The following is a 144,179-nucleotide window of genomic DNA, read 5'->3' as shown; positions in this document are numbered from 1 at the left end:
GCTCAGATTAGTGCGTGGTAATACGACTGGAACAACTGAAGTTAGTGGCAAGTATATATATTATGACATCATTTATCCACCATTTTTTACCTATTCCACAAGTGCAAATGATGGTAAATACAATAAATAAATACAAAAATATTTATTAGAACGCTATTAAGTCTCTACTGGTGCTTCAACAAATCTGATTGGTTAACTTATGCATCCAGTACCTGTTAAACTAATCTATTTTATATTCTGTGGATAAAATTATTAGATGAAAAACTTTACTGATGAATTTTAGTTTCTGATGAGTTAAACTATCCCAGTGGTCTTCAAGATCTTTTAATATTATTTCAGTGGTTTGTTTGATTTATATAATAAAAAAAACACATTTTCAACTTAAAACCCTGAGGAACAGTTTTCCTGCTCTTATAGGAATGTTTAGAAATTAAAAAAATCAGGGGAATGTGTTTGTAGGGCAGATTGTAGCACCCCATTTTACTGTATGCAATGATAAATCACAGAGCCCATTTAAGCTCTGATTACATATGGAGCTTGTTACAGGACAAACACCACTGAAACCAAGATAAATATTGCCAAGGTTAAGTCGTGTCAAATGAAGACTTTAAGAGGTCCACCTGCACGTTTCTCTAAACATTTCATTACTTCAGGCAATAAATCAAATAAAAGTAAAGCTAAGAGCAAGCTGAGAGAAACTTTAGCTAACACTGAACTAAACATTACAATGGACAATTTATAATCTCAACCTTGGTTTTATCTACAATGGAGATTGAAACCCTGTGTGACTTTGACTGGGGTCATATATATATATACATATTTATTCATCATATATACTATCCTTCTGTCATAGAAAATGAGCTAAATCACTTGTGATAGAGGGCATTCATTAAGAATCTGTGGCTTTCTAATTTAATTTATTCTTATTGGACACAGAGTCACTGTTAAAATGATATAGCTATGAAGGTTGCAATAATTCAATCTTGAAAAGTCCTGGTTATGTTTTTGGCTTCAGTGACCTACAGTTCATATCAAATTATTCCAATAAAGAAATACATGAAGCGACCCTAACATCATTTGTTGTCAGGGTTTTTCTTTTACTTCTCCGTACACAATTCTAGATAGTGAGGGATGAGCTCCTCCTTCCCAAGAAGCGTGAGAGACAAACCGGGCCAAGTCGATGTCTGAAACAGCTGATTAGATTACCCTGCTGGGACTGGAGTGCTGCTTTAGGCCATGGCTGCCACCCAGACACTCACCTCAACTGCCCTTTCTTCCGTCTCTCATCCGAGCTGTATCCTGGGTTTGTGGTTCTGTCCCAGCAGAGTTACATCCCCCCCTGTTGGATTGAGACAGGACAAGCTGCCATTCCCCACATATCTTACAGCGTTTCACAGAGCTTAGGAGCAAAAATGTGTTGGAAAAAATGTGGATCTTCAAGAGCAATCCTGCGTTCTGATGTTAAATCGTCATTATATAGGCGCAGGTTCTGTACTTCTCTGTCCATTAAATTTGTTCTATTTATCATTTAGATATAAATTTAAACACTACATGTCACTACAGGTCACAGACAGACACCAGCTGAACAACAAGTAGGTTTGTTCATTGCACATATGGAGACCATCAGGCAGAGAGGTTATGTCTTGCACTAATTTTGCAAATGGCTAACATAAGATGCTAAGAGCTTTCTGAGAGTTAGGATTAAAGATCCTTCCAGCTTCCCTGAAGCAGTGCTGCTTGGACTGAGATGACAGCACTGGAGAAATAAAAAGAAAACATGATTCACTGAATACTCCCAGTTTTCTGCAGATGTAATATTGCTCCATGCAGCAGGCGAGTTTCTCAGTGTGTTTAAATGAATCTTATTATACAAATACTATAACTGCACATAACTGGTATAAAAACCGTTTTATTTTTGAAATGCACGTAACTTGTCATTCAGATTCATTTTGTCATTAGCTGTTATCAAGGACCAATCATGTCATTTATTTAATTGTGCCAGTTTCTCAAAAACCTTGCGCAAAACTGAGCTGGCCTTTGTAATGCTGTATTTAAGGACTATGATAGATGACTGAATTTTCTTTCCACTGCTTGTGTAAAACAAGAAATGTCATTAAATTAATATTTACTTATGGGGTGATTCTATTAAAAGTGAAAATAGATGCACAAATCATATAAATAAATAAAGGCATTTTTAAAATAATATTTAAAATACATAAAATACATATTTTGTGCTGTTGAAATGGCTAATCCACCTTGGGGTGGTGACCTTGATGAGTTAAACAATGTGAGTCTTTGGATTTAAAACCTTCAAGCTTTGGCTCAGAGGGGACTAAATGATGAATTGCTTTAGGATATCTTTCTTTAATGATCAAGGACATTTTTTCCTGAACTCTAAACTATTCAGTGAATTTATTTCAATATTGGTTATTTATTTATTTATATGTATATATGTATATATATATATGTGTGTGTGTGTGTGTGTGTAATGATGCGATTGGAGTTTGTGTGTATTAATTTTAACATTCCTACTGATGTGATAATGTGAAGTGATTTTCTCACCTTTTTGACAATTGGTCAGGCACATGGAACCACTTCTTATTTCAGGGAGTATTCATTTATGTAACGTGTTTGCCGGAAGGCGACCAAAGCAAAAACGTTTACCAGTGTTTAGAAGTTTCCCCTGTTTTTTTCTGGTCAGAATAAAGATAAAAGTGGTCTACAAACGTAATTCAAATGAATTTTAAACAGTTTTATTAGAATAATTTATTCCTCCTAATGTCAATAAACGCATAGAAAGTGTTCATGTAAGATTTATCCTGTGAGCTGACTGGGGCTGCTCTTGGCAATCAGCGAGGTTCCAGATGGATGCCGGTTTCCTTTCCACCAGACTGTGAGTCTTGGTTGCGGACCATATGTGACTTAGGTAGGGCAGGTGAGGACATCTTGGCAACAACATTATACTCTTTCCAAGAAGAGGTTGTGGGATTTCAGAGAGCAGAGTAATTTCTGATCTCCATTCATTTTTTTGTTACTCAGAAACAGATCACACATGCACACACTGAGCCTTGGACACATAAAGTATTCCCAAAGCATTTTATTTCTACCTTTTCTTTTCCTTTAAACTCCTTCTGTAATAGTGTTCTCCTTATATATTTCTTCATTAACAACCTGAGCTCCTGGAAAGACAGGAATAACCCTCACTGATGTACTGTGATTAAATATAAATTTAGAGGCTCTTTCTGGGTGTAATCACACACGGGGAAAGATTCTGCTCTAATTAAATCAGTTTGCCAGTCCAGTTAGTCTAAACTGGGCTATAATTTGAGAATCATTAACTGGCATTTCTCTATATTAAATAGATTAATGTGGCTGATTAAAACAATCATTAGTGAAGCAGAATTGTCAACAGCATGGTTAGTCATGTTAACATAAAAGTTCTGCAAATTGTTAAAATTTAATTTCAACAAGCAGAGCACCTGGGGAGCACAGAATGTGAGCATATTACATGCCAAAGGGCAGAAACATCAGAGGGACCATAAACCATGCCAGAGTCTGTAGCACATAGATATTCTGAAACTGTTGCCTGTTGCGAATTGGGAATACTGCTCAGTAAATTGTTGAGGATGGACATGTTTCTCTATGAAAAGTGCACACGGTTAGTTGTAGTTTTTTAATTACTAGTCTGCAGATGTAGGTGAAAACCTGGAGACTAGATTTTGGAAATTTCCCAAGGATGATTGGAAATTTATTTAACTTAGTTGGATTCACTTCTCCCTTTAGATTAAATGATCACCACAAATCAGTATGTGGCTATGCCGACTCCCCACCTTCTTTCTGGCAATTTGACTATGACAGTGGTCAGTCTTCCTGTATTACTTTGGTGCCACCTATAGGACAAAGAGTTGCTGTGGCTCAGGAGGAGAGAAGTTGTCTGCAAATTATCTTCCGAAGTTTTTGAGACTGGCAGAACACTTATTGTATCTTATTTTGTTTCTAATTTTACTCCTTCAGATTTTATGGTGGCAATTTACATTGTCTATAGGTTGCAATGAAGAGTGATCAGATCACGTGCAACTGAATGCATGTCTCTTGCCTTTTGTCCCATGTAGTGGGCTCATTTACAATTTAGAATAAAAACACCATCATAAATATAGAGTAGGATTAAAGCGTCCTCCAGGAGAACATTTGCTCAACGATCTAGGAGCAAACTGGTGACAATGTCTTTTTCTACCATGATGAGGCAACAGGTGACAAGGCGAAAATGATAAGTGGATCAGGGATCTGAACAATGACATTTTGGGCTCAATGTCCAGAAAACTTCCCAGACATTAATCCTATAGAGAATCTACTGATAGTTTCCATAAACCATGTATTTGATGTGGGGGGGGTTGCTGGTTCGATTTCAGCTTCCCCCTCTCACATGTTGATGTGCCTCGGGGCAAGGCACTTGAGCACCAGTTGTCTACTGATCCTACTGATGTTGTAAAATGCTTTTAGTTGTCAGTGTGACTTGAAACAGTGGGGAATTTCACATGTAAGAACAACAAAGTAGAAGGCAGACACACTCATACCTAAGAGCAATTTTGAGAGTCCAATTAACAGTAATGTTTTTGTACTTTGGGAAGAAGCTGGAATACCTTGGGAAACCCTTGCTTGCACGGGACAACATGCAAAGTCCACGCAGAACGACATCAGGCTGAGATTCTAACCCATGACCTTCTTGCTGCAAGGCAACAAGTCCATGTTGTAGCAAACCTTGCTGTTGACAGTGATACTGATGCTCCAGCTGTTTCCAGTTTATGACAGGCTTTAGTCTTGGTGCTTCTGATGTTGCTGCTAAACATCCTAACAAATTTATATTCATCTACGGGGAACAATTTGGGTCATCATCCAGACTTAATAACTAATAACTTGTATTTACAGATTTTTGAACCAATGACCCTGGAATCTTGATTTGTTAAAAAATGGCTCAATAAGACTTTAACTTAAACACATCTACAGTGCTGCATCTTAGATCTGTGCTGAGTTCTAGAAACGTTGCTGTGATTATAGTTATATTATTTAATATTAATATATAAAGATTTTATTAAATAATAATTCGGTCTGTTAAGGGTTGTCCTGTGAATACCAGCCCATTAAGGTGATGGTATCAGGACAAAATTGAAAGGGGTGAGCCAAGCTCTGACATTATTGAACAGCAAAACTCTGCACACACAAAGAATGAATTCACACAATTTCTTAAAATACAAGAATTTATTAACAAAAATAAGTCAACTCAAAGTCAAACATATTTCAATCAACAAACTCTTTACTATACTAGAACAATCCAACTAAACTACCAAGCAGAATTAAAGAATAACGAAGAGCAACTATATGCAATATGAACAAGTAAATCAAAGTTAAAAACAATGAGCAAAAGAGTGATGGAACATTATCATTCAATGTTATTTATGTTTGAGAACCAAGGATTATCTTGAGGAATCTGGAAATGAAGTTAGTCTTGGAACCTACTTAGGCAATAATTGGTATATCTCCAAACAATTATTCACAATGCAAGATCAGACAAAATATTATTTTGATAAAAAAAAAAAAAAACATTTTAAAGAACGATGTGCTGAATAAAACCAACCTTCTGGATGACTATTATAAATAGTGATTAATCAGCTGCCTTTATTTAGTACAATGATATTTAAGGATATATTATTTTGAATAAAACCAACAACCTTCCTGGATGATTCTTAACTGGTGTTTAATTAGCCATCAAATTTAGTAAAATAATGTTTAGGAAATATTGTTTTCCTAGATTGGAAACTAACAACCTTTCTGGATAAATAATTCTTAATGGATACATAAGATGGCGGCGAGTCACGTGTTACCTTATTTGTAGCGGTTAAAGAAGCTAATAGCTTGTTATCATTCCTTTAAAATCAAACATGTACCTTTAAAATACCTTCCATAAAAGGATCAAAATCCATAAGCGTTGACGGCGTGTTATGGCTGATCTGTGTTTAAAAACCTGTAGGGAGCTGTAGGGAGTTTTCTAGGACGCAAGTCGCTCCTGTTGGCCTCAGAAGAGAATATCAAGCTTGTCTCAATTACCCCCTTTTTATGAAAGAATGCTGGATACTCGAACAGCAAATCATGACTAATTTTGTTGCATACGATTGGCGTTATTGTAGTCTCTTTCGATCCAAGGATTCTTCAAAGGAGAACCTTTACCCGCCAGGGGGTTTCAAGACCTTCATCGAACACGTGGTCTGGACCCTCCATTAGCCAGCTGTCCACAGCCGGAATGAGACCGAGCGGAGGGGGATACGTGTCCTTGGGTCAGAGATTCCGGCTCTGACTCCTCCTCTTCATGGGCTGTGTTAGGAATAGGTTAGTGTAATGTCGAAAGGTGCAGAGGTTCATACAGGCCTTTGTGTACAGTTCATATCGATCCATGTTTCATTTCATGGCTGTCATGCAACAACGTTCTTATTTTTGATCAGAGCAATAAGTGCTGTCAAACAAATGCTTTTGCTGGTGGCAAACAGAAACTACTATTTGCAGACATCTTCCTCATATTTTCAACTTAAGACATTCCATAACATCCAGCAGCACTATTTAGAAAATTTAGATGAACTTATATCATAGATTTGAATCTCTATATATAATCTTCACACCGTGTGTAATAGAGAAACATACAGGGGTTGAACAATGAAACTGAAACACCTGTCATTTTAGTGTGGGAGATTTCATGGCTAAATTGGACCAGCCTGGTAGCCAGTCTTCATTGATTGCACATTGCACCAGTAAGAGCAGAGTGTGAAGGTTCAATTAGCAGGGTAAGAGCACAGTTTTGCTCAAAATATTGAAATGCACACAACATTATGGGTGACATACCAGAGTTCAAAAGAGGACGAATTGTTGGTGCACGTCTTGCTGGCGCATCTGTGACCAAGACAGCAAGTCTTTGTGATGTATCAAGAGCCACGGTATCCAGGGTAATGTCAGTATACCACCAAGAAGGACGAACCACATCCAACAGGATTAACTGTGGACCCAAGAGGAAGCTGTCTGAAAGGGATGTTTGGGTGCTAACCCGGATTGTATCCAAAAAACATAAAACCACAGCTGCCCAAATCACGGCAGAATTAAATGTGCACCTCAACTCTCCTGTTTCCACCAGAACTGTCCATCAGGAGCTCCACAGGGTCAATATACACGACCGGGCTGCTATAGCCAAACCTTTGGTCACTCATGCCAATGCTAAACGTCAGTTTCAATGGTGCAAGGAGCGCAAATCTTGGGCTGTGGACAATGTGAAACATGTATTGTTCTCTGATGAGTCCACCTTTACTGTTTTCCCCACATCCAGGAGAGTTACGGTGTGGAGAAGCCCCAAAGAAACATACCACCCAGACTGTTGCATGATCAGAGTGAAGCATGGGGGTGGATCAGTGATGGTTTGGGCTGCCATATCATGGCATTCCCTTGGCCCAATACTTGTGCTAGATGGGTGCGTCACTGCCAAGGACTACCGAACCATTCTTGAGGACCATGTGCATCCAATGGTTCAAACATTGTATCCTGAAGGCGGTGCCGTGTATCAGGATGACAATGTACCAATACACACAGCAAGACTGGTGAAAAATTGGTTTGATGAACATGAAAGTGAAGTTGAACATCTCCCATGGCCTGCACAGTCACCAGATCTAAATATTATTGAGCCACTTTGGGGTGTTTTGGAGGAGCGAGTCAGGAAACGTTTTCCTCCACCAGTATCACGTAGTGACCTGGCCACTATCCTGCAAGAAGAATGGCTTAAAATCCCTCTGACCACTGTGCAGGACTTGTATGTCATTCCCAAGATGAATTGATGCTGTATTGGTCACAAAGGGAGGCCCTACATCATATTAATAAATTATTGTGGTCTAAAACCAGGTGTTTCAGTTTCATTGTCCAACCCTTGTACAGGTCCTTCTCAAATTATTAGCATATTGTGATAAAGTTCATTATTTTCCATAATGTAATGATGAAAATTTAACATTCATATATTTTAGATTCATTGCACACTAACTGAAATATTTCAGGTCTTTTATTGTCTTAATACGGATGATTGTGGCATACAGCTCATGAAAACCCAAAATTCCTATCTCACAAAATTAGCATATTTCATCCGACCAATAAAAGAAAAGTGTTTTTAATACAAAAAACGTCAACCTTCAAATAATCATGTACAGTTATGCACTCAATACTTGGTCGGGAATCCTTTTGCAGAAATGACTGCTTCAATGCGGCGTGGCATGGAGGCAATCAGCCTGTGGCACTGCTGAGGTCTTATGGAGGCCCAGGATGCTTCGATAGCGGCCTTTAGCTCATCCAGAGTGTTGGGTCTTGAGTCTCAACGTTCTCTTCACAATATCCCACAGATTCTCTATGGGGTTCAGGTCAGGAGAGTTGGCAGGCCAATTGAGCTCAGTGATACCATGGTCAGTAAACCATTTACCAGTGGTTTTGGCACTGTGAGCAGGTGCCAGGTCGTGCTGAAAAATGAAATCTTTATCTCCATAAAGCTTTTCAGCAGATGGAAGCATGAAGTGCTCCAAAATCTCCTGATAGCTAGCTGCATTGACCCTGCCCTTGATAAAACACAGTGGACCAACACCAGCAGCTGACACGGCACCCCAGACCATCACTGACTGTGGGTACTTGACACTGGACTTCTGGCATTTTGGCATTTCCTTCTCCCCAGTCTTCCTCCAGACTCTGGCACCTTGATTTCCGAATGACATGCAGAATTTGCTTTCATCCGAAAAAAGTACTTTGGACCACTGAGCAACAGTCCAGTGCTGCTTCTCTGTAGCCCAGGTCAGGCGCTTCTGCCGCTGTTTCTGGTTCAAAAGTGGCTTGACCTGGGAAATGCGGCACCTGTAGCCCATTTCCTGCACACGCCTGGCACGGTGGCTCTGGATGTTTCTACTCCAGACTCAGTCCACTGCTTCCGCAGGTCCCCCAAGGTCTGGAATCGGCCCTTCTCCACAATCTTCCTCAGGGTCCGGTCACCTCTTCTCGTTGTGCAGCGTTTTCTGCCACACTTTTTCCTTCCCACAGACTTCCCACTGAGGTGCCTTGATACAGCACTCTGGGAACAGCCTATTCGTTCAGAAATTTCTTTCTGTGTCTTACCCTCTTGCTTGAGGGTGTCAATAGTGGCCTTCTGGACAGCAGTCAGGTCGGCAGTCTTACCCATGATTGGGGTTTTGAGTGATGAACCAGGCTGGGAGTTTTAAAGGCCTCAGGAATCTTTTGCAGGTGTTTAGAGTTAACTCGTTGATTCAGATGATTAGGTTCATAGCTCGTTTAGAGACCCTTTTAATGATATGCTAATTTTGTGAGATAGGAATTTTGGGTTTTCATGAGCTGTATGCCAAAATCATCTGTATTAAGACAATAAAAGACCTGAAATATTTCAGTTAGTGTGCAATGAATCTAAAATATATGAATGTTAAATTTTCATCATGACATTATGGAAAATAATGAACTTTATCACAATATGCTAATATTTTGAGAAGGACCTGTATGTTTGTTTAAAGTCCTGATTTTCATACACAGGATGAATGTATGTAATGATTGCCTGGATCTGTTAAAACAGAACCGTTTTAGTCAAGGTTTTAAAGATAAACAATAAATGTATTTTCTAAGGTGATAAACAGTAAAGAGGTATTTTAGTTTGAAAGAAGGTGTTATAGTTCTGGCAAACACACCCGATATGACCTTTCACACTCAATAACCACGTTTGCAGGTCCGTCCTGTTAAATTTGCCAAAACAACCTCTATCTTCAAGCCGATGGTCTTCAACTTATGTTTTATGATCCTGAAATGTTATGTTCAAAGAGTTTTGTCTTGTCTGACTCACTGTTGTCACCATCTTTTTCTGGTCTATCTCTGATGTTCTGGCTCAGTTCACTGGATGACTTCCAGTTTCTTTTTTACTTTTCTCCACAACTATTTCACCTTAAATTACTGTTGAGTATCAGAACTTCAAATGAAGCCATGAAAACCATAAATTAGGTTAAAAAAAAACTTTTTAATTTTATACAATTAACTAAACTAAATAAACATAATCCAAAGAAAACATTTTTAGTTTTCATTTTTTGGACCTCTTTGGGTTTTGTTGCCCGCAGACAACATTGTGCCAAGTTGGTGTGTATGCGAATTTTCTAAACATAATATACTTCATGAAAGTGTTAAATATTCAGCATGTTAAAACACATTTAAATGTGAAAGCAGATTTAATGGAGCGTTTTAAAAGGATTCTTTTTTTGAATGTTGCCAGTAGGCAACACTGTACCACTGTGGAACAACCTGCTGAAATGAATGTTTCAGAGAATCATTCATTTTGTTTTGAGCTTTCAACCTTTACTATGTTCGGTCTCATTACTTAGAATTTCTGCACGTTTCCTTTCATTCACAGAATGAATTCAGCCTCATCCTCCAGGAAGAAGAGGGTAGAAATCCCACCACCCATTCTTTCTTCCTCTCATCCTCACTTTCTCCAAGAGATGTTGCAGCTCGTCTTCGTCACTAACACCTAACTCTTCCCAACTGCACGTTTGATTTCTAGCCTCTTCTTCTAAAGGGGTTCCAAATATGAATTTATCTTGTAAAATGGAGGAATATGTGGAAATTATAAGCAAACAGGAGAGGCAACATTTCAAATTTACATTCATTAAATTGTAAAGATAAAATAACAATGGATGTTATACCTTTGAAAATTGTCTATTCCTACATACAAAGTAGAGATTGATGAAACAATAATGGTACATTGTTTCCTCAGGGCAACAGCTATATTTTAACAAGTTTTCATCATTTAATTTGCAATTAATTGCAGTAAAATATGAAATATTTAGGTTTACTCACATATGAGTTAGAATTGTTCAGATGGAAACAGGCATGGGTATGTTTTCATACACTTTGTGAAGCAAAATGGTCTTTCCTTTAAAAATAAAAGTTTAGTAAATAAAGAGTTTGGATTCCTAAAAGTGACAAATTATGGCAGTAGTATTTGTTCCTTATGGGCTTCCTTTATATTTTTAAAACATTGCATCAACAAAGGGATACACTGGACTTGAAAACAGTCATGTTGTCTGAGGTCAACATCGTACCATTTAAAGTTAATTTGATGGATAACTAAATCTACAGGTTCTTGCTTCTTTCCACATGTGACAAAAATGATCAATAGAAAATATGAAGAATTCATCCCTTAGACTGAATTTGACACATATTAGAAATCAGACTTATTTATGAATATAAAAAAAACAGATTAACTTGGATCTTCACTGCTGCAGTGTGTTTTTGAATTTAGAAGATCACAAGCCATATTGCATGCACAACTGGAAATGTATACCCCCAAATATCTCTTTATTCTACAGACGTTTACATTTTTAAAGACAACTGTTCAGGAACATTGTATGCTCTGCAGTTAAGTACTTAGGACGGAAGAAACAGATTTCAATAAAAATAAAACAGATCTTTTATAGTACAAAGACAAAAAAATAGGACAGTGGGTGGCAGACTGATTTCTTTCACTTGCTATTGATGTTTTATTCTTTACAGGACAATTTGTACAAAATTAATCTAGATATATAACACTACATGAAACAAGGTAAATCATATGTACAATATTAAATGAATCATATACAGGTCACATACAAAAGGACACTTAAGTTAACAAGTTTTGGAAATTATGTGTTAAAATTAAAATATCTAGATCCTGTGGAGAACAAGCCACCAAATAATTTCTAAATCATCTCTTCTCATAATAAATGACTTGTTTTCAGCACTAAAAGAAACTTCCAGTATTTTGGACTCATAAAATCATACATTTCTCCCAGCAGGTAGGACCGTTTCATAAATCCAATGACTAACACAGAAGAAATCATTGTGGTGAATGGCATTCCTCCAGGGTAAAAGGTACATGTTTGACATGGTAAGTCTAAATTTACAGCTTTTTGCATTCAAGCAAATACAGTATTAATACAGTTCAACTAAGTCACAATGTCAGTTTTTTTTTTTTCCACATCTGGCATGTTTGAGGTCATTTCACACCAGTCCGTTTCAGCACTGGCTTTTGAAAGGCCAGGGAAGGGAAAAAAGACGGAAAATACAATAAAATACAACACATTAGATTAAAAGAAAAAAAAAACATAATCCAGCAGACATTTTCAGTTTAAACAATGGTACTTACTGGAAATGTTCCCAAACCTTTAAATCTTTTACCCTGAGAGGGGCTCAACTTGTTTAACGTAAAAGATAATTAAGAAATAAAAGCAACAGCAAAAAAAAAAAAAAAAAAAAACATTTTGGGGAACTGTTTTATTGCTTGTAAAAAGTTTGATTGGGTCAATTCTGGTTGGTAGCTCAAATAAATTACCTCTATTTTAATTTAAAATCCTTAAAAGCATATGACAGTCACATCTATGAGGTCTTAATTTAGTCTTACTGGTAAAAGCAAATGGGGAGCAGAGCTTTTCGACATTTTCCTGATGCCTGTTTAACTTTGCAACCCAATCATCCCTGTTTTTCACTGTGTGCACAGAAGGCTAACACCTCATCACTGGAACTTCAATTCTTTCTTCCTATTCAGTAAGCAACCATCATGATTTACATCCAAACCCATGGTGTTGGCTAGAGCAACACAGGCAGCAAATACAAATAGTTTTCATGGCATCATCTTCCAATACTGAAAGTACCATTGTTTGAACTCATCTGGTTTTCAAACATCGTCAATAGATATTAGAAAGCAAGCACAAAAAGGAGCGGCATATGGCACAGAAACAATAAGACGGAAAGTTCAAAAATGTCCACGGGACATTTTTTTTTTTTCCTTTCCTCGCCATCATTTTTTTTTAAACAACGCAAGGTAAGAACAGGCCCAAGTTTGGTCTTAAGTGTGCTGGAGAAACAAAGTCAAAAAGTGGCAACAAACAAAGGCAGGCGACTCTGTTAAGAGTCACTAAAACAAAAAATAAATCAAGCTTAAAGAACACAACAGTCTTGGCACCTAAAAGATGTTCGTTAGAACAGAAAAAAAGAACGGATGGCAAAAAAAAAAAAGTCTTGTTTTTTATCCAAATAGCAGGGTTTTGTTTTTGTTCCCATTGAACAAAAGACACAATCCTTAGACAGTGAAGCAATCAATGTTAGATTTGCGGTAAAAATTGCTTATAGAAATGGATGGAGAACCTTTGTTGTGCTGTCTGAACTCCCAGGTTCCACCTTTACAGTGATTGCACCAGGGATGGAAGAAGAAGAATGGGAGGAGATGAAAGAATACCAAAAATGCTGATAGACGACAACGTATGTCACGGGGTAAGACACAAACATATGACCACTCATCCTCATATAAAGAAAATAACCTGAGAAAGTGGAAAACAAAGATGTGGTTGAAGAGTTTCTGCACAGAGGCAGAAGGAATGAAGACAAACTAAGTATTCTGGGGAGGAAACAAAAAGTAACAGTTTGCCAGTGTTATTCTGGCACCAGGGCAAAGAAGATGTCCATGGCTCTTTAGGGGTACAAGGGATCTAGAGCCCATCATGGGTGGTCAACATTTCTTCAGCTCTGCGGTGGGACTCCAAGGCTTTTGTGGTATAGATATCCTGAGGCAACTCAGATTTGCGTCTCACCATGGACCGGTCTTTTCGCTGTTCACCCTGCAACTGTGATTGGAGAAAAGGAAAGTCAGTTATCCTCAGAGTCCTCATTGTGTTGTATGAAACATATGTCCGGAGTACGCCTTTTTAATGAACCCTGAAAGCCTGAGAATCAGTCAGAGCTTGATATGTCAGGACTGTGATAACGGCACTAAACAGCTTTACTGAGTGAAGTGAAGATTTTATTGGACCCCCTTCTGCCTCCGATACTGTCAATCAAAGAAACCTAACCTACACAAGGATTCAATCAGTGTTGCAGGTTGGGTTTTAAAACGGCTTGAATCGTACATTTCTGACAGATCTTTTGGTGTCTGTGTCGAGCAGTTGCATCGGACATGCAGTTCTGTCTTGTGGGGTTCCTCAAGGCTTTGTTCAGGGCTCTCTTCTTTTTTGCTTTGTGTCCCTCCACTAAGACAGATTGTAAGACTATAGAGGTATCTGTTATCATTTCTATGCTGATTAAATCTAAGTTCACTGATCTGTCAAAGCATCTGACCTGCACACATTTTCTAGTTTGATTGACAGCTGGATAGATCAAGCAATGGTTAAATTACAGCTTTTTCCAGGTGAACAGATAAAACGTAGACCTTGTTTATTGGCCCTGATAACATTATAAATATAATTAACCTCTCCTCTACCTTTGACAATGTTTATCACAGAATGTTAATCAAATAGGATTAATGACTATGTTTTAAAATGGTTTAAATAGTACAGTTACAGTTCCGTTCCTACAGGTTGTTCTTCCCCTTTATAAAGTGTTGTAAGAGCGTACGTTATCCTCTCTATGCTGATGACATCCAGCTGTACCACTGAGGGATCCAGGCTTCATAAACTGTCTTGCTTCATGGTTAAACGACAACATTCTACACCTAAACACAGAAAAAAACAAAAGACCTTGATAGTGACCCAGAATTCATGTGTCAGTCTTTAAATCTGTTTTGACCAAACAACTTTATATCAACTTCAAATTGTCCAAAATACAGCTGCACAGAATTTGTCAGGTTTAAACAAAAATACCAAATTACTCCAGCTTGGCTTCCCTGTCCAGGTTGGGAGTTCATTTTAGAATTCAGTTTTAAAGTTTAGTTTTAACTTTTGGTGCCCCGACTGGACAAGCTCCCCATAATATCTCAGACATTAACCTTGCTATTCCTCTCAGACTCGTTAGGTGTCGGGTAAAGGGTTGCTGATGCTCCCACAAACTCACTGAACTACCTGAGCCACTTGATCTTTACAGCAAAGACCAAGAATTTCGAATGAATTTTCCCCCGTTCTTCAACACCAGCCTTCAGTTAGTTTTATGCTTACATTGTTTCCTGTATGTTTTCCATTGTAGTTCAGTTTTCTTAGATGTGTTGTTTTTAATCCTGCCTTTATAGTAATTCTATTTCGTTTTTTAAAATTGTCAGTTTATAATTGTTTTATTTTGGAGAACTCTATAATTTTTTTCTTTAGGTGCTATATCGATACAACTACTTACAAACATATTGTTCCTATGAATACAACAAAATCCCATACGACATACAAGTATTCGAATAACATTAAGCTAAAAATGAGTCTTTATACTTTAAGTCATTCAGATACATTTCAGCTTTGTATTAAGATACATATTTAAATAAATAAGAAAATGTTTTTATTGCAGTGTTTAGTTCTTTGCTAGATGTGTCCCTGAATTTTGGTGTAAATGAAACAAATTGACAAATACATTTAACCTACAATAAATATTAAGATTGCAAGCAGCTTGATGAGGGCAGACCTATCCATCATAGACTGATTACAGTACAAGTGGAGACAGAGAGAAAGTCCGGTTTACCTGGGTTGCGCCCTCCTCAACTGTCTTTTTTAACCTCTGTACATCTTCTATCAAAGGGACATCCATCTCCATTGCTACAGGACTACTGAGGTCAAAGGAATCAAGATACAAACAGAACTACATAGCAAAGAGAAGGAAACAAACAAAACAAAGATGATAGAGAAAAGAGTTTCAGTGGCATGCAAAGAAGAAGAAATTAAAAGGATTTACAGCCTGAGTTTTGCTACAGTTGAGGTAAAATACTTTGATAAGAAGCATATTTACTGCTAATTTACAGAACTACAATGCTTCAGTTCTGGGACACATCTCTAAATATTAACCATCCTTGGGATGGGTCTGTAATCAATATCAAGGTATAAAGTTTTAAAATGGCCAACAGTTCCTACGGTTTTGTCATCTTAATGAGATGCCAGAGAAAGTCCAGGGGTTTTTTCATACTGCAGAGAACAGTAACGCAGCGTTGCCCCTTCCCTACCTGTTGCTGTGCACTGCTGGCCAGATGGCCAAAAGAAGGCCACTCTATTGCTTAGAAAAGGGAAATGTTTCTGGTTAAGAAACACAAGGAAGGTGACGGCGTAGAAACTAAAGGGGCAATGCCGTCATTAAGGCAACGCTGTTTGAAATAAATATAGTTTGGAAGCGATGACTGGCTGACAGCAGGCAGGCTGGTTGCTGCAGCAGAAAACTCAAATTTATCAGTTATTATGAAGAGCAAGACAACAAAGGGTATCATATTCCAATCGATAAGCACCTGAAAATGACCTCTTTTCTATATTTTTGCATAGATCTCAAATAAAAATTAAAAAAAACATTTTATAGATAACATTATTATAACTAGACATTCACCAATCAGCCAGAGGTTGGAATCAACCAACTATTCCTTGATTGGTAGGTCGTATAGTGTGAAAAATAAATAATTTTTTTCCCACTTTTAAGTGAAAAACTAAAAAGACACCCTTTCAATGAATACATCAACTAAGAGGATATACTTTTATGAATTTTATGTTATTTATAAAAATTGATAAATGTTAGGGACATGTTTTGGTGGATACAGGATATTCTTGGATTTTCTTTTTAACTTAAAATTGCTACTTCTATTAAAGAACATGCAGAGAGTCTGGTCTTGTGGTATAGTCCTTAAGATTCTTAAAAAATCGGTCAAATTCGTAATAGTCAGGTTGGACCTCAAACAAACCTGGAAATCAGTATGCATCAGTGCACCTGTAACTCCATTATCGCTGTATAAAAATCTAACTGTAAAAATGCATGTCTTATTTTAGCAGCAGTAAGAATAGCTGTATGCCGTCAGCTTTTTTTTTTTTTTTAAACAGTTACATCAAGTTGTGCCTTTTTTGTGTTATTAACTGTGGAAACCTTATATGCCCAACTCTAATTAAGAAAAAAAAAAAAACTATTCTTAAATTTATTTCTATGTAACGATTAGCATGTGGTAAATATTTGGAGGTAACTAACATTTTTTGGAGGCAAAATGCTGTCTCACTAGTACCATTAGGCTAAAGCTGACAAGTAGGAAGTTCAACACAAAGAGTAAATTCAGACAGACAGGAACAGCTTGCAGTGATCCTAGATCCCTGAAAAAGGTTGGTATAAACTACTTCTACATCTCAATGTTTACCCAACATGCCCAGAGGATGTTTATCCTCCTGTCTGGGTGCTAAGCTAACCGTCTATTAGCTATAGCTTCAGGATGCTAAAAAAAGCCAAAAGAACAACTACCTTGTTGCTCCTATTGTCACAACTGCCCCACAGACCACAAAATCCTGCTGCCATGATTACAGTCACTCTTATTCAGAGATACAAAGCGGACCTTTAACAGATTGTACAGTTTGTGCAAATCTGGACAAACGAAGACAAGTTCTCATTTTAGGAAACTGGCTAACACAAGTTTCTAAACGTCGAAACAGATTTTACAGAGCAGGCCAACAAAAGCAAAGTCTGAGCATCAACGCACACAAGCATCTATGTGCAACTCATTCAGATCAGTTCTTATTGTAATAATTACCACAAAAACCCTTGGCATGAATTACTCCATTTAATTTAAAGGACAGCAAAAAATGAGTTAAATCCACCTCATAAGTTAGCTGTTTCCTTTAACCGAATTGTTTTTTTCTTTCTGAATGATGGAAAGTCATTTATGAGTCTTGATTAATTTGATTTTATATGGTTGAAAAGAATAATCTGTGTAATCATAGCATTTCATTTTGCAATGATTTCTGCAACATGTTCATAAAATTCAGTTTTTCTCATCTTCACATCTTTGTCGTCAGTTTTTCCCCCTCAGCCCGGAGTAATTCATTCTAAATCCAACTTTTCCAACATGAACGTTTTAGTACATTTACAAGCAAACCGTTGAGAAATCAGCTGCTGACCGGAATTAGCAGATTTCACTCAGCTCAGAGACGGGCGGAAGCTAAAAATCGGATCTTTTTCCAGTCAGTGAACACATCGTATCTAAGTGCTACCAGTTTGAGCTGACAACAACAAAAGTCCTCAGAGTGGAAGTTGGAGCCGAGTGAAGAACACTCAGAATCAGAAAGGTTTTTTAAAAATGGAGGCAGTCTATTTTATCCAATACTAAAACATGATGGATTGCTGGGAGTCATTTGGCAATTTTATAGCAAAGGTATAGGTCCATTTTCTGTAAAGGTAATACACATATGGGCTACTGTTAGCAATGCTAACCCCGCCAGTTTATTATTCAATTCATCAACAAAGTAGAAAAAAAAAAAAAAAAAGTATTTTGTTGAAGAATCAGCTAAAAATCGGTATCGGCATGTCAGTGCTTTGCAAAAATCAGTGATCGGTAATTTACCCGAAAATCTTCAATCAGTACATCTCCAGTTTCTACATAGAGTTCAAATGATAAGGGTCAACGAGTGGTACTACTTACATATCTTATGTCTAATCATGTTTAGGCTCCCTTGTTCATTAACCAACATTTAAACAACAAACTAGAGCCTGTGAAACAGTTAGTGGTAAAGAATCGCTTTAGGATTTATGATAAAGGATCGACAACATATCAAGTTATGTCTGCACTGATTTTGATTGAGTGAGTTTAAAGCTAACGCACTAATATCTGCATCCTGATACATTAATTCTGGACACTGTTTAATTAATGAGTGCTGCCAGGAGAAATAAAAGTAAAAGGATGTGCATAAATGTTGTGTTTGGAATTCACCTGTGGATTTGACTTGGCGAGGTTCTCAATTTTGATCCAGGCCTCTTCTCGTTCTTTTGACTTCGCCTTTTCTCTGTTTGTCAAAGCACCAAACTTTCTCTTACTTTTCTGTTTCAGTTCACAGACTTCATTAACCAACTAGTAGAAGAAAGAACTTACTTATTTTTGTCTGCCCTGAACTGCTGTGTGCAATCATCAAACAGCTTCTGATTCATCTCCATAAAAAGCTTCAGAGCGTTGTAGATGAGGCCATGGATAGTCCTGTGAACACATGCAGTCAGATCTTTAAAAACAAGCAGACAAAGTTCTTCCCCAGAGCAACAAATTTACATCAAAAACCAATAACCGGCTCCAAAACTGGAAGATGATACAAACAGTGTGAGGATTTGCATATTTTAAGCTTCTTAATGCTTTTGAAAACAAAAGATCAAGATGTTTTGCTTGTGGCAGTTTTAACAATCCATCTAATGTCAGTGTGAGGCAGCAAAAAGAAATCTTCAAGTAGAGAAAGCTTTTAGAGTCACAGAAATGGATTTTAATGCGTGATGATAAAAAGCCTCTCTAACCAAGCATCTGTTGAGATTGTCAGAAGAGGAAATTCTCTGCTATGTAAAAACCCAGGCAGCCAGACAGGATGTCAGCAGTGGGCTGTCTGCAATGTAAATGAAACAGAAAACTTTCACAATCACAACAGCAGGTGGCGGTCTTGCGCAGCTTACTTGTTCCAGTGCGTCTTCGAGTTGCGGTACAGAGCGGGAAACATAATGGGCAGAATTTTTGCTGCGTTGTCGCTGATCAGACTCATGATGTACTCGTTGTTCCAGTAGTACAAGGCCCGCTCCGCCACCTGAGGAAAACACACCGTATCCCTGTCAGACATATGCCGGGAGTGGAGGAGATAAATTAGATGAACCTCAGTTTATGCAAAATGCTATCTGGATACAAATCCTGATACAAGTCTTGTTACTCCAAGGCTAAAAGTCCAAATCATATATCTGTGCAGGTTGATTTTTCTCCAACTTTATTTTTTAAGTTTTGACTGGAAGCACTGATTTGGATTTAAATGCAATCATTGGTTTTAATCAGAAACACCAAGATGCAGATATTGGAAAATTACATCTACAGTCTTCTAAGGCTTACATATCTCACTGAATCACTGCCCATGCCTGAGATGAGAAGGGTTTAAATATTATAGTAACTTCCTGACAGTTATTACCATTTTAAAATTATACTCAATTACTGCATTATTAAAAAATCTGTTTTTTACTTGTCACTAAAATGCACCATCTCAGAGGTTAAAAAATAAGAAAAAAACGCTTAAAAATAGAAATGTTTCTCCTTAATCAATTATCAAGAGATGCCAAATACCTAAATCTAGTTTCATACCCTTTCAGAAGGAGGCCTGAATAATAATAATAGTAATAATAATAGAAAAACTTTTGGCATATTTTTATCAAATGTGAACAAAAAAGGAGACACCATTGACAGCAGTAATGAGTTTATGCACATTATTCATAATCACAGATGGATGTGACTCTAACATTTGATCAGGATGTTTTGTGCTATGTGTTGCAATTACAATAAAGGTAATAAAAAGATAAATTAATTTCAGTGGTTTCTGGCGATAGATTGCAGAACTGTGATTGTATGTCAGTGTGTAAAATCAGAACCCCACAAAAACTAATAAGATCTGAAAATCAAAACATACGCATTATCAAACAAGCTACTTCAGTGCACCAGTTCCATTAAGCAGTGCTAATCACTGAACAGTACACAATAATTACATTTAATCCTATTTTTAAATATTTTGATAATAACTGACGTTCTCAACAGTGGGAGAAAAAAAAAACCGTTCAAGTTAAAAATGTTCAGATAGCGATCAACGGCACCATAATTACCTGTCCATAATCATGATATAGCATGTTCTGATCTAGCCACTACACAGGCGATTCGTCCAGTACCTGGAAGTGTGGGCTGGATACACACTTTGCCAGCTGTCGAAAAAGGGGCTCCTGCACTTTAACAAACTCTGAGGGCTCAATGACATCCAGGATTTCCTCCAGCTCATTGAGAAACATCACCTCCTTTGGGCTGTGAGTCTTTGGCCAGTACTTTAGTAGAGCCATTACTACCTGTGGGGAGGATAAGGAGTAACCAGATATGGAGGATAAAGGGACAGAACAGAAAAATCTAATTATGAGCTAAAGGAAGAGGTTATGATAACAATGTACTTATCCCATGTTGTTTTGAACATACCGGCTCAGTTAGTGTGCTGTCCTTTTCCAAAAACTGCACCACACAGTAGGCCAGCTGCAGAAACCAAACAATAAAAAGGGTCAAAAGTTATACAGAAGAAACCCCCCCCCCAGCAGCACTGCAGGGGAGACAAACTGCCTGAAGTGAGACCAGGCAGGAATATGAAGGACTGTTTTATTTATTTTCAGGATGACAACAAACCTGTGGATGGTAGACACTGAGTGATTTGACTTTGTGCAGAGGCAGTAAAACTTTCAACAGGAAAATCTTGTGCTCCTCTTTCAGTGGTAAGGCAAATCCATTAATTATGCTGAAGAAAAAAATAGAAAGCCATTGAAACGTTGCACTGTTTAACACATATAGAGAATGATTATATAACTCAAAGCCTCAGTAAAACATATATAGATGCCTGGGTTTTTACCTCAGAAATATATTGTGGCCATGATATTGCCTACACAATCATGGGCAAAAAGGCCAACATGACAACTGTCCAGCAGCTATTGACATCTTGCAAAAGGACGGTGTTCAAAGCTCATTCAGAGTTTGGGACATATTCACAAGGTGTGGACTGCCGCTGACAGAGCTTCAAGAGCCACCACACACAAACGTATCCAGGAGATGGGCTCCCACTGTCGCATCGATTGTGGTAAGCTACTCCTCAGCATGTTACCAGGGCTAAGGAGGAAAAGGACTGTTGCTAAATGGTCCAAGGTCCTCATTTTAAAGTACATTTTTAATTTTGCTATAAAATCATGGGCCCGTGGTCTGGAGGAAGGTCATGCAGAGGCAAAAACCCAAGCTGTCCGAGCCGTGTCATCTGCTGGTGTTGGTACACTGTGTCAAATGAAGTCCAAGGTCAGAGCAGCCATCAACCAGGAGGACTTTATGCTTCCTTCTGCTGACAAACTTAATAGGAGATTCTGATTTCATTTCCCAGCAGGACTTGGTACCTGCCCACAGTGTTAAAAGTACCAATCCCTGCTTTAACCACTGTTGTAACACTGTGCTGGACTGGCCAGCAAAGAGCCCTGACCTGAACCCCAAAGAGAACCTATGACGTATTGTCAAGAAGATGAGAGCCACCAGAACCAACAATGCAGACGAGCTGAAGGGCGCTACTAAAGCAACCTGGGCTTCCTGAACACCTCAGTAGAACCACAGGCCCATCTCCTCCATGCCATGCTGCATTGATGCAGTAGTTCTTGCTACAGGAGCCCTGGCCAAGTACTGAGTGCAGATACTGCACAGTACCATGGACATAATGTCCAGCAGGTCCATATTTCTGTATGAAAAATACTTTTTTTTTTTTTTTTAATTGGTCTAATGTAATATTCTAACTTTCTCGGAAACTGAAACCTGGGTTTTCCTTAGCTATAAGCCATAATCACAATCATGAAAAGAAATAAACAGAACAGAAATGGAATGAATATTTATAAGATTCAATAACTGAAATAAATCAGCGTTTCCATAACTCATTGAAATGTACCTGCAGCTCAGGGCCTTACCTTCCAAGTATTTCCAGTAGTTCAGCTATACCATTATGGTGCTCAGTTTCATAGATAAACCTGGAAAAATAAAGGGCAGCCTCGCTCAGTCCAAGTTAGTTATGCCGACCCAAATGACAAAATTCAGATGCTGGCAGGTTAACATTAGATGAGTGTGTTAATGAGTGGAACAACAGGAGACTGACACTGACCTATAGAAAATGTTATTGATCTGTTTTCTGATGTACGCTCTCAGTCCCAGGAACTTTCCGTAGATCCTGTGGAGAGTTGTTTTCAGGAAGTCTCTCTCTCTGGGATCCTCGCTGTCAAATAGTTCTAAGAGCTGCAGAGCAAGAAAAGTACACCTTGTTTTTTATTTGAACCAATGTGCATCCGGTTTCCTCTAACAGAGAAATGTTGGGGTTTACCTGCATAACAAATTTCTGGTCAATATATTTCTTCGCTATGTTGGGCTGGAAGTCAGGAGATTCTAAAAACCTAAGAAAAAATTCATAGACAAGCTGCAAAAAAAAAAAGAGACAAAAACAGAAACAAGCAATAAAAAAAACTGGAAAAACAGTAAAACAAAAAAAAAAAGAAGCCGACAAGCATGAGGTTGAATAACAAACTACAGATTGCAGCCATTCACTGACCCAGATTTAGGTTAAAAAATAACTTTAAACTTTTAAAGATGGCCGAGTTGGTAAATAAATATCGACCTGCAGGTGGGGCCAAGCAGCTTCGAGTGTCGGCTCATCCTCCTCGGGGTCAAACTCTGCTCCGGTTGGGTTGGAGGATGGAGGCAACGTCCTGAACATATTCACAGCAAACTGAAAGAAGAAAAATCAAAGTAAAGCCATGAATGTTCTGTGCAGTCCCTTCAGGGGTGTTCATTATTTAGCTGTAAGTGGGACTTTAGACTTGTTTGTTCTGAGAAAAGAAAATGGCAAAAGTTAACTTCGGTCTTACAACCACCCTCCAAGGCTTTGCCCCCCAATTATTTAAGAGTCTTGTGTTTCTGGTCTCTCTCCATGTCACCTGACTCCATGTGAGCTGCTATTTCTGCTGCACAGATCACAGGACAATGCAGGTGGCCTAGCAAGACACTAAGAGCCTTGTTTGAAAAGATAAGCTACAAGGTAGGCTGTAGTGCTGCCATTACGGACTGTGAAGATGACTGGATAATTCTGAAGAAAAGACGGTACAATAATAACCAGAAACTGGTTCAGTTGGAGGGAAAAAAGACATGGAAGCGATTAAAATGCTGCAGCCTCAGAGTTAACTGAAGGATCTGCAGTGCTGTGAAACAAACTTCTTCCATTTTGGCTCATCTCAGTTAAACTAATTTTTAGTTATTAGACAGACACAACCTGCGTTAATACAAAACACAGTTTCAATGATTATTTCATTTAAAAAAAATGCAAAAAAGCTATCAAAAACAACCCCAGCTTGCCTGATTACTCCCAAACACGTAGAACCAATAAGTCGTTTAAAAAGAACCTGTCTGACAACATGAAGCAGGCTAAAAGTCTCAAACATTTCTGGAGCTTCGGGAACCCAGCGAAACACAACTACCCTTTTTCCACCAACGCAGTTCGGAGCCTTTTCCAGTTCATGAACATGATTTTGAATCGGTGTTGTGCTTCCAGAGCGTGAATCACAGTTCCAACTTGGGCACTGTTACCCATGGGCAGGCCAAAGCTGGATACGACAGAAACAAACAGTATGGCTACGAAGAACGTACAGTGCTCCTATGTTTCCCTCCGCGCTGTGCAACTTGAAACTGGTGGGATTACGCTGGTTCCCAAAAAAACAAGTATAAAGGCACCCGAACCGAACCATTTCAAGAATGGGAGTTCTTTCACTGGACAGAGGCTAATAAGTGCCATTATCCTCACATTGAGAAAACATTTAACAGTGGTGAATCTTGCAGCTGGCTTACCAAAAGTACTTGAAGTATACATCAAGTTCTTGTGTGAAGTCACACAAGAACCAAAGCCATTTAAACCTCTGCTGGCCTTAGTTGCCTCAGTTAAAAAAGGTCAGAGTTTGGGATTATAGGAAACTATAAAAAAAAGAAAATGGCAACCGACGAGAGAGGTCCAAGGCCGAAACCACAAAGGCCCACCTCATATTTGCTAAAAAACCATCGTGATGATCCACAAGACAACAGTGGACCTTTTTAGTAGGCCTGCGTCCCGTTACATCTACTGTCACACATCAGGGTATATGATAGACATGTGACAGGGTGCTTTGGATGAGGACCAGGACGTCTGAATTTTCTTCTCAAAGGATCACAATGGATTAAATAAAAGGGTAGTTATGGAGTGGCCTAGTTAAAGTCTGGACTTAAACCCAATTGGGATCCTGTGGTATGACTTTAAACAGGCTATTTAATGCTGGAAAACCCTCCAATTTGTCTGAATCGAAACAGTTCTACAAAGCAGAGTGGGTCGAAATTCCTCCATAGTGATGTAAAATCTCTTCGCCAATCAGAAAGCTTGACGGCTGTTTTTGCTGCCAGGGCAGCAGCAAGACAGGCAGTTATTCGATTTAGGGGGCAATTACTTTTCAAACATAAGGCCAGGTTTGTTCAGAGAGCCTTTTTCACTTTGATAAATGAAATCAACCTTTGACAACTGCATTTATTCCTTGGGTTAAATGTGTCTGATATAAAAATTAATTATATGATCTGAAATATTTAAAAAGAAAAACAGAAGAAATGTTTATATTCAGCGGAAAGCACATTGAGGCTTCCGTTTTGGCAATGCTAGCCATGCTAATCGCTAATATAAGATGCTAAACCCTGTAATTGTTGTCTTTGTTTGAAAAATAACAGTAAAGCCCATTTTACTGCGACAGCTCTGCTCCTATAAAAGACATACCGAGCGCTCACAGCAGAAAGGTTACAAACTAAATGTTTAGACGCTGTTGTTCTTTCGTTATAAACGGAAACTGGATTCAGCTACAACTGGTACTGACAGATCAAAGAGATCGGAAACCAGCCAAAGGATACTGATTGGTGCATCTCTTAAAAATTAAATCACATTTCTGCAAATTTCAGTTTTGGGAAAAAAACTAAAATCTTTAAAGCTGACATGTTTAGTCTAGAAAAAGCACAAAAACTAACAAGCATCAATTCTCTCTACTCCTGCAGCCACAGTATGTTCATGTTCTGATCCCTCAGCAATAACAGCAAACTCACCACCAACCCCACCCTACTGACCATGTGCACCACCTCCGGGTAGATGGGCTCGGTGATGACGTTCCTGTTGTGGGTGATGTACTCCACCATCTCGCTCAGCGCCGATCGCTTCACCTCCTTCCATTTCAGGTCACTCAAGGGGTCAGAGAGGAAGTCGAAGAGAACGCAGCACTGCCGCAGCTTCTGGATGAAGAGCTTCTCCTGCTCTGCAGGGGCCACATCTAAATGAAGACAGAAGAACATTGAGGGCAGAGAACAAGTAGCTGAAGGCATCCCTCTGCAGCTGAGAAGGAAGAGGACCCCTAAACAGCGAGGAGTTCACAGGAGAAAGTATGGGGTGACTGAACTGTTTAAAAAAAAATGGCAAGGTGGAAAACTGAAAGAAAGATGGGAGCAACTGCAAAATGATGATGCCTGAGAAGGAAAGTAGAAGAATAAACGCATGACCTGTGAAGCTGGGAAGGTCTTAGCAGAGCAGGAGCATAACAAGAGAGGTGATTGCTAGAGAAAAAATGGTGGCTATTTTTTCTAGGACCCTGATATCACTGTCCTTTAATTCCATTTTAAAACACACCTTTGAACAGTCACTGCCTGCAGAACACTAGACACAGGACAGCAGGAGGAAACATCTACTCAGGTCATGCTAAATTCCTACCCGGCTGCTCATATGGTGCAGTAATAACACACCGTTACACCGTCATTATCTAGTTATGGGACAACACTGATGTTTCTCTTTACTCCAGCGAGGAGCCCTCTCCGATAATGGGTTGGTCCGTTTCATATATGGTGTTCTGCTAGCTGAAACATCACCAGGCTAAAACGGGCCGTGGATAAAAAACAGGACCAAGTGTTCACAGACTCGTTAAATAACAACTTTTAAAACAAATCATTAAAAAAAACAGGCTGCACATTGAAACTGCATTAATAGTGCAGAACAGACAGCATTATGACATCACTGCTCAGCTAAAAATCTGCCCGTCTGTCTATAACCTTAGAAAAAGTTAGTCAGTTATCTGATTTTGCTATTCATCTGAGCTGCGATCAGTTGGTTATTTAACTAAATAAAAAAATCTGAACTTTTAAATTTTCTGTCAGTCAAATAAATCAAAGAAAAATGCTTCAAGTCAAAGGTCAACAGCATAGCTAGCTGTACTTGAATGTTTAAATGACATTGGCCAGTATAGTTTCACAGTGACACTTGATTAACCAATGACCATCACTGATTGAGGATGTTGACAGACAGATTATTATCGACATTTCAAAATAAAATAACTAATGATATAAATGCAAGAACAACACAATGACAACTCTTTTTTTAAATGTTTTTAGCAGCACTAAAGGCCTTTATTATCTTTTTTTTGACAGTGAGCTGACAGGAAAGGGATAGAGGTAGAGAGGGAAGACTGGGACTCGAACCCGTGACACCCTGCACGGGCTTCTGAAGATGGGTCGTGCATTTAACCCCTGCACCGCCGCCACCACACCCAACAATGACAACCATTTTCTAGAATTTTCCTATTATAACTCCCTTTACGGCTCCTCTGGCTTTGTGTGGTTTCATCTTTACAGGGGACGTGGCCTTACTTCTGGACTTTGACTAGGTCATTCTAACACGCTTTGATCTAAATGCTTTCCTTACAGTCACAGCTGTTTGTACATCTGGTGAAGATCAGGGTGCTGGGCATTAACCCTCACTGCCTGCTTACATACGTGAGGAGGAGCCTTATGACAAGGCTTTGGATCATCTCTACAGCTGGGAATGTCCTTGTCAGCAAAACTGTCAATTCTCTGTTTACTTGTGTGACGTCATGGAAAACCTCCACAAGTCTGCTTCATCCTTGGGTACTATTTCCAAAAGCCTGAAGGTGCCTTGTTCATCTGTTCAAACAACTATTTGCAAGTATAAATACCATGGCAATGTCCAGCTATCTGTTCAGGAAGGGGACGGGTTCTGCGTTTCAGAGAGAGAGCGGGTTTTAGTGCAAAATGTGCATTTCAACCCCAGAACAAAAGGAAAAGACTCTGAAGATGCTGGCAGAGAGAAACAAGTCCTGTACTGACATGGGCTGAGAAGCAGACCTGACTCAGTTACACCGTTTCTGTCGGGACAAAATTCCTGCAAACCATTGTGAGAAGCTTGAGGAGGGATACCTAAAACATTTATGTAAGGAATACAGTTGAAACAGCAATTCTACCAAATACTGAGGTAACGTATGCAAACTTTTGACTTTGAAGAAAATCTAAATTATTTTTTTTGGGAATTCAGCAAATACAAACATTTTTGAAAAATCCTAAAACAAGAAAAGTTTAGTTTGATTAAATGTCAAACAGCAAGAAAAAGGTTTTGCTAGTATCTAATTTGAATTGTAAATATTGTCTGAATTGCAACAGAAACCCAGATATGTTTGTAAACTCCATTGTGAGTTTATAAGCATATTAAAACACAAACAGAATATGAAGCCAGGTGTGCTGGTGGTAGAGACACATCTAAAACATGAAGGACTTGTGGGCCCTGTGGACCAGGGTGGAGAAACACTGCTCTAGGTCATATGTTTGTTCCAGATTAGAAAATATACCTACACCATCATATTGATGTAAACATCCCCAATATTATATTAACAATTAGCAGCTTTGGAGCCAAGAAACCCATTTTCCCAACAGCAAGGAGAAAACTGGACTCAGAAAATAGAAAATCTTCCTACATTCTGTGTTACTCTCTGGAACGAGGCTCTAACCGAAAAGCTGAATTATTTCTGCACAGAACATTGAGCTTTAGGTGACAACTCTTTAAAAAAAAATACTCCCTGGCAAATTTGGCTTCAATAGCTCTTCATGTAGCTCCACATGGGTCATGAGGTCACACTGATGCAATAAAGGTTTCAGGATTGATCTTTATACACTACAATTTCTGCAAACTCAAAACTTGCCCTAGACATAAGATCTCTTCATTATGCATCTCAGGTCAACCGGCTGTCGGCACAAATGACAAATCAGCCAGTGGCAGCAAATGAATGCATCTAGACATGGTATAGATGGTTTGCTGAAGTTCAAAGCGAGCTTCAGAATGGGAATGAAAGCGGATTTAAATGACTTTGAATGTGGCATGGCTGTTGGTGCCTGACGGGCTGGTCTACCAGGATTTTCACACAAACATCTCTGGGGTTAACAGGGAATGGTCCAAAAAAAAAAAAAAATGTATAGATACTGGCAGTTTAGTGGACAAAAATACCTTGCTGATATCAGGAGAACGGACAGACTGTTTTGAGATAACAAAAAGGCAACAGCGGCTCAAATATTCACTTGTTACAACAATAGTATGAAGAATTTTCAGTCAGAAAACAAAACATGTGGAACCTAGAAGCAGAAGGCCACTCCTGTCATTTAAGAACAGGAAGCTGAAAGCTGAGGCTACAATTCATACAAAGGTTGCAGCGTTTCCCGAACCATTATCCAAGGGCGGCGTCCCGCCAACAACCCCCCGACAAAAACACACTCCTCATACTCTGTGTCACTGACGCAGAGTTACGTGTGCTTGAACACAGGTGAACACAGTCTCCCAACAGGCAGCACGCTGAAAAACATGCCACAAAAACCTGGAGAGCAGGCAAGGATATCTGCATTTTTTAAAAGCTAACTCTCCTACTCCTGGTACGTATGGTGAAAGTAGAAGTACATGAACACATATGGAATTATGTAGCAAAAACATAGAAAAATTACTTTAAATATGTTTTATATTTTGGATTCCTTAAAGTAGCCGTCCTTTGCTGTGATGACTGAAATATTAACCTTTGGCCGTCTTTCAGTGAACCTCAGGGAAGTTCTTTCAAGACTCTTTGGAAAACTATTTCAGGTGACCACCCCATGATAGCTAATGGACCTCTGAAAGCACATGGGGTCATTGCAAGGTGTACCATTCATGCTTTGCATGCCAATTATATATTTGACCTTTTGGATGGAGGTTCTCCATCCATCAACAGCCACACGTGATAAAGCATTTAGTGACTGAGATGCTAAAGCTAACAGAGAATGGTCTGAGCTTTGTGATGATGATGATAATGAGGAAAATGAAAGATTGAGGAAATGTTAGTTAATCGCCAAAGATTTCATCGGTACAATTTTCTTAATGTTTTGCAGCCTGGGCATAGGATAGTAAAAGGTTTCCTCAGATTTCCTATTGGCTGTACTGTTCCCCATTAGTACAGTGCATACAAGTGTCGCCGTAAACAAATTAGAAGATGCAACACATCAGGATTTATGAATTCAACTCCACAGGAAAAGAACATAAATACCCAACTGATAACATGCCCAAACATTTGCATCCAATCAACTGCAGATTACCAAAATATTGCGTTCAGAAGCAGTAGAAAAGGCCAAACATAGTGCTCCTTTGGGAGCTCTGCAATTGAAAGGTTGGATATACGGTGTAGTGAGTGTGAATCCAGCTTCAGAAGGAAAAAACATGCAGCCGAACACATTCGTTCCTGCCTTCATTATGTGAATATAAATGTAGTGTCGAAGCCTAAGGCAGAGAGCAAAGAAAAATGCACACACAGACTTGTTGCACAGCATTCCTACAACCTAGCAGATTCTAGGTAAGCAGAGAAGCCTCCTTTTCAGACATGATGGGGATTTGGCTCAGACAAGAACATGCACTTCTGCAGAGTCAGTCTTGGGTTAGCCAATTTATCCTGATGACAATGAGAGAATGCCATAGAAGGCTGCAGTCTTGTGAGCCGCCATGTGTGTACAAAGGTACTACATCCGTCATATTTATTTTCATTGTTAGCATCATCCGGTGAAAAGCAGCTAAGAACTGTTTTCCACAATGGATTCTTCAGAATGACATGGTTACATCAGCTAAAATGCTTTTAGTGCAGGGTCAGAGATACCACATGCAACAGCCTATAATGTGTCCTGGCTGCAGAGGGACAGGAATGTGGCGTCATGCCTCGGTCCTCTCGCGGTGTCAGGACTTAAGTTGCTCCTGTTACATAAGCCTGTCTCCTTGTGTTACAAACTTTCTGTACTCTCTGAAAATACCCAGTGGGTTGTTGTGCAACAGATAAAGAGTCTGTGTTCTGATCCCAAAATTGATGTTTGCCACAATGTGACTTCTATTAATGTAATTCATACAAGCCTCAGGTGGGAAACAGTCATGCACAGATATTTTCTGTCCCTCACACACACCATCAATATGAGAGCAGAACAGAGAGATTTATTTTGTTTAAAACAAAGATAATAATAAATAAGCGGAGTCACACTGGGACCAGTCTTTGGTTGGTTTTACTCTTTAAATGGGTGAAGAGAACAGCTGATGGCCTGGAGCTGGGACTGGTTTGGCAACCTGCTTTTTCAACAGTACGTTCAAAATCAATGCCAGGATTGACAACCTACTATTTATAGCCTTGTTGAGGGACAGTGTGTCACAGATTTAAAAGCCTGTGTGCAACCAGCTTGCTTGCATGTTTAACAGAAAATCCCCAATTAATTTTCAAATAAATTGGAAGCTAGAATTCCAACACTAAGCTGAGGACTAGGGATGCACTGATTTACCGCCACCCCTACCTCTCATGAAACACATACACGAACAGCAAAAACATAAAACATGAATACTGGTTATTAAAATCGGCCCAGATTTACTTATCAGACTGATACAGATATGTTAAGAAATGACCAATATCGGCCGATACCAATGTTGATGCCGATATATCGTGGATCCCTACTGATGACCATCATATTTAGGGAGGGACTGGTGCACATACATGCACATCATACATGCCGTGTATGCGCATCACGAGGAAACGTAGTTAAAGAACCAGGGATCCAGTTTCATCCGAGAAGGTCTAGAGGCCAAAATGTATCTGTAAAATGGCTCCTTTCAGATTTTTTATGGTTTTCATTTGTGGTGCACTGATTACAGTTTTCTTGCCGATCACCAATCTTTAAAAAGCCTGACCTGCCGATTTTGGCCGATACTGATTTTTTTATTTATTTTTTTATAACTGACATTGTCAGGTGTTAAAAGGTCACAATACACCTTCGAAGTTCCAATCTTTTTCTTTGAATACATTGAACAATACCCGTGAAACAATACAAACTTGTTTTAGCTGCATGAGGTGGTGCTCTCAAAAATAAATGAAATGTTTAGAGTATTGCAGTGCCTTTAGTCTTTCATTTTTTCACATTTAAAAAAGAAACTAAACTTGCACAATAGGTATACAAGTAGATAAGATGGCTGGATAAGATCGGTTTCACATCAATCGGTGCACCCCTAGTTTTCATTTGTCTTTGGGTTTGACCAGTGACTAAAAATTAATCAAAGAGTTTGACAAAAACCCAAGTAATAAACAAAGGACGCATTTTAAAAATAAATGTATCAAAAATATTCTAGACCGTAACCCTTTAGGTCAAGGAATAAGGAATACACCCTGGAAGCATTTTTCTCAGAGTTACAGAGAATTAAAGAAAATCTAATTTGATTCTTTTTCAGATTTGTTAATACTGTGTAGAAACCCTGGAACTAGTTATGGATCATTATTACACTGTGACAAGTGCCACTAGTTATTGTGAGAGGGAACAATAAAATATGTTTTATAAATCTATAAAAACAAAAATAAACACATAATCTGCAGCAAATATTAAAAACCTTCAGAGAACCTATTATAAATCTGTTGGGTGTTTTGTCTCAACAATTTTAACAACGTAGCTGAAAGAATGTTATACACAGATGCACTCAGACGTTTTAGCCAATCCTGATTTTTTTTCTTAATGATTGCAACATTCATTTTTGTTACTCCCAGAAAGCATGAGATGTACAGAAACTGTTGGCTCCTTTAAGTCATTACTGAAAACATTAGCATTTGCTGCAGCTTTTAATCAAAGCATCTCACTAATGAATGGTTCCCTGATCACCGAGGAGCAATTAAAGCATAAGATTAAAGATTCAAATTGCATTTTAACATTTGCTTTTTTTATGCAATGACTTTTTGGCACTTTGAGCTCGCTTTCCTCTGATTTCCTGTCAAGCACGTTGGATTGCCTTGTATTGACGCCCTTTAAATAAATTTTCCCTGTCTGTCCGAAGTCAGAACAAAGACCCCGTCCACACCTGGCACTAGAATCTGTTCTAGGTGTTCGGATCATATCCAGAAAGCCCTAAATACAGGTGTGAAGGAACTCAGAGCACCCTGAAAACAGTTTCCCTTACACCACTTTAGGAGGTGGTTTAGGACACTTCTCGGCACTGGTTCAGCAGTCTGAATGCAAGCCGACCAGTGAAGGACCATCCAGTGATTACTGACTTCCTAAGGCATTAAATAAAATATAATCTGACACTGTTTTCAGCTGATTTAAATCAATTAAACAGATATTTAAGGGAATATTCTAAAGACAGAACTATGTAAGTCAATGATTTTACTAAACGTCTTGTTATTCTTCTTGTTGAGAAGATGATACAGCAGATGTTACAATTTGGCATATGTATTGATCTGTGGGTAACATGACTCTGAAAGGGTAGGGCTGCACCAAACAGACTTTTTCTGATCAATACTGATTTTCTGTTTGACACAGACTTTACGAGGTCTGATAACCATATTGTAAAATGTTTGGTGTCAATCAGATGTTAGGAATATAAGAGAAGTGTAACGCAATATTACCACAACAACATGACCTTGAGTAAAAACACGACTATCATTGCATATAAACTAAAATTAACACAAATGCACAACACAATTTCTAACTAATTTTATGCAGTGCAATGTCCACAATAGAGAAGCAGCTGGTGGTTGGCTGTCAGCAATTAAGTGTTTTACAGGTTAGCCATTATGCATTCTTTACTTTTTCCTATTATTGTGTCTGTTGAGCTACATAAATAGGTTTTCTAGCCAAAATAAGGACAAAATGTGACATTTTAGCAATCTTCATATCTGAATAAAAATATAGACTGATTTTATCTGAGATATTACAAAAATATCAGAAGGCCTATGATGTTGACAGCCCACTAAATGAGGCGATACTGTGTTCATTAGCATGTAAAGAGGGAAACTGTGATCACTTAGGATGGATTTTAAAACCAGATGCGAATGGTCACTGTTAGGCTTTTTTACTTACATCTGAATCAGCCAGGAAGCATGTTAACACCAGGCCTGAACAGGTCCAAAATAAATAAGAACTTGATGTTTGTTGCAGATTTGATCTGCTGATAACCAGTTATATATGTGTTAAGAATGCTGTCAAAAACAATGTGTATGTAAAGATGGAAATGTGTGCATATTAGTCAATAGTTGTGCATAAGTAAAATCCAAAAGAGATATTGTATATTTTCTCTATAAGAATACAAAATAAAATGTTACAGCTTCAAGAAATTACAAACACAAAGTTCAAGTTTACAGTTGTGGTTTATTCTTTATGAATACAATATGCTATAACAGTTTGTGAATACGATTTCTTTTCTTTGAGAATACGAATTTACATCAGCAACTTGGTGTCACGTGATCTCAGGCTCAGAATATAGTGGGTGGAGTTATACATGATGTACAGTAGGTGGCAGTATGCACCTTTGAATTTGTTGCGAACCGCCAGCAGAAGAAGAGAAGAAGAAGCAGCAGCATTAGCGCCAAGATGATGGACCAAGAGCATATATTAAAGAAATTAAGACATATATAAACTTTTTAACATTACCTGGCTTTGTACCATAATTTCTTGGTCCGTTCTTTTGGCGCTAGTGCTGCTGCTTCTTCTTCTCTTCTTCTGCTGGCGGTTCGCAACAACTTCAGAGGTGCATACTGCCACCTATTGTACGTCATTGTATAACTCCACCCACTATATTCTATGTTTTAGTTTTGTATTTCATAAAAATAAGAACAATGCTTTATTTATAATACTCTTGATTCCTCCCTATCTCCCCTCTGTTCCTAATATTCCTTTTAGACTGAATTATCGCCCATTCAGGCACTACGTTTACTGGCGGTGAGGAGTGTGATGGCGCATGCGCAACGCGAATCGACTAACTCTGTGCTCCACTAACCAGCCTGAGATCACGTGACGCCAAGTTGCTGATGTAAATTCGTATTCTCAAAGAAAAGAAATCGTACTCACAAACTGTTATAGCATATTGTATTCATAAAGAATAAACCACAACTGTAAACTTGAACTTTGTGTTTGTAATTTCTTGAAGCTGTAACATTTTATTTTGTATTCTTATAAAGAAAATATACAATACCTCTTTTGGATTTTACTTATGCACAACTATTGACTAATATGCACACATTTCCATCTTTACATACATTGTTTTTGACAGCGTTCTTACCCCATAGTTAGAGCTGATCAAAGGAACATTAACTCAATGACTGAATTAATTCTACACATTTAATTTGTGTCCTGTGGCCTCCTTTATGTGTATTGCTTTTGCATTCTAAATAGTCGATCAGCAATATGATCAATAGTATGGAATTCACAGTGTTCTACAGGATCATGACCGGGTATGGCTCCATGTCATTTAATAAAAATTATTTTAAAGTTTTAAACATCCTGAACCACAAGCTGATAGAAGCATCTGGGTAGCATAGCGTGAGATATTTATTTGAGTCACGGTTGTACAGATTCTGTAGCAATGATGTACATGTGACGGATACGTGGTGTGACATGAGCTTTAGCACTCATGTGGTATTTTCCTACCTGGTTTATCTAGTGATAAAATTGTGTATGCTACAGTGTCAATGTGTTGTATGGTGATGCATTTTAAGGAAAAGAGAAAAAAAAAAATCTCTCCTATTCCTAATCAACAAGTCACACCAAAATTTGTATCAAGTAATGTCCAGGAAAAATTGATCAGTGCATTTCTAGTCAAAATATTTTTGACCTGAACCCACACACACAGTTAGTACTAGTACATAAAAATATGGCACAGGTTAGAGAACATGAAACTGGACTGGGTCGGGACACAAAACGTCTGGTGAAACTGGGAGCCACACTAGCAGAGTGATGCAGGGAGAGTCTGGTTGTTCCCTAACAGAGCCATCATTCAAGGCAGTTGCTTCTATGGTTCAATGGAGTGAAATCAATAACTGCCTACGGACTCATCTAACACTGGGCTGCACCCAAGTACAGTGGAAACAGACTGGGCCTTTCAGATGTGACAGAGCACAATGTGCACACAGTCAGATGGTTTAATCTGCACTCTCAGACTGCTGGGAAATACTCAACCCACAGGAAGGTTAATACAGCTAAATATGTCCTGACATTTATTGTGTGTATTTTTCAGAAAACACGCCACCCCGAAGCCGAGAAGGAGAGGAGGGTGCAGTGCTGCTTTTGCAGAGAAGCGGCTGTCCTCAGCCTACACACTATGACCAATTTGTGCCCAGATTAACTGGAGTGTGACATGAATGCTGGGCTGAGTAAGGCAAGGGAGAGAGGAGGGTAAACCAGACTATTTCTTCCTTTTTTCATCTAAAACAATAAATAACTGCACAAAAATAACAAGAACACACGTATAGGATTTAAAAAAACCCAGTAAAAACTAAGGAAAGAGACTCTTCCCTTGGCTATGACCTCACTTCCTTTGACATCACTTGCTTGGCGGGGGGATGGGCAGCGAGCAGCTAGCTAGTAAAGCAGATTTTTCTACAGCTAGTCTCTTACAGATTCCCACAAAGACCTGAGCTACCCTTCCTCCGTTCTGCTCGGACACAGCTGACTTCCTCTCCACAACGAAGACATGGCGATCCCATCTCAAACGGCCAACGCTGACTAGCCAAGCGGTTTCAAGTGGAGCAGGAACACAGCAACACACAGCTCCCAATTCCCCGGGACAATACAGGAAGAATCAACTCTCCACATACCTCTGAAGTGCATTAGAGCCACCGGCTGAAAAGGCCCATTGGAGTTGGGTGCATCCACAACCATCCTGTCTCCAGATTTATTGCATGTCAACATCTAAAGCCCAACCAGGAAGGCGATCCACTCAAGGAGAGAGGCCAGCCTCCATTTTAGCACAAAAGCTGATGAGAAAATGAAGCTCTGCTGCTGCTGGAGGGAACTGGCTTGTTAGTGACGTAAGCAACGGAGTCGCGAGCTGATTGGCGGAACTTATACTGCTCTGGACCAATGGAGGCACAGACCGTTGTGTGTGCAGAACAGCGATTGGACGAGGGAATGGGCAGGGGGTGGAGTTATGAGCCTTCCATTTTTTTTTTTGCTCCAGTTCATTCTTTCCAATCATGTCTCTCTAGCGGCGCTTTGCAAGGAAGGCCCTGCCACAGATCTTAAACCCGATTGGCTTAAATCTTTTCCACAGTGTTGCCATTAGCTGGGGTTTCAGCATAATCTGATTTAGGATAAGCAGCTGGATAGAATTTACTAAGAGTGCTTAGAGAGGATGGATTTTCAAAACCTTTTATTGTCATCTTTCCTGTTAATTTTTTTATGAAAAGGAGGTGGAAAAGAAGGCCAGAGGGTGCTTAAAACCATTGATTTAACGATGAACAGATTTAACAATATGAGAAGATGGCTGCTGTGGTTGTCAGCAAGCAGAAATATAGAAATTCCTAAAAAGCTTTGGTTTATGCCACAGAATGAAAGGCAATACAGTTCTGGTGAAACCTTTACAAACACTTTTCATATATTTAATGAATTTCATCAATTTGTTTTTTTATGATTTATCTGAACCATTCACTTCATGTTGGAATGATTATACAACAAGCTACTTTGATGAATTTTCAAAATCAAGAATTGGGTGAACAGGTTTGAATGTAATGTGGATTTACTTTACTACACACATTTTCAAATACAAGCTCAAATATACACATACACCAAGAAGTGTTGCTTCGACCATGAGATGTTTGCAGCCGTCAAATTATTCTGGCTCGATATATATGATCTCTTGTCTTGGCTGAGTTTTCTTATTATATTTAAACTGGTTGGTTTTCTAGCACAATCCACTGCTTTTCAATCCACAGCTTCTCAGTTGGGTTGAAGTCAGGGGTATGGCCAGGTAATTTTAAAAGCCTAATCTCTTTAATCCAAATCAGTTTTGATTAGATTTTCAGAAGAGTATCCTGTTAAAACCTGACCCAAACTGTCGCCATCAGAATAAAGAAAAATGTTCAGGAAAACACAGCAACCTCAAGAGGTCAGAGCTGACATGATCTGAAAACGGCTGGAAGACCAAGAAAGAAGCTCAGATACTGACACGTTTAAGGTCAACGGAAATCTGCAGCTGTCCATGCAGACAAGTCATAGGCCTTCTGGAGAAACGTCTTATGGTCAGACAAGAAGAAGACTCAGCTGTCTGGCCATGATAATGTGAATATTGTTTGAAGGAGTCAGTAAGAGGCATTCAAAATAAAATTAATTTACCAGTTGCTGTACCTGTACCAATTGTTAGGCATGGTGGTGGTAGCATCATGCTGAGGTTCTGTTTTGCTGCCGTTGGTCCTGGTGCATTGCACAAAATGGATGGAATAAAGAAGAAGGAGGACTACCTCCAAATTCTTCAACCTCACCTGAAATCAAAAGCTGATGGTTGAAATTTGGACACAGATGGGTGTTCCAACAGGACAATTATTCCCAAAACAATCCAAACTGGTTTGGAGGCCACACACAATACTGAGCCTCATTTTGACTTGTTTTAAGGACATTACATCAAAGTTGGATCAGCCTGTAGTGTTTTTCCACTTTAATTTTGTGTGTGACTCCAAATCCAGGCCTCCATTGGTTAATAAATTTGATTTCCATTGATGATTTTTGTGTGATTTTGTTGTCAGCACATTCAACTTTGTACAGAACAAAGTATTCAATGAGATTATTTCATTCATTCAGATCTAGGATGTGTTATTTGAGTGTTACCTTTATTTTTTTGAGCAGTGTATATACATATATTTGAGCCTTTATGTATATTTTTGCTGATTAGAAAAAATCCACAATAAATGTCAACCTCTTCTTTTAAATCTTGATTATTACATTCATTGGCATTGTTCATTATCTGATCATAATACTCTGTAAAAGGAACAGTTTAAAAATACAAAACTTATAAGACAACCATGCCAATTGTAGTGTGTAAACGTTTCACCTAAACTGTGTGTACAAGGTGACTGTTCTGTCCAGTCCAGCTAAAAAACACATAAAATATATGGTTTAATTTAGAACTGAATGAAACCACAATCAGCTCCTTTCAGTGTTGGAAATAATGTAGTGTACATTATGAGAAGACTTCATGACTCACAAACTGTTACTGGAATTTGAAGGATTTTGTTATTGTAAGTTATGTTTACATGCTGAAAAATTAGCTCATAAACAGGAAATGAAAGTGAGTAGAGAGAAACTTGAATACACAGAGCAGCTCCAAACAGTGCTGTGACCTTTATCTGATCAGGAAAACCTAAAAACCACTGATAATTTTTACATGCATGAGTCAGTCTAAAAATGTCCACGTCATGCTTATTTCATTAGTTTTCGTAATTGTGACTGACAGGGTTTTTAGTAATTACCTCATGACTGTTTCCATACGTGTAATACTTGAGGACACTGAATGATGTATCTGGTGTTCCTTTAAACATAATGAAGTAGCTGTCTGTTTTATCATGTGATGCATCAGAGGACATACTGGTACAGAACAAAACCACACAAGACAAACCAGGCCTTTAAGGACAGTGGACTCTTAAAACCAAGAGATGACTGTGCATTTACAGAAAGACAGACACAATTCACCAAAATGTAATGAAGTCAGTTAAAGTGGCTTTGTTGTTGGCTTGTTAAATACTAACCAGAATACAGTGCTGCATTTGCCCCCTTACAGATTTATGCTGTTTTTTGCTTTTTTTTGCCACACTTAAATGCTTAAAATCATCAAACAGACTTATGTATCAGACAAATACAGCTGGAGTAAATACAAAAAGCTCATGCAGGTTTACTTTGGATCATTGTACTGCTCAAAGCACAAGTACACTTGTGTTTAAAGTCACAAACCGATGGCCGAACATTTCCCTTTAGGATTTCACGCTAGAGAGCAGAATTCATGGTTCCAGTAAACAAGTCATCCAGATTCTGAAGCCGCCAAGCAGTGCCAGACCATTACACTACTACCACTGTGTTTTAGTGTTGATATGATGTTCTTTTTCTGAAATGCTCTGTTAGTTTTAAATTGGATATAATGGGATCCACAGTTTCCAAACAAAATCCACTGAATATTTTCCCAAAAGTCTTGTGGATCATCATTATGTATTTTGGTAAATGTGAGATGGGCCTTTGTGTTCTTTTGGGTCGGCAGCGGTTTTTAGTATTGGAACTCTGCTATTGATGCCATTTTGGCCATTCTCATTCCTATTGTTGAATCATGAACTTCGACCTTAACTGAAGCAGTTGAGGCCTGTAGGGATTTAGATGTTGTTCCAGTTTTATTGTGACTTTCTGGATAAGTTGTCATTGCAGTCCTGGAGTAATTTTGGTTGGCCGGCTAGTCCTGAGAATTGTCACTTCAGTTTCATGTTTTCTCTTTGTGGATAATGGCTATCACTATGGTTCACTGGGGTCTCAAAGCATTAGTAACGGCTCCCTAATTCTTTCCGACAGATGTCAAAGAGTTTGTTTCTCATCTGTTCTTGACATTCTTTTCATTGCAACATGGTGTGCATTTTATTTTCTTAGATCATTTAGCCTACCTCATACAGTCAGTCAGGTTCTATTTAAATTATTTTCGTTATTCTACAGGTCTGACAGTAATCAGGCCCGGGTGTAGATAGTACACTGAACCTAAAATGTGGTTAATCACAGTTAATTAACAATATAACAATGGGGCAAATACATGTATGGCTTTGGTGAATATAAATAAAGTCAACATTAGATAAGTGTATTTTGTATTTTCTTGTCATCACTGTCTGATGTTAAGATTTGTTTGATTATCTGGAACAGCTAAGTGTGTCCCAAAAGGAAAAACAGAAGAGCAAATACTTTTCATAGCACGTCATTTATTCATGGGACCATACTTATCATTTATTCCCCTTATTTTTTTCTATTTTATGCAAAAATAGATTAAAACAGCAGACTAAGGAAATACCACATCACATTCAGGAACAGACGACAGTAGTTATAGGGAACCAGCATCCTAACATGGACAGGAGTGTCCCACAGTTCACACTCTTGGCATTCTCTCACTGAGGAGCCAAAGCCTTTCTGAGAGGCGCCATCACATTACATAGCCATGGCAACAGAAAGCTGCCACTTACATCTTACTATAGCTGAATGGGCTGAGAAAAAGTATGCACAGTAAAGAAAATGAACCCCAGATGTCTTATTTAAAAGATGTGCTTTTCAGTATTTGCTCTTTAACAAACCATTCATATCAACCAGTGTTTGTCTTGCTTGATCATTTAAAATGTTCTGACCCACCAAAGACAGAGACAGTTAGGACAAACAATGCTTTGCCAAGGTATTTACACTCCTTTAATTATTTTCACATTTTGTCCCATTGCAACTACAAATTTTATTTTATTTTTGGGAGGTTTTATGTGACAGACTAACACAAAGTAGCACGTAAAAGTGAAGTTTAAGGAAAATGACACATAGTTTTCACGTTTCTCTATAAATAAAAAGGCGTGCACACTGTGTGTTCACTGTGTGTTCAAAGTGATGTGCAGTGCTAGTTTTCTCCACAACATTGCACTTTGCCAAAAAGTTCAATATTGGTCTCGTAAGACCAGAGCATAGCTTTTACCTGTTTAATGTGCTGTGGATCTCTGCAGCTCCCCCAGAGTTATGGGGCTTTTGGCAGCTTCTCTGATTACTGCTCTTCTTGCACAGCTTGTCAGGTTACATGGATGGCCACCTTTTGGAAGATTGTGCTATACTCTTTTTATTTTCAGCTGATGGACTGAACAGAGCTCTGGGAGATACTCACAGCTTGGGATGTTGTTTTAGAACCTAACCCCTCTTTCCCCTCTCCACAACTTCCTCCCCAACCTGTGTCCTTGTTAATGATGTTTGTTCATTATTGTTCTCTGACAAATGTCTGTGGCCTTCAGAGAACAGCTGCATTTAAAGCTTAGATTAAATAACACACAATTTGGCTCTGTTTACTAATTAGATGACTTCTGAAGGCAACTGGCAGCAATGGATTTAACTTAGGGGTAGCAGAGTAGGGAGGGGTCTTAAAGCATATTTCAGTTTTCAGATTTTAATTTGTAAAACAATGTATTGTTTTCTTTTAATAACACAATTAAGTGCTGTATACATTTAGAAACATTTTCACAACAATTTTAAAAATCAGTAAAAGGAAATGCCGACAGGTTTTACAAAAGGAGAGGGCAGCAACAGACTTTCTATTTTCAGCCAGCAGGTGGCAGCAAAGGCAAAACAATTTGAGCAAGAAGTTCTTGGAAACTAAACATAATCATTGAATGTTTTACTGACACCTGGCAGAGAACACTGTTTAATCCTCTTCATCAAATTTGCATGGTTGTTCTGCTGACAGGATTCGATTCATGAACCTCGAGGAGACCGGATTTAATAAACAGACAAATGCTAAACAGAAGGGGTTGTTTTTGTTCCAGTTCCACTGAGAGGTGTAATATTAATACAAATTTCTTGGACAACAACACTTTCAATTCGACAATCAACATTTTTAAATTTCTGTATTTTGATGATCTATACGGTTATTGCGTCACACATGTATCATATGTTTGGAGCTATGATGGACTATGAAAGCAAACACATTGCAGAAAAGGACCAAAGACAGTTCTGCTGTTTGGCCTATATATGTCTGTGCAGAAAACTGTGATGCAAGATAAATGTCTGACAGCTGCAGCAAAGCGGCCTGTTATGGTATGTGGTGAAGGGCATATTTGAAGCAACTGGTTAGCGGTTCAGCAAATTTTCTTCCATTTTATCTGTTATAATAATCCAACACCTTCGGACATGTCCTTTTGAAGCTCGGACATATTTAATCATGCATACTTGTTGCAATGTTTGTGGCTGCTCCTTTATTCAGATGAAGCCTGAACCGTGGCTTCAGCTGGTGCATTTGAAAGATCATTTATTCCTGCGATCATGTCAATATTTTCCATTGTTTATTAACAGATGAGGAATCAGGCTGAATATGGCTCAATAATCTAAATTCAAAGCGACCACAGAAAGCTTTGCAGGGATGCTCTTTTAACTTGTAAAATAAAGCACCTGGAGCAGGAAAATCCTTATGTCACACTGTTCTTTATCTCTGACCGACCACTGAGGAGGACACTCCGGCTTCTGAAAGGATTAACACTGCTGCTAAGAGCTGATCAGGTATGATTTTAGGTCTTTTCATCACACACTACATTCTCAACCTACAACAGAAAATGGCCATCTAAAAAGTAGTCAAATCTGCAGCAACAGCATGAAGCTGCCAAGTCACGGTTAGGGTTGAAACAGTGCACAAAAATGATGAAGGCGCAGTCAGCCATTTGATTTGATCAATTTATTAAAGCATTTCAAACTGTGTATAGGAGAGAACTGATTAAAGGTTTGGTTAATTTATTTATTTTTGTTAATAATGAATAAGTGGGTAAAAGTACTAAGTTGCGCAGCCAAACAAAGAGTTGCACTCTTACGTTTGAAACGAAATTTATATTTGATCGATTCTTTCTTTGGTGCTTAATAATTTTGGGGAATAAATCTTAGACCTCTGATGATAACCAAGCTTGTTTTTCCAGTGAGAGAGACGCCAACCCACGTTATTACACTGCTATCACACACAAACACAAGAGGGCACTTAGGTCTTGAAATGAATGCACCTGAGAAGTACAAAGGTCAAGGCCCAAGCAGGATGGTGATGGTTCTTTTGCTGTTGCTGCTCCCAGAATGTGGAATTAGTCACCCCTCAATTAATTTATTTAAATTGGCTTTTAATACATAGCAGCACTGTGCTGCTCCGACACTTGAACATTGCTATTATGAGCTGTTTATGTGTCTTCCATGTTCTCACATGTTTTTAGTCGTTTTTATCTGCGTTTATTGTATTCTTTTTGTTTGTGTGTGTTTATTTCAGTTTTATTTTTGCCATAATGCATTTTGGTTACCTTATGGATGTTGTAAATTGCTTTATAAATAAGTGTTGATTCAAGTTACGTGGAGATCCTAGATACTGTAGAACAAGCTGAACTCACTCTTGTGAATCATCTTCAAATAGATAGAGCCTGTTGTTTTTTCCACTGGAGATGCTATAAAATTAAATACACTATAAACACACTAAAAGCCCGTAGCTGACAAGACACCTTAATATTAGTAAGTGAGCCAACACTGCAGAAGACCTTGGACTGTAAGGAGTACCACATTGCTTCCTTAACCTTGCAAGCCCTTTGTGGTGAACACCTGCATGGGAGATGCAGCTTATCCAGGTATCTGAACAGAGCAATGATGTGTATCGGTTACAGGAAATCACTTAGGCTAGATGCTGTTTGTAATGCTGAGTGTACACAAAGAAGTCATGAAAGATTGATGCAAATCTTCAAACCTCAGCCTTGCCGTCTCTTCTTAGATTCGCCCTTATGTAACATTTAAGTCAGCTGGTATGGTTAGGTGAAAAACCACTGCTGCCTTTAACTTGCTTGCCTGTTTTGATGTGATTTTGTCAACCTGATCAACATTCTTTTGATTAATGAACTTGTCTGTGTCTGGGTTAGATAACAGGAGTTTATGCAAAGATTGTTTATATGGGGAGCCTGAGGCTACAGAAGGAGATCGCTTTTCCTGCTTGGATTAAAGTTATTATTGGATGGCCCAGATTTCTCTACCATCTTTAGGTCTCCTGTTGATTGAGTGAGTCAGCCTTTTATGAAAGAACTGACTGGTTGCATTGTGGTGTAATATCCGTTACTTCCAGGTAAGGCAGGTAATGCAGTTAATTGGACATCATCTGCATTAGAGAGCAGGTGGATGGGCAGCCTGCATAGCTATCAATAATGTAGCAAGCAAGGATCTGGAGGTTTAAAAGGTGGGAATGAAGATCCACCGAGGCTATGAATTCTTAATATGACACAACATTTTTAGCTATATTGATCAAAAATGCAGTCTTCAAACAATATCTGATATTTTTCAGCTGTTATTTTTGTATACTGGGTAAAACTGATGAAGCAAAAGTAGAAACGTGTAACTTTGAATATAAAACACCACAACACATTTTAGATAGACTGCACATTAAACTGAACATACCTGCAAGAGCTGGAAGTTTCTGCAGCTCTCTGTTAGCACTGAGGGGGAAGGAGGAGGTGCTGAACCTCTTTTCTCTCTTCACAGCTGAGTGGGACCCTGGCTGCTTCACCCTCAACAACTGAGCAGTAGGGGGCACTTTCTTACCCGAACCCTGTGGAAACAGAAACAGCAAAGGACAGGCGGCTGTCACTGGATTGAGGTCAGGTAGGTACCTGCACTACAGGATGTGAGCTAGGAGTGACTCTAATCAAGTGAAAAAAGAAAAGCGGTTGAAGACAATGTTGAAAAGACGTCAGGTTTCTTTCTTTTCCGAATCAGATCGGGTGACTCTCAGGCAGGAAACATAATCGCAGCAGGCGGTGTTGTGTGGTGCATCCGTCTACATTATCACTTGTGATGGAATGCAGTGGACAAAATAAATGATCTCAGATTGAGCAGATAAAGCTGTCAATGGAACAATCTGTGCTCATCTCATCTATATTTTACTACCCTCAGAATAACTGATATACATTTATAGACCGTGCATAAGGAAAAGGACAACGATCTATGTATTACATAGAAGTATTTCACAAATAGGGATAGATTTTAAGCATTTATTCTGTTCATTTGGATAATTATGCCTTACAGATAATGAAAACCCAGAATTCATTTTCTCCAAAAAACACAAAATGACATCGAAAAATCAAAACGTTTTTTTAATACAATTATGTTGACCAACTGAAAGAGATCGACGTCCCATCTGCAGTATCTGAACTCAAAACTTCAAGGCTACTTTTGCATGAATGACTTTACCAATGCAGTGTCGCATAGTCGAGATGTGCCTGTGGTTCTGCTGAGGTGCAAGCCCAGGTTGTTTTAATAGCGGCCTTCAGCTTATCTGGATTGTCGGTTCTGGTATCTCTCATGTCCCTTCTGACAGAACTCCATGGTTTCTCTATGGAATTGAGTTCTAACCAGTCTGCTGACCAAGGACAGTGATACCATGGTCATTAAAGCAGGTATTGCTTCTGTTGGCAGTGTGGGCAGCCGTGCAGGAAACGTAATCAGACTCTACATAAAGCTTGTCAGCAGAAGGGAGCATCAAGAGCTCTAACGTTTCCTGACAGATAGGTTCAGTGAGTTAAACTTGATAAAACACAGTAAACCAACACCAACAAATGATATGGCTCCTCAACTCATCATTGACTGTGGAATAGTCACACTGGACCTCAAGCAGTGTGGACACTGACCAGTCCATATCTTATGAACCGGCCCAAACCTCTTAAACGGGATTTACCTCACTGTGTTCTAAAACCTTTAGTTACCCCTGTTGCTATCACAGTGTTTCCTTCCACTCAACTTTCCATCAATATGCTAGGATAAGTCACTTTGCAAACATCCTCCTTGTGAAGGAAGACTGTTTGCTGGACAACCATAAGTTTAGCAGTCTTCCCCATGTGCAGCCCATTTCTGTGTTAAAATCCTTTGTATTTGTTTTATGTAATATAATATTTTTTTGGGGGGGGTCATTAGCTCGTATCCATAATTAACTAAATTAACAGAAATAAACAGATGAAATATTTCACTTTAATTAGCTTTCCAAAATGTACCAAGTTACTGAGATGTACGCAAAGCCTGATTGGACAAAATCTTGAGGTCTAATTTTAGTGCAGTTGTTAGGTACCATCAACTAGCATCCCAGAACTAATGTTTTGTAGGTAAAAAAATTAAAGGGGGGCTATGAGCCAGATTTTGAGAAAAGTCAGTCCACGGGCCTGATGGCAATGTCCAATTTTTATACGCAATCAACTGGCACAGCAGAAATAATTGCTACAATGCCTGGCATTATTCTCACCGTAGTATAAAAAAATAAAGTCACAAGATCACGTCACATGTCATATGAGCAACTTTGCCTGGGTAATGGTGAAACAAAAAGTCACTAAAGATTAAAAACAAACACTCTGGTTTGTAATAATGTCTGTTAAATAGACAATTAGAATTTAGGTAATATTATGCTGCTGTGCATGCATATATATATATATATATATATATATATATATATATGTAAACCATTAAAAGTTTTTACTTACATCTTGGTCCCCTGCAGGCCCATTTTTACTTCCAGGCTGTTTCGATTTTCCAGATTTGGAGGATTCCTTCAGAGTTGGTTTTCAAAAAAGCTGAATTAGTAACAAGAAATTACAATTTGCAAAACAAACTTCTGCACCTTCACACCAAAAGGCGCACTACCTTTTCTTTCCTGCTCTTGTGAGGCATCCTGAGATGAGAATCCCCAGAGTCAGGTGGAAGTGGTCACACTCTGACAAGCTGATGCTTGGTTAACAAGGCTGTTTCCACCGTGATGAGGCTTTCCCCACTAGTCATCCGTACATACACCATGTGAGTGGATCTGAGCTTTATAAAAGTGTCATCCCGCTGGTTTCTCTACACAAGTCACGCTTTACTGGAAGGGAAATACTTCATGAGTGGAGAGAGCCGCGGTCAGTGACCGCTGCTGACAGCCAACTTACTGCTGCGGCATCTGCACTTTGTGGTGCCTTCCACCCTGAGTCATAGAGCTGCACAGATGTAGGACGCAAACGGTGCCACAAGAGGGCAGTATTGTAGGCCTAAAAGGAAACGAAATGCTCGCCACGCCATAAGGTAACGCACCCCAGGTGGGGGCTGCTTTCAGAGATGCAGTGGTATGGGAATATTGAAGTAGTATTGGTGCAAAGAAGCGAATCCAGGCTTTATTTGAGCCTTTTTAATAAACCAAAAGTTAAGAAACGGTGCAAAACTCTTTGTGGCCAAGGGCTCCCTCTGCTGGTAAGAAGACGTGTTATATCTTTGCCATATTTTTTTTTTTTTTTCAACAAAACGTATTTGAACACAACAGATTATGCAAGCTATATTTATGGTCAGTTGGACAAAAAGCCACACATACAGAAAAAATAATTAAACACCTGGCAGATTTAGATTTAAACTCATTTGAATTCAACCAAGAAGTTTGTTTTTTATTGGTAATGAGAGATGCATCTCTTAAAATATAATTAAACAATCTAAAAGGAGTGTAGGATTACATTTAGTATAAAATGTCCTTTCGAAAATTATTCATACCCTTTTCAATAATCAATGGAACAATATTTACTTGTGTGAAAGCGTCAAACCAGTATATCCTGAGCAGTTTCTTCATGTTTCTGCTGGTACTTATATGATTTGTCTTTTGTGATAAGCTCCTGTTCTTTGAGGTTTAGAAGGCCTTCCTGTCATCACCCTAATTTTAAGCTTCTTTCCCAGGATTCTGGCTTGCATGCTTGTAAATGCTAACATCAGTTCTAATCAGAAGAAATACTTTGGTTAAAATTAAAAGATTACATTAAATTTAAATATGCCAGGGGTATGAATAATTGTGGGCTTAAGTGTATACAAACATGGAAGACTGCTAACTTTAGAACTATTCAGAAATCAGTCACTGATATTATATTTATGGAAAGTTTAGTGGAAGAATAAAGTGTGGCAAAAAAGGTGAATATCAAGAATCTGTGTGTCAAGAGCCACCACACAAAGTATTCAGGACATGGGCTACAACTGTCACATTCCTTGTGCTAAACCACTCTTGATCCTGAAACAATGCGCTGCTTACCTCAGCTAAAAAGCAAAAAAAAAACCGTCATGTTCTCTCCTTTGTTATTGTGTGAACTGCTACAGCATCTGATGCAATGTAAAAATCTTTATAAACTTTTTACTGAATCATTATCAAATAACAATATTGTTTCCCAGTATGTTTTTGGTAAAACATATTACCTAATGCATCCCAGTGGAAATGTGTGCATATATTTTATTGAAAGTAAATAAAGTGGTTTTACGGACTTGTTAAATAGATATTCTTGTTTTTAACTACGTTTCTGTAGTAAGTCATTGAGACCACATGGTGGCAGTATGGTATCGTTTGTATTCAAGAGGTAAGCCCAGACTGAACAACACTACAGCTTTGGAAAGCCGTTTCATTCAAAATTAAATGAACTTTTACGGGGTTAAAAAGTAAAAGTCATTGAAATACGTAAAGTAGCTTTACACAATAAAAGTGTCAAAAAATAAAACTGCATTATTAAATAAATAGATAAATATTTAAGTAAGTTAAATGAATCTTTAAGTAAATTAAATAAATCTTGAAATGAATTAAATAAAATAAGAATACAATTTCTTTAAACATAATTATTTTGTTTTATTTCATGGGGATATTTATTTATATCTTGGAATATTTATTAATAATTTATCAATAGCAGTATTTATTTATTTATTTAATTTTGAATGAAACGGCTCTCCATATCCAACCAAGTATCTTCTTTGTTCTTACTGAGAGAAGAAAAGATTAATCAAACCCAAAAGCAAAGGGAGTGAGAATTGTTCTTCTCGCTGAATTTCTTCATGCAGAAAACAGATAATCTCCTTTTACCGTCAGGAAGAGAGGCCAACTCATCTGTATTGAATCACATGTTTTTCACACTTACAGCACATTTCTTCATGACTGATTAAGGAAGAATGAACAAACTGACACGAGCAGTGACTGCATGATTGGGCTTTAAAACAGAGTCGGTTTGTTTTTTATTGTGGTTGCTGATGTGTTGATGTTGGTGCATATTTGTCAGGTTGTGAGAGTGTTCTGTTTTCTTAGGCACTGTCACCATCGCTTCACAATCAGATTTTCATCATCAGCTCCGTGTTATTATTGTATGATACGGCTCCCTTCATTTCCTGTCCCTGCAACAGCACAGACTGCAAAAGCCGAGGGGGAAAAATGTCCCGTTGTATTTTATGTATGCTTTTTCTTTATTTGTTTGTACTTGTATGCATATAAGGTTGGCTACTGCATTTTCTTCTCTTTTCACCAGCAGATTTTAATATGAAAAATACCGGTGAGTAGATAATATTTTTTCCAGCTCAGACATTTATCTACCCTCATACGTGCCTGAACGTTTTATATTTTGGGTCCTTTTGATAATTGTTTTTCCAGGAAGAATGATTATAATAATCATTTTTTAAAATGATCTTTGGGTGCAAAACTTTGAATGTATTGTGGATTTTGTCAGGGAATATATTTAAAACTAGACATGCAGAATTAAATGTACACATTGACTGTAAAAAAGCCCTTTAAACCAGACTAAACTGTCTGTTTTTGCTAAGTTTGGATAAAATTAGTTTTATTTGCTAGATCGCAGCATAATGAGCCTTAGAACTTCAGAATTCAGAAAATTACATACTACATACAAGATTATTAATAATCTGGGAAAGCCCACATGGTTATGATGATGTCATGGCTCTGTAAGCGTAAATGACATCATCTGAATGAAATGGCACCACAATTGTGAATGTGTTGTAGGACAATACTTCAAACAGAATTATTCCTTATGTGACATCATGGACAAATCTAAAGAAATCAGCCAAAATATCAGGAGGAGAATTGTGGACCTCCAAAGCAAAATACCTTGTGGAGAGCTGGCTGAAGCTGGTGATTAAGTCTCATTATAGACAGTGAAGCAAGACCTGGGCTCAAAGGCCACTCAGAAGGGAAGAAGGCGTAAATCTAAAAGCAGTTTAGGAAGACACACTGCAGTTGGCAAATGCACTCAGTGAGAAATATCTTGATTAATTAACTAGATCTGAATTCTGGGATAAATGTCATGTGGTCTGAAGAACTAAAAAACAAACTGTCCGTAATGACAGACAAAAACTGTATGTATTCCTCTCAAGAAGACTAAACTAATTCACACAGATCTAGATTTAGATTTAAACTAATCTCTAAATTGGACCAACATGTTTCTTCTGAATGGAAGTAATACAAATGTTTTGGAGCCAGAGTCCCGACTTCAATCTGATAATCTGTGGTTGGACCTAATGATTAGAGTGATGGTAAGGATGTTGGCGGTGAGTGTTGGAATGGGAAGTAAAGAAGATCCATGTTAAATTAAAATCTGTGCATTCAGTTCTTGTTTTTTTGGTTGTATAATTATTGCATCCTTTAAAAAGAGCAGTTCATATATGTCACTGAAATCCCACAAAATTAATGAGATTAGTGCCAATCACCAGCGTCTGTATATTTCTGACTAGATGTGGAAATCTGCTAAAGTAAAAATCAAAACACCACACATTCCCCATTCTCTTATTCTACATATTTAAAAAAAAACTTTGCTGCAGCTGCTGAACTATTTTACACAGACGTTGTGTTACATGGTGAGTGAAGTGAGTTGACAAAACAAAGCTGGGCTAATGAGCAGGACAGCGCAACGAGAGCATGTTTGTTTGTACAGGAGAGACAGACTGAGAGCTGCAGGTAAAAATGAACAGCTTGTTAGAATGGAAGAACAAAGGACACCTCAAGGTAACAAGGTCTTAGTTTACTGTTATGGTAGTAAAGCAGCTACACAATCAGTAATGGTAACAGCAATTTGTTTATGCACTGTGTCACCACTTACCACACACAAGTACACTAATATATGTATGCCTCTTTACATATTTATATATAAATGTATATATATGTATATATATATATACATACATATATATATTTATATATATATATGTATGTGTTTGTGTATTTCTTTTTCCATACTGTTGTTATAACGAGGTAATGTCAGCCCACTGTGCACCACTGGGTTCTGACAGGTTTATGTTGACATAATTAAGCACTCTCCCTCTGTGCACTGACATGGCTTCCGGCTGCCCTCATCTTATCCCAGCAAATGGCTTGTTTGACAGGTTGGGGGAAACATGGTGTAGCCTCTGCTCAGGTAGCACTGCGCTCAGGTAGTCAGATTTTCAATTGCTCAAAGGCGATCTCACAGCCAACTCCTATATTTTCTACATTCGTGCTGCTTTGGGACATTGCTGTCAGACCTCACCTCATGAGAGCTCAGCCCAAACCTGATGCTGTGCAGACTTCAAAGTTTTTTTCCATTCCCCTGAGTGTTGGAGGGCTGCTCGGAGCACACTTCCCTGAGCTCTACCCTTTGATTTTGATTTCTGTCTTTTACAAAGATGTTTTACTTTCAGACCCCTTTTATTCGCCAACAAGAAAAGGTCACAGACAAGTACGTCAAAATACATTTAACCTTCAAAAGAGGATTCTTTGTCCTCCCTATAAAAAAAACTACATTTGGAAAAGTTAACCATTGTGTTGCTACAACTATCAGTGATCTCAGAAGGAACTCTTCTCTCTAATCAAACAGCATAAAAAGTCCATGAATGGATATTACAAAAATGCCTTTTCAGTCTTATTTCCATGAAGTTACAGCTCTAAGAAAATGACCTAGTAATGTTCAGAGATGCTCCTTTAGGTAAGTGCTTTGGATATTTGCTGAACTTTAAAGGTCAACAGTCATGTCTAGTACCTTCATTATAAGTACAACCAAAAGATAAAAAAAAGTAAAATATTGGAACACTCTGTAGAAAAATTATTTAAAATATTAAGATTATTTTAACATTACTTATGAACCAGTGATCAACACAAAAGTATACCTTAAGATGTTTAGGGAACTCCTTGTTAACCAATCTGTTCATTTGTATGTGAAAAGGTATTTTTGCATCTAGCGTATTTGTGCTTAATGCTTGGAAGCCACTTCAAACCTGTTACATTTTTATGTCCAAACCCTCAATCCTGCCATCACGCATTCCCTGGTGGAAACAGAGGCTGGGGACTCTGGGTTGGACTCTTTCATCACCCAGGCTGAAGTCACCGAGGTGGTTAAAAAGCTCCGCGGTGGCAAGGCTTCGGGGGTGGATGAGATCCGCCCTGAGTACCTCAAGTCTCTGGATGTTGTTGGGCTGTCATGGTTGACACGTCTCTTCAACATTGCATGGCGGTCGGGAACAGTGTCTCTGGACTGGCAGACTGGGGTGGTGGTCCCCCTTCATAAGAAGGGGGACCGGAGGGTGTGTTCCAACTACAGGGGGATCACACTCCTCAGCCTCCCTGGTAAGGCCTACGCCAGGGTATTGGAGAGGAGAGTCCGACCGATAGTCGAACCTCGGCTTCAGGAGGAACAGTGTGGTTTTCGTCCCGGCCGTGGAACACTGGACCAGCTTTATACCCTCTACAGGGTACTCGAGGGTTCATGGGAGTTTGCCCAACCGGTTCACATGTGTTTTGTGGACCTGGAGAAGGCATTCGACTGTGTCCCTCGTGATGCCCTGTGGGGGGTGCTCCAGTAGTATGGAATCGGGGGCCTTTTACTAGGGGCCATCCGGTCTCTGTACAAGCGGAGCAGGAGTTTGGTCCGCATTGCCGGCACTAAGTCGGACCTGTTCCCAGTGCATGTTGGACTCCGGCAGGGCTGCCCTTTGTCACCGGTCCTGTTCATAACTTTTATGGACAGGATTTCTAGGCGCAGCCAAGGGCCGGAGGGGGTCTGGTTTTGGGACCAGTGGATTTTGTCTCTTCTTTTTGCAGATGACGTGGTCCTGCTGGCCCCCTCTAGTCAAGACCTACAGCATGCGCTGTGGCGGTTCGCAGCCGAGTGTGAAGCGGCTGGGATGAAGATCAGCTCCTCCAAGTCCGAGGCCATGGTTCTCGACCGGAAAAGGGTGGCTTGTCCTCTTCAGGTTGGAGGGGAGTTCCTGCCTCAAGTGGAGGAGTTTAAGTATCTCGGGGTCTTGTTCATGAGTGAGGGAAGAATGGAGCGGGAGATCGACAGACGGATCGGTGCGGCTGCCACATTAATGGGGGCGCTGTGCCGGTCCGTTGTGGTGAAGAGAGAGCTGAGCCAAAAAGCAAAGCTCTCGATTTACTGGTCGGTCTACGTTCCTACCCTCACCTATAGCCATGAACTTTGGGTCATGACCGAAAGAACGAGATCCCGGATAAAAGCGGCTGAAATGAGCTTCCTCCGTAGGGTGGCCGGGCACTCCCTTAGAGATAGGGTGAGGAGCTCGGCCATCCGGGAGGGGCTCGGAGTAGAGCCGCTGCTCCTCCACATCGAGAGGAGCCAGTTGAGGTGGCTCGGGCATCTATACTAGATGCCTCCTGGACGCCTTCCTCGAGAGGTGTTCCAGGCACGTCCCACCGGGAGGAGGCCCAGGGGACGGCCCAGGACACGCTGTAGGGACTATGTCTCTCGGCTGGCCTGGGAACGCCTTGGGCTCCCCCCCAGAGGAGCTGGAGGAGGTGTCTGGAGAGAGGGACGTCTGGGCGTCTCTGCTGAGTCTGCTGCCCCCGCGACCCGGTCCTGGATAAGCGGAAGACGACGAACGAACAAACCAATTCATTAAATGCATCTAAGCACATTATTGGACAACTAAACTGGTTTATGAGGAATTAGTTGTCTAGGTAGCTTCGCCTTCTTCCAGACATGTTCAACTCATGCTCTGTGTTCATTACTAACTTTAAGTCATAAAAAAATGAATGCTTGGACCAGTTATGTTTACATAGAAGAATTCTGTACCTTTGTCCTGAGTTTAATAAGACATACTCCAAGTGCAGAACATGTTAAAGTACAGTCTGTCTGTCTGATGATAGTCTGTTCAAACAGTTCTTCAGGAGTTAAGGAGGTGTCATACCTATGATCTTTCCTGCTGTCTTAATCAAAGTTAAAATCTCAGCTTTTGATTTTACAGTTTTGGACAAAACCAGCACGCAATGAAGAAATAACTGGAAAAAGTTTGGCCAGCAACCTGAATACAGGTGTGTGGGAACTGCAGAGAGCAACATGGAAGGAACAATAAGGCATCTGCATAATAATAAAACTGCAATTTTATGCTTAAAAGTACACAGCATATTATTCAAAAACAACAAGATAACACTTGTGAAGGACCGGGCCAGTCAAGCATGAGGAGACAGTAATAATTTTCAAAGAACATGGGCTTTATTTCCCCAAAATAACAAAATTCAAATAACTGTTACAGTGCCCTTAAAAGAGGTCCAATAAAGAAGCTAAACTCAAAACAAAAAAATCAGGGTTTAACTATCAAAACCTCAAACTAACTGCTCAAACAAACAAACTGTCCTCCCACACAACAAACAATGGGGACCTAAATACTGGCTGATCAGACCAGACTAACACACTGAGGAAGAGGGAAGGAAAACATATACAGAAATTTAACTAACAAAAATAACTAAACACAGTTAGCTTAAAAATGAACTTGAATGACTAATAACTAAACAAAATAAGCAAATCACAAAAACAAAGAGAACTTATGCAAAAATTAGAATAAAGACTCCATGGTCTTCCCCCATGGTGAAACTCCAGATGGTTTCACCCAATCAGTCAATCTGGGATTATGTGCCAGCCAGAGTATATTGCTGCTGTTCAAGGTACTCCCCCACAGCACCAGCAAAGAAATCACAAAAATTTTTAAATATTTGTCTAAATTAAATATACAAAAGTAAACCAAATGTGCGCGCTACAATTAGAACTAATGTATTTCAATATTGTCCAATGAAAATATAAACAGAAACCCATGTATTTATGCTGCAGTGAATGTGTATATGAAAACTCAAAATGAAAAAGTGTTGGTGTGTGGGGTTACCGACTGTGTGGCTGCAGGTGTGGCCATCACAACAATAACCATAAAACTGAGAGTATACCTAACCTCACAGTGTGTTCAAAAGCAGATACAGATAAATCATTACAAAAGAATCTGATGTTGGCCTTTAGACCTGACTTTCTTACTTCTCTCAGAGTATCTATAGGCAGCATCAATATGCTTCTCTGAGCAGTGCCTGTCAGAAAGCCTGTGCATTGAGTCATGATACCAAGCCACTGGTCACAGTCTGCTGGCTTGCTTCTGGAGTCTCTGCAGAGTCATGTTTGAGAGGCCGCAAGCCACTATTTGCATGAATGTCAATAGTATTGTGGAGGAACTCATAACCCTATGAAGGGCAGAAATCAGAGTGTTTAGGAGAGAGTTTAGGACTTGAGTGACCCTGCAAGAGCAAACAGTGTTTCAGAGAGACTACTCATTTTTACCAGGCTGACGTTTACTATTATTTAGCCTCATTTTGGGATCTTAAATGTCCACTGGTGGTCCATCTTTTCTAAGGCATTTGGTTTCCCTGAAGCGACGGCTGCCTGCTGTACCCTTTAGACAATTTATGTGACAGATTGTAATATCCTAGAGGACGAGGTGGAGATCCAGACCTGGAAGGAAGGGATATAATCTGAATGAGACACATTTTAAATCTTTAACGGGTATCTTTTTCTTGCTTCAGGTTTAAGTTGTCAGATTACAGTGCATGTTGAATAAAAATATAAATAGTGCCATTGTTGGCAATACTGCTGCAAAACCTGTTGTCTTTTTGTGTTGCTGAGAAACAAGCATGAATACAGGTTCATAATAAATAAATAAATAATACCCGACTATATCGTTTATTTGTCTTTTTTCCAAACGGTTTAAATTTTAACTACATGACTGTTGTTGATCTTAGTCCACAGCTGTGAACAACATCTGTGCAGAGTTGGCCTGACAGAGGTTCTCCAACACCTGGTGCTTTGTTACTGATGTGCACAGCTTCACTTTACCAAATGTTTTTTTCTATACATTTTTGATTTATTTTTGGTTTGTTTTTTTCAGAGATCTCTTCTGCTTTGCTTCATTTTAACATTTTTACTGTGAATACATTTAAAAATGAAGAAAGCAGTCTGTTTTCATTGGCTGTGACACAATGGTATGACACAGTTTGCTTTAAAGTTTTATGGAGACAAGGTGCTACAGTGACTGTTTAGATTAAACACGTGATGAATAAAGATTTTGCCTTTATCCACCCTTTTTAAACTTCGAAAGTATTCCCAATGGAAGGTATCTGCAGTGAAATATATGATTTTTGTATTGTATCATTTTAGAAATTTCTGCAAATCTGACTTATTTGCAATTTTTTTCACTTTGAGACAGATTTTACTCCACTTAACCTAAGGATGCTCGTTCCCACTCCCAGTCCCTTTCGGTCTGCTCTGTCCAGAAGAACCTCACTTTCCCTGTGTGCCTAAATGCTTGTTTGTATTTATTTTCAAATCTATGCTAAAATGCATCTTGTATATTCATTCATTCATTTTCTACTGCTTATTCTATAATGGGTCACAGGGGAAGGTGGTGCCTATCTCCAGCAGTCTATGGGCAAGAGGCAGGGTACACCTTGGACAGGTCACCAGTCCATCGCAGGGCAACACACAAACAACCATGCACACACACCTAAGGGCAATTCAGAGTGACCAATTAACCTAACAGGAGTACCAGAGTACCCAGTGAGAACCCACACATGCATGGGGAGAACATGCAAACTCCATGCAGAAAGACCCCCAGCCAGGAATCAAACCCAAGACCTTCTTGCTGCAAGGCCACAGTGCAACCAACTGCACCACCGTGCAGCCCTTGTATAATCACATAAGCCCTCTTGTATAATCACATCAAAATGTTCTCAAAGAGAAAATTGTTTCGGAGTAAAGTTTATTCATTTTTATCTTTTATTCAATTAACTGTGTGCTCCAAAATCTAAACTGCATGTAGCTCTGATACTTGTTAGGGAAGAACTGTGACTGCGTAACAGAGAGCATATTCCCTGCTACTGTCCTGGACTACCGAGTCCTCTGTGGGTCCACAGGGTCTTAACAGCCTATTGCTTCACTCGCTTTGTCTCTGTTTTTTCTGTGCGTGGGTGCAGTGTCTTTCAGCTCACTGGTGGTCCAGGGTTTGTTTTTGGGGAAGCATCTCAAAGTTCTGGGGGAGATGATGTCCACACAGAAGTTTATATAGTCGGTTACACACTATGGTTTGGCATTGATGTTATCTTCCTGTGGCTGGCCCAGAGCGTCACAGCCTGTACCCTCAAAACAACCCCGCAGAGGTTCTCTAATATTCAGTAACCTTCTCACAGTTCTTCTTTTTTTTCCCTGGTAGAGGAAAGGACACACTGTTAAAACAATGGAAGTACAGCATAGATTGAGGTATGTCTAATATGACCAGATGTTACCACATATGGATTGGGCTGTTGTGACCTTTGCTTTGAAACAATTTAACTGATGGCAAAACATGCAGAGGTTGCCAATATAACGTTGGTCAACTAATAAATAATATAGGCAAAAACTTACTGCTGACAGTTAAATATCCAGGCTGCAGAGATGACACCTTATAGTGGCAAGTCCTGGATTATACCATCTGTTGTAGGCAAGCACTGCTAACCAACCTTGTCTGCATTTGCTGCTCTTCTTCAAATCTTCATCTGCTGGTATACTCAGAGATCTTGGAGTTGGGGATATGATCTTGCAGCCAGGTCACAGTGAAGCATGTAATTCTGCATTCCCGATACTTTGGCTGGGTCTGTGCACTGACATTTTGTTTGCAAGAGATCTTGCATTATCCTTTATGATAAATAGTTGAGATGGTTTGAACTTCCCGCTGTTCTTTCTCTGCTTTGCTCATGTTCTGTATCCATGACATCTTCTCTTTAACTCATTTGGGTTTTGTGGTCATACACTGCCTGGCCAAAAAAAAAGTCGCCGCCTGGATTTAACTAAGCAAATAGGTACGAGCCTCCAATTGGATAATTACTGCATGTGTGATTATGTTTCAGCTGGCAACAAGTTATTTAACCCCAACTGGTGCAATGAGTTGCTTCTCATTTCTTAAACAACCATGTCTAAAGACACATCCTGTGGTCGTGGAAAAGATGTCAGTCTGTTTCAGAAGGGTCAAATCATTAGCATGCATCAAGCAGAGAAAACATCTAAGAATATTGCAGAAACTACCAAAATTGGGTTAAGAACTGTCCAACGCATTATTAAAAACTGGAAGGATATTGGGGACCCATCGTCTTCAAGGAAGAAATGTGGCCGGAAAAAAATCCTGAATGATTGTAATCGGTGATCACTTAAACGTTTGGTGAAATCAAATCGAAGATAACAACAGTAGAACTCCGGGCTGTTTAATAGTGAAAGTAAGAGCATTTCCACACGCACAATGCGAAGGAAACTCAAGGGATTGGGACTGAACAGCTGTGTAGCCTTAAGAAAACCAGTAATCAGTGAGGCTAACTGGAAAAAAAGGCTTCAATTTGCTAGGGAGCATAAAGATTGGACTCTGGAGCAATGGAAGAAAGTCATATGGTCCGATGAGTCCAGATTTACCCTGTTCCAGAGTGATGGTAACCCTAACCCTAACCCATCAGGATAAGAATAGATGCAGGTGAAGTGATGCACCCATCATGCCTAGTGCCTACTGTACAAGCCTGTGGGGGCAGTGCTATGATCTGGGGTTGCTGCAGGTGGTCAGGTCTGGGTTCAGCAATAATATGTGTTCAAAGAATGAGGTCAGCTGACTACCTGAATAAACTGAATGACCAGGTTGTTCCATCAATGGATTTTTTCTTCCCTGATGACACGGGCATATTCCAAGATGACAATGCCAGGATTCATCGAGCTCAAACTGTGAAAGAGTGGTTCAGGGAGCATGAGACATCATTCTCATGCATGGATTGGCCACCAGAGTCCAGACCTTAACCCCATTGAGCATCTATGGGATGTGCTGGAGAAGGCTTTGTGCAGTGGTCAGACTCTACCATCATCAATGCAAGATGTTGGTGAAAAACTAATGCAAACCTGGGTGGAAATAAATCTTGTGACATTGCAGAAGCTTATCGAAACAATGGCACAGCGAAATATTAGTGTGTGACCGTTTTTTTTTTTTTCGGTGGCAGCTTTTTTTTTTTTTGGCCAGACAGTGTAGTTCAGGTATTAACTGAGATTTTGAAATGTTAATTAGTTGCTATCATTTTTAAGAATTGGTTTTGTTGCCATAGTTACATATCATCAAATGTAACAGCTTCATTCATTTTAATTAATTATCAGTTATGTGATTATCCACCTTTTGGACAGTGTCACTGATTGTTTGTTGGACAGCAATCAAGTCAACAGTTTTCATGATGATGTAGACCACGTTTTTTTTTTTTAAGAAAAATCTTTTTTTATTGATATTATATAACATTAAACTTTTCTTACAAACAATATACGGTTCTAACTATATGTTCTAAACGCTTGTTTGCATTTATTTTCAAATCTATGCTAAAATGCATCTTGTATAATCACATCAAAATGTTCTCAAAGAGAAAATTGTTTCGGAGTAAAGTTTATTCATTTTTATCTTTTATTCAATTAACTGTGTGCTCCAAAATATAAACAGCATGTAGCTCTGATACTTGTTAGGGAAGAACTGTGACTGCGTAACAGAGAGCATATTCCCTGCTACTGTCCTGGACTACCGAGTCCTCTGTGGGTCCACAGGGTCTTAACAGCATATTGCCTCACTCGCTTTGTCTCTGTTTTTTCTGTGCGTGGGTGCAGTGTCTTTGACGGGTGGCGAGAGGGGGCATGCAGTGTGTAACCAAAACTCAGTCTTATCAGCAGATCTGATTGCTAGATGCTGAATTCCCTCTAATATTCAGCCCAGTGTAGAGAGGATCCTTTGGTTTCTTCGCGGGCGGAGGCATCCCGCAGCCGGCTGCGTTTCCCAATATGATGCAACTTACGATTCACTTAATTTCTCAGGACACCTGCCCATCTGGACCAGGACAGCGGTGGCCAGTAAGAGGAACATCCGATAGAGATTTCCTGTGAGATGTGAAGTAAACCTCAGCCCTAAGAGTGCAGCTGGAACATCTGCAGAAGCTGGTACTCTGGATGGGACTGATCCTCATCGTTTCATTTGTTTGCTGCGGGCGTGCGTAAATGTAGGACGCCGTTTGTGCGGGTTGCCACGTTTTTCTTGCGCTCCGTTTCTAATCGTCGAGTATAAAGAAGGTTTTTAATTAACAAGAACACAAACACGGTAAGTCGAATAACCGTTTTATTTTCTCATCAAATCTTTCAATTTTATTTTCACCATTACGCACGGTTATGAACAGATTGACAACAGCTCAATTAAATCTGTTTTACTGGCCAGACGTCCTGGAAAAACAGCTAAAAATAACCAGACAAGAAAGCTGAAGCGGCTTTCTAGAGATAACTCTAAAATAACGCACAGGGGAGGATAGGGTCACTGCGACTGCGACTATCACTGACACTGCTGAGGTGCCAAAAGGTTTCAAGTAGTGACTGTAAGGGGATGAGGATGTTACAGACATTTGGATAAAACCAACATGCTCTGCATTATAAAGTGGATAAAAATAGACGCTGCATTTTTGTAGAAGGAGCTCTTTATGGTTGCATGAGTCTCACTGTACCAAAATTGGTTTAAAGAGAGTGGAAAGATGGACTCAAATCTTGGACTCTGATTGCTCAGCTTTTATAGCAGACTGCAACCTTGTAAAAGTTTACACACCTACTTAACATGAGAAGCAATTCCAAAGTGAAATTTTTCTTATTTCCTAAATATAAATATGAATATCTAATCTGTCTGTGCCATTGTATTCTCTGTTTCTTAATAAACACATTTGGTAGAGATTCACTGAGGCTTTTCCTGACTGATAATAATATTCAGTTTTCTTTGAGGTCTTAGCTGCCAGTTCCAATTTTGACTAATTAAATTTTTTATGCAAGTAGTATAACATTTAGAGGTGAGATGTAGCTCAAAGGATAGGAAGGGCTTGCAGTTAGAAAGTTGTGGGTTTGATTCCATCTTCACCCTGCCACATCAATGCGCCAGTGGGATGGAACTGAACCCTAAGTTCCCTTCTGATCTGTTTATCAGGTCTCAGAGTGGGCACATTGTGAGTGCAGCTGAGTGAATAAGACTCATAACATAAAAGTACTTTAAGTGGATGATTACTTGAGAAGCACTACATAACATCTGTCTGTTAAAAAAGAAAGTGCTGCAGTATTTTTGATAGAAGTGCAAGCTTTGAGTCCAACAGAAAATGAAAGAACTACAAGATTTATTTACCACGTCTATGCATCAAAGCATATATCTCTAACCTTTATCTTATATTAAGTTAATAAAAAGCACATCAAAGAACCTGGTAATGCATTATGTATTTTTGGAGAGACAATGATGGGAGTTCTTTGTTTTGATGCATTTAAAGATCAGGACTAGACCAGATCCTAATAAGGTGGATGGATTCCTATCTGTGGCCGTTTTGTTGGGATTTCTCCGAGAGAAGTCAGTGATATAATTATGATGAACCCAGTACATTTGCAACATATGCAGCTGAATTGTTTTAACATATGCAGGAGAAGAGAGTGGACATGTAATTAACAGCCATGAATGTGAAATATAATGCTTGCTGGAGCTCTTTACTGCATATGTATTAAGTGTAACGGTTTATACATTATTAAGGTTATATCTTATGATTGAATATTTGTCAAGAATTGCAAAAATATGTATAATTTAACACAAAGCTCTGGCTGCTGGATTTTTAAGAGATATTTCATATATTTCAGTGCATTGAGAATATTCTTTTCAGCATTATCTGATGAAAAAGGAGGTGAGCAGCCTCCAGTCCATTTCTAGCTGGTGGAAAAAAATGGATCTGTCGCCTGCGCTCTCAAGCTTTTCAGAAACCCACACTGGTATCTCTTCTCAGAGTGAGTGTTGCAATTTTGCTTTAAGTAGCCTGCTAATGCCAGAGATACCAGCCAAAATGAATGATCACTTTGATGGAGAGCATCTTTTAGCAGAAGAAGTCCTTCCATTTCGTTTTATATGAGTTGTGCACATCTGGATTTTCTTCTCGCTTCTTTACAGAAGCATCTTTGCTGTCCGTCCTCACTGAGGTGTTGCACACACTCTGAGAAGCAACACACACACACTTACTATCAGGGCTGGACTGTGGAATTGAATCAATGGTTCATTAAAAACATAAAACAATTCATATCCACCTTCCTAATTATGAAAATAAACTTCAGTAATTATTTGATTATGATATTGCTGAATAGGTAATTTCCTCATACAGCGATGCAGTGTTCTTCCTTTATTATGAGGCATGACACAGCACATCATAAAGAAGACTCAGTGGATCCTTATGCAAATTGTGAAATTCAGTCTTAATAATTATTGAGAACACATAATTAGCGGGTGATTGTTTTAACTGTCCACCATGAGTACACAGAGAGAACAATCTTTAAAATATCAATGTTCCTGTGGAGAAGAAAGCAATCTGAAAAGAAGGGAGGACAATTGACATTGATTTGCAGTTTACTTGCCTCCCAGCTGGATTATTATTTCACCTACAGAATATTGAGCTAAAACTGGGAACATTGCTCCCCTGCAGGAGGGAAGTAAGGGTTACATTGAGGATTCCACTTGTATAGCAATAACAAAAACGACACTGACAGAGAAAAATAGAAAAGCAGATGTCGGAGATCTACAAACAATGGTCATGTGGGAAAAATAAGGAAAACTGAACATTAAACAACATTTCTTTTCATTTAAGGAGTAGCAGCTGAAGAGGTCGGGTTCTTGCCCAAGCCATCTCACTTTACATCATTTCCATTAGACTAGATGGAGTTGTACCACTTTTTATTTGACTGTCATATTAACAGTTAATGTGACATATGGTCAGCTGGGAAAGCTCGAGTCGAGGTGTTGGAAAGGAGGCGCCGGCTGATTGTTGACCCTCAGATTCAGAAGGAGCAGGATGGCTCCAGTGCAGGTTAGACTCGGCCAGGTCTTCCCCCTTTCCTCTGATCCTGTTTATGGACTTCATTGACAGGATCTAAGAGAATCATCGTGGACAGGAGGATGTTAAGTTTCAGAACCTCAGGGTCTCATCTTTTATTTTTGCAGATGATGTGGTTCTGTTTGCATTTTCAAGCCATGACCTTAAGCATGCACCTGAGCAGTTTTTTTATCACGTGTGAAGCGGGAGGGATAAGAGATAGCTCATCTATGTCTGAGAGCATTGTTCACAACTGGTAAAAGCTAAACAATTCCCTTCGGATCGGGGGTCAGGCTCTTCTTAAAGAGAAGAAGTTCAGATATCTTTATTTTCAAGTTCTGGTTGATATAGCGGGAGATGGATAGATGAGTTGGTACCCTATTTGAAGTAATGCAGGCAACTACTACACCCTGGTGCAAGGGGTGATTCAAAAAGCAAATCCCAGACACAGTGGCTGAATGAACTTCCTCTTTAAGATCGCTGGACTTAGTCTTAGACACTAGGTGCTGAGCTCCATGATCCAGATGGAGCTTGGAGTGGCTCTGTTGCTACTCAGTATTGAGTCAGTAGAGGTGGTTTGGGCATCTCATCAGGATGCCTCCCTTTGAAGACCCTGAACTCATTTAAGAGACTACATATCCCTTCTGGCCTTAGGGACTATATACTATATAAAGTCTGGAGCTGGAGAGGGAGTGTCCCCTATTAGCAGGATGTCTGAGTCTCCCTCCTGGATCTGTTATCCACTCAATTCGATCTTGGATAAGTGAAAGACAATGGATGGTTGGTCAGCTGTTCACAGACATCAGAGAGGTTGTGTCATGAAATAAATAAAAACCAAGAAAACTTTCCAGATCCTTATTATGCTTGCTCCTACCATAACTACCTGCAGCACTGAGGAGTCATTCCTTAGCCTTGGAGGTGAATGAATAAGGAAAACATTCTTTAAAAGTTTCTGATCATCAGTAGAGGCCACAACTCTCTTGTTTGCATTTTTCTAAATCAGTATTTTCACTTATTTCACTGTATTTATTTTACTTGTCAGCTTGTACTTTTTCAGGTTGAATTAACAGTTTATTGTTATAAGGTTTGAGTAAGAATGTTTCTTCTTAGTTGATAAACTGGAGAAATATGCTGTTCCGGTCACAAGTGCACTTATCATGGGCATGGATATCATATTCATTTCTGGCCTTTAATGGTTTGTTTAAACTGCTTAGTTTTAGGGTTGGAATGATTGTAAAATGTATACAACTTCAATGATTTTTGAAAACAAGAATCCTGTGAACAAGCTAGTATTTATATTGTTAATTTAAACTGACTGGTTTATTGGCACGGGCTGTTGTAGTCCATACATGTTCATAGGGTGGAGATCGGTGCGATGTGAATCCTAAAGTTAGCCTGCTTTGCCCATTACATTGATGGACAATGCCTTACAGCTGGGTCTACCCTAGTAAACCTACCAATTTAAATGAACTTACCAATTTTGCTAAGTACAGTGGTTAACTACCCAGCCATAATAGTGCCAGAAGCTTGTGAATAGGAGAAAAAAGCTCCTTGTAAAAAGCTAAACTTGATAGGACCTTTAATCAAATATTAATGAGGGAGCATGAATATATTTAAGGTTGTGTGCAAACATTTGACCCTATATGGATTAGGAAAAATAATCTAGAAATATCCAAAGTTTTTACCAACTTAAAAAAAACCACATTATTAAAGCTGTGTATAATCATTCAACCCTTGAAATAATATTTTAAATGCATCAATAAAAAATAAAAACAAAAAAATAATATAACATTTAAGCCCCTGTGAGTTCTTCTGACCAGAACTTTAGAAACTACCAAGTGAAACATCAATGTGTTTTATAGTCAATCTTTAACCAGTCGGCACTGATATAATTGGGTAGCATCATCTTCAAAAAGGAGCTCCATGGTGGAACAGAGTCAAAGATCTAAACATCTGGATGTTGGGTTGATGTGAAGTTATAAATTTAGAGGTAGTCCTCCTTTTTGGCTCATAGAGATTAAAGAGAGATGCAGAAGTACAACTTATAAAAATATGTTTTTTAATTCATATTCACTGTTGCCTTAGAGCCGGGGTTCTGGTTGTTTCGGTCCTGGGTTTGGGTTCTTTCTGTGTGGAACTTACATGTTTTGTTTCCACGCAGTCATCCCACTGTTTGCCACTTGAAATTGCCCCAAGGTCTGAATGTCTGCATGCATGTTTGTATATCCTTCTCATGAGCTACTGTACTTGTCATGATTTACCAATGTTAGAGTTCCTTGTCTGCTTCTCTGCGTTTCCCTGTTTCTGTTCTCTAGTTGCTTTTATTTCAGTTTATTTATGGTAGATCTGTTTCTTGGTTCATTCTTGTGTTTTGATATCTGTTACTTCTGTGGATTTTTCAGTCTTCCCACTCATCAGTGTAAATGAGCTTCCCTCCTTGCTCCATATTCTCCCTGCCTCCAGCTGCTCCACATCTCATCTGATTAGCTCCTCTTGTTCATTGGTCTTTTCTCCACCCTGCCTTTGTATTTATACTCTGGTTTTCATTGCTCGGGACTGGATTCTACTGTTTAATACCTGCTCCATGTCCGTTTCCTTGTTTTCTTTGTTTCCTGCAAATTCTCCAGTTTTTAGTATTAAAGAACTTGTAGGAGCTCCCTTGCTCCATTGCTCCTACCAAAATCACGCCTCATATGATAGCATTGGTTTTTTTACTCAAAATATTCCACTCTGTAGAAGGTGAGATCTTCAGACAATAACTCAAACCAAAACAATTTTTTTTTTAATGTTTATTTAAAACTGAGAAAGAGCAGGGAAGTATGAATCACCTGCTTGTTCAGGCAGAGATATCATTTGAAGTTTCGTTTGTTTTCCAGGTAAAGTTATCCTGACACAGTAACACACAGTATATCTTCTTCCTGATACTTCTGTCCTAATCCCACATGACTTTTGAGACCAAGACTATTTATACAGTGCTTGTACAAACACAGATAGACGGATATACTAACATTTGGAGAAGAAGTCATTTTAGACAAGGGGCAGAAAAACTAAGCCTTATATTGGAGAGGTTTAAGTGGCTTTGCTTGGTATCTATGGTTTAGCCAGCTGGAGTCATATATTGACATTTTTCAGCATCAAATGTTAAAAAGTCACAACTTTCTCATCAGCCTCAAAGACTTTATTGTATTTGTTATCTTTTCAGCAGCTGATAAAGTCAAGAGTTGTCATTTCCTCTGATTTAATGAGAAACCTCTTGCTGTACTGCAGAAGTGAATCTTAAAATTACTGTGGATTTATAGAGATAAACATGTCAAGGCTACCACAGTGAACCTGCTGTTAAACTATCTTGTAAAAAACAACTCTACATGTGAAGGTCACTGCACAGCCTTCCAGTGAGATGTGAGCCATCGTCTTTGTGTAGAGCATCTCAGATATGAATAGCTCGGTCTGTGTAGTGTAATGTGCTTGAATGCTTTACTGGAGGTGTTAGACCTGGAGGTATGTTCTGAGAACTGTGAAAACAAGAAGCAGATCTGTTGCTGAGTTGTAGCTTCATTGCACAATTTATTATTTGTCATCACTTAACGTAAACTGTGTTGTTCTGACATGTTGCAGGATATTGTAGAAAATATAATGCAGCAAACGCACAAAAACATGTGAAGCTATTTAATTTTGTCTGTGGAACTTTGTCCTGCAGTCCAGCATTTGCAGCGCTGTGCAGCATGTTATGCAGCTGATTGCTGCTTCGCAGCGGAGCAGATCATGGGGCAGTATCTGTGAGGAAGAGTTAAGCTGTTAAGCTGTAAAACGCAATCCATCCTGAGAATTCAGTAACTGTCTGTAGTAGCAGAGAAAGCAATATCCACATGGTGCTTGCTCCAGTACCAATTAACTGTCAATAGTGATCTGGAAATGGCTGAAATGTAAAGAACCAGGAGAAGCGTTGAAAAAGTCCTCTTTAGCTGACTAAGCTGCTGATGTATGTGTGAGAGAGAAACAACAGCTGGCAAAAAAATAAGAATTATTATATGGCAGATTTCCTGAAGCATGACTTGAAAGCCTTGGCTTAAAGCCATTAAAAGAAACACAAGATGAAAGTAAAGTTGAAAATGTGCTTAACTTGCAGCTATTAGGGTAATCTGGAAGCCGGAACCCCAAACACGGTTCAGCCCTTTTAAAAATGTTTTTAAAGTAAATTTTGAAATTGTGTTGGTTAAAAAAAACAATGCAAAGGCAAACAATTGGCAGGTTCAGGTCAGGCCAGTTTGGTGGCCAATTAACCACAGCAACAACATGGTCATTGAATCAGCTTTTGGTACCTCTGGCAGTGTAGCAGGTGTCAAGACCTGCTGGAAAATGAGCATCTCCATAAAGATTGTCAGCAGAAGGAACATGAAGTGCTGTAACCTTTCCTGTACACAGCTGCTCTGTATTTGGACTTGTTAAACACAAGCAGCTTGAATTATGTGCCTTTCCACTCTTGCTGCAGTTTCCAATACCTTTATTTTGAAATGAATGCAACATTTACTTTCATCTAAGCAACAGACCAGTGATTTTTCTCCATAGCCCAAGTAAGACACTTCTGACACTGTCTCTGGTACATGAGGGATTTATGACAGTATAACCAATGCAATAAATGTCTCTGTGTAGTGGTTCTTGGACCTGTGACTCCAGCTTTTTGTCCACACTAACAAAAATACTAATAATACATTTTATTTATAACGCACTTTACATTTACAACAAAATCTCAAAGGGCTACAATTAAAGAATAAAAATACAAACTAATAAACTAAAAGCAGGGAGATGAAAATGCAGATAAAATACACAAAATAAAAATAGTAAGTCAATTAGATACAAAAAGAGATAAAAACAAAACATTTAATATGAGGTCATTAAAAACATTGGGTAAAAATAAAGGTTGTTTCAAAGCCTGTTTGTGAATCTTTCAAAATTCTTGAATGTGCTTTAGTTTACAATTCCCTCGAGGCTGAAGGAAAAAGTGTAGCAGAAAAAGTGTTCATTCTGCACTTTTTCCTTCCACTTAACTTTCCATTAATATGCCTGGATACTGGACTCTGCAAACAGCCATTGTTTTAGCAATTATGTTTTGTGGCTTACCCACCCTTGTGGAGGGTGTCATTGACTCTCAGCTGGACAAGTGGCGAGTCAGTAGTCATTCAGTCAGCAGGCACTGATTAAAAATGTGCTTGTAAAACATGAGTTACAGTCACACAGTCTAAGTCACCGTCCTCACATACAAGTGTTTGCTGCATAAAAGATACTTCAGGTCCAGCAATTCTCTGTCCTAAAAAGTGAGAAACAAATGCAATCTTTATTGTTAGTTATCCCTTCCAATTTCCATGGGCTTTGGCTCTAATGGACTTATGAAGCTGGGAATTCTCTGCGTGTTGGCCGATGAAGACAGCAGCCAGGATCCTAATGGCTCCAGACTCACCTGCTCCCCCTGTGATTTATGCCTGTGGGCTTACTGCCACTATTATAACACTTCACATTTTAAGGCTGAGAAAATCAAGAGAAAATCCTTCAACATTAACTCACAATGACTTAAAGGGCTTATCAACTGCGGTGCAGGACCTACCTTTAGATTAGAGCCTTAAAATGCAGCCAAAATACAGCCATGGAAATACCTGACATTTGTCTTTTTTACTAAAAAAAACATGACTTTTAGGTAAAATGATCTTTCAGGCAGTTGGAACAAATTTAGTGCAGGAAAAGGAGGGTTTCCAATGCTGCTAATGTTGCTGGACCATACTAATGATGTTTCGGTTTATGAGGATACAAAGAAGGCAGATGATCCCAGAATACTTTCCAAATGGCGGATGCTGGTCTTTCAAGGAGGGGAAGCTCAATTTCAAGATCGCTGATTCGCTCATTTTGCTGTCAATCAAAAAGGGATTCAGCCTCTGACAGATCATCCAATCATTATGCAGAAACTGAGTGTCCGGGCCAGACAAGGCCAGCCCACTGCCCCATAGACCCCCAGAGACGCTGAGCGTCCGATGGGTGGGACAAAACCCAGTGTTTTTGCTTCGCTATTGAATTCACTGTTTAAAGCGCTGTGAAGCTGCGGGAATGAGTGAGAGGAAAGCCGCGTCGTTACCAGAAGCTGATTCTGAACAAAAGTTGAGCGCGTTGTAGCGCATATTTAGTCAATGACATGAACACACAACAGTATATATTTGATCACTTAATTTTTTGACATTTTAGGGGAAGCTGAGCTTCCCTTGCAGTCTTAGAGCAATCGCCACTGTTTCCAAAAGCATGAAAAACACATTAAAATGATAAAAATAAAAAATGTAATGAAATATTTCACTATCTTAAGGCCTGTAGTTCTCAGATAGAACAAAGACAGGCATGTCTTGACGTGAAGGGCATCTCAGATGGACAACTATGATTATGACTAAGGCTGCCACTAATGACAAAAAAATAAAAATCTATGAAAAATCTTTCAATGAAGCGATTTGCTAAACAATAATTTTTTTCCTAAATAACCAAGTTTTATTTTTTACCAAAATACTTGTTCCATTTTGCCTCCTGCAAAATAAAATATACACAAAGTTTTTTAAAGTATGAATTATATATAATTCATATATATATATTTCCTAATTCATACCATAGGATCAAAAGAACTAAAATTAAGTTTTTATGATTTATGTATTTACAACTTAAAAAGCATAAGTATTTAAAATTTCAAATACAGCTTTTAGTTAAAATGCGGTTTTAACGAAAATTCAATCTGGAAGACTCACCTCCACCACCGGCTCCGTACTATGACTCCATCATGCATCTCCGCTCCAACCAATCAGGGTCAAGTCTGCATTCCTCCTCAGCCAATCACCCTTCAAGTCTTCACTTTTAAGCACCTCCAACCATAGATCTCCCTGCTCTCCCGCCGAGCTTCGATTCTCCTTCTAAGCATCAATGAGATAGTCCTGCCGGCAACCTGGCCCCCGCTGCCACATCACCCGGTCGTCCCCGGCAGCAGCTTCTCTTCCTAGCGATCATCTGGCACCCCAGGCTTCCACGTCTTCTACTCCGGTTCTCCCTCAATCCTCCCTGTTTCGTTCATTCCGTTCATGGATTCTCTCCAGCGCTCCATATCATCTTTTACTCAGCTTCTTCGGGAGTTCGGTTCCAACTCTGCCACGTTAGCACTTCCTTGTCTCCGCTCTGCCGACGTTCAACCGGCTCCTTGGCCCCTCCCACTCTCATTCACCATCGCAACACTCATCCTGGCTCGTCTCTAAGGGTGAGATGTATCACTCCATTCTCTTTTCTCAACTGTTTACTCATTCATATGCCCTTCAGGATGCTGCGTTTCCCATTCCTCTTTTACATTCAGGTAGATCATATACTCCCACGCATTCTAACATCTCACTCAGGCTCTGCTCCAAAATCCTGCAGGGGCAGCTCATTAATCTGGTTTCTCTCATTGTTACCATCTCCTGAGGTTGACCACTGCGTCACTTCCCCTGATGGCTGTACTGCTATGTTTGAATCATCTCATCCCCGCCTTACAAACAATCTCCCTTTTGGCAAGCTTGTGCCACCAAAGCCCATAAAATAAGCTCGATCCCATCCGTCCCTCATCATTGACCTACATTTCAAACATGGCTTCCCGATTTTTCTATCAATATCACAAATCCTTCTCTGCCAAGCTGCATCCACCCGCACTCAATCAGGAATCTGCCTAAACTGGTTTATTCTCGCCACTGAAATTTTATGACGCAAGCCACCTCTGATTCCTGCGGCTCAGTTAGCCATCAGAGCGCTCTTTGTTCTTCTCTTCCTTTCTTCCAGCACTCCTGCCCAGCAAACTCAAGCTGCTGGCTTCCCGCTCCAGTCTCCTTAAGAACTGGAATGGTATCTCTTTCTTTTATGGCGACGTCGTTCTTCTGGTGGACTCTATTCAGTTTTTATGGTCTCTAGTCCCGGTCCAAAAGTTGGGCTCTTGAACGGATGATTTACAATCCTTTGTTGACAGAGCCTTGCATGTGAACACATCATTAGAGCTAAGAATATACAGAACGTAATACCTTAGTAACTCTAACAATATGCTGCTTCTAACCTTTTTGCCTTATCATTTACCATAAATGAATTATTTACCTTAAATTATTATAACCCCCTTTTATCATTGACAGTTTTTCCCTTGAGTGCTTTTACCCTGTTTTACTACGTATATTTATTAAACTTGTAATTATTGCCTTCTTTATTTTCTCTGTACCATTAAACAAAATAATGCAACACATAATATTTCAGTTGTCTGTGACTTTACTTAGTGTACAATATTGAAACTAGTTAAAATATAACAGCAACAATATCTAAATATTCATTTACGCATTCAAACATTTATACCAACCTTGTTCCCTTGTCATCCAGGAGCTAAGAATCATTTACTATTTCGATACATCTTAACTATATCCTTTCCCGTTATAATCGTGGTGCACACTTTCTCTCGGCAGACCAGGTTGGCGCTGCTCTGTTCAGCTTGCGACAATCGATTTACAGCACCTTCCCGGACTAAGTGTTTTCACAATATAACCATTGACTGTATTACTGCCGCAGCAGAATAACAAACTCTTATGAAACAATTTATGAACAGACAATATTTCACGGACGTAGCTCTTGCCTCCATCGAATCCTGGCAGGCCTGTCATGTTCCAAGTTATTCTAATTCAGTCACTGATGCCCTGTCTCATTTAAAATTTTCAGGTATTCTGCCGTCTCTGTCCATCAGCTTACTTTCACCCTTCTCCAATTATTCCTCTCTCTCCTTCCTCCGTCGCAATCAGTCTAACATTGCTGTATCTCAGGTCCAGCTCCTTCCACTTTGAAACCCCGTTCCTTCGCCTGGCAAACCTTTGTAAATTTTGCCTTGCTATAACACACCATCGTATCCGGTTCACGTTCAAACAGTCCTAGCTTTCATTACTCATTGTTTTGAACATTGTCGTTTCAAGCTCCCCTACATCCGCAGCCTATTAGCAGGCATCAATTTTTATCAAAAGATCATCTTTCCGAGCCCACGCCAAGCTTTTCACTCATCACGGCATTAAACTTCTTCTCAAAGGCATCTCAAATCATTGCATTCCACAGCCTGACTTCCAGAGATCTATTACACTTCCCCTCTTTACAAAAAAAAAAAAAAAATCTCCTTATGACCCTTATGATTGTTTTTCAACTTATTTCAAATCTCTTCTCTCCAGTGCCTCCCTCCTCGCCTTATTTGGCTTTCTTTGACTAGCGAATTTACTTCTCCTTCTAATTCATTCGTGCCATCTAGAGATTCAGCCTTTTCAGACCTTAAGTTCTATCCAGTCCATTTCAAACATTACTTCAAAGGTAAAGGTCCATGTTTAATTTCCATTGCTCGCCTCGATGGCCTGTTTTCTCCTTTCCAAGCCATATTCTCTTTTGTTCTCAAACGTCACAAATTCAATTCAATTCAGTTTTATTTATATAGCGCCAATTCACAACACATGTTGTCTCAAGGCACTTCACAACAGTCAGGTACATACATTCCAATTAATCCTAACCATTGAACAATGGAGTCAAAGTTAGTTATTTATTCAAATTGGAGAAAAATGTTTCTATCTAAGGAAACCCAGCAGATTGCATCCAGTCAGTGACTTGCAGCATTCACTCCTCCTGGATGAGCATGTAGAGACAGTGGACAGTCACTGGCGTTGACTTTGCAGCAATCCCTCATACTGAGCATGCATGTAGCAACAGTGGACAGTCACTGGCCGTCACAAATCAGCTCACCCTTCATGCCCCTTTTCCTTACTCTAGAAGGAGTTCCCATGATCACCTTCTGGTTCCCCAAATTTGTGAGGCAAACTTTAGTTCAATGCAACCTTCCCCCTAGTCAGTTCTCAGGTCACTCATTCAGAATCGGGGCAGCCACTTCAGCAGCTACCCAAGGAGTTTCCACAGCTTCCCTACAACAACTCTGGTTGTCGCTGTTCGTCTTCAGCATTCTCTTCATATGTCCGCCCAAACCTCCATTCTGTGCTCCGCTCAATGATCTATCAGCTCTTAGGTAAGAGCTTCTGCATTAATTGGTGATGGTTGGCCTTTTCAGTTTAAACTTATCCTTGCTTCCCCTTCTTGCCTGTCAGGCATGGCCAAATCTTTCTCTCTCCCCGCATCATCAGGTTTACCAAGTTCCCATCCTCTTGCTTGTCAGCTATCACTTATTTTCTACCTTCGCCTGTCGGGCTGGCCCATGTCCGCATCCGCCAGGTCTAGTCAGGTTTATCATGTCCCATCCACGCCTCATCAGGCGCGTTCCACCTTAAGCAGTTTATTCCATTCCCTCTCCAGCCAGTCTGCTTCATCTTTCTCCTTCACTCGTTAGGCTCAGCTTAGCTCTTACTCAGCACTTCGTTATGTTTCCTTTCCCTTGACTTTGGCCAGATTCATGTCCTCCCCCTTCTTCGCCTGTCGCCTGGCTCTTATCATCCTTTTCCTCCCCACCCTTGTCCTCCATTCATATCTGTTCTTGCTTGGCCTTGGCCTCAGTTTTTTGGGGGTGACATATCTAATCCTACCTCCGTGATGTTTAAGCCCTCTACGGGTTTCAGGTTAAGTGTATTTACCTCCTCTAATAACTTTCATTCCATCTAGATATTGAGTCTTCTCAGACTTCAAGTTCTATAATGATCATTTCAAACCCTATCTCAATATACCAAAGGGAAGGCCCACATTTCAGCTCTATTGTTTTCGCCTCGTTCAGCTAATTTCAAGCCATGCTCAAATTCGCACTCAAACATCACCCATAATGCCCCTCTTTCTCACTCCAGTAGGAGCCCTATGTCTGCCTCCTGGTTCCTCATATATTTTAGACAGACTCTAATCCAATGCAACCTGTCCCTGGTCAGTTTTCTAGCCATTCATTTAGAATAGGGGCAGCCATTACTGCAGCCACCCAAGGAGTCTCAACAGCTTCCCTTCAACAACTTGGCCACTGGTCATCTTCATCCTTCTCATCCTATGTCTGTCAGACTTTTTCTCCGTGTTAGCTGCCCAAAGATCTCTGAGTTCTTGGGTAAGAACTTCTTTCATTATCTGGTGATGGATGGCCCTTCATTAAATCGTATTTATCATCTTAGATAGATCGTCTTATCTTAATTCATGTCTCTTATCCCTGTTTCTCCAAGGTCCTTTGTCAGCATCCTTCATCGTCATTTATTCATTCTTTCACCGCCTCGTCAACTCTTCATTCTGCCGAAAGACGATGACACAGCTGAACCTAATGAATGTAGGTTCAGCTGTGTCATCGTCTTTCTGTCTAAATCATGGTCATGCCTACGCAGGCTCGCTCACCACACGCATGCCTATGCAGCCCATTCTCCATTCTCATACCTATGCGAGCTCACTCACCTGCATCCATTCATCATTTTCATGTCTTCATGTCTCAGTACATTCTTCATCGCTGCATGATCTATCATTTCACTCCTAACCAGATTCTGTCATCATTCTCTTGCCTATGTAGATTCATCTATCATTCTCTTGCCTTCGCAGGCTAACTCACCAGCACCCATTCAGCATTCTCCTGCCTTCACGCCACAATTCATTCATCATCGTAAACGCCTTCATGGTTCGACCTATCATTCTCATGCCTCTGCTGTCTCATTTTCCTCAGTACCTTCGCGCCTCAACTTCATCCCCTGTCCACCTTTGTAACTCTGTCCTTCATCTATTCAACTCAATTCATCTTATCCACCCCCGCTTGTTAGACCAGAACTACCATATCATTTATTTCAGCCTCTGCCCTTTTTTGGGGGGAAGACATCTCTAATCCTAATCCTAAATCATTCATTCAAGCTTATGTCATTCATAACATTCACGTCTTCCTCCATTTTGCAGAAATCCTGGTCAGAACTATCCTGTCCACATGTTTCAACTCTCTGTCATCATGTGGGTTTATAGGTGTATCTTTTACTGCATGGAGCAAATTAAGGGGGAAAATCAGCAAGACAAGAGGGTTCTCAAACTATTTAAAGCTTGGAACCTGTGAGAGAGGTATAATACCAGGTTAGGAGATATAAAATGACAATAAGTTACATGCCACCTGTTTTGAAACATTTAAATTAAACTTATTAAAAAATAAGTGTAAAAGAACCCCTAAAGCAACTGTAGCAACTGTGAACATGTCTTCACTTTGACATCCCTCTGTAATTTGGAGATGTGATCAGGATGCCTCCTGGGGCCCTTCTTTGGTGGTTTTCTGGGCACATTCAGCTGTGAGGAGACCCTTGGGCAGACCTAGAACACCTCAGAGGGATAATAGATCCCTTCTGGCCAGAGAATGCCTTGGGATCCCTCAGAATGAGGGTGCTGGCGGGAACGGGTTTCTCTCTTGGACACAGCCGACATAAGTGAATTACGCTTAGAGACCCCAAACTAACAGAGGCCACCCATAAATGCTTTTAACACTGACTATAGATCCAAAATGTTTTCATTTGTTTATTGAGAATGAGACTACTATAAAATTTCATTTGATGGTTTCAGAGTAAGATTTTAAATCGTTTGACGATAAAATTTGAGATTTAAAACAATAGGTAAATTTACATTGTAAAGTGTAAATAATAATCTTCATTGATTGTTGCATTAACATAGTTATGATTTGATGCTACAAGTTTAATCTTTTCTTTGTGTTTGAGCTCGGTTTGTTCACAAATACATCTCAGCAGATAATAACCAATTATGTGTGGTTGCTTTTTAGGCTTAGCCAATTAAATTTGAACCACTGAAACCATGTTAGTGGTGATGATGATCTGAACAGAAATAGGGGCTCCAAATCAAATTCTGCTTAGGGCCCCATACAGCCTTGATACGACCTTGTTCTGGAACCTGTTGAAGTTGTTGGAAAAGGTAGGATAGCCCCCATTAAGCCTCCAAATACATTTAATAAAATCGAGATATCTACACTATATTGCCAAAAGTGTTTGGTGATCTGCCTTCACGCACATATAAACTTGAGGGACACTCCATTGCTAATCCATAGGATTTATCTTGTTTGATTATCCTAAAATATTATTTGGTGATACAAGAAATAAAACAAGACAGAGGATTAATTTAGATCCTTTAAAACATTGAAGCCTGTAACTCTGTGCAGACTGTTAGAAGCATGACGTTGAGAAATTAATTCTATAGCAAAGTAGCTTTACCAGCCGCTCACTGTAGCTGATTGTAGAGCTTCGTGCATGGATGGTGCTGATGTTATCAAGCTACTGAGTGGTTTCTGCTGATTGCTCGGGGCGGTGTGGTTTCCTGTCAAGATGAAGCAATGAGATAATATTTATGAACATTAGAAAATTAAATTTGAACTTTTCATAAAACTTCAAAAGTTCTTGTACTCGTTTATTTACTGTATTAAACCAAACCTGCATTCTTGAACTGTTAATTAATAATTATTTTCTTGTATTTTCTATATGCATTTAATGCATTTTCTATGCCTTATGCACAGCAACATTTATTATTGTTTAAGTTCAAATAACCTTAATGAACTTCTATCGTGTTTGTTTCATTTTTCATCTGGCAAGTTTTTATCTGAAATATTTCTTTAAAGTCATTAAATAGTAGGCATATTTTTGGTAAGACCTGCATCAAAGACATCTGCAGCTTTCATGAATGTTTTCTATGGATTTTGTTGGAAAGGTGACTGTGAAGCTGTAGAAAATCAGAAAAAACCTTTTCAAAGCTACTCAAAAATAGAACAAAAAGATATTTAAACTGCATTCTTGTGTCTTACTTAAAAGAGGGTAAAACATTGTCCCAAGTGCATAAGAAATTAAGTTGCTTTAAGATACTGCAGCACTTTAGAGATTCATTTAACCAGAGTACTGTTCTCTCATCTGAAAATCCTTTAAAAAAATAAATTATTTTATGCAGTAGTAAAATCTCACCCCAAAAGTTAGGAGACAAAAAAAAATCTAATTTCATTTCAAGTGCAATCATTTCAAATCACATCTTAAAAAATAATTGCTACAAAATCATCAATGTCATACTTATTGGCACCTCTTATCATTCGTAATTGTAACTGAATATGTTTTTTTTTTATTAATACTACTTTTTTAAGTTAATCAGAATGTATGGCAACTTTCAATGTGTAATAAGGTTCTCACTGGGTCATGAATATGACATCAGAATCAGAATCAGAATCAGAATCAGAAAAGCTTTATTGCCAAGTACGTTTTTGGACATACAAGGAATTTGTTTGACATGAAACAAAAGCCTGTTTCTCTTAGCTGCTCGTCAAAGTGGAAAAGACAAGTGTTGTGGAATTTTCTTATCAAAGTGGGTAGAAGTTGACTCATAACAAGAGAAAATCCGGACTTTGTCTTTATAAGTTTTATTCAAAGGCATTCAGCGTTTGAATGACTCTGTCACCGAGCAAGTCAGTTGAGCAGAGCCCCGAACAACATTTACACACAGTATTTATACCAGAACATGACAGTGTTATCTCAACTTCAAAGAGTCTGTGTTTTATGACCCTAGACCCTTCTCGGGTTCAGAGGTGACTAGGTTACCTAGGAACAACCATCTATTCTCCCCGAGGCATCACCCTAACAAATGGCCTTAACCATTAAACTTCTGATAATGGTTTTTACAGCTTCCTCCACTAACACAGATGTTCAGAGGAGTAAGACAAAAAAGGTCATACACTGTGGAATGCTTACTGCAAGAATTTCCATCACAACTCCTTTCTTCTGATTACAAGATAATCACAACTAAAGGAAAATTCTTCAAAACCATCACCCCCTCTCAGCTAACAGATAATCCAAAGCCATTCTAGTTTGCAAACTCATCGTTCTAATAGCTTAGGCTGATTGAAGTATAAGTTGTGACTGTAGGTAGTAAATGATCTAGATAAAACACTCCAGACCAAGTAGCAGGCAGATACAGATATAATCTATTTCCACACATCCAACCCATGTTCTGAGGACATGAGTACCCATCTCTACTAGGAAAAGTAACAAAACCCCTGGTTAATTTACCTGCCTGGTCATACAACTAACCTCCATCCAGTAAGGCTGTAAGATTAAGAGTTAACACAAAGGGATCTGGATCCAAAGATTCTGAAATAGTAGAAGGATCAGTTCTGATAGGACATGACTCAAATTTATGTCTGTTGATTAAAGCACATAAAACACATATAATAGCTTCGCAACCTACTGTCTTCCCAAGGAAATACGGTGTACTTTCCTCCTGTGTAATACAAATATCTGGATCTTTAATCGGATTTCTATTACCCCGAATTCTATAAAGAGGTCCTGTAGACGCACACGTTAAATTAGTCTCACTAGAAAATCTACTAACATTTCTGCTTTCCCTTACAGTATAATTCCTCACCCAAGGAAAAATGACCTCCATCAACTGGTTATGTTGCCTATCTGGAAATAAAGTAGTATTAATAGGAACAGGTACTAAAAATGGTTGATCATTAATAACACGTGGAATCAAACAACAAACATAGCAACTGTCATTTCTAATTTTCCTCACAGTTTTGATGCATCAGTTGCCACCAAACATTATCAGTATGATCATAGTAGTCAGAAAAGTGATGAATCTCTCTTCGAATCAGCTGATGAGTATTATTAGTCAGATTAACCACACATTGTCTTTGCTGTACCTTTTCCCAAAATGAACACAAGAGTTATAAAAATACTTGCAATACCAATCATTAGCATCAGAACAGACCATCTTCCATATAGCTGCATCGTGACCTTGAAGTGGTATGTCCTTTCTTCTGGTACTGAAAGCAAACAGGTTTTTCCAAAGAAAACAAATTATAAACACAACTTAAAAAACAAAAAAAACAAAAATTCTGCTGTCTCTCCTGAGTGGCTTCAAGCTGCCCTGTTACCAGTCTGGTACAGGTGGGCGGTCGTAGGAAGCTCCTCTAGAAATATATTTAGAAACAGGAACTCTAACCTGCTGGAAGTTAGGCTTCCATAGTCCAACTAAACAACAGTGGAAATAAACACATTCAAATTTATAATAATACCATAATGATAAATATCAAGCAATAAACATAAAAGTTAGATAAAAGCATCAGAGATTTCCTCCTCAGAGTCAGTCTCGCTGTCAAAGTGGGAGAAAAGAATTTGGCTGACCCTCGCTGTCCAGGCAAAGGAGCCCCTAGTAGCCACCAAATATTAAGAAATTAAGGAGAATAAGCATCATGGTGCATGTTTGACTGTCTCTCTGTTGCAGACGTCATCAGTCCATCATCCAGAGAAAGGTTATGTGCAATGTGTAGAGGTCTTCCCTCTCACTGTGGTGTGTGTGCAGTGAGGCAAATGACCTTATGATTTCTAACTTTCAGGCAATGCGATGGCCTTAAGTAGATTCTGAAATAACGTTGCACTGCCCAAGAGATTATTTTGCCCTTTTAAGAACAGTGTTCTTCAACCACCTCTTCAATCACTCGCCAGTGATCAGCTTACAGTTCTTTGTCTTGTGGTGGTCCGCTGTCCTCATACCTTTCAGCCGTGGATGATCCAGTTGGAAGATGACTTGTGTCCTGGAAGCCAGATGAAGCTGGAGGAGCTGGAGCTTTCCTGCAGCTTTCTTGGGTGTCTAGTAGGATCTGATATGGGCCATTCCAGCCCTGGACTTCCTGTGTTTTCTCCTAAATTCTCTGACCAGAATCCAGTCGCCAGGAATAAAGGACTGGAGGGTGGAAGTGGCTGTTTCTGGTAATGCAGCCTTCACCGTCTGTGAAACCTGAGAAAACACAGTGGACAGGTTTTGACAGTAAAACAACATCCTATCTTCACACAAAGATGTGGAAGAAAATGATCTTGGCAATATCCCCATGTCCAAATTAGGAGACCAGCCACACAGCACTTCAAAAGGACTGAGATTTGCCTGTGTCCTTTGTCTCAATCTTATATAAGTGAGAACAATAGGCAGGGCCTTCACAATGCTTGGCTAATTTTCAATTCAAAGTCCCATTCTCAAACCTAAGTGCTTAACTACATGAACTTCATCAAAACATCCAACAAAATCAAAAGAATTGATCTTCTGACTTCACCTGATATACTAGCAGTGACCATCAGCTAAATATTCTGAATATAAAAAATGTGACATGATGTTTGAGGAAGGTCTGATTACAGGTCAATATTTCATAGTTTCAGAAAACCCAAAAATAATTTCAAAGATGGTCTAATCTGTGGAGATGTAAAATTTCACAAAAGAATCAACACCATAATTTCAGACAGGTTTTCAGAATGTGGTCTTAGGGAGCTATGCACCATTTATATAAACAAAGTACGTCTCTTTCGCATTGTCAATAAGTCCTCACTGGAGGTATGAGCTACCCTTTTTCCCATGAGTGCTAAAACTTTTGGAACCCCATGTTACTTTATTCTGACATTCCCCCCTTCTGTCGCAGGGTCCAACCCATGCGACAATTCAGCAAAAAGTTTGTACAAAAATGTTCTAGTAACCAAGATCACATTACATAGAACCAAAGAAATGAATTCTGACATAACTATGTGTCACTATGAATTTAACGAAAACAACATAAAGAAAATCCAGATGTTTTTAACTGCAATTCAGTTCCAACAAAACACAAACTTTAGTTATTCAGTTCATCAATGTCTCACTTAATCAATCTGGGATTTAGAAACATTATTCTAAACATGATTATTGTTTCATGCAACATATAAACAAACATTCAGTCCATCAAAACAAAGACAAAATGTCAAAGACAGACAAATGGCCAAATTTGAAGCTTCAAGAATTAAAATAAATTTTTAACAATCTCTTTTCAGAATATGTTTTCTCAACCATATCTTTTAATGCTATAATTGATCAATTTTGTTATGACAATCTTCAGGATCCTTTTTTAAAAAATCAGTGCACATAGTTGAAAAAGATCTCAAAGTATTTAGAAGCACACAACAGTTTTCTCTTAATTGAATCCAAATTTACTGATGCTGAAACCTTTTGCTAATTCTTTGTACTGTAACTCTATAATAATAATAACTACAATCCTGAGAGTTATTGTTATAGTTCTCTTTTTGTTTGGCTCAATTTGATCGCAGCTGTATTGCAGAATTTCAGGTTAAATGCAAAGAAGTATTTTTAATTTAATTAAATTCAAATTCAAATTCAAAGATACTTTATTGATCCCCGAGGGGAAATTAGAAAAGTCAGCATTGACATTTTTATGTTATACCCAAACTAAACAAAACTGCAGTGTTTGACTTAATCAGAAATTAAGATAAGAAGCTTGACTCCAAACTGGACTTTTTCCCACATAGTGTTTCAAAAAGAACAAACCTCATTTTCTTTAATTTGGGCTATTTAAATTTTGAGACTTGGGGAAAACCTATTACTAGAACCCCTCTTTAATAATCCAAATGCTGATAAATGTTCCAATATTTTATCTCTTAGTAATCTGAAATCACCTTGTGTACCTTTCTACTCCTATGTATTCTTTTAATCTTTAAACCCTAAGAAATCAAACAATGAGACTGGAGTTTGAGCCGATCATCCTCTTACTGTTAAAAGGGCCTTTATTTCTTTTCTTTTCCTAAAATGAAGGATTTTACTTGTATTGATTCTGTTATAAACATCCTAACCTTGGTTCCAAAACTAAACTCTTCAACCCCAATCTGTGTTCCCCAGAGTAGAAATTTTGAATATTATTGCATTTCAAAGCCACCAAATGACTGGAACTCATCATTGGCTTAGATCAATTTTAATAAGTAATCAGCCTACCTTTAATTAAGTATTATAATTTTATGGACCCAAAATCTATGGCTTACGGGCTTCAGGAGTCCAGGAACCACAAGTTGAGTACTACTGCATTGAACAATGGTGTTAACTTTCTGCAGAGATTGAAGGATTGGCTAAATATATTATTTCTGCTTGGACAATAATCAGATTTAAAATTATTAGTTCACAGCTCCTAATTTACCTCAGATCATATTTGCTTCTAACACAGTTCATAAGAAGCTTCAGACAAACATTTTGCTAAAAAGCCAAAAACAAAACAAACAAAAACCAGATCTGTTTTAAAATAAAGGAAAAGCATGCTTAAAAAACTTGGTACTGTGGTGGAAAATAACTCCACAGTTCTGAAGGCCTTTTCATGCAGAGTCTTTTAGGAAACATGAGATTAGTTTAATTTTTGTGTGGTACCACTGTCCAATCAGATTCTTTATAAATAACCCAATTTTTCAATCTCATTTTAAAGGTTTGTTTTTACCAAGGGAAATGTGTTTAACAAAACCAATTACTCTCAAAAGTTTAAAAGGTTTTAGCTGGTGATATCTTAGAAAACAACAAGTGTTTTAATATTCCTATGCAACACAGAACTGATTAGGTTTCCTTTCCTTCTCCAAAGGGAGAAAAAAGGAAACTGCAGAACCAAATCTTTCATAGTTTTTGTCAGGATCTGATATAAGGTACAGTGTAAATCAACACGCTGCATGAATCAGAAGAGGGAAGAAAAAACTAATATAACCTCTTCCCAGCAGCTGCTGTGAAAAACAATGAATTTGTACTTTCCATAAGCGTCAGTTAACACTTGTGGACAAAAACTGCACCAAACTGTAAATACTGTGTCAGAGACTGTATGAAGACCATCTGCAGTAGAACTAAGCCTGTTTTAATGAGGTCTCTACCCATTAGATTTATGGGATACAAACTCTGACAACAGAAAATAATACCTGAAAGAGAAACCCATCAGGTTTTACGCATGCGCTGGGTTTTAAAAATGCTCCTTCATGAGATCTGTCCTGAGAATAACATAGAAACACTTGGTTACTGCTGAGTTTTGGAGATGTTGTAACTTCCTCTGCTTTTAATAACTTTTAATAACTATAATAATTGACCCTGAATATTCCACGACGAAAGAGAACTTGTTTCTCTAAAAGAATTAACTGAAAAGTATCAAATGAGTTAAGTTATCACCCTTTTAAAGATACTTTTCTAACCCTAAAATAATATTTTACCCGCTATATCTGTCAACGTCAAGCAAGCATCACATGAGCAGCGGTTAATAAGCGTTCTTCATTGCAGAAAATAGGAAAAGATTTATGTGAGAGAGGCAGAAGAAAAGTTTAGTATAGGTTCAGATTTTGCACAAAGAAATATTATCAGTCAGTCAGTCAGTCGTCCACCTGCCTGTCACTTCCTTTCATAACATGCACTATACTCCTTTCTAAAACAACTTTCTTTTCGACTCACTTTTTACCTTCTTTTCCGACTGATCGCAATATTTAAGACAAACGAAACTTCCTTCAGGAAAGTTTTAACTTCTTTTTGTTTTTACTTATTTACACTCAAATTTCCACACTGTGAAAAACCAAACTTATCTTCCAAATTAAAGCACATTTAACACAATCATCCCCACTTTTTCCTTTCATTATTTTATAAATCAGAGTATGAAGAAGGAGACACCCTTGATGCCTCAAGGTTCCGGAACCATTTTTTACCCGTTCAGCGGCACGTCTGCCGTCTGGCTTTTCTCCTTTATGAGGTGTAGAAAATTGCTAAAAACCACCCGCAAAACCCTGTGTTCTGCTTTATCCCATTGTTACCAATAAGAACCTCCCTGTTATTCCTTAACAGGGTGACCGGGCCCTCAGCTGATGTCCTCCCTCTCGCAACTCTGGAACCTAATTAATTAGTTAGGAGATGATGGTTAATGTATAATAAAATAATAATATACATTATATCATACGGAGCAACTTCTCACCCAGATATATTTGAAGACAAATAGTTCGGATCCAATCGGCCAGAAGCCGCAGGCGGGCACCGGACTCCCCTCCGTAAAATGGAAGTGGACTGAGAACAACTCTCAGGCTGGCCAGGCGTCCGTGTCCCATCCTGCGGTCTTGTTGTGGAATTTTCTTATCAAAGTGGGTAGAAGTTGACTCATAACAAGAGAAAATCCGGACTTTGTCTTTATAAGTTTTATTCAAAGGCATTCAGCGTTTGAATGACTCTGTCACTGAGGTTAGTCAGTGAAACAGAGCCCCGATCAACATTTACACACAGTATTTATACCAGAACATGACAGTGTTATTTCAACTTCAAAGAGTCTGTGTTTTATGACCCCAGACCCTTCTCGGGTTCAGAGGTGACAAAGTTACCTAGGAACAACCATCTACTCTCCCCGAGGCATCACCCTAACAAATGGCCTTAACCATTATACTTCTGATAATGGCTTTTACAGCTTCCTCCACTAACACAGATGTTCAGAGGAGTAAGATAAAAAAGGTCATACACTGTGGAATGCTTACTGCAAGAATTTCCATCACACAAGTTAACATGCTATTAAAGAAGGCAGATGTGTATGGATCTGCAAAAGTCAGGAAATAGCTCCAAGCAAGTTTCTACTCACCTAAACTTGCCACTTCAGTCAGAGTAATCATTTAAACAGTGCCAGCCAAGACTGGATGAGAAGCCATGTTTACGTTGCCACCATACACAAAGAGTAGTACAGTAAGGGAGGTAAAACAAAATGATTAAAATGTCAATCAGTCATTTTCTACCGCTTCTTCCATAGTGGGTCACGGGGAAGCTGGTGCCTATCTCCAGCAGTCTATGGGCGAGAGGCGGGGTACACCCTGGACAGGTCGCCAGTCCATCGCAGGGCAACACACAAACAACCATGCACACACTCATTCATACACCTAAGGGCAATGTAGAGTTACCAATTAACAGGCATGTCTTTGGACTGTGGGAGGAAGCCAGAGTACCTGGTGAGAACCCACGCATGCACGGGGAGAACATGCAAACTCCATGCAGAAAAATCCCTGGTCAGGAATTGAACCCAGGACCTTCTTGCTGCAAGGCAACAGTGCTACCAACTGCGCCACCGATTAAAATGATTAAACCTATATCCAGGGGTTGTTGCTGTGTTGTTGATGCCCAGTCTTTACAGCTGATAAAGAGGCAGAGCATGGGAAAGATACATGTCATAAAAATCCACAACAACAAGCTGAAGATGGTGGAGACAAAAAATACACACACTGGCTAACTATAAATTAGCACAATTAACCTTATTAGTCACCGGTGTCTACCGGTCCCCAATCATTGAATTGAGTGAGGAGCTCTAAAAGTGATAAGCAAAGTATTCAAACTTTCTCACACATCCTCCTATCTAACAGCTCTGCTCTTTCAAAGACAACTACAGATGCCAAAGCCTTACAGTGTTACTGAGGCCCTGTTTATACCAACAATCCACTGAAAACAGGATTTTTTTCCATTCTGTTAACACATCTATACGGCACCTGGGAACTGACCTGGGGGAAAAATATATATAGCGTGTGTATGAAATACTAATTCATTCCCACGAAATACTAATTTGTTCTCACAACATAGCTATAATGTGCACACGAAATACTAAAACAGTGCACTTCCTCAAACGTATGAAGGAACAAAACAACAACTGCATGGACAGGGATAGTCTGATCAAGTTTTATTTTATTCTGGGGAGGAGCTACAAAGAGATTCTGAAAAGTCTGGCATCGCAAGGAATTGTCAATAATGAGAAATAGAATATTGAGAGCCAGGTGTTAACCCTTCCTGCTTCAGGGGAGATGCTACCTCCACGGCCGAAATGGCTGTTCACTTAGGGGTTAACTGCCTGTACCTGCGTGCCACGGGAGGTGAGACTTCTATAATAATGAAGGGACCGGATTGCTGAAGCAGCTGAGTTTTTAATAACTGTACTGCACACTGATGGCACGTTAAATGTAACGTGGCCAGCTGAACTTCCTCCCGGGTCGCCATTGTGCATAATGCCAAAACGCACAACCGCATGCACACTCTTCTTCTCTCTCACGTATGCACACACACACATGTACACACCCACCGTGCACTGAGCTCCATCACTTATGAGTTACACATCTCCTCCAACACACTTGATGCCTACTTCTTAGGAACGAACCTGTCAGGTTTAAACAACCTAAAATACCTATAACATAACAAAAAGAAGAGAAAGACAAGAGAATTTGTTTCTTACTCGCTGCGAGGAGAACGGACAGAGATATGCTTCAGTTACAAATCTCCTACCGCTCTGAAACACATCTCGCCGAATCCTCTTTTTATTTGGGGTGGTCCCTACTTACATGAACGTTGCTGCTCTAAAAGGGTGAAACAAACAGCAGCAACGTGACATAGGTCATGCACACCATTATCTTGTACAAACACGCTTGCATAGTATCCATAATCTTAAGATATGTGGGACCCTTGCTCAGCACGATCAGCTATCCTTGGGATGAGTCCCCAACTGTGACTGGATCATCCTGATTTCACCTTTCCTCCTTGCCTGCAAAAGAACTCATCACATGTTTGCTTACAGCATGAAAGGTTATAAAGGTCAAATTGTAAAGGCAAGAGAAAAGGAAATATAAGATAAATCTATATACAATTATTCCAACAGAATCAGTACTTCGTGGGAACACATTTGTATTTCATGGGAACGAATTCGTTTTTTAGTGGGAATGAATTAGTATTTCGTGCGCACGCTATATATTTTTTTCCCCCATGTCAGTTCCTGGGCACCGTACATCTACACAACAATGTTTTAATTATAATCTCCATTCACACAGCAACAGTAGACATGAAAATGGTGTAATCTCCCTGCCACACCACTGGGTGGTGGTATGTTCTTTTGAACTAAACAACATGCACAAACACTTCCTTCTTACAAAACGAGGGAGAGTGAGCACTTTGTGAGCACTTTGGAGAAAGAGTCAGCAGCACTGTGCAATCTGCAGTTATTATTGTTGATATCTTTGTCTTCTGTGGGTTTATAACTGGTCGGCAGCCTTAATGTTGTCCGGGGTGTTCATTAATTTCTACAGATTTCAGTCATACTGCGCATGAGCCAGAACGTTCTCCTAAGAAAGATAACATTTTTCCTGACTTAGGCGTTTTTAAACCATTATGCCGGGCTCACATTGAACGCGGTGCAGATGCTATGCGGTCATGCTACAGAAAGCCACTCACACTGTGCTGCAACCAGCCGAGCCCAGCTCCGGCTCCAGCTGCGGAAATGACGCTCCCGAGACCAGACGTTTACGTGGGTTCACATGCTTTCTGGGAGTTCACACGAGAACTACCTCAAACATATAGCAAGTCTCTCATAAACAAAGCCCATATTTGGCCGTATTTTGACCCCGTGTCACTGGTTATTAAGTAATGTTCACGTTTCAATGTGAGTGTACACATTGATTTTAATGATTTTGGGTTCCTTGCAGCGCCCGCACCGCAGTTGCACTGGAACTACACCGCGTTCAATGTGAGCCAGGCGTTACACTCTGGAACCTGCTCTCAAATTATGCAATTTTCAGAGAAAATGTGCACGGTTGCCATGTAAACAAACAGTAGAAACTTTTCAGTTTTCACCAAAAATTGTTTTTCTGTAAACAGGGCCTGAGAACAGGACCTTCAATACCTATTCCAATACTTGGAACCTTGGTACAGAGTTCTCAGTACAGCTGAACTACGTCACAGTTTTTCATGACGCTAGCTTTTACGAGTGTTACCGGTGTCCATCCATCACATTTCTAGGTTATGTATCCCAGAAATGAATTTAATTTGGTGTGAAATATGTCTATCAACCCTCAAACAGAACCAGCCAAATGCTGGTTTAAGCTGGTAAGACAATGCCATTATTCACATTGAAACACGTCCAATATTAACATAGGCTTAAGAAGCTGTGACTTCAAAAGCAATATACAAAAGGCAGGTTTGCAGATGCACTCAGGTACAAAAATCTTACTTGTTGAAGCACTTCACAAAACAGATGACATCATCAGGAAAGAACATTATATGGAAATATTGAAGCAACCCCCCCACCTATAACATCAACTAGAAGGTTAAAGCTTGGGCAGAAATTGGTCATCTAAATGGACAATAATTCCAACCATACCTCGAAATTAGCTACAATGTGGCTAAAGAAAACAAAACAAAACCAAAGGTTCAGGTGGACGACCCGGAGGTTGTCTCACAGAGGCACAGACTTCTGGAGACCATCGCCGGCGATGCAGGAACCTTGGAGGCCAACAAAGAAGGTGCAGGGAGAACCCACGTAGAACCTTGCCAGGAGGCCAGCTGAGGGGCCCTGGAGACTGGGACCCACAGAGAAGCTCTAAAGACTGGTACCCACAGAGAAGCTCAGCAACAAGAACACAAGGTGGGCCCACCTGGAAATCCTTGGCGGAGAACTCAGGGACAGGAGCACATGGATGCAGCAGTAGCTTGAGCCAAGGTTGGGCTCCAACACTTTCAGGCAGAGAGGAGCCAGTTCAGAGATCCTGAGGAGGTGTGGAGCAGGCTATAGGACCTCGAGGCAGCTTAAAGCGGCCTCTGGAACAGCAAAAAAAAAAAAGTCTGGCTCAGTCAGCCAAAAGGGTTGGATCAGTCACTAAAAGCCCACGCTGGAGCCGAGGAGCAGGCTGTAAGACTTATTTTTGTAATAATGTTTCGCTCTTTTATACAGTCAACGTCAATAAACAAATGTACTCACATCAAACACCCTCATACACACTTCTTGACACAGTAAATCCTGTCTTAGCAGCAAGGAAATTACCTAACCTAAAACACTCTTGCTTTTTTCTTAATCCCCTGACATTTTACCGTTACAGCATTTCAGTCAGCAAATTATGGAGGCTCCTGGATCCAGCCTCGCCTCCCGCTGCTGCATTTAAGTAATGGAAACATGGGCATCTTTTAACAACTAGTCAATCGTGAAATATAGACCACTAATGGCCCAGGTGGCGGTTGCTGTTAAAGTCGGGTATATGAGTGTGTATGGATCCGTCCATGACTCCTGCTGTCACTTTAATTGCCAAATTGTCAGGATCTATGATAACAACTTTTATCTGGAGGGCCTCATCTTTGGACAGAGCTATAATTATGTGAACAGTCTGACTGCAAATTACTGTAAGGTTGGGTCATGCTGCAATATGGAAAAAGGATGAGAGGAGATATTAAAGACAGGATGAGAAATGAAAAGACAGTGGGGGGATAAAATGGTGAGAATCTGAGCACAAGGAAGAGAAGAATAACAAGTTAAAAGAAGAGCATGTCTATAAGGTTAGCTCCTCCTGATTGAACAGAAAACACAATTAACTTTACCCTGAGACAGCACAATGTGGTGGATTGTCCCCTCCAGTGAAACAATGGTGTGAAAATTGATGAAAAGAGAGGAGAACCTGACATTGTACTTTGAGAGTGACAAACTGGTTTTCTCACAGTCCGATTCCTTGTGAAGACTCCTGCTGTACATCAAATAAGAATACAACAGAGTCTCAGTATTCTGAAGTGGTGTAAACCCTCTCTGAAGAAAAAGCTCAGCAGGACTAAACCTGACAAGAGACGACAGATAAAAAGCATGTCATGATCTAAAGACAGAGACAGCTGAACAAACTGTAGGTACTTTGGGTTCTGAGCTCATACTATGATTTTTTTAATTGAAAGTTTTAGGTTATGTGCACGTATTTCTGCTAAACTGTCACGGTTTACTTGGAATTGGACCCCACAATGCAGACGAGCAGGCAGCGTGATTTTAAGTGAAAAAAAAAAGGTTTAATTACAAAAACTCACACTTAGCAGGAGGCAGGAACAAAACAAATGGGCAGGCAAGACAGGCATGGCATGATCAAAAAAACAAGACTTGGTTTTAGAACAAGACATGAGCATGAGAATGAAAAATGTTTCCGCGAAGACTAACAGAACAGGTGTGAATATATGGCGTGAAAACCAGGTGGAGTAAGGAGACAGATTAACTTGAAGCAGGTGAACTGAATAAACTTAATTAACAGAACAAAACGTGGCTGGAGCAAAACAGAGACTCTTGAACACAAACTAGAAAAACATGAAGCAAAAGCATAACCAGATCCGAAAACCAAACTTGACAAAACATGAACAAGACGACAAAACAAAAGCCTGACCAGGAAAATAAACAGAAACATGATTCAAAACTTGAACAGTGAAAAACATAAGGAAAAACCCCGAAACCAAAAACCAAACAACCCTACATCATGACATAAACCCCTAAAAATAAGTGGGAATGATTCTCTCCGACAAATCAGTGTGAATTACCTCTGCAAAATACAGGTGTGTACTTCAGTAAAGAGACTTCTTTTTTATCCTCCAAAAGGTTTTTTTGTTTTAATGTAATGTCTCCTTTCTATATAGATTAAAGTAAATCATATCAGGTCTAGCAGTTAAAAAAAAAAACCACAATGATCTTTGCAGTCAGATGTTATCTATAAATACCTGGAGCTGAACTGAGAGACATTAAACAACAGTGGATCTACACAACACACTAGATCCAAATGTACCATCAACCATCTAAGCGCAGGGGTCTTAAACTCCAGCCTTCACATAGACATCTAAATGTCTCTCTGCTTTTATCAAACTTTTATGTCATTAGCAGAACCTGGCTGTATGCTGTGGAAGCAGTTCAACCATTTCATTGAGGTTCTGTGGGTCTAGGCACACATCTAACAGTCCTTGAGGACTGGAGTTTTAGACCCCCTGATTATGAGGGAGGTGGGCCCATCTAACCGCAGCTCTTATCTTCAACCAGCTGTTTCCTTAAGAACATTTAAATCTTATGAAATAAAATCAAAATCTTCTTTACACTTTCATTTAACCTTCTGCTAAGCTAATAACAGTAAGAACATTACCAACAGATCAACAAATACACCACACTGGCAAAGGTGTTCACTCAATCATCAATATCACTGATTTCAGGTGTTCTGATCACTTCTATAGCTACAGGTGTTTAAAATCCATCACCTGTGGTCATGCAGACAGCTTCTACAAACATGTGTAAAAGAACGAGTCACTATCAGGAGTTCAGTGAATTACCAATTGGGACCGTGATCTGTCCAGTAGGTCGTTTGTTAAATGTCCCTGCTGTAAATATTCTGCTGTCAACAGTTAGTGGTGTTACAACAAAGTAGGAGTTACTGGGAACTAGAGCAATTCTGCCCTAAAGTGATAGGCCATGTAATATCACAGAGAGGGTTGGTTGGATGCTAAGGCTTCATGTAGCCTTCATGTAGAACAGCATGTAGAGAGCTTCATTGGAATGGGTTTTCATGGCAGAGCTGCTAAATCTAAGCCTTACTTCAAGATATCATGGCTCTGCTATCCTCAGATTAAATGTTATGTAAAATTTTGAATATTTATATAGCTTGTTATTTTCAGCAACAAAAACAATGATACAAAAAATTAAGCAGTTAATGTTAAGATTATGGTTAAATTTTCTGATGTGCTTGTGCGGGTTGTTTATAGAACCTGGTCTATTAGATTTTAACCGTGAATACTCGAATCTCTGCCTTTGGATTAATTGAAAAACATCAGAATTTTACTGCCTTTCCTGCAATTATTTCCTCAGCTTTCCAGCATGTTGTCCCTGATTATATTGCGAGTAAGTGTAGGATTTGGTGCAGAGGCGATCATGGTATGGAGCTGTTTTTCAGGAGTTGGGCATAGTTTGCAAATAGTTCTGATATCAACCTGATAAAACACCTTTGGCATAAATTAGAGCAGAGACTATGAGCCAGGCCTTCTTGTACAACATCAGTGTCGGATCTTCCAGATGTACTTCTGGAACAGTGGTCAGAAATTCCCAGTAATCTATTCCTGAACAATGTTTAAAGCTTACCCAGAACAGATTTTGCTTTTACTGCTGCAAAGGGTGGGCTGACATTATTTCAATTATGTAGTAATAAAACCTGACTGAGTTATTCACCCTAACATATGCCTTGCTGAGCATAAAAACATGTCTTTATTGTCACAATAGGAGTTGTTTTGCTTTATGCTTTTCACCTTCTCTGTCTCATGATTTTCATCACAGAAACACCTTTCACTTCCAGTGGTCTTCATGTTATTCTCAGTGCACTTGTCAAACATCTGCTGTTATCTGTTAGATGGATCATTCCTTTGCCAACCTCCACTGACTCACTAGCTCTTCGTCTTTATGAGTCATACACACAACAAAACATGCAAGAGTGCAACGCCTTTGGTCCTCTTCCATTGAGCCAAACTCCCACTTCTCTCCTTGTGTCTTTCTCCCTCTAACACACGTTAATTATTTTAATATGGATGTTTAGTTTCAGTGTACACACTGTTTATCTACTTTAGTGTGTTTCATGCAGTGAAACTAACCAATAGCATTTCATCGGTTCATTTAATTATAACAACTGGCCAGAAGGAAAGAATAGGAGCAAAAAAAGACTGATGTAGAAAGGCTCAGTGAGAGAGAGAGCTCGTTTCATGCAACATATACTTTTCTGTTCATGATGTTTCTTTTTCAGTCGCCAGAACCTCTGAATATGGTGCATTTATCTGCTTTGGTTTCTGACACAGAGAAAAATAACAAACAGTTTTGTGAATCAGCTTGATAAATTAATATGATCAATATGAATATTTATACCCCTTGAATGTTTTCACATTTTGTTATGTTATAACCACAAACCTTAAAGTAATTTATTGAGATTTTATCTGATGGACCAACACAATTTAGTGACAAATGATGAAGTGGGCTTTTATTATTTAATAACAATGGGGTTTAATTATTTTACAAATAAAAAATGTCTAAAGCTTAGGATATTGTTTTAGATCCTAAACCTACTTTAAACTTCTCCACATTGTTTCCCCTTCTGTTGTGTTCCTTGGTCTTCATGATGCTGGTTGTTCTCTAATGTTCTCTATAAAGAACCTCTGAGGCCACGAACAGAACAGCTGCATTTATACTGAGCTGAGATTAAACCATGCATAGGTGGACTTTTATTTTGAATTAGGCTGCACTGGATTTTATTTATGGATATCAGATTAAACTGACTGATTACATGGGTACAGAAAACCTTTCTGATTTTTTATTCGCAAACAATGTTTGAGAACCAAAAAATCAGTAGACCAGCTGTTTTAGGCATATTTTGCACGAGATGGAAACATTTCACAGCCAAATGTAGAGAAAATGGTTTTGTTCTAACTGCAGCGAATTCTGGAAGCAAAACTTAATGTTTATGTTGCAAACCGAATGAAAATAAAATATAAATTGTGAAAATAGCTAATGATGACAAGATAGTGTCTTTATATAATAATTATGAACATTACTACGCTTTTTAGAATACATCTGTGCAAAATTACAGACATCCCACCTCTAGATCGTACTCCAGTAATCTGACCTAAAGAGCATGAAACCTGAATGGATCTCAAAATAGCACAACATTTAAGATGATGCATTAAAATTGAGCTTTTTGCAAGCAGATTTGGTAAAAGTCCCCTTTTCTCTTTCTTTCCTTTTTCATCTTTCTCTGCTACAGTACAGCTACAGAAGAGAAAGAGTGGTCTTTCTTGAAATATTAAATAATGGCTTAATGTTTAATACTCTGGCTTCTGGAAAGGCATTCCTGTGATGAAATCAAATGTTATGCCGAAGTGCCATGGGTTTTTAGGAAACTTAACCTGACAAATGAAAATACATTGTAATTGTTGCTCAGTTTCCTAACTGTAAATTGTGTGCACACAAAGTGGAACACATCCTCGGCACAGCAGAATACAAAACAAAGAAGATAGTCTCATAGGGTAACAAACGTGGGAAGAAACAAGCAAACACATCTTTAGGTTATGCATATCATGCCTCTTCTCTGAGCTGATAAAATCTTGTTTCAGATTCAGATAGTGAGAAGGTACTGTGCATGCACATACTGGAGCATGTCAGGGACAAATGAAGGAAATAGTGATAAGAACAAATGGCACAAGCTCTAGGTTAGCATAAACAGGCTGATAAAACTGTACAGCCCCATTATTCTTTCATCTCTAAATAAAATCCAGTGCAACCAGCTCCCTCCAGAAGTCAACTTATAAGTAAATAAAGCGTACCTGAGTGTATAGTAATCTCAATATAAATCCACTTGTTCCGAGTAATTTGCACAATCACCGTTCGCTGCAACTGCAAGTCTTTTGTGGTGATGTCTGTACCAGCTTTACACAACCTGGAACTGAAATTGTGGCCCATTTTCCTTTGCAGAGTAGCTCAAGCACATTCAGATTGGATGGTGACCAAATTTTTTAATCTTGCCACAGATTCTGAGTTGGATTTAGGCCTGGACTTGGACTGGGCCATTCTAACATATTAATATGCCTGGATCTAAACCCTTCTATTGTAGCTCTGGCTGTATGTTTAGGGTATGAAAGAAGAAGCTCCACCCCAGTCTCATGTGCTTTGCAGCCTATAAAAGTTTTTTTTTTGTTTTTTATATCCAGGATTGTCCTGTATTTTCTTCAATCCCAAGCATCCCCACAGCATGATGCTTCCACCACCATGCTTCTGTGTGGGTATGGTGTGTTCAGAGTGATGCACAATGTTAGTTTACTGCATAGCATTTTCCATTTATGCCAAAGTTGCAGCTTGGTGCATCAGAGTGCTGCACGGCAAGAACAATAAAACAGTTGATAGTAGCTAAAAAGAAAAAACTGGGGCACTGTGTGGCTCGACTGGTAGAGAAGGTGCACCATGTGCAGAGGTTCTAGTCCTTAACAGGGTTGTCCTTGGTTCAATTCCTGGTCTCAGGCCATTTGCTGCATGTCTTCCACATCTCTCACCACCCTCTTTCCTCTCAAACTGCTGTTCAATAAAGGCCGCCAGTGCCAGAAAAATCTTTAGAAAAAGGAAAAACACAAAAGAAATGTTAAAATAATACCCAATTCAGTAGTTTAAAACAATGAAATAAGGTAAAAAATAGAAATAGTTCCAGCTCTATTTAATTCAAAGGCCAAATAGTAGAGACAGTAGAGTATTTAAAAGCACCTTAAAAGTCTCAAAATTATGAGCAGATCTTACATGAATTGGTAAATTATTGCTCAGTTTTAGGGCTATAACAGTAAAAACTTTTACCTTTACTAAATTCACAATTAAGTGCTACTTTGAACTGATCTATCACATCAAATACCAACAAAACGCAGTATTGTTTGTGGTATAGCATGATAAAATGTGAAAACGTTCAAAGGGTACAAAAGGTTTTGGTTGGAAATTAAGTGTAATGAACAGAGGACAGACATCATCCTTGGTTACAATTACTTACTGCAGTCTGATGTTTAATGTCCTTTCAGATATAAAACCTTCAACCATTCGTTCGTTGGTATATTCTTCTGTAATCAGTCAGTAAGATCTAAATGTTGTTTTTAATATTAATAAGCTAACAAAAATATCAGAAGCTCAATTATTCTGGTTTTAACCAAAGACATCATGATTGCTCCCACTTTTAGAAACAGCAGGACTTTCAATTAGGAACAATCTGTCTTGTTTTCAGCAATCTGTTCCTTTCATATCAGCTTACAGAGGAGCTGATATGATCCCTTTGACCCTTTATAATGAATGCTGAGGTTTGAGCTAAATACAGTCAGTTTACCACTAGTTAATTTCACCACCTTTCACTCTGCCTGCAGTTTATTTTCTAGGTGTGGAATTACTCTCCATAAATCCCCAGAAACGTGTTTAGCCTCCTCCAATGGCTTTACCTGTAGGAACTGATTGTTCTGTACCTCTTTTTACTATAAACAGCTGCTGGTCCAGATATGCCATGTGGTGTACGTTTGATTTTATATCTACAGCCCACGCAGCTTGACTACAACATGTTCGCTACAGCGTGTCAAGAACATGTAAACCTCAGAAATACTGATGAGATTAATCTTTTAATAGGCAGCATGACATGTAGGCATTTGTTGTGCTCAACATTCTAAAAAAAGTCTTCTATTATTTCTCAGAGCCATGTGTTGTTGCTGTTAGTGTGTTTAGTGCCGTTATGTGGACATTATGTCATTCACTACTATTAATCCATATCTACAAATGTAAATAGATGCAGACAAAAAAATCCCATGTTAAGAAATGAATGTTTTTAATTAAATTAATGACGGCACAATTATTGACACCTATGCTGTCAACACTCTCTGCGTCTCCCAAACATTTGATTTTAGTCTTCTCCTCTAACATTTTACAAGGTTGAAAAATCCAGAGACAGAGAGATCTTTGACAGTTCTTCTTTGTACAGTATTTATGGTTGAGTCTTGGGTCCTCTGAGGCTCTTTCCCTTATTTTCAGCTCAGCCCACAAGTTTCAATAGAACCTAAGTGTGGGGACTAAGATGACCATGGAAAAAGGTTGAATTTGTGTCTGGTGAACTATGCCTTTGTTGATTTTTACATATGCTTTGGGTCATTATTGTACTGAAAGAGCCAGTGACAGCAGCACATTTTCAGTTTTCTAGTAGATTTTTATTTAAAATTCTCTGTTGTTTAAGTTAAAAGTGTTTATGATTCCCCAGAAATAGGCCCACAACATGGCAGGTCCTCCACCGTACTTAACAATAAACTTTCTAGGTGAAACGACTAAAGGAGCTACATCCATTAACATTTACTTTTCCTTCTCATAGAAAGTACTTCTGGATCAATGCTTCTTTGTTCTCTTTGTGTCTCTGCTCTGTTCTCTCAAACCCCCAGTCAGTCGTGGCAGATGGCCACTCACACTGAGCCTGGTTCTGGTTCTGCTGGAGGTTTCTTCCTGTTAAAAGGGAGTTTTTCCTCTCCACTGTCGCTACATGCATGCTCAGTATGAGGGATTGCTGCAAAGTCAACACCAGTGACTGTCCACTGTCTCTACATGCTCATCCAGGAGGAGTGAATGCTGCAAGTCACTGACTGGATGCAATCTGCTGGGTTTCCTTAGATAGAAAAACTTTTTATCCAATTTGAATAAAAAACTAACTCCGATCACTGTTCAATTGTTAGGATTAATTGGAATGTATGTACCTGACTGTTATGAAGTGCCTTGAGACAACATGTGTTGTGAATTGGCGCTATATAAATAAAACTGAATTGAATTGAATTGAATTGTTGGGTGCTTTTCCAGAAGTTCATCCTTTGATTCACACCAGACCAACCTGGAGCGTTTGTTGAGGAAAAGCTCCATCTTAGGTTTCCTCTAAAACATTTCCATCATAAACCCGATATGATATGGATATCGAAATGATGGCATTGGCATCAGCATTATGTCTAAAATGTGTGTCAGAAGTCTCTTCATACCATTACGTTTTTAGATTAATTCACTATAGCATCATATTCTTGGCCGAGCAATGCTTAAAATTTAAATTCTACATCTCACGATCTTGCTCTCCTCATTGGAAATTTATCTTTAGTCTTCATGATGCTTTTAAATCCTGCAGCTGTTAGCGCTCCACATGTTAATAGCTGTGATATAAGTAGAGAAAACACTTTTTCCTGGCATGCCTCCTAAATTAGTTACGTGTGCAATTACCATGATAATCTATTTATTCTCTTATAGATTTCTTCTCTTTTTCAAACAAACTTTAATACCTGACAGAGATAATCTAATAAGAAAAGCAGTTTTCAAATGACCCAAACCAACCAGGCCCTATGTATAAATATATTCATCCCCTGTGGTTAAATCATGACTTAACCATGATCAACCAAATTTGTTTTGTTCAGTGTCACAAGCCACCCCCAGTCCTTTAGAATCATGAAATTATTTGAATAGAACCTGTCTGACAACATGAAGTAGGCTAAAATATCTCAAAAAGTAACACATCATGATCTGAGCTAAAGAAATTCAAGATCAGGTGACAAGGCAAAGTCATTTATGTCTATCAGTCTGGAAACACTTTCAAAGCAATTTCTAAGGTTTTGGGACTCCAGTGAAGCACAATGAGAGCCAGTTATAACCGCCAACAGTGGTACAACCACTTGTTTGGTTCAAGGGAATGACTTTTTCATTGGTTTGGATTTAAAAACTGCAAATTGGAATTAGTCAGGTTGTCTTTGTCTGATATTAGTATTTTTATATTGATCTAAAACATTTAAATGTGACAAAAATGGCATAGCACTTTATCTCCCACTAATGACTTCTGCAATGTATTCAACCCCAGCTACCCACAATACTGAAACCAACCTTAGTCCCTCAGTTGTGACAGTTTTAACATGTTATAAATTAGTTTATTAGTACAGATAGCTTTGATGAGCCCATCAACAGACTGACAGACGGACGGACGGACGGACGGACGGACGGACAGATGATCTTTTTAGCTGTAGCAACCTTAATGCTGCTTTATTTTAACATTCACCTCTTAACCCCACCATCCAGCCCTGCCAAAGGTCAGAGCTTCATGGTCTGAGATTTGGACTTCCATCTTCCCAACCCCCCATTCCCCACTCTTATCAAGGCACAGAAACTCAGAGCACATTTATTCCACAATTTACAGCACACTTTAGTAAACACCGGCCATTAGTGGACAGCGGATGGCTCTGTCTCCTCTATGATAAATCAATTATCCTATCTCCACCGGGGCCTGATGGGTTCAGAGGGTATTACTGTTTCACCCAGACCAACAACCAGGCTGCTGCACTCCCTAAAGCATCAGTATGGCCTTGAAATTAATAATTTGGATTTGTGGTAAATGTATCCAGGCAGGGATTGTGCGCATGCTTTAGCTCTGTTTTTTGTTGGCTTGTTTTCTGCTTAAATCCTGCTTTTCCATGATTGTTATGCTGTGGAGGTTTGAGCAATGCCTCACTGTATTAGATCTTCAATTTCAAAAGCCAGATGCAGCTGTAACATATTTTACACGGGCAGCATCCAGCCCATTTTAGCCAAGGCATGCTCTTGATTGATAAATCTTTTCCTCTCGTCCATTCATTAAGAACCTCATCAGCTAGTTCTGCTGTGGGCCAAACCATTTGAAGATAAGCCTTGTCTTTCTTCTCTTTGACAGATGACCAAACAGTTTAATCAGTTTTTGTCAAACATGCTAATGTAGAAGCATGTGTGCGCGTGCAGGAAAACACTACACACTGGAATCATTACAGGACAGCTGCTTGAAACAAGATCAAGAGGCTGATCGAGTCTGAGCTCTCCACAATAATTTTATTGCTTGCTGACCATGCCGTCAATTCAATAATACAACACTGAGGCCTCTTAACAGACACTTACCAGTCTCTTCTGATGCAATCAAGCATGGCGGTAAGTCATACTGTGTGAGCTGTGTTGATTCTTCACCTGTCAGCAGCTAAAGATATCATGTTTTGATGGATTATCGGTACACGATACTTTTCTGATCAAAAATCTAAACAAACCGCAAGTTTTCTTATTTTGTGCTGGTGGATCATAACAAAGTTGAAAATTAAGCTTCAAAGAGGAAAAAGACCAAAACAAGAGCAAGAGACAAAACATGCAGATTAGACAAATTACTGAAAAATAAAATTAAGTCCCGCTGGTCGTCATCTGATCAAAAGTTTATCACAATTAGCCTTGAAAAGTTGCAATCAGCTTGCGTGTTATTTTGTGTCAGGCAGTCACATTGTTCTGACCCCCTGATGGCAAAGGCAAAAATGCTTTCTGTCTTTTGCTGGAGGGATTGTTGAGCTGCACAGGGATTACTCCACTGCTGACTCAGTGAAAACAGTTATTTTAAGTTTCTTTAAAGATCCCGAGGATTACATAACAAAAAAGTCAAATGCTAGACCCAAAAACATTGCTAGAGAATCCTATGGAGTGTCTGTATAACTCTTACTGATGCTGACTGAGGTACAATAACCATACAAAAGTATGTGTCATAAAAGCAAAAATAAAAGACTCAGAATCAATCTTTAATGGCCAAGCTTGTGTGTGTGCACACAAGGTGAGGTGAGGACATCTCAGGTCCCGTGAAAGGCGGGTTCCTTGGCACCGGACGTGATTTACAATCGATAGTGTTGTTGAGGATGGTGAGGGAAGGCAGTGGCGGGGGGTTTCTCCAGAAGTCCATTGTCATCTCGACTGTCTTCAGTGGGTTTAGCTCTAGGTGGTTTTGACCACACCAGTGGACCAGCCTATCTATCTCCTGTCTGTATGCCGCCTTGTCATTGTCCTTTATCAGACCATTGACAGTGGCGTCATCTACAAAGTTTAGGAGTTTAGGAGTTTCACAGACGGGTCCGATGAGGTGCAGTTGTTTATGTACAGGAAGAAGAGGAGTGGGGAGAGAAGACAGCCCTGGGTAGTGTCGGTGTTGATGGTTCTTGAGCAGAAGAAGATGCTTCCCAGCCTTACCTGCAGCTGCCAGTCAGTCAGGAAGCTGGTGATTCATTGGTGATTCGACGTGGTGCAGGATAAAGCGTAGACCCATGTTGATTGCATCCTCTGCCGACCTGTTTGCCCGGTAAGCAAACTGCAGGCAATTGTGCAGGGGGTCCAGCAGGGGGCCTGTGATGTCCTTCAGATGTTTCAGCATTAGATGCTTAAAGGATTTCATGACAACAGACGTCAGAGCAACAGGCCTGTAGTCATTTAATCCCTGGATGGTGTGTTTCTTGGGGTTTAGGATGATGGTGGAGCATTTAAAGCGGAGGGAAACTCACACAGCTCCAGAGTCTTGTTATAGATATAAGGGAAGATGAGGGTTAGTTGGTCAAGGCGGGTGTTGGAGTTATCCCTAAACTCCTGCATGCTCGTTTGTTTGGTAAAGCTAAGACCTCCTATACTGTTATTAATAAAAAACAAAGTAATAAAAGAAACACAGAGACTGCAGTCTTTAGATGGCTGTACAGGGAGAAGATCGTCCGAATCCTTCTGAAACTTCCGAAACTTCTGATTACTTCCCCAAGAACAGCAGTCTTTATTCAAAAGCCAGGCGTATACTTGTACATGAAAAAACATAAATTTTAATCGACTGTCTGATTTCATATCTGGAGCTGTCTGACACCCATTCAGCTGACTTTTCGACACTTCCTGTTTTTCTACTTTTGACCTTTATTTACATATGTAGAAATATAAAAATATCTGTTGTCACTGGGCAGAAGTAAGTCTTACATATAGAAATATTTTGTTATCACTGGGCAGAAGTTATCTAAGTCTAACACACACAGGAGCCTGTTAGCAGATCTCCTCTAAATTACACAATACATTTTATTTCACACATTATTAAACATACTTAAGCATAGCCATACCAATCCTATAAGCATAGCAGGAATATTTTCCAGCAATTTCCCCCTTTTGAAGTATTAATAATGACTTCACCCTAAAATGCCCCACAGGTTATTTTTAAAATCAATGTAATAATAAAAAAGGAAATAATGCATGAACCTACCAAAATCCAACCCCTATGGGGTAGGGTTTTTGCCTTTTGGCTCATACTTTCATCAAAATACTTACTACAAGTCCTGGAATATACAATGAGCGAACAAATCCTGTAAATAGAAAAATATAAAGTTTTTTAGTTCAGTTCTGTTCTGGGTGGGAGAGCAGCTACAACCACCATGTGAGAGGGAAGCTCAATCACTACCGCCTCTTCTGCTGTATGCTGTCCTGTCTTCAACTCACAGGTGTAGACTGACCTGGAGCCTGGGATTCATACCAGGGGATTATTCTGCCCCTATGTGGGTATGAATACTTTTGCAGATTGTTGAACCCAAGGTGTAGACTAACCTATGGGTATGATGACTTCTCCTCACCCCTAGGGGATTATTCTGCTCCTTCTGTAGGGTGAGAAGGTGGCTCTTCTGTTGTCGTGTTCTCTCTCATGTTTTCCTGGACCTCAGCGAGGGATCTCTGCGGAGCGTCTGTCGCTGTACACTGACTCCAGTGGTACCAGGTGTCTCCTTTACCCTTGAGTCTCACCGCATGTGAAGTTCTTTCTGTGACCTGGAATGAACCGGTCCACCTGGGTTCTGACCACTTCCTTTGGATCACCTTCAGCAGGATCCACTCAGCTTCGGACGTGGTTGGGTGGGGTCCCTCAGTTAGTTTCTCTGGAACCTGTTTTGAGAACTCTGTAACCAAACTTAAGTTGGTGACTGAGGTGTCCTGCCAGTCCCCAGCTGCCAGAGAGCGCTTTACCACTCCTCCCAATTCCTTAGCTTGATGCTCAGGATGCAAAGAAAGAGAAACATGAGGAACAGCTTCATCTGACAGTAAATATTATTCTGCTTGGTCAGGTGTTAAATCAACTGTTGTAGCCACACCCTCAAGAGCCACATAAATATTTTTGGATGAAATAAACCATGTCCTACCTTCTACTGTTTCATTAAACAAATCTGGTACCATTCTGTGTGACAACGGTCATAGAACAGAGTGACATGGGGCGGGTCAGGCGGAGAGGTGTAGGGGCAGAGACTTTGAATCCAGGGTTTCCACAGCTGATACACTGAGAAGATGCTGCTTGGAGGTTCGGTCAACAGTCCCCAGTAGATGTCAGCATATGCCTCTGCAACTGGCTGTAAAAATATTGTTCATGCTGAAGCATTTGTCCACATGCCAAAAAGGAGAGCTGTGGTTTAGGAGGTTGCTGTGTTCAGGCAACATGGGATCTGCTGTGCCCACGCTGCCTTGGTCCTCCTCAGGGGTGTCAGTATGGGCTATAAGACGGGTGTCCACCCATCTGTGGATTTTATTTTATTGGGGACTTTATTTTATTTTTTTATAAAGTAAGTCCTTATTACATTTAAAAATGAGATCACTATTTTTGGTAGCTGCTATTAATTTAAATAGTGCTTGGTCTAGTTCTTATTAAAAAATAAAAAACTCACTCAGTGATGAACATAAAAAATGAAGGGCATATTATATTTTATAATTAGTTTGTCTTACCCAGTTTTATAGATACAACATACAGTTTCAGTCAGCTTTGTATTTAGTTCAAGTAACTAACGTTTGTTTCAATTAACTCAAGTTTTCTCTATTTCAGTCCAGTCCAGTAATTCTGTTAAGGTTTATTTCATCTTGTGTTAAGTTTGAGTCTAATTCAATCATTTTGAACCTGACTGGAAAAAGTCTAAACGTCTGTTAAAATCTTTTTGTTTTACTATAGAGAACTGACCTAATATTATTATGATGCTGTTGAGGACTCTAATTTTTACATAACATGAAACAGACATTTATTTTACAAAAACAGAAAGTCAAACACAGACATTTGGCCACATGAAAGTTTAAATAACCTGTTTGTAAAAGAATTGTGAAAAATTGAAGACGGGTCTATAAACTTTCTTATGGTTATCAGTATTTTTAATACAGGTAGAAAAATTGAAGACGGGTTTATAAACTTTCTTATGGTTATCAGTATTTTTAATACAGGTAGAACCTTTGCTATCTTTATATGATTTTTTGGAAAAGATTCTGGAAACCTTATTAAGATATAAATTTGGCAAAGATCATCAGAACATCAGACCTTTATTAGCGCTTTTAAAGTCCCTCAAAGATGTATTACAATGAAATCAGTTATTCCCATTCATACACATTCACACAATACTTACTTATTTCTCTGTCAGAGTAATTTTATTTGCAAAAATTTGAACATAATTTGACTTCTATTATTCTTAAAATGCACATTGTTTCCTCATAACCCCTTTTGTTTCCACCAGGTCTGTTTTGAACGCTTCAATTCTTTTTTTTTTATTCACCAAGAATCAATAAGGTGGTCTTAGTGGGATCCACCTTAAAGGTGTTATCTGTTGGGTGTCATGTTATCATTGTCAGGTCAGTGAGGTTCATAAGTCAGTCAGAACCTTGGTCATTTGTTCTGTGCTCATAATGTTTCATAGATCCAGCCTATGATTAGTCAGCAAAACTTCCACCTATAGGAGAAAAATTGATTGTTAATGAATGAGCTGCATTTCCTAGGAACACTGTCTTCTTCCTGGATGAACATCACCTGTTGAAAAACTTTCATCATTGTTTGTTTAACATATTCAATCAGATCTTTATATTATACCAGTAGGTGAAGTTGTTAGTATCTCATGTAGACTGACATATACTGTTGCATTTGGAGAGGATCTCAGATTAAATAAACATAGTTAGAGCTTCAATCCAGGTTCATTTTTTGTCTGCAGACTTTAGCCAATTTTTCTTTTTTTTTTTACATAAAGAGCAAGATTCAAAACATTTTCAAAAGGTAGATTGTGGCAGAATGTAGACAAAACTGCTTATTGATTGACAAAATAACATTCAAGCACACAATCACCATATCAAAAGGCTCAACTTCTAGAGAATCACTAAACTTCTGGGGGCCGGTTTTGGCCCGCGGACCTTGAGTTTGAGACATGCAGGGTAGAGTTACAATCTTCATCTCTCAGCAGAGACAGGCTTCTGCTGTTTGCAGAAGTGTTATCTTTGTTTTCAGGCAGCTGCATCTCTTTGCCAAGGTCGTTTCACAGAGTTGAAATTTAACTTCTCTCAAAGAGGAAAAATCAAGAATGCACACAATCTGAGCCAAATATGGAATTATTGTGTCATGCAACATATAAACAAAAATTCATGCCAACAAAACAAACAAAAAAACATCAAAGACAGACAAATGGCCAAATTTGAAACTTCAAGAATTCAAAGAAATTTTTAACAATCTCTTTTCAGAATATGTTTTCTCAGCCATATCTTTTAATGCTATAATTGATTAATTTTGTTATGACAATCTTCAGGATCCTTTTTTAAGATGAGTGCACATAGTCGAAAAAGATCTCAAAGTATTTAGAAGCACAGCAACAGTTTTCTCTTAAATGAATCCAAATTCACTGATGCTGAAACCTTTTGCCAATTCTTTGTACCGTAACTCTGTAATAATAATAACTACAACCCCAAGAGTTATTGTTATAGTTCTCTTTTTGTTTGGCCCAATTTGATCGCAGCTGCATTCAAGAATTTCTCTGCTCAGGTTAAATACAAAGAAGTATTTTAAGCCGGCGTTGACATTTTCATGTTATACCCAAACAAAACAAAAACTGCAGTGTTTGACTTAATCAGAAATTAAGATAAGAAGCTTGACTCCAAACTGGACTTTTTCCACATAGTGTTTCAAAGGGAAGACATAATTTTCCTTAATTTGGCTATTTAAATTTTGAAAGTTGGGGAGAAAATTATTACTAGAACCGTTCTTTAATAATCCAAATGCTGATAAATGTTCCAATATTTTATGATTTAGTAATCTGAAACTACCCTGTGTACCTTTGTACTCCTATGTATTCTTTTAATCTTTAAACCCTAAGAAATCAAACAAGGAGACTGGAGTTTGAGCCAACCATCCTCTTTAGTGTTGAGAGAGCCTTTATTTCTTTTTCTTTTCCTAAAATAAAGGATTTTACTTATCTTTATTCCGTTATAAAAATCCTAACCTTGGTTCCAAAACAAAACTCTTCAACCCCAATCTGTGTCCCCAGAGTAGAAATTTTGAGTATTATTGCATTTCAAAGCCACCAAATGACTGGAACTCATCATTGGCTTAGATCTATTTTAATAGGTAATCGGTCTACCTTTAATTAAATATTATAATTTTATGGACCCAAAATCTATGGCTTGCGGGCTTCAGGAGTCCAGGAACCACAGGTTGAGTACTACTGCATTGAACAATGGTGTTAGCTCTCTTGAAGGATTGGCTGAATATCCCCAGACCTGTTGGTGTATTATTTCTGCTTAGACAATAATCAGATTTAAAAAACACTAGTTCACAGCTCCTAATTTACCTCAGATCATATTTGCTCCTAACACAGTTCATGAGAAGCTTCAGACAAACATTATACTAAAAAGCCAAAAACAAACAAAAACACAGATCTGTTTTAAAATAAAGAAAAAGCATGCTAAAAAAATTTGGTACTGTGGTGGAAAATAACTCCACGGTTCTGAAGGCCTTTTCTATGCAGAGTCTTTTAGGAAACATGAGACTAATTTAATTTTTGTGTGGTACCACCGTCCAATCAGAATCTTTCTTACCTTCAAAAATAACCCAATTTTTTCCATTCTCATTTTAAAGGTTTGTTTTACCAAGGAAAATGTGTTTATGTTTTATGCAACTTCTATCTATTACTGGAGTGCACTAAATGCACTCCAGTTTCCAACTAGTCTTGCTGAATTATCCGATTCAGCTCATAGGTTATCATGCTGGTCTTGTTACAAATGTTATTTATAACTCACACTCACACTCTGACTGTTACTGATCTCACAGGCTCACAGCCTGCTCATAGCTTCACGGGACTTTTGACTATGTGTTTTTAAGTTTTACCACATCTGTAATCTGGTTTTATTGAGACAGAACTCAAATAAAACACAGCATTCAAACCTTTGTGTTTTTTGCCTGGTCTTAGCTTTCTGACTCCAGAATACAATGCACAACCTAGGGACTTTAACCCTATTTTAAGGACTCAAACCTTCTTTTACTGGTTTATGGGGACTTGAACCCCACAGAAGGACTCTAACCTTCTGTTCTTTATAGTTTCCCACACTATAAGGGACTTCAACCCAGCAAAATCATGAATTCTTGTCAGAAAACATGTAGAGTTGCCAAACTCTGGAAACAAAATTTGTAGTATCTTCCAACTACGGGACTCAAACCCTTATTTCACCGGGAATCTAACCCTTTTACAGTACCATAATGCATTACTTTACACGTGTTAAATTTAGCAGAACATTTCACTTACTCAGACATCTGACACCAAGAATTTAGGCCTATCGACAATGCCAAAAGTGCAGTGTTCGTTTAAACAGGTTTCTGCTTACCTCGTAAGAAGTGCGGGGGTACCCCGGTGTCAGAGTCTTTTGGTGAAGTTCTGATTTAGCCGAAAGTCGTCGCTTTTCCCAAATCACGTCGGGATCACCAAAAATGTTGGAGTTATCCCTAAACTCCTGCATGCTCGTTTGTTTGGTAAAGCTAAGACCTCCTATACTGTTATTAATAAAAAACAAAGTAATAAAAGAAACACGGAGACTGCAGTCTTTAGATGCCTATACAGGGAGAAGATCGTCCGAATCCTTCTGAAACTTCCAAAACTTCTGATTACTTCCCCAAGAACAGCAGTCTTTATTCAAAAGCCAGGCGTATACTTGTACATGAAAAAACATAAATTTTAATCGACTGTCTGATTTCATATCTGGAGCCGTCTGACACCCATTCAGCTGACTTTTCGACACTTCCTGTTTTTCTACTTTTGAGGTTTATTTACATATGTAGAAATATAAAAATATCTGTTGTCACTGGGCAAAAGTAAGTCTTACATACAGAAATATCTTGTTATCACTGGGCAGAAGTCACAACTCCTCTTATGCCACAAAAAAGTTTGTTTAACTGCAAGGTAACGACCAAAGGCGGGACATTGAAAGGTGGAAGAATGTTTTATTCTCTCATGAGAAAAAAAAAATTTATCTGGACGGACCTGATGGTTTCAAAGTAAATGGCATTACAAGGAGATTTCACTGGATATTTTTTTGCTGCACAGCACAGTGGAGGAGGCTCCATCATGATCTGGGACCCTTTTCTCTCAACAGAACAAAGGAGCTTTAGGCTGTGCAGGGGCATCAAATTGTGGCTGGCTATGTGAAAATGTTCAGCGGGCATTCGTTTTTTCTGAAAGTCCTCTTCTGTGATGACTGGGTCTTCAGGCACTGCAGTTTGCAATTTCTATCTTCCAAAGGACCTTTTCCAGGGGAGTAACGTCCTTGTTTCCTTGTTTCCACTATTTAAGTATTTTTGAAAACAGTCAGTCAGTTATTTTCTACCGCTTATTCCATAGTGGGTCACGGGGGAGCTGGTGCCTATCTCCAGCAGTCTATGGGCGAGAGGCGGGGTTCACCCTGGAAAGGTCACCAGTCCATCGCAGGGCAACACACAAACAACCATGCACACACTCATTCATACACCTAAGGGCAAATTAGAGTTACCAATTAACAGGCATGTCTTTGGACTGTGGGTTTTTGAAAACAATTGGTGGTAAATGGTAATGGAGGTTTACAAACTTGGACATTGGTTCCAGATTGTAGATGCTCTTCGTAAAGCCATTTTCACCACATGGAGTAATGTTGCCACCTGTCACAATGGGGTTTTGGAGTGGACCGAAGCGCAGACAAGAGCTTGGAAGCAGCATTTCAAAAAGGCAGTCTCAGCTTTAATCAAAAAAGTCAAAACGTAACAAAAATACTGCAGGTACTGAATAGGGTCGAGATCCAAACACTTATATTGCAGACACTGCAGGAACATGGAGACTCAAGGCAGGGACGAGGATAAAGGGTCGAGTTGTAACGCAAGGAACCCACAAAAACATAATGAAACACACCAACTAATATGCAGAGAGAAAACAAAGGCAGGTAATCAAAGGAACTAAGGACAGGTGAGGCAAGGAGGCAGGAAGGCAGAGGGAACAGGTTAACCTAATACAAGTAATTAACAAGACACCGAGCAGACCTCAAACAAAACTATAAACAAAGATAAAAATAAAGCATAAGAATCAGGGATAAACATGAACTGAAGGAAACTGAGAAACTGAAGGGAACATAAGAAACACCAAACCTAAGAACGAACAAGGAACCCATAAAGCAAACCAGATTACAGAGTAATGAAACCTGACACCACACAGACTGAACAGACAGGAAGGGAAGCAGAGAACACAAGGACTAGGATGTACACAAACAAAATGTAAACAATAAGTAAACACAACCTAACCAGAGGGGCTGGAGAAATATGATAATCAGTAAACAAAACAAAACACAAAGTCCAAAATGTCACGTCCTGACACCACCAGCCTAAAGAAAACACTTGCATCAAGCATTTTCAAAACCGTGTTTAAAGTGATCATCCAGAACAGTGAGGCTGCTCCCTACAGAGTCTTTTTGGTTTACTCTTTTAGTTGTGTTTTAGGGATCTTAGGGCTACGGTCATAAATCTTATAGATAAACAGTCTGCATTAATTTAAATGTAGTTTTCAATAATTTGCCCATAGCCTTTGTTTTATCTCTTGCTCCTGTTGCTTCTTTTTTAATTTGAAAACTCTACTTACAACCTGTTTACAATCCCGCAGGGTGAAATACAAATCCTTCCAATTGTTTCTCCAGTTTTAGGATTTTGTTCAGAAGTGTGTAACTGTTTAAAACACTGGCAGGGGTCTAATATTCCTGGATGGGTCCTTCATGGATAAATAACCGTGCCACACGGTGCCTGTGGTTTAAAAGAATATTATGCTCTATAAATTTCTTTTGAATTTGTAGCTAAGCTTTAGTGCAGTAAGTAAGTGTGTTGAAGTGTATTTTGATGTCAGTATTGCATTTGCCTGCATTGCTTTAATCATTACCCGGTGGCCTTTTCCTCGCTGCCTAGCAGCACACACAGGTCTTTGCTGGGAACAACCAGCAGCCATTTAAATGCCATGGAGCACACAACAGGGACCGAGTCATTTTTCATGTAAATCATGTGGTCTGAAGAGGCCTTGAATTTATGATTTCTACATCTAAATATTTAGCTTACAGTAGGTGAGACTATTTTATGCTTTTAAACTCTGCTAAAGGTTCTTTAAGAATCATTACATACATCTAATGATTTGTACAGCAATACAGTTAATATGGATTTTTGTCAATGTTCTTGCACAGCTGTAGCATTATATATAGTTAATGAATTTCAATTAATTTTGCTCCATAAAAGCCAACCGAAAGTCATCACAGAGCGCTTAATACGCAAAGCAAACAGGTCTTAGTCAAACATAGGTTCTGTCGGTTATCTTCAGTCCATGTTCATTTTCAGTCCAATGAATTCAATTCAGTCTGATTAAAGTCGTTTAGCGAACTATCAGATTTAGGTCATTTAGTAGAAATATCTGTCTTAACTTACAAAGATTAAGCGTAGTCCTAAAAATGTGTCTGCTTTCCTTATTGAAACTGATCAAATGGTGTAAAAGTGCTTCTTTGGTTACTCTGAGATCATAAAATATTCCAAAACAAATTGGACCAAAGAAAATGCTGTGTTTTTATGTGTTCACAGACCCAAAAAAAAGCTTAAGTTTTTAGTTTTGGTGCATTTCTTTCATTTGATTTTTCGTGGTTTGGCCTGACAATTACCAGCCAGAACTGATATGAGGGAAACTGGTAAACAGTGGCTGATTGATTGGTCAGAAGACCTCCTAAAATGTCTGACCAGAGGACGTTTCTTTATTCCAGTCATGGTTTAAAATTAACCACTGTATGTATTTACACATTTAATTCAAGTATGGATTACGTTATGTCTATTTAAAGCTTCAGGACTAATTTCTGTCAGAAAATCGGTTAGAATAGTTGAGATCCAGTGAGCAAGGAGACCATTAACTCAGATATCCTCCTGTCTTGTGTCTTGCTGAATAAAATCTTGTCTTTGCTCTCTCAAACCCCTAAAATAAAAACAAAAAGGCTATTTGTATTTGGAAGGACCTAAGACAAACACCAGAGCCTCCATAATGAGCTCCTGTTGCCATGTTCAGCTCAAGGATGTTTTTTTGGTTCATACCCCTTGAACATTTTGAAATTTGATCACGTCAAAACGACAGACTTTAATTTAGTTTGTTACTTTAAGTGACAGACCAACACAAAGTAGCAAAGAACTGAAAAGTGGAAGGAAAATTTTGCATGTTTTCACATTGTTTCCAAATAAAAGGTGTGGGGGATGTTTTTGCCGTAAATTCTTTGCAAATAGCCAAAGCTCCATCCGATTGGTCTGAACTAATACATTGTAGCTCCAGCAGTATATTTACACCTGTTGTCCTGCTGTAAGGTGAACCTCCACCCCAGTCTGGACTGGAGGCTTTGTATTTAGCTCCAACTGTCTTTCCAGCAACTTTATAGAAGCTTCCCTGTCCCAGCTGAAGAAAAGCATCCCCACAGCATGACGCTGCTATCACCCTGGAGATCATGTTTTCAGGGTTATGTGCCTTACTTGCTATGTATCATGCATAGTGGTTTGTATGTGTGCCAAAAAGTTCTGTTTAGTCTCGTCTGAGCAGAGTATCTTCTTCCACATGTTTGCTGTGTCTTCTGCATGGCTTGTAGCAAACTGCCAATGGAACTCTGGTTGTCCTGCAACAATGCCTCTCATCCTACAACTCAACTTTCATTAGTCAGATTTGTGGAGTTGACAACTTATAGATAGATAAATACTGGTTAAATTGCACACATGTGGAAACTGTTTACTACTAAGGGGACATCTAAGCCAACTGTTTGCAAGTTTTATTTTGGGGTATCAGAGTACGGGGGAGGGGGGTACATGCAATTGCATATACTTTTCCGATTTTTATTTGTAAAAAAATCCTTAAAAATCTTTGATAAGTTTCCTTCTAGTTCATAATTATGCACCACTTAGTGTTGTGTTCACAAAAAATCCAAACATAGTATGTTGAACCGTGTGTCTGTTGCAAATTGTGAAAACGTTAAAGGGCTGTGAATACTTTTTTAAGGCAATGTATTAAACCACAATGAAGAAAATAAAAATGTCATAAACCTGATTGATGACCAGTATCTACAATCTGCCTTTGATAGAATACAAGAACAACTTTATAGTTTGCATGTTGTCATAAATGCTGATAAAACAAAATGTGTTTTTCAGCATTTCAAGATCTGCAGATCAGCACTTTCCAATTAAAACTTTTAATAAGAAACAATCAACAAATTGATTTTGTATCTAGTTTTAAATATCTAGGGTTTTTAACTGATGATCACTTGACTTTTAAGGAACATATTTAGTATATTTTAAGAAAACTGAATCTTTTATTGGGATTTTCTTGCTTTTCTTGAGCTGTAAAGCAGAAATTGGTGGAAACAATTTTTTTTATCTGTAATTGACTGTGGTGATGTGGTCTATATGAATGCTTCTGTTCAATGTCCCTGGATCCTCAATGGTGTGTGGCATGGGTCACTCAGATTTATTTCTCTGGACCCCTAAATCATCACTGCACACACTACGGTTTTTCAGCTCCCAATACTTGGAATCAACTTCAAACTGATCTTCTACTTAAAGCTCTGGTGACACTGAATAGGTTTAAAGCTCTGTTGAAATCATTGCTTTTCACCACGTGTTTTTTTGACCAATGTTTTCAACGTAAATTTTATTTCTTTATACTTTTTAGTAATGTTACTCTGCTGCTGTCCAGGTCTCTATTGTAAAAGAGATCTGTTTATCTCAGTGGGATTAACTGGTTAAATAAAGGTTAATTAAATATAAATTTGTTAAACTGTTTACAAATTATTATACCCAAAATATCAAGAAGCTTTAATATCCTGCTTATTAAAATGGTTAGATGCTCATTTGCTGTCACATTCAAAGCAAAATAGCCCCCTTCAAAAGGAAGAAGTCAGTAAACACTTTAGCTAATGGAGGGGATTTGAGCAGTACAATCACAAACAAACATAGTGAAAGAATGTGTACATGGGAAAACATTTTAGTTACTGCAGCAAACAGCACGTTGCAGCTGTTTTTCATATTTAATCACTTTACAGCTCATTGATGTATAAAATAATAACACTCCTAGAAGAAAACTTTATACCAGTTATAGAGTTTTGATTTAATGGCAGACATAAAACACATTTTCTACTCTGTTCAGAGAACGTTTGTACAGGGAAAACAGAAGATACAGTACATGCACTGTAATATACTTTATATAATGTTAATTTCATAATGCTTATTTTAGTCTAAATGCATTTAGTGCTGTGGAAAACTATGTGTAGAGTTTTCATCTGACAAGTATCATAGACAAAGACAACAAAGTGTAAAAACAAAAAGATGTTTTCAAAATATAATCTTATTTATGAAGTGAAAAAAGTTATTCAAACCAACATGCCTCTAAATGACCCTTCAACCTTTGATGGCAACAACTGCCATCAAGTGTGTGGATCACTGACAATCTGTATTTTTCAGTGTGGAGACTCTTTAGCCTACTCCTCTTTGCAGAATTGTTTTGATCACAACATCTTAGTCCAGATTTGGACTAGGCCACTTCAAAACCTTCATTCTGTTTTGTTTTTTAAATCATTCAGAAGTGGACTTGCTAGTGTGCTTTAGATCACTGTCCTGCAGCAGAATCCAAGTGAGCTTGAGCTGGAGGTCACAAACTGATGGCTGGATGTGTCCTGTGGGATTTTGTAGTACTCGTACTCGTACTCGTCGTCTTCCGCTTTATCCGGGACCGGGTTGCAGGGACAGCAGACTCAGCAGAGACGCCCAGACGTCCCTCTCCCCAGACACCTCCTCCAGCTCCTCCAGGGGGAGCCCAAGGCGTTCCAGCCAAGAGACATAGTTCCTCCAGCGTGGCCTGGGCCGTCCCCTGGTCCTCCTTCCGGTGGGACGTGCCTGGAACACCTCCCGAGGAAGGCGTCCAGGAGGCATCCGGTATGGATGCACGAGCCACCTCAACTGACTCCTCTCGATGTGGAGGAGTAGCGGCTCTAATCCGAGCCCCTCCCGGATGGCCAAGCTCCTCACCCTGTCTCTAAGGGAGTGCTCGGCCACCCTACGGAGGAAGCTAATTTCCACCGCTTGTATCCGGGATCTCGTTCTTTCGGTCATGACCCAAAGTTCATGGCCATAGGTGAGGGTAGGAACGTAGACCGACCGGTAAATCGAGAGCTTCACTTTTCGGCTCAGCTCTCTCTTCACCACAACGGACCGGCACAGCGCCCCCATTACTGTGGCAGCCGCACCGATCCGTCTGTCGATCTCCCGCTCCATTCTTCACTCATGAACAAGACCCCATGATACTTAAACTCCTCCACTTGAGGCAGGAACTCCCCTCCAACCTGAAGAGGACAAGCCACCCTTTTCCGGTCGAGACCCATGGCCTCGGACTTGGAGGAGCTGATTCTCATCCCAGCCGCTTCACACTCGGCTGCGAACCGCCCCAGTGCATGCTGTAGGTCTTGGCTAGAGGGGGCCAGCAGGACCACGTCATCTGCAAAAAGAAGAGACGAAATCCTCTGGTCCCCAAACCAGACCCCCTCCGGCCCTTGGCTGCACCTAGAAATCCTGTCCATAAAAGTTATGAACAGGACCGGTGACAAAGGGCAGCCCTGCCGGAGTCCAACATGCACCAGGAACAGGTCCGACTTAGTGCCGGCAATGCGAACCAAACTCCTGCTCCGCTCGTACATGGACCGGATGGCCCCTAATAAAGGGCCCCCGATTCCATACTCCTGGAGCACCCCCCACAGGGCATCACGAGGGACACAGTTGAATGCCTTCTCCAGGTCCACAAAACACATGTGGACTGGTTGGGCAAACTCCCATGAACCCTCGAGTACCCTGTAGAGGGTATAGAGCTGGTCCAGTGTTCCACGGCCGGGACGAAAACCACACTGCTTCTCCTGAAGCCGGGGTTCGACTATCGGCCGGACTCTCCTCTCCAATACCCTGGCGTAGGCCTTACCAGGGAGGCTGAGGAGTGTGATTCCCCTGTAGTTGGAGCACATACTCCGGTCACCCTTCTTATGTAGGGGGACCACCACCCCAGTCTGCCTGGAGTCCCACAAGCTAACCACAGCCGATAGGACTCCTTCAGCTTGTAGTAGATCTACAAAATCTACTCCTTGAACCGCCACCTTAACGTGGTGGAGGGGTTTGAGTGCTCGAATGATCCTAGAGGCTATGTTGTCTGGGGCTTAAATGCCCCTGGTAGGGTCTCCCATGGCAAACAGGCTCTAGGTGACAGGTCAGACAAAGAGCGGTTCAAGAACCCCTCATGACGACTACAAAATCAAGGCATGTGACGTCGCCCAGTACGGTGGAGCCGGGGTCCCACCCTGGAGCCAGGCCTGGGGTCGGGACTCATCGGAGAGCGCCTGGTGGCTGGGTTGCTCCTCGCAGGACCCGGCCAGGCCAAGCCCGAACGAGAGACCATCCCCCAGTGGGCCCACCACCTGCAGGGAGAACCGTGAGGGAAAAAAAGTTTTACTTTTGTCTCATCAGTCCACAGAATATTTCCCCAAGCCTGCAGAGCTCTAGATTTTGGTCGGGATTCTTTTGTGACCTGATGGATGAGATGTTGATGAGCTTTTGGAGGAATTTTGTTTGGCCATTTCTGGGAATGTTCCACATTGTTCCATGTTTTATACATTTGGAGATAATGACTCTCACATGGTTCACTGGATTTTCTAGACTGATAGACGGCAATGACTTTGTTTTTAATATTTTCTTGAATTTCTGTAGATCCGGGCATAATGTGTTGCTTTTTAAATCTTTTAGACTACTTTGTGTTGATAACCAGGTTCCATTTAAGTGATTTCTTCATTTTATAAGTCTGTCAGTGATCTGCCAGACCTGCTGTGCTGCCTAGGTGTGGCAAGTAAAATCGAATTCAGTTTTCCAAAAAATGTTATTAATCACAGTGAATTCTAGATTTTTTAAGGGGTGATTACTTTATTCACATAAGGTAGGGTCGGGTTGTTTTTTTTACTTAATAAATGAAACCATCATATGAAAACTTCTGTTTTGCTCTCTGAAATTAACATTTATTTTATGAATTAAAACAATTATGTGTGACACAAAACTATTACATACTCTTCTGCAGCACTGTAGGTGATTTATTTCTGTTTGTATTTATGCATAAAAATGAAAGATCAGATAATGGGAATAGAAAACAATGTCTAATATTTCCTTTTTTGTTTCTCTTTGTTTCATTTACAGGACTAATGCAGCACTGGATTAAAGTCACTCTACATATTGTAATCCCTATGGACACTACGTCTGAAACTTTCCTGGATAATCAGAGCAGTGTAGAGGAGAAATTAACCAACACCAATTCTGTGTTCACGAACTGAAACAGAAAAGGCTTTCCTTATCATCTCGTTCCAGCGAAGTTGTGCATAATGGCTCAAAATCCCTCTGGACACCGAACAGCTATTTATGATGAGGCTCTATAACTGAAATAGTTTTTACATTAATCATGTTATTCTGATGTTTTTGTCTTCAAAGCATCATCGAAACAGTCTGATGTTTGGACCTAAAATCAAATGACTTCATGTGGACCTCGCAAAAAAGATTAAAGTGAAACAAGTAAACCTCTTCATCTGTCATCCTCATCTTCCTACTTTCAGCTCCTCACTGGGCTTTGTTAAAAAACGAGAAGCCCATTTATGACTCTGATAAATTGGAAAATCGTAGCATGAAGGTGTCATTCTCAGCTGGCTGCTGGTAGAGGATGAGATCTTCTGAAAACAGATTAGGATTTAGCTACAGCGATGAGGTGAAATGGTGAATTTAGTCTATGGTTGGAGCTCATAGATCATCAGGATCTTTGATTATGAACTAAAATCATGGACAACATCACAGGTAACAACACTACAGCTCCACCTTGGGGTGAGGCCACACTCCTGAGCCTTCAGGTCTCGCTCTACGTGCTGTTAGCTGTCGTCACCCTGGTAACGGCACTCTCAAACGCCTTTGTCATAGCCACCATCTTTCTGACCAGGAAGCTCCACACACCTGCCAACTTCCTCATAGGATCACTCGCCATCACAGACCTGCTGGTGTCGATCTTGGTCATGCCCATAAGCATAGTGTATACCGTAACAAAAACCTGGTCACTGGGGCAGATTGTATGTGACATCTGGCTCTCGTCTGATATCACCTTCTGCACGGCGTCCATTTTGCACCTGTGTGTTATTGCCCTGGACCGCTACTGGGCCATTACAGATGCCCTGGAGTACTCAAAGCATCGCACCATGCGCAGGGCAGGGATGATGGTTGGGGTTGTTTGGGTGATTTCTATTTCGATTTCCATGCCTCCTCTTTTCTGGCGGCAGGCCAAAGCACAGGGGGAGCTGAAAGAGTGTGTAGTGAATACAGAGAAGATCTCTTACACCTTATATTCCACCTTTGGTGCCTTCTACGTTCCCACAATGCTTCTCATCATCCTCTACGGCAGGATCTACGTTGCTGCCCGCTCTCGCATCTTCAAGACTCCATCATCTGGGAAGCGCTTCACCACGGCGCAGCTCATCCAAACCTCTGCAGGCTCTTCTCTCTGTTCTCTTAATTCTGCCTCCCACCAGGAAGCACACCTACACTCTGGCATGGCAGGAAGCGTTGGGGGTGGAGGGGGAGGCTCGCCTCTGTTCATGAACAGCGTGAAAGTGAAGCTGGCAGACAACGTGCTGGAGAGGAAACGTCTGTGTGCAGCGCGGGAGAGAAAAGCCACCAAGACACTGGGCATCATTCTGGGAGCATTCATCGTCTGCTGGCTCCCATTTTTTGTCAGCACGCTTGTCAATGCTATATGTACAACGTGCTGGTTTAGTCCCGTGCTGTTTGATCTCTTCACCTGGCTGGGATACCTAAACTCGCTCATTAACCCTGTCATCTACACTGCATTCAATGACGACTTTAAGCAGGCCTTCCAAAAGCTCATCAAATGCAGAAGAAGCTTTTAGGAAGTACAGTATGTTTAGACTGGCATCCTCTGGAACATGAGGAGACAAACAGAAGAAGTAGTACAAGTATATCTCAATAAATTTAAATATCATCGAAAAAGGAATTTATTTCAGTAATTTAATTTCACAACTAAAATTATATCGATAAATTTCAGTAAGAGCTACATATTTCCAGCATTTATTTCTCTTAATTCTGATGATTCTGACTTAGAAATAATGAAAACACATAATCTGTTTCTCAGAAAGCATATTAGATAAGAGCAATAAAACGTTTTATTTTAACAAAAACATTTGGGCCTCATGAAGAGTCTTCATGCACTGTACAGTATATGCACTCATACTTGGTTGGAGCTCCTTTTGCATGAATTATTACATGAATGTGGCATGATGTGTAGATTATTAGCCTGTGGTTCTGCTGAGGTGTTCAGAAGGTCCATGTTGCTTTAATAGCGCAATGCTCCATAGACTCTTTGGGCTGCAGGTTAACCCAGTTAGCTGACCAATCAAGCACAGTGATACCATGGTCATTAAAGCAGCTCTTGGTACCTATGGCAGCGTGGGCAGTACAAAGTCCAAACAAAAACCTAAATTTACTTTAATCTTAAGGTAAAACTTTACACCAGTGAGCCACAGCCCAGTCCTTTTCTCCTTAGCCTAGGTAAGACAGTTCTGACATTGTGTTTGTTTCAGGAGTGGTTTAGTACAAGGAATGTGACAGTTGTAGCCCTTGTCCTGGATATGTCTGTGTGTGGAGACTCTTGATGGACAGTACTCTGTGAAAGGTTTGCTTTTTTGGCATTGATGTTTTGAGGCTCAACCTCCTGGTGAAGGATGTAAGAAACTGTCTGCTATACAACTGTTTAGTTTAGTTTATTTCCAAGATGATTGGAAAATAAAAGAAACTGAATAATATAAAGACATGGATAATTAACAGATATTTCACAGAAGAAGTTTAAACTCCAGTACCTCAAAATTAAAACTGCCCGTGCCTTATCATGTTGATGGATTTTTCTTTAGCCATCAGGCACAATGTCAAGTCAGCAGTCTTTCCTATGATTGAGTTGGCCAAAACATTAACGTTCTGTTTTAAAAATTATTTAATATTCTAATTTATTAAGAAACTGAGTTTGGGGTTTTCATTAGATGCAAGCCATAATCATCAGAATCACAGTAAATATACCCTTAAAATATATTAGTCTGTGTGTAATGAAGCTTATATTTAAGTTTTAATTTTTGAATTAGTGAAATTACATTTTCGTTGACACATTTATTTATTGACATGTACCTGTAAACACATAAAATCTTCATCTTTCAAAGACCTTCTGATGTTAATGAGCGATTTTATTTTGCAGATGTGTTTGGATACACACAGTGAATCCATCATAAAGACTAAAACATGCATCTTTTAAAACAAAGAAGAAATATTTTATAATGCCACTTCAAGGACCACAAAAGACTAAAATCCAAATGGTTAAAACCTGCCAGGAACTGTTTTTTGTTGTTCTTGGATAAGAGGAACACGCAACGATTTGTGTGACTGTGTGAAAAAAATGAACACAGCGTATCAGGACTGAATCCTGCAGAGATGTAAAGCCATTAAATGTATGTTTTCTCACTGTCTCTCTGTGTTACAGGATTCTGTTGCACCTACATTTTCCTGTGCCAGAGCAAAATAATAAGCGAGACCACAAACGCTCGATTTGCTTGAAAATAAATTTGTTTGACTGAGCTGTGTGTACATGTTGTAGCAACAAATACTTCACTCTAAAATTCTTCTGTAACAACATGCTGAAGCAGCACAGCAGGGACAAATGGTCCCGGGTATTACATTAACAGCAACTATTGATCTAAATGGATTTTTATGTGCTTGTTATTTGATGCATTCATGTTGGATCATGTTACTGGGAGATGCAATGGACTTGTAAGAAAATCTTGATTTTTTCTGTAAGCCCTGAAACCAATTAAAGCTACGATGGACCATATTTTATGGGCCACATTTTGGTCAGAATCAGGGCTTAGATTCATGTGGGTCAAATGATCCCTCTTTACATGTTTTCCCATGTTTTTTAATGTTTAACATGTGTTGAGGGGAGTGGATGAATGAAAGAAATAGAGTCTATTTAAAGGAGAAATAAAAAATCTAAATAAATAAAACATGAAATAAAGAGAAAGTTCTAACATTGTTTTCTGAAAATAAATTCCAGGCAACTGAATAGCCTTTCTTCTGTCACCGTCATTTTTTTGTTTACTTGTTTCTTTGTGTATCAAAATGCTGAATATGAACAGACACTGCTTTGTGGTATTAGGGTACATGCCCTGTGATCGACTGGCTTACCTTTCCAGGGTGTATCCCACCTCTCACCCAATGACCTCTGAAGATAGGCAACAGCTATGTCCTGCAAGGATAAGTGGGTATAGACTATGGATGAATGGATGGTAATTACTGTATGTGCAAGAACAACCCAACAGGGCTATCAGCAACTGAAAGCTCATGGAAAACCAGCATCACTGTTAACAGCAGAATTGTCAAAACCGTTGATATTTTGATATAATTCTTAAAGATATTCGTTTGCATCAAAATCAGTACAGACTGCCATTTTCATCTCCCAAATTGGCAAACAATTTCTCCCATCAGCGCTGCAGACATACAAACATTTAACTCTACTATAACTCGCCTAATCAATCATAGCAGGGATTTAAAACTTGGGCTTCCGTGGAAAGTTTAAAGCAAGTACACCCGAAGAAAAGCCTTTGTAACCTTTTGTAGTCAGTCAGTCATTTTCTACCGCTTCTTCCATATTGGAAGCTGGTGCCTATCTCCAACAGTCTATGGGCGAGATGCGGGGTACACCCTGGACAGGTCACCAGTCCATCGCAGCCTTCTGTAGTCAAAAAATACAAATGTAAAAGCATTGCTGGGAGGTTTTAGCCTATGAGGCAGATGGAAGGAAGAAGACTGGTCTCGATGCTAGCATTGCTCCTGAGCCGATTCACTGTACAACCCTGGTGGACCATCTAAAAGACTTGTGCTCTGATGTTTGAGAGGAAATGAAAAAGATCATTAAAGCTCCCGTATCTGCAAGATAGAAGGACTAAGAATACTGGATGGTAGAAGTCAAAATTAGATCTTTCAAAATAAGCAACTTACATATAGCCTGGTTGTGGTTTTACATCTGTTTGAATCCCCACTAAGCGTTTCCCCACATTTCCTGCACTGGGCAGTGGTTCTGTCATTTTACTGGTACACATGGATACAGGGAAATGGGCTCTTTGAGGAAAAAATTGTGAATTAGCAACATGACAACCACTCCCAACCCCCACCAGAACTCCCATTACTCTGCTGTTCAGTCAGAAAGGACTTAGTCACTTATAGTAAAATTAGTAAATGCCTGGACCCAGACTAAAGATGGCAAGTTAAGCAGAAATGAATTCTAACTTGTGACTGTGTACCATACTGGCTATTTGATCACCAAAGGAAATATTATACAAAATGATGAAAAACAAAGAAACTAAACGGGGCTGCTCTATAAGATTTTTAGCAAAATAATTTTCAGTCTTAAGCAGTACAAGAAATGGGAAAAACTATTGTTTCAAATCCAGTATTTCTGCTGCTTGTTTAAGAACATCTTAATTTCATTCCCAAGATACAGCCATAAAAAAACAGAACGCCGAAATCAGCCCTGTCATTCTTCATCAGCTTAGATGAAAAAACTGCTCCAGGTAACATTAGGATGTCTTGAGCAGAAAAACCAAAAGGTCATGATGCACTTAACCTCAAAATATGGGACCTGTCACTTCTCACCAATTGTAAGCAGTAAGGCTGAAAGGAGGGCTACAGAAAAGCTCCCTCAAAAGAATAAATAAACAGTGACAGCTATGCAAACAGACACAGTTACAGATTGTAAGTGGTGCTGATGGTGAAGCTAAAGGGTAATAAGATACAACTCTGACATATACATTACCAGAAAAATAATCCATTCTATAAATCCTTCAAATAGATTAATTCTGCTAAAGTGAATTTAGTAGATAAATTATTTTGTTATTAAAAAAACATCAGTTTAGTACCATCAAGACACCAAAAGTGCCGAAATCAAATAAATAATAAATAAATTGTTTATCCCAGGTATTGTTCTGGTGCAGAGATAATTATTTCACTCTTGTCTTCATTTAATTGAAGAAAACTGTCTGCCATTCACCATTTAATAGAGTCTGAGCACTAGACATTTCATTTGGGTGAAATAACTTCTACAACTGAATATCATCTACATAGCAGTGATAAGAGATGTCTTTCAAGGTTGACAGAATGGCGTAGCAGATAAAAAGAAGTGGAGGCCCCAAAACAGAATCTTGGGGTACACCAAAATGGACGGGATATGGGGGATATCTGTATTTAAAAGTAGCTACAGATAAACATAGGAATGAAGAGAACCACTCCAAGGCAGATCCTGATACACCAACCCAGCACCTCAATGTTATGGTCAACTGTATCGAAAGTGGTGGTAGGGTCCAACATAAGCGGGATAGAACCGTTTCCCTTGTCACTCTTCATCAAAATGTCATTTGGTACTTGTAGAGGAACTGTTTCAGTTGAATGGCATCTGTGAAAACTTGACTGAAAGTGATTAAGAATCCTGTGCTTATCCAGAACAGCAGTTATCTGGTTGACCAGAACCTTCTCTGAGATCTTAGCAGTAAATAGACACTTGGAGATGGGTCTGTAACTGCCTAGGAGATAAGGATCAAAACTGTCTTTTTTTCAAAAGCGGGTAGCTGTCCCCTCACCACTTGGGGCAGGATTTTTCTTCGTAGGTAAGAAGGACGGTTCACTACAGCCCTGTATTGACTATAGAGGTTTAAATCAGATCACGATTAAGAATAAATACCCACTTCCTCCCATAACGTCCGCTTTGAACCGGTCCATGATGCTACCATATTCTCCAAATTAGATCTCTGAATTGCCTACCATCTTGTCAGGATTCGTCAGGGGGACAAGTGGAAAACGGCCTTCAAAACACTGTTGGGCCATTTCGAGTACCTGGTCATGCCATTTGGACTGTGCAATGCTCCTGCTGTTTTCCAGGTTTTAGTATATGACGTTCTCAGAGACTTTCTGAATATGTTTGTTTTCGTGTTCCTTGATGATATTTTGATTTACTCCAAGGACATTGAGGAGCATCACACACATGTTCGCCAGGTACTTCAGCGTCTCCTGGAGAATCGCCTGTTTGTTCAAGCTGAAAAGTGTGAATTTCATCAGCCGTCTGTCACATTTTTGGGCTACATCCTCATAGGTGGACAGGTACGTTCTGATCCGGAGAAGATAAGGGCAGTTCTGGAATGGCCTGAACCAGACTCCCGTCCAGCGTTTTCTTGGTTTTGCTCATTTTTACAGGCGTTTCATCAAGGACTATAGTATCATAGCTGCACCCCACACCGCGCAAACTTCGTCTAAGGTCTCGTTTTCCTGGTCATCTGAAGCCGTAGCGGCTTTTCAGGCCCTAAAAGTAAAGTTCTCACAAGCCCTTATCTTAGTTCACCCCGACTCCTCAAAACAGTTCATCCTGGAAATTGATGCTTCTGACATCGGTGTGGGGGCTGTTCTTTCTCAGAACTCTGAGGAGGGGAGACTTCATCCCTGTGCTTTTTTTTCTCGCAGATTAAGCAACACTGAAAGGAACTATGATGTGGGGGACAAAGAATTACTAGCCATAAAACTGGCCCTTGAAGAATGGCGCCACTGGCTGGAGGGAGCCAAGCACCCTGTGCAAGTCTGGACTGATCATAAAAACTTGGCCTACCTCCAGTCAGCAAAGAGACTCAATCCTCGACAATCACGATGGTCTTTATTTTTCTCCCGTTTTGATTTATGTATCTCTTTCAGGCCTGGACCCAAGAATGTTAAGCCAGATTCACTCTCCAGACAGTTTGCCACTGATGACTTGGTGGAGGAACCAGCTCCCATTTTGCCTTCCAACTGGAGCCCTTAGATGGGAGATTAAGGATGCCATTAACAGGGCTCAACAACAGGAACCTGATCCTGGCACGGGACCACCGAACCGCATTTATGTTCCCTCTCAAGTACGTGTTAAGCTCATTGATTGGCTTCATTCAGCCAGATTTTTGGCTCATCCTGGTGTGAGCAGAACCTTAGCTTTGGTCCAGAGAAGGTTTTTGTGGCCATCCATACATAAAGATGTCAAAGATTTTGTTCAGGCCTGCGCCATTTGTGCCAGGAACAAGTCCAGCAATCAGCCCCCTGCAGGTTTTCTCCAACCCCTCAGCATACCTAATCGACCTTGGTCCCACATAGCCTTAGATTTTGTTACAGGACTGCCTCGTTCTTCAGGTATGACTACTGTACTCACAATCATTGACCGTTTTACTAAGTCATGTCATCTCATAACCCTCAAAACTTCCATTAGCATTACAAACAGCAAGACTCCTTACCAAGCACGTCTTTCGCCTCCATGGGATTCCTCAGGACATTCTGTCTAACCGCGGCCCACAGTTCATCTCTCAGGTTTGGAGACAGTTTTGTTTAGCCTTAGGAGCTAAAGTTTTCACTCACTTTTGGTTACCATCCTGTCCAACTGTCAGACAGAAAGATTAAACCAACAACTGGAATCCACCTTACATTGCCTCACATCCACAAACCCCACAGACTGCTGCTCATATGTACCCTGGGTTGAGTATGCCCTCAACTCTCACATATCTTCTGCAACTGGACGTTTACCTTTCGAAGCATCTCTCAGATACCAGCCACCTATGTTCTCAGCCGATGAAAAGGACATTACAGTCACATCAGTTCAACAACACATTCGCCGCTCCCATAAGATCTGGACCACAACCATTCAAGCCCTCCAACGAACTGCTAACCAAAATAAGCGTTTTGCTGATCGAAGACGCCGACCTGCACCCGAGTATCAGCCCGGCCAGAAAGTGTGGTTATCGGCACGAGACGTGCCACACAAGTCTATGTCTAGGAAACTTTCGCCTCGCTTCATTGGTCCTTACGAAATTGAGACTGTTATCAGCCCCTCTGCGGTTCGCCTTTGCCTTCCAGCAAGCCTTCGTATTCACCCTACTTTCCACGTCTCTCAGATTAAGCCGGTGATCTCCAGTGGTTTGATGCCAGAGTGTTTGCCTTCAGTGGCTGAAACCTGAACCTTCTTTATCTTCGTTGAGCTTCGTCTTTGGCTCCAGTGATTTCCTGGACGCTCAAGTTTATCTACGTTTTGTGGATTACATTCTGGATTTCGTGTTTTGGATTAAGCTGGCAGCTTCCTGGAAACTCCCGACTCCTGAACCAAGGCAGAGGCGTACCCTGTCCACCCTCCAACGCAAGTACCTGAACATTGAACTCTCTCATGAACTCACCAGTATTCCCTCCCCATCTCGTACTGAAGAATCTGGACAACCTAGCTTCACACACCCAGGTTCTGACTCCCTCTACCCCTGGCGACCTGACGGCATTTACTTAGTAAGACACTTTTTTGTTTACAAGTATCATTTTCGTTAATACCGTTCCCTGTTTCACCAGTTCTCTGCCCCTCTATTTCAGTTGGCGAATTTACCCATTCATGTCCCTGTGTCCACGTACTGTAAATAAACACTGTTACACTTTCAGCTTGTTTCCTCTGAGTGTTCTCTGTATATAGCTCAGTGCTATATTGAAAATAACAATTACAATTTATCTGCTAATCCAGGTATCCCAGCCTGGATAGCTTATTAGCTCGTTATCAAATCCCCAGAGACCCTCAAAGCACTGTCACCACCATCACATTTTTTAACATCTTTGTGTTTAAAAATGCTGATCAAATCTTATTCCAAAACTTTTGCTTTGCTAAATCAAGAGGTTTTTTTTTCTCAAACCTTGCTGCCTCCAGTAATAAATGCACAAAATAAGCATAAAACTGTTTATGCAAATGTGAAAGGAATCAAAGAGGAAAAACAACCTTTTTGCACCTGGAAAAATGTGCTTTGAGTTAAGTGAGAAATACATTATGTTAAAATGCTGATCATATGCTGATGTTTAGCAGGTATTTTTACTAAAACGTGGCAAATACTGACTAAGTGTTGCTGTTGAGGCAGTTTAACTAACAGCATTTTGCACAGAGCACTCAATTGAACACATAGAAGATTTCATGGCAATTTCATGTTCATATCTCTGGTATTGAAAACAGAAGATAATATTAGGGTTAGACAGGCAATACAGTACATAAATTATGCAAATGTGAGTGCTGTGCATAACAAGTTGACATTCTTGGTAACGTACACGTGTGGTATCCGACAAGCCTCCCTCCAATGCGCTCTTCCTGTGTCCACAACACATAAATATTCAGTGTAGTTTATTTTCCACGTTCAGTCAGAGTGCCAGAACCTGCAGGCTCAAATACATGGTAACAAACACAGAGAATAAATTATTAAGGAAAGCCTGCGACTCTTTTACATTTACACTTCCATTCAAATCAGTGCTATGGTAATGTTCAAATGTTTATGTAGTGTTGGTAACACCTTGAAGGCATAGAGTTATTGATGGTGACAAATCAGCACCACAATATATGCATAAATAATCTTTTTTTCAACAGAAATGTCTAAAACTGAAAGACCATGTTTAAAACAGATGAAATAATAAATAAAACTGGCAATGGAAATAAATTTGGTCTATATATTATAAGTCTATCATTGAGACTTATCATGGTTTGGACACTTCCTGTTAAAATAAAGGTAAAACTAAGTTTAAGTCAGGTTTGTAAAATCCTTCAAAATATAAGTGCCTGTGATGTAAAGACTGGGATTATATTTAATGTTTGATTTATGTATGAGTTCAGAACAAATGTCCAAATAATCATGTTTGAAACATACATCACCTTCAGATGACCCTCATACACCATCCACCTCGTTGCACAATGTGAAAGCTATATTTAAAAAGTTTTCAATGAACCAGACAGCTAAAATATTTTAGAGTTACATTTCATTGAGTTACAAGAAAGCAATGTTTGCTGAGGATCAAAGATCATTGGAGTGATAGTTAACCATGCATGAAAATGGTTTATGAGGTAACAGAGTTGAGCAGCAGCCGGTTTACCTGTTTGGTAAAAGGTGAAACAGTAAAAACATGATAGAGGAGTTGTACATGGCAGAAATAACAAGCAGCATGAAAAATAAAACAATATAAAAACAATTAAATGTTTTAAAATCAAAATAAATATTCTCAAGTAATCAAAATACCGTTTAGGGAAACAATGTAAAATTAAAGTAAAAAATAGAGAACCCTGGTAATCATAATCTCACTAAAATGTTCTAATGTGAATCATAATTTTCATATGGAAATTATTTTAAAGGCAGAAAATCTTAAACTTCAAAGAATGAAACATTAAAAAAAATCAGTCTGCCTTGTTAATTATAGCAGATTTAAAATTGTAAAAGCTATTTTCTGAAACAAAAGGAGACTTTTGAGTCACACCCTCTAAAATAGAAAAACACTACCTTATGTGGATGTAGGGAAAAGCAGGATCTGGGAATATCCAATGATAATCCCAGAACGGATTAGCTGTCCTCAGATTTATGGGAAGGAACAAGTCAAACCTGAGGGTTGCTTGAGCAGAGTCAGCAGCCAGACCATTGTTGCAACTGTCAACGCTGGTAATAAGCAGGTTTTTCAGATTAGAAAATACATTAACTGTAGCCTCATCGCTTTCTCTGTGTTTGAATTTTTTCAGACCATTTCATTTTGTTTTTTTTTTGTCTGGTTATTTACTCCACAGCCAAAACTGTCCATATTAGGTGAAATTGCCAATGTAAATGTCCTTAAGTATGAGTGTGTGTGTGTGTGTGTGAGCACGGTTGTGTTGTGTCGTGATGGACTGGCATCCTGTCCAGGTATACACCATATGTTGCCCATTGAATGCTGGAAACATTTCTCCACCCTAACAGATTTGTTTGATTTTCAGATAAACTGCACAGAATATGTCTCATTAAAGGGGGGAAATGTTTATGGTCTATTTTTTAAGTCCAAAAAACCTGTAATTTTAACAGGGGTGTGTATACTTTTAAAATTCACTGTCATCCTCTTAAACTTGATGTTAACACCTCAGTGAAATTCATCTCTACTTTTTCTCAAGAAAACAGTGAATTTACAGTAACTCAGAGATTTTATTCCTTTTAGTAAAAATATGACGCATTTTTAAAAAAGATGAATATTAAGGATGTATTGTACGATCGGCAAGCATCCTTTTACAATCTTACCTTAAAAAAGGATATCTGAAAATCTGTTAATTTAAGTGTTAGCTTAAACAGCTCTTTGTTCTCCTTTTTCTTCTGTCTTCACAAGATCGTTGGTTTAGCCTTGTGCTGAGTACTTTACTGAGTCACACTGACATGGTGATTGCAATAAATGTTTAAAGCAGGATAAGAATAGAAGGATTACAAATGTAAGAAAGGAAATTTGGCAGAGCAACAAGAAGTCTGAAGATAGTAACATTCTTTTGTGAATAATAAATAAAACCTAAATCTTTTTTGTGGCTAAATAATTCACACCCTTGAAGCTCCATTAGACTTGGAATATGTAACCTGATATTTTGTATTGTCAGAATTCAGTCTTCTAGTGGTGGTGCATTCTTAAGATACTGTTCAAAGGAAAAGGTCAAAATACAAAAGGTGAAAATGTTCCTGCAACATCCTGTTCACTAAGGATTTAGCAATAAGCAAAAACATCACTGCAGGTAAAAGCCTATATCTTGAAAGCAGAACATATTAACCATAACAACAGAAAAATACACCACAACTTACCCATGACTGCACATTAACACACTACACTTAAAATACAAACAGATTGTCCACATATCCAGAGGGAGAACATACGAAAATACAAATATGACAGCCATAACAACTCAGCAACAATGTTAATCATGCTCTGGAGCTTCTGGCAAGGAAAATGCGAGGTTTTGGGGTGTGAAGAGGGGGGTGGGAACAGGCACACTCACAGCCCAGGGGTAGTCTGTTCCACTCAGTGATCCATCTAGTTTAAAGCAGGTGAACCCTAGAGGAACCCAATAGGAATGAAACATGGAGAACATATTTAATCAGTTAAATTTGTATTGTTCAAATGACTGAAGAAGAAGAAGAATGTTCTTAAAGTCTGTGCAAATAGTTGACTAAGCTTTCATGTTATTTCACAGGATAGCTTCCCCCCACACACACCGATTAATTAATAAGCATCCATCCATCCATCCATCCATCATCATCCATCCATCCATCCATCCATCCATCCATCCATCCATCATCATCCATCCATCCATCCATCCATCCATCATCATCCATCCATCCATCATCATCCATCCATCCATCCATCCATCATCATCCATCCATCCATCCATCCATCCACCCATCCATCATCATCCATCCATCCATCCATCCATCCATCCATCCATCCATCATCATCCATCCATCCATCCATTCTCTTCCACTAATGTGGGATCAGGTAACAGACCAGGAGGGACATCTGACATCTTAGTGACCCTGTGCAGCTCATCTGGGGAATCCAATGCATTCCTGGGTTAGATGGGATATGCAGTCACTTAAACAAGTTCTGTCTCCCAATGTTTATGTCTCCCAGTGGGACATGCCTGGAAAACTTCCAAAGGGAGGGAGACACCTTGATCAGATACAATCCCAGCGTACCTCTTTTGATACAAAAGAGCAGCGGCTCTTGCCCGAGATCACTCTCTATGACAGAGCTCCTCACCCTTTCTTAAATTTTGCGTCCACATAGGAAGTGGGATATGCTGCGCTCATTGCTGGAGTAGGCTGCACCCATATGATCTATGCCTCCAACTTCACCTCAAAGCTTTTGGGTGATAAATTGTAGTATCTGTGAATGCCTAATATAATACACTAGGACTGCTTTGGCCAGATTTTTACAACCACACTGGCTGTGCATCCCTGCAGGGAAATGAATACTCCCAGTCACAAGGTTGTGCCAAACATACAACAGATAAAGAAAACAGATCGTGAGCAGAAAAAGAAAAACAACAACATAGATAAAAATACAATTGTGTCACCTCCATGGATAGTTGTTTAAAATCCATATCCTAGGCATGTAAACTACTTTTACAAACATTTTTGAAAGAATACGTTGCTCTCAGGAGCTCAGTGAATTCCTATGTGGCACTGTGATAGGATGCATATCCATGCATAAAACACAACTGTCATATTACCTGACTGCTAATTATTACACAGTCATCTGTTAGAAATATTTTAATAAAATGGAAGTGATCCATAATTACAGCAACTCTTTCTAGATGTTTTAGGCTATGTAAAATCAAAGAGCTAGGTCAGTGGATGCTGAGGTGTTTAGTGCACAGAGGTCACCAACGTTCTGCTGAGTCAGTAGCTACAAACCTCTAACCTTCATGTGGCCTTCAAATTACTTTAAGAACGGAAAGAAGACAGCTTCATGGTTTACATGGCCAGAGAAGTTGCATACAAGCCTTAATCACCAAGTGCAATACAAAGCATTGAAGGCAGTGGCACAAAACACACCACCACTGGATTCTAGAGCAGTAGAGACATGATCTTTGGAGGGAGAAATTATGCTTCTCCGTCCGAAAATTTAATGAATGAGTCTGCAATTGGACGTTTACCTGAAAGAAAGGCAATACCTAAATGCATTGTGTCAAGTGTAAAGTTTTGTTCAAAGAGGATTTTGGTTTGGAACTGTTTATCAAGATTCAGAGTGTGGCTCCTTAAAGAAACTCTTAATTCTTTAGCAAGCAAAGACAGTTTGAACAACCCACAGCCCCACATCCATCCATCTTTCCATCACTCTAGAACAAAACAGCAAGACACTGGAACTCCTTGGTTTCAGGCAGTTACTGACCCTACACTGAAGGGAGCAGTGCACCATTTTTTTTTATAACAACCATGACTTGGTACTCTGCCTTGCTAACATTAGACATGGGGATAATAAGACTAGGTCAACAGAAGAAATCTATGGCTGCAATTCCTCATGTGTCAAAATAAAAACAGTAGTAAGAAAAGTCTTTTACCCATAAATTATGCTAATAGACTTGCTAAGAGACATCAATGTGTTTAAGGATCAAAGACACGGACTGACCCTGCAACATCATGAAGGAACTCATATAGCAGATTTGCATGATAGCAGATAAATCATGGGGCGAGTTAAAGATTTCTTTAGTAATAACAAACTTTTCCCAGTTTATAGCATAAATAACAAATCTGCACACAAGGAGTACCTTTAAAAATGAAAGCACCCAAATCTGTTATGGCTCATGTTTCTGGACCATTTTCGTGGCACGCCTTGACTGTTTCTATGGTTTTCCATATGTCACTGCACCCCTTAGCCATGACTGCTCAGACTCTCAGCCATGCTCACCTGTGCCTGTCAAATTATCTCCACCTATGCTCTCCAGGATAAAAGTTCCTTTTAGCCACAGCACAAGGCAAGGCAAGTTTATTTGTTTAGCACATTTCAGCAACAAGACAAGTGCTTCACATGATGACAAAAAACATTAAAAGTACATTGCAGTGGCGTGATAAAGAACGGTAAAGAAAAGTAAAGAAAAGTCAGACCACAGACTGAAATTAAAGACATCAACCTTTTTGTAAAAAGACAAAAAAAAAACCTTCCAAGGCAATTTTAATATTTAACCCATTCATTGATGCACTCGGTGCTTTTTGGTCCATATTTTTTCACCAGCATCACAGATGCCAGATTATATGAGGCTTCATCCAGACAAAATCCAGCATTTTCAAGTCAAGCCAAGTCATTGGTTGGTCAGTCCCAATCAGAACAAGATTGTGCAAACCTGTTATATCTCAGTCACTCACTCACCTCCCTCTGCTTCAGATCCCCACACGGTTCCCGTGATCCTAAATGCAGAGCTGCAATATTCCTGTTTAAAAATAGACTGTTAATTGCTTCGTTCTGTCTGTCGGCTTGATATTTGGGTACAAAGTATCTCGATCCTTTACATAATTTTTATACAGTTTTTGTTGTTGAGTGATTTTCTAAACAGTACTAAAGTGACATGACATTAAGATGTGTAACAGATTCATTAATCATAACTAACTAATAATCTATTTGCAGGGATTTCTCAGTATATATATCTATCATTTGAATGATAAAAATTTTATTTTAATAAGGAGAAAAATAGGTGTTGGTGCAACTGTACGTTTTGCAACCCTAAAAGGTAATTTTACGAATAGTTTAGACAAAGAGTGACATTAAGTAGGACGTTTATTGCAGTTTTATTACTGACACCAATCAACATTCATCTGCCTCAGTCCTTCGTCTTTTGTGGTATTGTTATGTAGGTATATTGTTTATTTTCTATTTACTTTATTCTATGACAAGTTTAGAGTGCAGCAAGGCTCATTCTTGCATCTAAAATGTAATATTGGGGTCATCCATTTTGGTCGCACCTTTTGACATGCGCTGCTCAACAGACGTCGCAGCTCTGACGTCACCAAGAGTATAAACCGGCCAAGGGGGAAAGTGTCATTGCCATTTCCTGCTTGTCTCACAGGACTAAGCAACAGAGGCGCATATCTGAAGAGACAAAAGCTCGCAGGCGGACCTTTGCTCCACAAGGCCATTCCCGGAAGAGCTTGAAAGCTGGATACAAGAAGATCAGCAGATTTATTCGCCGATCGAAGACCACGCCGACGTCGGTTTTATTTCCAAGGAGATGAGTTTTTCCTCCTTGTGTAATGCAGTCGACTAACGGTTCTTCATAATCTTCCCCTCCTGGATGGATGAGAAGTTTTTTCTTGATTTGATCACGGACGCGTGGTCCCCCTCCCCTCATTATTCTTCAGACCTGACCCATCCTCAACCGGTGGAGAGAAGAAATCAAGCTCAAAGTAATTTCGTTCTTTTCATAGTAAACCGGATAGGTGCATTTAGAGGTCTGGGCAGGATGAGGCATAGTTAAGGTGATGTAGAATCACCAGTAGTTAATCCAAGGTATCAACTTGTTGTAATAATGATTGAAGTGTTTTATGCTGAGTGGTGTTTTGATTTGCTGTACAAGCGCTGCTGAATCGTATGTGTTCCTGTTTTGTCCGGCTAATCCCAAATCAGCCAGGAGTTAGAAGTTGGACATTTAAAAGTTTTTCATTCAAAGCAACTGCGGTCTGTACCTCGTGGTCTGACCCCTCCTTGTTCCAGTTTTATTGCTGGAGTTTTTCCACTGAGTTCCCGCCCCACCGTTTTATCAGATGATCGCTGCGATCGAGACATCAACACCAGGAGGATTTCTTTCCATTTAACCCAAATTACACATTTTGTCCATAAAACTGCTGGTTTGATCTTCATAGACACTAAATGCGCATATATGTTTTTCTTTTATTATTATTGTTAGGTAGTCATTGTTATTCCCTTTGTGTAGAATAGTTCTTGTTAGTTAGGTGAAGGTTTTTGGACCAGAATAATGGTATATCAGGATTATTTGGCTTCAATAAATCTTCATATATATAATTAAGTGAAGCGTTTGTGTTTATTTCGTGCAAGAGTGATTCATTTGTCAAAACAAAGTCAAAGTTCCTCCACCTTCGGTGAAGTGGTTGAATAAACAGTGACAGTTTGTGGTTTGGTTAATAATTTGTAATTATTAAAGAGCTTTGAGCCCATAATCACAACACCAGAGGATATCTCTGATTTCTATTCGTAAGTGATGATTTTTGGTTAAGAAATAATTATTTTTTTTTAAATCATGATTTTAAATTATAATTCTTGATAAATATTAATTAATCAATAATCATAATCCTTACAGTAAAATAATGTTTATTTATTTATGTTACATTGTAGATGTAACATAATGGAAGGAAAGCGTTGAACTTTGCTGCCAGTTCCTCTTCTTCTCAGTGTGAAGTGAGAAAGACAGTTCAAATGGTCTTGATCCACCAAGAAACCATCTAAAGAAATCTGTCCAAGAGGCAATCAGATGATGTAAGGACCTCTGCTGGTTATTTTAAAGGAAGCCACGACCTACTCTGATATTGTGCATTACAACAAAACACAGTCTGTCCATCTAACTTGCTTTTCATTCTAGGAGTCCTGATTTAACAAAAAACGAGGTTAGAGAATAGTCCAAACGACTTCAACTAAGAGTAGACTTGGGAGACAGATTGACAAGACCGAGCTAAGCTGGAAATTAAGTCTAAGGAAAAGAAGCTACCAGGTTCCTTTCTCAAAGAGTACCAGTTCTGAACAAGAAGAGTTGCCAGTTTTTTTTTTTTCACTTCATGAGCACAGAGGTCCAGATTCTGTTTACCAAGATGCATTAGCACAAATATGCACATGCCTAGACATTAAACTAACTAACATTCTGAACTCAGTTCCATCTTACTTGAATATTATCTTTATAGATATTTTATTTAACGGTAGTAGTTGTGATTCAGACATAGATAAACATCTTGATCACCATCATTCCGTCTGTCCTGTCTTCATCCATTACTGTGTGGTTCGGTTCATCCACAAAACAGGAGAGGTCCAGACTGCAACCAACAATAAGGTCTGCAGAGAGAATCATCAGGGCTGACCTTCCCTCCATCCTGGGCTTGTACAGCTCAGGTCAGGAAAAGGGCAGCTAACAATCTCTGCAGACCCCACACATCCTGTTCACAAATTGTTTATACTTTTACTTTCAGGCTGACACTACAGAGCGCTATTTGCAAAAAACATCTGCCAAAGACTCAGTTTCTCTTTCTATTCTGTCTCTCTGATGATCCCACTGAAGACCTTACAGCCTGTGTGCTGAGCTACACTGCTGTGAAACAAATTTAGCTTAAATGCTCTACCACAACCTGCCTTTTCTTTTTCTACTTTTTTTATTTTAAAAATTGCTGTACATACACATACATGTACATACTGTTACTTGTTTCCTTTATTTTATTTCCTCTAAAGTTAATACATTTATACTTAATGTCTGTACACTGTGAGTGGTTGAAACTGAAATTAAATTCATTGTTTGAGCACCCAGTCTTGACCAGCCAATAAAGCTGATTCTGATTCTTACTGATAGGAATGTTTTATTCTAATCATTGCAGACTTAAACATTTAAACTGTTTCAAGAATTGATTTTTCATCATTTGTGTATGTGTGTAATAGTAGCTGCCAGTTGAATAGACCATTTAAACCTTCTTTAATCTACACTGTAAGTGTCATATTTATTCAGATTAATGCAAATACAGATATTTGAGACTTTTATTATTGTTTTTAGATTGTGATTTCCAGGTGTGCCCTACCACAGTTTTTTTTCTTACCTTTGCAACACCTCCATCTGTCAATTCAGTAATTTATGGCTCATATGCTCCTTGTGCTGTATGCTGTGTCATGTCTTCCAGACAGACAGAGTAGAACACTGCTTTTAACTCCCGAGCTGAGAACGCACCACTTTGAGGATGCTGCACAGAAACCTTTTTACTGAAGGATGAAAGACAGCCTAGTTTTACCTGAAAATAAAATAAAAGTCCATCCAGGATTTTATGACAATCACTTCTTGCTGTATAATTGCACTCCAACCTGATCATAAGTGAACAATTATCTTTGAATGGTTCAAGTTAGATAACAAGAAATAAAAAAAACAACAGCTAAATCTGAAGATTCCCACCATTGTTGTACCAAAAGTATTCATACCCCTTGAATGACCAGAAACAGGAATGTATTTTATTGGGATTTTATGTGATAGACTAACAAGAAATAATTGTCAAGTGTAACTACCACGGTTTGAAACATGGTTTTGAAAATCAAGTCAAAAGTTTTTTCTTCTTCTTCGTTTTGTTTATTGCTGGTTGGCAAACAACTTAATGGTGCACTATTGCCACCAACTGGTAGGGAGCTTGAAAAAAAAAAACTGAGCTCATATATCAACTCTGTCTCAAAAAAAAAAAAAAAGAAGAATATGGCCTGGTAGCTTTTACTTCTTCCGTCTTTCTGAAACAAGTCAATAAGACCTAGTTTTATTTTCATATTATTAAGGTTTTGAATTAGTTGATTTGTCTTGTCTTAATAAATCTGACAATGCAAAAAAAAACATGTGCTATTGTCTCTTTTCCCTGTTTCCCAAATATGAATAAAATGCTGTTTAGTTCAGTATGCTCAAGTCTGAGTCGTGAAATAATTTTCTCTTCCCTTCTGCTCCTTGCTGTTCTTCTCATCTCGCCTATTTTCCTTTCCTCTTCCCATTGTAGACATTTATATCTTTTCTACTAAACTTAACATTAATATTGACTAATAAACATTTGGTGGTTTCCTTTGCTTTCATATCTGCCATTTCATTTTCCTTACCCCACTGTGGGCTGGCAGCCTTATAAAGTTAAGTAAAAATTTTGAAAAGTGTGATAGATTTTCATCAATCTCTCTGAGTCAACTCTTTGTAAAGCCACTTTTCACTCCAGTTATGGCTGCAAGCCTTTTGTGGTAAGTCTCTACCAGCCTTGTAGATCTACGAACTGGTTTTCTTCCAGGATTGACCTGCATTTTGCTCCATCCATCTTTTATTAACCCTGACCAGCTTTTCTTTTTCTCCTCAGGAGCAGCACCAGGGTATTCATGGTCATTCAGTGGTAGTTTTCCACCACACACAGCATTTTGCATGTGGACCAAGAAGTATTTTCTTCCACATGTTTACTGTGTCCCCTACATGGCTTCTAGCAAGCAACAAATAGAACCCTCTGTGGACTTTTGTCAACAATGTGTGTCTTCTTGCCTTTCTTCAATAATGGGTAGATTTGTGGATTTTATTTGGATTTTATGTGATAGACTAATACTACTTGAGTCAGTCGATCACATAAAATCCCAGAAAATACACTGAAATCTGTTGGCGCACGGTGACAAAAATGGGGGGTTGTTTTCAAGGCACTGTGCAATCCAAACATGGGAGGTGTTTAATTGTCATTTTTTACATGCTCTAATGTCTGCAAAGTAATATAAGACTAATTAGTGCAAAACAAGTAAAAGCTGAGCTTCCTTTTTAATGGTTAATCATGTGATTTAATACATGCCAGCAATAATTTTATAGACCAAACTAAGTCCGTAGAGCTAAAACAAAACGCAAAAAGAAAATCGGCTGTGATAAAAGGTTTTGAATTTAAATTAAGAAAACCTTCATTAGCAATCCCCAACACATCTAGCAATTAACGTAAAAGTATAACTCATTCAAAAAACTGTTTTATCTTGTTTCCAGTAGATGATTTTGAAAAGCCTCATGTTGTCCCCTGTGGATGCTTTGTATTGTTCATCCACAAAATGCCAAGTACGAAACAATATGACTTCTATCACACCGAGGGCATAATGTCAGATTTAAATTTCTATTCCTGCAGGGAGATTCGAACTCATATCTGGCAACAGAGCCTCTCCAGACATGAAGATACATTTATTTCTCTCTGCCGGTCAAGTACATTTATAGGTCAAGTTGGATGGTATCAGATCAGAAGCACAAGCAGTCTTTTATCTTTGAGGAAAACCTGGCCTTTATGTGAGCTCCTGTCTGTGTTCACCTGTATTTCCAGATTAGCGCATGCAGCTGGCCAGTTTTTTGACCCGAGTAACTCCCCAGAAGAGTGGAACATTGGAGTGACTGAAAGAAAAAATCACTGGATGGTCTGTGGAAGAGATAGGAAGAAGAAATGTGATTGGACAGGGTGAAGGGAGGCTTTTAGAAAGTCAGAGGTGCAGAGAGGAGAAGTCAGAATGACCACTGACTGACTGAAAGGCAGAGTTATCTTTATCTCAGAAGAGCAAGAAACACCACAAAACCAAGTTTGGTGGACCACCATCACAAAATGTGGCTCAGTAAAAAGGCCAAATGTAGATCAACACGCAGTCCAGTCTGACCCTAAATGTGATGATTTAATGTAATATAATGTAAAAAACAATAATCAACTGATCAAACGTTTTCTACATAAGGAACCCCAGCCAATCCTGAGCAAGCATATGGCGACAGTGGGTAGAAAACTGCACGTTGTCATTGACTTTGGTGCAATTCTTCCTCTTGAGCAAGCATGTGGTGACAACGGAGAGCCACCTCTCTATTTTAACTGGAAGAAACCTTCAGGAGAACCAGGCTAAGTGTGAGTGACCATCTGCCATCACCAAATAGGGTTTTGAGAAGTCAGAAAACTGAAAAAACACATAATACTGTTTAAAAAGCACTTTCAATGGGAAAGAACATCTGAATACCTAGTGTAAAGTAGGTCTATTAGATGAAAGGCAATGAGGTTTCAATGACTCTGTTCAGAAAATAGATAAGGTCAAAAACATAATTATTGGGACAATTGTGTCCTTCATGAAAACAACAGACTCAGAGAGAACGTGAAGATGGTGACAGCACTTATTCAGCTGATCTTCCAGGAAAGCGAAACAGTCAAACAAATAAACAAAGGTTCAGGTATAGCACCTGTAAAAGAAGACAGACCTGAAATATGTGTCATTAAAAATGGCAAATAGTGCTTAAATGCATGTATGTGGAGTAGTAGGAAAAAGTAACACAGTCAGCAGTTACAGTCTTCTGCCTCCTCCTGAAGGCATCAGATAACATTTTTTGATTTCAAGCATTTTCAGCAGTTGTCAGTGAGGAGCACACCAAACTAAATGTCTGAGGTTTAAACTGGGAAAACCTACTTCAAGAGGTTAAATAATGGCATCCAATTCAAGTGAAACACCAGTGTGTGATTTTAGCCATTTTAATGGGGAATTAATAATGTGTGTGTCCTTATTTATTCCACACCAGAACCGAATATCTTAAATAAAAAGTTTCAGGAAAACAAATATATTTCTTTGGTTTTTATTGTGTTTTTAAAATCGAGGCTTCCTTGCGGTGTCATGCATAACTGCACTGCACACACACACACACACACACACACACACACACACACACACACACACACACACACACACATATGTATGTATAAATATATATATATATATATATTCAAGAGGAATAATTGCAGCACAGTCAATGACTATATGCAGTTTTTTATATATATATGTATGTATACACTTCTGGTCAGTTGGTATAAAATAGTTATTTTGAAATTAATGTATTTGTTTACTTTGTTTTTGTAATCACTGGTTTTAATTTTTTTGAGGTCTATAAAGTTGTTTGCAACAATAATAATTACCTTATTGAGCTGTGGGTGTATTGCTCATGAACTTTGTAAATACTTCTGACCTAATCCTAACAGCAGAGCACACAAAGAAAAAGAATAACCTAATGAACAAAGGAATGAGGAACAGCAGTGTGACTGTTGCTTGCATGGCCTTGATATGTTCTAATGGATACTGCACTCCCGAGGCAGCACTAGATTATTCTGCCTCTAGCTGTTGCAGCAAGCTTGATTGCCTTTGGCCTCTGCCCTTTCAACCAGTGAACAAGCCAGTGCCATCTAGAACCGTATATTGTTTGTAAGAAAAGTTTAATGTTATATAATACCAATAAAAAATAATTTTTCTTAAAAAAACAACATGGTCTACATCATCATGAAAACTGTTGACTTGATTGCTGTCCAACAAACAATCAGTGACACTGTCCAAAAGGTGGATAATTACATAATTGATAATTAATTAAAATGAATGAAGCTGTTGCAGCTGATGATATGTAACTATGGCAACAAGATCAATTCTTAAAACTGATAGCAACTAACATTTCAAAATCTCAGTTAAAAGTCACCACCGAAAAAAAAAATGGTCACACACTAATAATTCGCTGTGCCATTGTTTCGATAAGCTTCTGCAATGTCACAAGATTTATTTCCACCCAGTGTTGCATTAATTTTTCAACAACATCTTGCATTGATGATGGTAGAGTCTGACCACTGCACAAAGCCTTCTCCAGCACATCCCAAAGATTCTCAATGGGGTTAAGGTCTGGACTCTGTGGTGGCCAATCCATGCATGAGAATGATGTCTCATGCTCCCTGAACAACTCTTTCACAATTGAAGCCCGATGAATCCTGGCATTGTCATCTTGGAATATGCCCGTCCCATCAGCGAAGAAAAAATCCATTGATGGAATAACCTGGTCATTCAGTAAATTCAGATAAAGTCACAACAGCCCAATCCACATGTGGTAACATCTGGTCATATTAGACATACCTCAATCTATGCTGTACTTCCATTGTTTTAACAGTGTGTCCTTTCCTCTACCAGGGAAAAAAAAAGAAGAACTGTGAGAAGGTTACTGAATATTAGAGAACCTCTGCGGGGTTGTTTTGAGGGTACAGGCTGTGACGCTCTGGGCCAGCCACAGGAAGATAACATCAATGCCAAACCTTAGTGTGTGACCGACTATATAAACTTCTGTGTGGACATCATCTCCCCCAGAACTTTGAGATGCTTCTCCAAAAACAAACCCTGGACCACCAGTGACCTGCAAGACCTGCTTAACAACAAAAAGAGCCTACAGGAAGGGAGGTAACGAAATATTGGAGACTGTACAAAAGTCAGGACAAGAGACAACAAGAAGTCATAAAGGAAGAAGCTAGAGAGCAAGTTCTAACAGAACAACATAAGAAATGTGTGGTGAGGGATGACGAAGATCACAGGCTTAAAGCAGAAGGAAGATCAGATAGAGAGGCAATGAAATGGACATATTATTCAATTGGTTCAGTTCATGCACATACCACCAATCCTCTAGCTTTCCTGTCAAACTTCAAATGTTTTATCACCCAAGTTAATCATGGAGCGTGCTATCTGTCCACCATTCTCTTTAACCAAATCAGGGGATGCTGGGGCTCTCTTCTTCTTCCCTTCCGGTGTGTCTCTAAAAGTCAGGTGAAGAGGCAGCTGGAGAATTTGAACAGGCACAAGGTGGCAGGTCCAGATGATGTCAGCCCTAGAGTCCTTAAGGCCTGTGTGGACCAGCAATGTTAGATTATGTAGCACCTCTTCCACCACCTCTTCAACTTCAGCCTGACCCAGGAGAAGTTTCCAGTGCTGTGAAATCTAATCCATTGTTCCTTAATCACTGTAGACCTGTTGCCACATCATAAAGGTCCTGGACAGACTCCAGATGATATTCAAATTTATTGAAATGAACCATTTAATCTTAAACTGATTTCTCATTAATTGTCTTTGTTAGTGTTAATGCGCACATGCATGCGTTGACGATGGCAGCCTTGGAGCTTCGCTCTCTCTTTGTTTGTGTATTTTGTGTGTTTATATGTTTTTTGAGCAACAGTACTGTGGTCTCGGGCCACAATTCTGTGGTCTCATTCAGTAGAGAGGAATTTCTCAACATCAGAGAGTCCTCTCTTGGGATTTTTTCACCATCTTTCATCGATCCAAGGTTCATTGAGCTTCTGGCAAGCGGAGCTGCGGAACTCTATGAGATGCTGCGCTGAAAGTGCCGGAGGGGGAAACGTGCTGGCGCGCTGGTAAAACTCTGCAAAAGAGGACTTCGCACACCACTGCCTTCAATCCACCTGGCAAACGTCTGCTCTCTAAGCAACAAGATGGACGAGCTGCTTCTCCTCACAGGTAAAAACACGGACCTCCGCGGATCAGCGGTTCTCTGTTTCACCTAGACATGGCTGAGTGAAAACATCCCGGACTGCGCACTGCTGATGCCGGACTTCCCGCTGTTCAGAGCGGATCGCAGCGCGGAGCTATCGGGGAAGAAGCGAGGAGGCGGAATCTGCTTTTATATAAATGAAGGTTGGTGCAGAGACATAAAAGTGCTGGGAAAAACATGTAGTCCTGATCTGGAGTCATTTGTCATAATCTATAAACCATTTTATTCACCGAGAGAGTTTTCCTCATTTATAATAATCGGCTCATATTTTCCACCTCATGGCTGCACTTCTGCCGCTGAAAAACATCTTGCTGAGCTGATTACAGACCTGGAGAAGAAATACACGGACTCTTTCATCATAATACTGGGAGATTTTAACAGCGCAAACCTCTCAAATGAACTCCCCAAATACAGACAGCATATTAAGTGTCCCACCAGAGACAAAAACACACTGGACCATTGTTACACAGCTTTAAAGGACTCATATCATGCTGGTACCAGGGCTGCTCTGGGTTTTTCGGATTATTGTCTAATCCACCTCATCCCAACCTACAGACAGAGACTAAGAGCTTCCAAACCCAAGGTTCACACTGTTAAGAAGTGGACTGAGGAATCAAAGCAGATGCTACAGGCCTGCTTTGAATGCACAGACTGGACTGTTTTTGAAACCTCAGCCACTGACTTAAACCAACTAAGTGATGTGGTGACATTTTACATCAGTTTCTGTGAGGACATGTGTGTGCAGACCAAGACCTTCTGCACCTTTGAGAATAACAAGCCATGGTTTACACCACACCTCAGGAATCTTCGCAGGGAAAAGGAAGAAGCTCACAGCAGTGGAGATTGGGCGCGGTACAAGCAGGCCAGGAACAAACTAACAAAGGAGATCAAAGCAGCCAAGAGAAGCTTCAGTGAGAAGCTTAAGAACAGCTACTGGTGACACTTCAGCTGTATGGACCGGTTGGAGAAACCTGACTGCCTACAGGAGCCCCCCCACATTTCCTGAACAGAGTCCTCGCCTGGCCAACCGTCTGAATGGCTTCTACTGCAGACATGACAAGAAGCCATTCACAACTCAAATCATCTCCTCCACATCCCATTCAGGAACAAATTCTTCCCACAAAGCTACCAACCCCCTACCTTCAGATCCTCTGCCTGCACTAAAGATCTCCGGGGAAGATGTAAACAGGCTCTTTCAGCGCATGAAAACAAAGAAAGCTGGAGGACCTGATAACGTCTCCCCATCATGTCTGAAAGCCTGTGCAAATCAACTCACTCCGATCTTCACCCGGATCTTCAACAAGTCACTGGAGAAATGTGAGGTCCCCTCCTGCCTCAAACGATCCACCATCATCCCGGTGCCCAAGAAACCCACCATCGTAGGATTGAATGACTACAGGCCTGTAGCCCTGACGTCTGTGGTCATGAAATACTTTGAGTGGCTGGTGTTGAAGCACCTGAAAGACATCACAGGCCCCCTGCTGGACCCCCTGGAGTTTGCTTACCAAGCAAACAGGTCGGCAGATGATGCTGTTAACTTAGGTCTACACTTCATCCTGCAACATCTCGACCGTCCAGGGACGTACGCCAGGATCCTGTTTATAGACTTCAGCTCGGCCTTCAACACCATCATGCCAGACATCCTCCACCAGAAGCTCACCCAGCTCAACATCCCAGCCTCCACCTGTCAGTGGATCAACAGCTTCCTGATGGACCTTCGGCGAACACCACTCCCATACACCCCCCTCACCATCCTCAACAACACCGTAGCAGCTGTGGACCACTTCAGGTTCTTAGGAACCACCATCTCTGAGGACCTGAGATGTTCTTCACACATAGACACTGTTCGAAAGAAGGCCCAGCAGAGACTGTACTTCCTGAGGCAACTCAAGAAGTACAATCTTCCACAGGAGCTGTTGGTCATCTTCTACACTGCCATCATTCAGTCTGTCCTGTCTTCATCCATCTCAGTGTGGTTTCGCTCATCCACAAAACAGGACAGGCATTGACCTGTTCTCTAATCTGAGCTGCTGTTAACCTGCAATTTCTGAGGCTGGTGACTCGGATGAACTTATCGTCCGCAGCAGAGGTGACTCTTGGTCTACCTTTCCTGGGGTGGTCCTCATGTGAGCCAGTTTCTTTGTAGCGCTTAATGGTTTTTGCGACTGCACTTGGGGACACTATCAAAGTTTTCCCAATTGTTCGGACTGACTGACCTTCATTTCTTAAAGTAATGATGGCCACTCGTTTTTCTTTACTTAGCTGTTTTTTTCTTGCCATAATACACATTCTGATAGTCTATTCAGTAGGACTATCAGCTATGTACTGTATCCACCTCCTGCACAACACAACTGATGGTCTCAAACCCATTTAAAAGGCTTGAAATCCCACTTATTAAACCTGACAGGGCAATTCGGTGACGTGAAAACCATTTCAGGTGACTACCTCTTGAAGCCCGTCAACAGAATGCCAAGAGTGTGCGGAGCAGTAATCAAAGCAAAAGGTGGCTACTTTGAAGAACCTAGAATATAAGATATATTTTCAGTTGTTTCACACTTTTTTGTTCAGTATATAATTCCACATGTGTTAATTCATAGTTTTGATGCCTTCAGTGTGAAGCTACAATATTCACAGTCATGAAAATAAAGACAACTCTTTGAATGAGAAGGTGTGTCCAAACTTTTGGTCTGTACTGTATGTACGAACTTGGCAATAAAGCTGATTCTGATTCTGATTCTGATGATGCAAATTTTGGAAATGAATGCACAAAAATATAAAATATGTCACCAGAAAAAAGTGGTGCGAGGTACTTTTATAAGAGTTTGTTTTTATGCAGTTCAGTTAATGGTCGAAGATTGTTTTATAATGTTTCTTATCATCCTTTTCAAGTCAATTTAATTCAGTTTTATTTATAAAGTGCCATTTCACCCCACGTAGTCTCAGAGCCACACCCTTTTCTTAGAGCCAGACTATTAAGATCAATTTTATGCAAGCAATAAGCGCAAACAGCTCAGAAAATCTCAATAACGGGGCACAGAATGGCTTATTGTTCTT

At 39.4% G+C, this 144,179-nt stretch overlaps 3 protein-coding genes across 6 annotated transcripts; 1 reads left to right on the top strand and 2 right to left on the bottom strand.

The window, feature by feature from the left end:
- Window positions 1–11,392: 11,392 nt before the first annotated feature.
- On the bottom strand, window positions 11,393–38,328 carry ppp2r5ca (protein phosphatase 2, regulatory subunit B', gamma a). 4 transcript variants are annotated; one of them, XR_007035036.1, is made up of 15 exons: window positions 36,502–38,328; window positions 25,682–25,881; window positions 23,175–23,285; window positions 22,884–22,976; window positions 22,668–22,798; window positions 22,477–22,536; window positions 21,173–21,281; window positions 20,972–21,025; window positions 20,677–20,847; window positions 19,435–19,562; window positions 18,875–18,976; window positions 18,716–18,788; window positions 15,517–15,633; window positions 14,476–14,572; window positions 13,571–13,709 (listed from the first exon to the last, which is right to left on the bottom strand). XR_007035036.1 is itself a non-coding variant. In XM_047344927.1 (14 exons), the coding sequence occupies exons 1-14, from the start codon at window positions 36,593–36,595 to the stop codon at window positions 13,575–13,577; spliced, it is 1,578 nt and encodes a 525-aa protein (XP_047200883.1). In that variant the 5' UTR covers window positions 36,596–38,328; the 3' UTR covers window positions 11,393–13,574. The 4 variants fall into 4 exon arrangements, 2 of the variants coding, with proteins under 2 accessions (XP_047200883.1, XP_047200884.1); XM_047344927.1 differs by lacking the exon at window positions 14,476–14,572 and having other exon boundaries at window positions 11,393–13,709; XR_007035037.1 differs by lacking the exon at window positions 15,517–15,633.
- A 6,200-nt stretch (window positions 38,329–44,528) lies between these two features.
- Window positions 44,529–47,316, bottom strand: LOC124855585 (serine/threonine-protein phosphatase 2A 56 kDa regulatory subunit delta isoform-like). The gene is made up of 4 exons (XM_047345551.1): window positions 47,069–47,316; window positions 46,909–46,974; window positions 44,840–44,990; window positions 44,529–44,653 (listed from the first exon to the last, which is right to left on the bottom strand). The coding sequence occupies exons 1-4, from the start codon at window positions 47,093–47,095 to the stop codon at window positions 44,529–44,531; spliced, it is 369 nt and encodes a 122-aa protein (XP_047201507.1). The 5' UTR covers window positions 47,096–47,316.
- Window positions 47,317–60,091: 12,775 nt separating this feature from the next.
- On the top strand, window positions 60,092–119,101 carry htr1d (5-hydroxytryptamine (serotonin) receptor 1D, G protein-coupled). Its single transcript, XM_047345621.1, has 2 exons — window positions 60,092–60,628; window positions 115,844–119,101. The coding sequence occupies exon 2, from the start codon at window positions 116,473–116,475 to the stop codon at window positions 117,586–117,588; it is 1,116 nt and encodes a 371-aa protein (XP_047201577.1). The 5' UTR covers window positions 60,092–60,628; window positions 115,844–116,472; the 3' UTR covers window positions 117,589–119,101.
- Window positions 119,102–144,179: the final 25,078 nt, after the last annotated feature.

Source organism: Girardinichthys multiradiatus, chromosome 19 (assembly GCF_021462225.1).
Source record: "Girardinichthys multiradiatus isolate DD_20200921_A chromosome 19, DD_fGirMul_XY1, whole genome shotgun sequence".
Taxonomy (NCBI): Eukaryota; Metazoa; Chordata; class Actinopteri; order Cyprinodontiformes; family Goodeidae; genus Girardinichthys; species Girardinichthys multiradiatus.
This window is presented reverse-complemented; position numbering and strand designations above follow the sequence as displayed.

Bases quoted from the DNA above. Each gene is read 5' to 3' on its own strand.
- LOC124855585 (XM_047345551.1), bottom strand. From the start codon at position 47,095: ATGCCTCACAAGAGCAGGAAAGAAAAG. The intron at 46,975-47,068 runs GTAGTGCGCCTT...CCAACTCTGAAG, and splicing joins ACAAGAGCAGGAAAGAAAAG to GAATCCTCCAAATCTGGAAA. The intron at 44,991-46,908 runs GTAAGTAAAAAC...CTGTTTCCACAG, and splicing joins GGCCTGCAGGGGACCAAGAT to GGTTCGGGTAAGAAAGTGCC.
- ppp2r5ca (XM_047344927.1), bottom strand. From the start codon at position 36,595: ATGTTGACATGCAATAAATCTGGAGACAGGATGGTTGTGGATGCACCC. The intron at 20,848-20,971 runs GTATGTTCAAAA...TCCTCCCCACAG, and splicing joins ACAGCACACTAACTGAGCCG to GTAGTAATGGCTCTACTAAA. The intron at 19,563-20,676 runs GTACTGGACGAA...TGTTTTCCTCAG, and splicing joins TATCCAGCCCACACTTCCAG to GTGGCGGAGCGGGCCTTGTA.
- htr1d (XM_047345621.1), top strand. From the start codon at position 116,473: ATGGACAACATCACAGGTAACAACACTACAGCTCCACCTTGGGGTGAG.